The 107,682-nt window shown below is 38.6% G+C and overlaps 7 protein-coding genes across 11 annotated transcripts; 5 read left to right on the top strand and 2 right to left on the bottom strand.

Moving 5' to 3' along the window:
- The first annotated feature begins 8,537 nt into the window (after positions 1-8,537).
- On the top strand, positions 8,538-16,557 carry LOC306862872 (V-type proton ATPase 16 kDa proteolipid subunit c-like). The gene is made up of 3 exons (XM_079405918.1): positions 8,538-9,056; positions 13,607-13,790; positions 15,835-16,557. The coding sequence occupies exons 1-3, from the start codon at positions 8,984-8,986 to the stop codon at positions 16,040-16,042; spliced, it is 465 nt and encodes a 154-aa protein (XP_079262044.1). The 5' UTR covers positions 8,538-8,983; the 3' UTR covers positions 16,043-16,557.
- Positions 16,558-18,306: 1,749 nt separating this feature from the next.
- Positions 18,307-25,739, top strand: spsb3a (splA/ryanodine receptor domain and SOCS box containing 3a). Its single transcript, XM_079402246.1, has 7 exons — positions 18,307-18,492; positions 20,654-20,803; positions 21,730-21,907; positions 21,992-22,179; positions 22,601-22,703; positions 22,821-22,946; positions 24,131-25,739. Exons 2-7 carry the CDS (start codon positions 20,678-20,680, stop codon positions 24,484-24,486), a joined length of 1,077 nt encoding a protein of 358 aa, XP_079258372.1. The 5' UTR covers positions 18,307-18,492; positions 20,654-20,677; the 3' UTR covers positions 24,487-25,739.
- mrps34 (mitochondrial ribosomal protein S34) lies at positions 24,896-30,457 on the top strand. 2 transcript variants are annotated; one of them, XM_079402252.1, is made up of 4 exons: positions 24,896-25,045; positions 28,478-28,800; positions 28,935-28,977; positions 29,656-30,457. In XM_079402252.1, exons 1-4 carry the CDS (start codon positions 24,982-24,984, stop codon positions 29,955-29,957), a joined length of 732 nt encoding a protein of 243 aa, XP_079258378.1. In that variant the 5' UTR covers positions 24,896-24,981; the 3' UTR covers positions 29,958-30,457. The 2 variants fall into 2 exon arrangements, with proteins under 2 accessions (XP_079258378.1, XP_079258379.1); XM_079402253.1 differs by lacking the exon at positions 24,896-25,045 and adding an exon at positions 27,380-27,451.
- A 3,137-nt stretch (positions 30,458-33,594) lies between these two features.
- Positions 33,595-38,584, top strand: LOC306860541 (nucleoside diphosphate kinase 3-like). Of its 3 annotated transcripts, XR_013783387.1 has the most exons (6): positions 33,640-33,721; positions 37,143-37,273; positions 37,363-37,464; positions 37,578-37,690; positions 37,887-38,125; positions 38,245-38,584. XR_013783387.1 is itself a non-coding variant. In XM_079402278.1 (5 exons), the coding sequence occupies exons 1-5, from the start codon at positions 33,676-33,678 to the stop codon at positions 38,002-38,004; spliced, it is 510 nt and encodes a 169-aa protein (XP_079258404.1). In that variant the 5' UTR covers positions 33,595-33,675; the 3' UTR covers positions 38,005-38,584. The 3 variants fall into 3 exon arrangements, 2 of the variants coding, with proteins under 2 accessions (XP_079258404.1, XP_079258403.1); XM_079402278.1 differs by having other exon boundaries at positions 33,595-33,721; positions 37,887-38,584; XM_079402277.1 differs by lacking the exon at positions 33,640-33,721 and adding an exon at positions 34,257-34,359 and having other exon boundaries at positions 37,887-38,584.
- Positions 38,585-38,971: 387 nt separating this feature from the next.
- Positions 38,972-78,195, bottom strand: LOC306864824 (C-Jun-amino-terminal kinase-interacting protein 3-like; the record flags this gene model as incomplete). The annotated part of the gene is made up of 32 exons (XM_079409080.1): positions 38,972-40,012; positions 40,097-40,243; positions 40,356-40,517; positions 41,847-41,960; positions 43,336-43,507; positions 43,592-43,740; positions 43,861-43,928; positions 44,194-44,274; positions 45,266-45,385; positions 45,582-45,738; positions 45,814-46,008; positions 46,105-46,270; positions 49,614-49,766; positions 49,841-49,927; positions 51,627-51,677; positions 53,903-54,062; positions 55,271-55,441; positions 56,068-56,121; positions 56,887-57,035; positions 57,583-57,640; positions 59,236-59,388; positions 59,478-59,535; positions 60,019-60,036; positions 61,363-61,499; positions 61,696-61,798; positions 62,699-62,927; positions 64,256-64,307; positions 64,606-64,629; positions 69,874-69,962; positions 71,684-71,754; positions 71,854-71,974; positions 77,896-78,195. The coding sequence occupies 32 exons, from the start codon at positions 78,193-78,195 to the stop codon at positions 39,891-39,893; spliced, it is 3,891 nt and encodes a 1,296-aa protein (XP_079265206.1). The 3' UTR covers positions 38,972-39,890.
- Positions 78,196-80,887: 2,692 nt separating this feature from the next.
- On the bottom strand, positions 80,888-87,827 carry LOC306869021 (jupiter microtubule associated homolog 2-like). Its single transcript, XM_079415567.1, has 5 exons — positions 87,505-87,827; positions 86,598-86,749; positions 83,521-83,669; positions 82,909-82,951; positions 80,888-82,786 (listed from the first exon to the last, which is right to left on the bottom strand). Exons 1-5 carry the CDS (start codon positions 87,558-87,560, stop codon positions 82,551-82,553), a joined length of 636 nt encoding a protein of 211 aa, XP_079271693.1. The 5' UTR covers positions 87,561-87,827; the 3' UTR covers positions 80,888-82,550.
- Positions 87,653-104,405, top strand: LOC306869020 (protein cramped-like). 2 transcript variants are annotated; one of them, XM_079415565.1, is made up of 20 exons: positions 87,653-88,177; positions 88,544-88,902; positions 90,254-90,456; positions 90,853-91,006; positions 91,733-91,816; positions 91,927-91,975; positions 92,132-92,217; positions 92,543-92,666; positions 94,120-94,201; positions 94,414-95,238; positions 95,458-95,626; positions 96,094-96,254; positions 96,729-96,797; positions 96,932-97,013; positions 97,343-97,453; positions 97,557-97,726; positions 97,823-98,009; positions 98,108-98,260; positions 102,923-103,059; positions 103,284-104,405. In XM_079415565.1, the coding sequence occupies exons 1-20, from the start codon at positions 88,128-88,130 to the stop codon at positions 103,404-103,406; spliced, it is 3,378 nt and encodes a 1,125-aa protein (XP_079271691.1). In that variant the 5' UTR covers positions 87,653-88,127; the 3' UTR covers positions 103,407-104,405. The 2 variants fall into 2 exon arrangements, with proteins under 2 accessions (XP_079271691.1, XP_079271692.1); XM_079415566.1 differs by lacking the exons at positions 102,923-103,059; positions 103,284-104,405 and adding an exon at positions 101,143-101,261 and having other exon boundaries at positions 88,039-88,177.
- The last annotated feature ends 3,277 nt before the right edge of the window (positions 104,406-107,682 follow it).

The following is a 107,682-nucleotide window of genomic DNA, read 5'->3' on the forward strand; positions in this document are numbered from 1 at the left end:
GAGGGCTCTTATTATGTAATGCAACATCATATCGTCTTGAAACTGGTTGAGTGCCACCCTGGGGTAGTGGACTATTGATCTGAATTGAAACTGGTCTGTGGAAACAGGGAGTTTCCTTTTTAGAGTTATCCAAAATCACAGGCAGAACAGGTAGAATATGAGTTTTGGAGGGCTCTTATTATGTAATGCAACATCAGATCGTCTTGAAACTGGTTGAGTGCCACCCTGGGGTAGTGGACTATTGATCTGAATTGAAACTGGTCTGTGGAAACAGGGAGTTTACTTTTCAGAGTTATCCAAAATCACAGGCAGAAAAGGTAGAATAGGAGTTTTTGGAGGGCTCTTATTATGTAATGCAACATCATATCGTCTTGAAACTGGTTGAGTGCCTCCCTGGGGTACTGGACTATTGATCTGAATTGAAACGTGGTCTGTGGAAACAGGGAGTTTCCTTTTTAGAGCCATCTAAAATCAAAGACAAAATTGGTCATATTTGAGTTTTTGGGGGGCTCTTATTATGTAATGCAACATCAGATCGTCTTGAAACTGGTTGAGTGCCACCCTGGGGTAGTGGACTGTTGATCTGAATTGAAACTGGTCTGTGGAAACAGGAAATTTCCTTTTTAGAGCCATCTAAAATCAAAGACAAGATTGGTCATATATGAGTTTTTGGAGGGCTTTTATTTTGTAATGCAACATCAGATCGTTTTGAAACTGGTTGAGTGCCCCCCTGGGGTAGTGGACTATTGATCTGAATTGAAACTGGTCTGTGGAAACAGGGAATTTCCTTTTTAGAGCCATCTAAAATCAAAGACAAGATTGGTCATATATGAGTTTTTGGAGGGCTTTTATTTTGTAATGCAACATCAGATCGTCTTGAAACTGGTTGAGTGCCACCCTGGGGTAGTGGACTATTGATCTGAATTGAAACTGGTCTGTGGAAACAGGGAGTTTCCTTTTTAGAGTTATCCAAAATCACAGGCAGAACAGGTAGAATATGAGTTTTGGAGGGCCCTTATTATGTAATGCAATATCAGATCGTCTTGAAACTGGTTGAGTGCCCCCCTGGGGTAGTGGACTATTGATCTGAATTGAAACTGGTCTGTGGAAACAGGGAATTTCCTTTTTAGAGCCATCTAAAATCAAAGACAAAATTGGTCATATTTGAGTTTTTGGAGGGCTCTTATTATGTAATGCAACATCAGATCTTCTTGAAACTGGTTGAGTGCCACCCTGGGGTAGTGGACTATTGATCTGAATTGAAACTGGTCTGTGGAAACAGGGAGTTTCCTTTTTAGAGCCATCTAAAATCAAAGACAAAATTGGTCATATTTGAGTTTTTGGAGGGCTCTTATTATGTAATGCAACATCAGATCGTCTTGAAACTGGTTGAGTGCCCCCCTGGGGTAGTGGACTATTGATCTGAATTGAAACTGGTCTGTGGAAACAGGGAATTTCCTTTTTAGAGCCATCTAAAATCAAAGACAAAATTGGTCATATTTGAGTTTTTGGAGGGCTCTTATTATGTAATGCAACATCAGATCTTCTTGAAACTGGTTGAGTGCCACCCTGGGGTAGTGGACTATTGATCTGAATTGAAACTGGTCTGTGGAAACAGGGAGTTTCCTTTTTAGAGTTATCCAAAATCACAGGCAGAACAGGTAGAATATGAGTTTTGGAGGGCCCTTATTATGTAATGCAACATCAGATCGTCTTGAAACTGGTTGAGTGCCACCCCGGGGTAGTGGACTATTAATCTGAATTGAAACTGGTCTGTGGAAACAGGGAGTTTCCTTTTTAGAGCCATCTAAAATCAAAGACAAAATTGGTCATATTTGAGTTTTTGGCGGGCTCTTATTATGTAATGCAACATCAGATCGTCTTGAAACTGGTTGAGTGCCCCCCTGGGGTAGTGGACTATTGATCTGAATTGAAACTGGTCTGTGGAAACAGGGAGTTTACATTTCAGAGTTATCCAAAATCACAGGCAGAAAAGGTAGAATAGGAGTTTTTGGAGGGCTCTTATTATGTAATGCAACATCATATCGTCTTGAATCTGGTTGAGTGCCTCCCTGGGGTAGTGGACTATTGATCTGAATTGAAACTGGTCTGTGGAAACAGGGAGTTTCCTTTTTAGAGCCATCTAAAATCAAAGACAAAATTGGTCATATTTGAGTTTTTGGAGGGCTCTTATTATGTAATGCAACATCAGATCGTTTTGAAACTGGTTGAGTGCCCCCCTGGGGTAGTGGACTATTGATCTGAATTGAAACTGGTCTGTAAAACAGGGAGTTTCCTTTTTAGAGTTATCCAAAATCACAGGCAGAAAAGGTAGAATATGAATTTTTGGAGGGCTCTTATTATGTAATGCAACATCAGATCGTCTTGAAACTGGTTGAGTGCCACCCTGGGGTAGTGGCCTATTGATCTGAATTGAAACTGGTCTGTGGAAACAGGGAGTTTCCTTTTTAGAGTTATCCAAAATCACAGGCAGAACAGGTAGAATATGAGTTTTGGAGGGCCCTTATTATGTAATGCAACATCAGATCGTCTTGAAACTGGTTGAGTGCCACCCCGGGGTAGTGGACTATTAATCTGAATTGAAACTGGTCTGTGGAAACAGGGAAGTTCCTTTTCAGAGCCATCTAAAATCAAAGACAAGATTGGTCATATATGAGTTTTTGGAGGGCTTTTATTTTGTAATGCAACATCAGATCTTCTTGAAACTGGTTGAGTGCCACCCTGGGGTAGTGGACTATTGATCTGAATTGAAACTGGTCTGTGGAAACAGGGAGTTTCCTTTTTAGAGTTATCCAAAATCACAGGCAGAAAAGATAGAATATGAATTTTTGGAGGGCTCTTATTATGTAATGCAACATCAGATCTTCTTGAAACTGGTTGAGTGCCACCCTGGGGTAGTGGACTATTGATCTGAATTGAAACTGGTCTGTGGAAACAGGGAGTTTCCTTTTTAGAGTTATCCAAAATCACAGGCAGAACAGGTAGAATATGAGTTTTGGAGGGCCCTTATTATGTAATGCAACATCAGATCGTCTTGAAACTGGTTGAGTGCCACCCCGGGGTAGTGGACTATTAATCTGAATTGAAACTGGTCTGTGGAAACAGGGAGTTTCCTTTTTAGAGCCATCTAAAATCAAAGACAAAATTGGTCATATTTGAGTTTTTGGAGGGCTCTTATTATGTAATGCAACATCAGATCGTCTTGAAACTGGTTGAGTGCCCCCCTGGGGTAGTGGACTATTGATCTGAATTGAAACTGGTCTGTCAAACAGGGAGTTTCCTTTTTAGAGTTATCCAAAATCACAGGCAGAAAAGGTAGAATATGAATTTTTGGAGGGCTCTTATTATGTAATGCAACATCAGATCGTCTTGAAACTGGTTGAGTGCCACCCTGGGGTAGTGGACTATTGATCTGAATTGAAACTGGTCTGTGGAAACAGGGAGTTTCCTTTTTAGAGTTATCCAAAATCACAGGCAGAACAGGTAGAATATGAGTTTTGGAGGGCCCTTATTATGTAATGCAACATCAGATCGTCTTGAAACTGGTTGAGTGCCACCCCGGGGTAGTGGACTATTAATCTGAATTGAAACTGGTCTGTGGAAACAGGGAATTTCCCTTTTAGAGCCATCTAAAATCAAAGACAAAATTGGTCATATATGAGATTTTGGAGGGCTTTTATTTTATAATGCAAGATCAGATCGTCTTGAAACTGGTTGAGTGCCCCCCTGGGGTAGTGGACTATTGATCTGAATTGATACTGGTCTGTGGAAACAGGGAGTTTCCTTTTCAGAGTTATCCAAAATCACAGGCAGAATATGATATTTGGAGTGGTGTGTGGAAAAAGGGAGTTTTTTTGTGGAGACAGGGGTTTTTATTTTTATAACTATGTGTATTTACAGATAAAAAAAAATGGTTATATGCAGGCTGAATGAATGCCAGAGATCGCTTTTCCTTTGATATGAGTTTCTACTCGCTATTACCGCAACGCATAGTATATGCGCGCACCACAAAATAACGTGGCGGCTAGAATGACCGTGTTTTTGAAAGTGGAGGCTGGCTTGACCGCGGTGATATGCTGCTGTTGATGTTCTTCGCCATCATCGGCCTTATGTTTCTGTCCTACATTATCTACATGCTCTGATCCCGACAGCACCGCCGGAGAGCGGGTGCGTGATTCACGGGAGCGAGCTCAGCTCAGAGGTTAGCGATGGATCTCTAGCTAATTGTGTTTTTATAACATTTCATCGAGAAAAATAGCATTCTTTGTGTCGTAGAAAGGCGGATTTGGGGTTATGGTTAAATAATGCACATTAATGATGATTTATCTATTATTTCAACATGTTAGTAGGCAGGCATAGGCCTGCTGCAAAAACATAACCCAATACGTTATGATGAGAATATTATAGGCCTCTTTCTATGCGTGACCACGGATGATCATGTTATTGTGCTCATATGTTGTTACAGGAAGAAGCTCAGTTAATGGGATCATGATGTGAATTCACTGGAGGACGCAGGATACACTTACAAGAGAGACTTCACCCATCTCTGTGTCACACAAACACTGTTCCTATAGCATATTAGCAGCTGACACAAAACCTACACCACACTATTGTCTCTTCCCTTTCATATAGAAGACACTCTTCAAATATATTTTTCCCAAAACAGTAGCACTAAACCCCAAGATCTATGGATGTCTGGCTATTATCTTTCTGCTCTTCTGTGTATTTCTTCAAATAGCTGTTTGCAAACTCCCAGTGTAATGGACACTGTTATCAAATTCATGTGTTTTGTCAAAGGATGTTCATGAATTACTGATTTTCAAAATAAAGAGCCTTTGTGAGGATGAAACTGCGTTTTGTGTGTAATTATGTCATGAATGGATTAAACTGATGATCAAACAGTCTACTGAAATATATTTTTACATTATGAGAAACTATCACATGAAAAAAATGTGTGTATATATATATAGCATATACACATAAATATATGTTGCGGTCCTACTCGCCCCGCTCCGAGCGGGATTCGAACCGCGGTCTCCGGCGTGGGAGGCGGGCGCTCTAACAAGGAGCGGCTGCCGCTAGAGCGCCAATTGAGATCGGGGAGTGAAGTTTTACCTGCACAGCACTTACCCGCTGGCCTCTGCTACATATACATATACAATTACACACGCGCGCGCACACACACACATATACACATACAAATACACACACACACACACATACACATACAAATACACACACACACGTCTGGTTTGCTATCCTTGTGGGGACTCTCCATAGGCGTAATGCTTTTTCTACTGTACAGACCATATTTTCTATTGCCCTGCACCAACTTTACACCTAAACTTAGCCCTCACAGGAAACTTTCTGCATTTTTAGATTTTCAAAAAACGACATTTATTAGCTTGTTTACCCATGGGGACCTCAGATTAGGTCCCCACCGTGACACGAGTCCCCATGAGTCTGTGTGTATTCAGGTTTAAGTCCCCACCTGAATAGAAAAACAGGCGCGCACACACACACAGAGACACAGACACACACACACACACACACACACACACACAGAGACACAGACACACACTCACATACACACACACAGAGACAGACACAGACACACACACACAGAGAGAGACACACTCACACACACACACACACACACAGAGACAGACACAGACACAGTGAGAGACACACACACACACACACAGAGAGAGAGAGAGACAGACAGACTCACAGAGACAGACACACACACACACACACACACACACACACACACAGAGATAAGACACAGACACACACACACATACAGAGACAGACACACTCACTCACACACACACACACACACACACACAGAGAGAGAGACACAGACACACAGAGACAGACACACTCACTCACACACACACACACACACACAGAGACAAACAAACACACACACACACACACACACACAGGGACACAGACACACAGAGACAGACACAGAGAGAGAGAGACACACACACAGAGAGAGACACAGACACACAGAGACAGACACAGACACACAGAGAGAGAGACACACACACACACACACACACACACACACACAGACACACAGAGACAGACACAGACACACAGAGAGAGACACACACACACACACACACACACACACACACACACACAGAGAGACACAGACACACAGAGACAGACACAGACACACAGAGAGAGACACACACACACACACACACACACACACACACACACACACACACAGAGAGAGAGACACAGACACACAGAGACAGACACACAGAGAGAGAGACACACACACACACACACACACACACACACACACACATATATATATATGCCACTAAGTCATGCTTTATAACGGTTAGGGGGTATAGCTCAGTGGTAGAGCATTTGACTGCAGATCAAGAGGTCCCCGGTTCAAATCCGGGTGCCCCCTACAGTTGTTTTGAGAAAATACACATGCTTAATATAACTGCATCTCCGTAATTATTACGAGAGCAAACAAACCCTCCGAGCTCGTAACATCACCGGACGAGACTGACAAACGAAAATGAAGACACTTTTACACATCAGTCAAGTGCTTGTGCTGGTTGTGAGCGATGCTGGACACAGATAACCAATAGGGAGCGGTATGGGACAGCAGATGAGAGAGACATCCACCGGCACCACGTGCATTAACCCTCTCAAACACCCGGGTCATCTTCATTAAAACACCTTGTTAAATATATATGTGATTCAGATTTCCCTCAGTCAAATCAGCCACATACTGGAATAATATCAGCCGTTTATCTAGTTTAATTATACATGCCATTGCATTTGTGTAGCTTTAGCTTTTAATTTTTTTTCATGTCAAGTTACATTTGTTTATTGCTTGGTTGATGATACCTACATTTCACTGCTGGTTATACTCTGTATAATTGTGTATGTGACAAATAAAAACTCTTGAATCTACTAGCCTATAATACACTCAGATCAATTCCAAACAGCTAGTTTTACTTTTACATTAAGTCGTTTATCCAAAGCGACTTACAAATGAGGACAATGGAAGCAATCAAAATCAACAATAGAGCAATGATATGCAAGTGCTATAACAAGTCTCAGTTGGCCTAATGCACTACACGTAACTAGGGTATTTGTTATTATATAATAAATAAATAAAAAGAAAACAGACAGAATAGAGTATAATTAAATATAGAATTAGAGATTAGAATTAGAATAGAGAGAGTCAGAAGGTCAAATAAAGATGGAAGACGTGTTTTTAGTCGATTCTTGATTATGTTTAAGGACAGCTGCTCGGATTGAGTTGGGCAGCAGGGAACAGTTCACGTAAAAGTCTGAGTTTAGTTTTATTATTAAAGCATTTAATATTTGCAAAAACTGGTGTGTTATTGAGAGGGTCAGCTGAGGTGGCTCGGGCATCTGTTTCGGATGCCTCCTGGACGCCTTCCCGGGAAGGTGTTCCGGGCGCGTCCCACTGGGAGGAGACCCCGGGGAAGACCTAGGACACGCTGGAGAGACTATGTCTCCCGGCTGGCCTGGGAACGCCTCGGTGTCCCCCCGGAAGAGCTGGAGGAAGTGTCTAGGGAGAGAGAAGTCTGGGCATCCCTGCTTAGACTGCTGCCCCCGCGACCCGGCCCCGGATAAGCGGAAGAAGATGGATGGATGGATGGATGGTGTGTTATTTCTTTTTATAGTTGTAATACTGTATTATAGACAGAAAACTGTTCCTAGAAATATTTCCCCACTATGCATCTGGAAATATCTGCTCTAGTGTATATATGTAGTGCATACACTGAATTCGCACCCTTTTGTTAATCAGTAGAAGACCAGAATGCATTTTCCTTTCCCGGATGTGCTTCACTCTTCTTTATCTGTTTTACAGTAACTACCACTGTGTAAAATGTATGATCTCAGGTGACTGTCAGCAGCACCCAGCATGCAGAAGAAGAAATACATGGAGTGCAACTTTCAGTATTTAGCTTCACATCACAAATCACACAATTAAAAGGGAAGTTGAGACACATTACAGAACAATTAAGAAGTTTTAATATTACAGTTGTCTGCCCACGCCTGTGCCTGAGAGTGAGTAACATTAAGTTACTTCCCCTCTGGACTCTCCAGCTCCAAGCCTAGAAGTCATGAGACCAAGCACATGACAATGTACACCACATACAACCTCCACATGCAATGTTAAAATAACGTTTCTTCAACATTTTATTATTTCAACGCTTCAGTAAACCTTTTTTTCAGTTTTATTAATGGACGTCTACAGTAGCAGCTGTAGAAGATGCACTGAGATGCACTTGGATTTTGAGCTTTTTTAAATAGAATAGCCAATATGTGTTTTATCCTGCACTTTCACACCTTTATTTGCAAAGAGATTTAAACTTATCCATATAATATGTGGCCAACATCTGTCGGTTTTTAAACAATGAAACAAGTTCTACCAGATAAACAACTGGTTAACAGCAAGTCTATGTATTCTGATCTGATCTGTGAACGCATTCAAAGATCGTAGTGGAAGCCTGCAATGGAATAAACCAAAACACCAATAAAACAGGGGGGTGGCGTTCAAGCGACAAAACCAACAAATGCTCACACAAAACTAATAACGTTTATTCAATTCTACCAACACGTCGAAAATCCTCTCTGAGGACCCGTGACTGTCAGTCATTACAAAATACTAGAAAGAAACACGTTGCGTATTCATAAATCATCCATGGAGAAGCGGAAACGGACCCTGCACTCATAGTTGTTCATGTGACTCTCTTCGTTTCGCCATTTTCTTCCTCTCTGCCGGCGACTAAGCTCCTGTCGGATCCGTGACCGTCTCCTGCGCTCCGCTCCTGCTCCTGCAAGACCTGTCAGCCTCGAACAGAGCTCCTTTAGAGCCTAAACCTCCTAGACTGAAGCCTTCCTCCCTCTCTGTCTTTAGTTTTAGGTTTCTGAACGCGCGAGCAGAATGTCCGCCGAGAGCCCCCTGTACTCCTCCTTCTTCGCAGTGATGGGTGCCTCAGCAGCGATGGTGTTCAGCGGTAAGAGACGCCTCGTTTTACCCTCAAACTGAGTGCTGTCCGTCACTTTGAGTGCTTTATTAGGTGTATAGCCCGGGTAGGATGCGAAGGTCTCCATCACAGCACATGACATCCCGGTTGACGTAATGTTAAATTAATTATTTATTTCGTGTCATTATTTCCTTCATTGTTACAGCTCACTGAAACTTAAGACGCGGTCTTAACCCAAGCTCCTGTTTTAATGTTTGCGCAAGGATGTTATTTATTTAATGTCCTCCATGGCTGGAAGAACGAAGGATTTCCTTTTTTTAGTTGTTGTTCTTGTTACTATTTTCTTATAATATATATACAGTCTTGACTGTAACTGTAGCGTCGCCTGACCGATTAAATGCCATTGATTTTCTTCAGCTCGGGACGAAATGCATTACTTAATTAACATAAACAGGTTTGCTCTTATCTAATGCGACAGCCCGTTTTTAAAACACCAACTACACGCCCAGACGAAAACGTCCTTGTCAGTTTAACTGTTTATCTCTGTCTGTAACGGTACTCAAACCACAGCCATTGCTCTTGGGGGTTATTATATTTTTAAGTGCCGTCTCAGCGCGTCGTGTTCAGTCCAGATCCAAATACATTTGACGCAACTCCTCGCTCGCTTCCTACAAACGAAAGGGACTCGCTTCTGTAGTCATGTGACGGAGAACCAGAGCAGCTGGCGACTGTCTCCGTGTTTGCTGACCTTGCCTTTTAAAGTCTTTAAAGCGAGACTCCACTGGCGAATAGGTTCAGAATCAGAAAGAGTGTTATTGCAGAGCGTGTTTACACACATAAGGAATTAGTCTCGGTGTCAGGAGCTTCCAGAACAGAGAGTACAGCCTCCTGAGACCCGGGGGAAAAATTAGTTTTTTTATGTCATTACATTGTTCAGAGCATTAAAAAAAAAAAAACATTCATAAGTTATGCTAGGTCATCTGTAGAGGACATCAGGACTCAATTTTTTTTATTACCGATACCAATTATTTGCATGTTTATGTGCCCGATAACCGATATGCAGAACCGATATTTATTTACTGTTAGAAAGTAAATAAATGACTGTGTGAAGCAAGTCCGTACTTCACTTTGGTTTTTCCTCCTTAGAATTAGCAGTTTTTCATGCAGGGCTCTAGACTCATTCTTCCCACTGATCTCACTTTTGCTACTAACTTTCTCAGTTGGTCGCACGAGCACATAATTTGGTTGCAATTTGTTTTTTGTTTTTGCACATTTGAACATTTGATTAATCAATGCATGCTGATGAAACTACATATCAGGCATTTATGTAATACATCTAATTTGTGCATTAATGACTGTAATATTAAATAGTTTACTAACTACAGCAAATCAAGTACCTGCACGCCGTTGTTGTTGTTGTCTCGGCTTCCCTCAGATGCGCTGCAATTGCGATCCTGCGCGCAATTCTCAAAACACCCATAAGATGGCGGTGTTTATTCGGGGAATCCGATTATGGAAAAATCCTTAAATATCGGGAAAATATCGGTAAATCGATATATCGGTCGATCTCTATCCCCAATACATTTTTAGTTTTTCAGGATTTTTTTTTTTTTTTTTTTTTTTACGAAACTTTGTATAAAGATGATTCTCAACTATATTATAACAGAATGACTTGATACACAATTTCTTTCTGCAAAATGTGTAAAATGGCCATACATGGGTTTTCTCATTATATACAATGTATCTATAAACGAAATCTAATTTGCATATTAATGTGTTTTTTTTGGCCAACATGTAATGAAAAAATAAGTGTAATAATGGGAGTAATAATTACATAATAATATATAAAATTTTATATAATATTTCCCTATTCATTTGTTGTGTCTCCCAAAATGTGTAATAAACATGTTTTTAGTCCCGGTGTCCTCATATGAGTCTCATATAATATGTGTCACTATATTAATTTCAGACATTTTTGAAGACTAAGGAGAGGGAGTGGTCATGGTGAAACATCAAAACATATAGTATCCCTGAAAAGCCCTGAATGTGCTCTGTACAGGACATCCAGAATTAAAACTGTGGCATGTATAGTCTCAGAGAAATTCACTAAAGTATAATGTCCTCATATGAGGACGCAGGGTCTCAGGAGGATAGTGCAGACATGCATGTAATTTAAGGTAACAGAAACACTAATAATAAAGAGAACAGACAATAAATTACAAATAAGAATATCGTAATACAATATCGAGAAAAGAAATGTCAGTAGACAAAATTGTGAATGTGCATATGTGGTATTTACAGATGTGCAGTCGTGAGGTTTGTTATGTTTTGTTCAGGTGGGATATGGCCAGGGGGATAAAACTGATCTTGTGTCTGGCTGTTCTGAGCTGGCCAGAGGGCAGCAGATCAAAGAGGAAATGTGCTGAGGGTGTGAGGGGTGATTTTTACCAGCCCTTTTCCTCACTCTGGAGATGTAAAGATCTTGGAGGTTGGGCAGGGTGGCACCAATAATCCTCTGAGAAGTCCTGACTGTCTGTTGTTGTAGACTTCTGATGTCTGATTTAGTAGCTGAGCTAAACCAAACAGTTATAGATGAACACAGGACATACTCGGAGAGTAGATCTGTGTGAGCAGCTCCTCACACAAAAGGAGACAGCAAATCTTGAAGCAGATATTAGATTTTCTAAAATGTTGCATTTATTATCTAATTAATGGGACAGTTCACCAAACATGAAAGTTCCATCATTTACTCGTGTTCCAAACCCTGTTGAGCACAAAAGGAGAAATTTTGAAGAATGTTGGTAACCACACAGTTGATGGTAGCCATCGACTTTCATAGTAGGTAAAAAGTACTGTGGAAGTCAGTGGATTTGAATACATTTCCTGAACATTGGATAAAGCCAGATGCAAAATTATTAAAGGGGACCTATTATGCCCCTTTTTACAAGATGTAAAATAAATCTGTCATGTCCCCAGAGCGTGTATGTGAAGTTTTAGCTCAAAATACCCCACAGATAAATTTTTATAGCTTGTTAAAATTGCCACTTTTGGGGTATGAGCCAAAATGCGCTGAATTTGAGTATGTTGCTTTAAATGCGAGTGAGCTGTTGCTCCCGGAGAAGAGGGCGGAGCTTCAAGAGTTCCAGCTCCGCATTAGCAGTGCTAGCCTTTGCAAATAAACATTCCACTATTAATACAAGCCTGTTGCCTTTACAGAAAACATACTCCGTTTCAAAATCAGTCATCTGATTATACTGTGCATAATTCGCATTTATGAATTACACAGACGGGGAGCACTGCGGGATAAAAATAACAACATAACTGGTCTCATGCTATCACAAACTTTATAAGTTCCACTTCTGATTATGAGCTCAACAACTTCAAGCGATCGACTCACATTGCTTTCATATGCAACTTTTAACTACCACGTTCCTATTCACGATCATTCTGATAGCACTTGAAGGTAGCATCAGTGAAAACAGGCAGAGACAATGGTAGCTTTAGCAATTAGCCTTACAGCTCTTTCAGAAAGGCTGCTTTGTCTGCAGCTGACGTTCGCGCACGAAGCATTGGTATTGATTCCTAAACATATAGGGGACATTACTGTTTTTTTCCGGGATATTTCCTTCCAAAATGAAATTTAACCACAGTGTCCACGGCTCAGATGAGGGGAGTTGATGGTGACTCCTATGTTCATTAGTGCATCCCACAATACAACACTTGTAATGCCTCTTTGGCGCCAACATTGTATATATCTCCAGGAATGGCAGACCGCAGCTCTCACTCAGGGCTGTGCTTATGCTAATAGGGCAGAGATCGTCACAAATGGGTGGGACTTTTTCCCCTCGGTGACGTGAACAGAGGGAGAATCTGAAACAGCTCGTTTGGAGAGACTGTTCATGATTTATTGGTTTCATTAAAAAATGAGTTGGTGGGTTTTTAACATTATAGGCTGGTTGTTTTCACACACTTCAGCCACACAACTGTGTTCAAACACTTTATAAAAGTGATTTTTGGTTTATACAGTAGGCATTTGAATATCTCTCTTCAGAAAATTGTCAACAGTCAGGAAAAGAAAATTAGGAACAAATGTATATAACTCATGTGAATGACCTATAAACACACCCCTCTGTAAAAACTGTCAAAATATAGATAGGAATAAAACAAAATGTTGGTGTACAAGTGCTACTGAAGTGGAGATTTCTGGCTCAGTGCAGGAGAAAAAACCCAATTTGAGAAAACGGCCATTAAATATGCAGAATGTAATGCAATTTAAATGTGTATTTTTTGGATGTTTTCTTTCCACTAGATATGGATATGGAAGCAAAATCTCAAAATTATGGTTTTTCTGTTGTGTCTCGCCTTAAAAAGATTGCTAAGTATTCCTGGAACTGCTGGTTTGTATTTGAGGGGTTGGTTTTTAAGACACGTGTGCTTGAATGGTGTTCATTGTAGTTCATTAGTTTAAACCTACAACATGTGCCTTTTCCTGTATCCATTAAACTTTACCCCTTATAAGTGCTTGTTTTCGCTCTCTTTGTCTCTCTGCACATGTTAATTGCCATTTCCTTTCTTTTTAGCATTGGGTGCTGCATATGGGACGGCCAAGAGTGGCACAGGCATTGCTGCCATGTCAGTGATGCGGCCGGAGCTGATCATGAAGTCCATCATTCCCGTGGTTATGGCGGGTATCATTGCCATCTATGGCCTGGTGGTGGCTGTACTTATTGCCAACAACATGGCTCCCAACATCACGCTCTACAAGTGAGTCATGCTCTTCGCTTGAGTCTTGTCTGCTTAGGATTTTCCTGCAAGTCACTCTCAGCTTCTTCATAAAAAGAAAAAATGTTAAAAAGAAAGAGAAATGTTATTTAAATAGCTGACCATATTATCTGTTTGATAAGATGAGAATAATCTAGATATAACACTATATTAGAGTTTATAGGTAGTGAGAGTATATAAACAACCAAAGAGGCTCTTACTGTATCTATACATGGAGGTGAAAGGGTTTTATATATTAATTTGGTTAAAATAGAAAAAATCTCAATGACTCTACATTTTATGGTCTTAATAATGTTTAACAAGGAAAATATATTTTACAAAAAGATTTAACCCTATATTAAAATTGATAGAGTATATAAACAATTAAAGAGCCTTTTTACTCTATCTGTATAAATTGGGTATTATTATTGGGTATTTATTATTATGTACTCTTGGTTATAATTACAAAATCCAATTTATGTAGTTAGATATATACACACATATAGATAAAGATAGATATATAGTTGTGTGTGTGTATGTATGTATATATATATATGTATGTATATGTATATAGTGTGTATGTATGTACATGGTCCTGTTACTTTTGTTATTAGTAGTATTTTTGTTTTTTTATTTCGTTGTAATGAAAGAATTCCAATTACAGCGTACATTGTATTGTCTTCATAATGTTTTACAAATACAATATTGTTAAAAAAAAAAGATAGATCTTTATTATAACTAATATATAATATATACAGTGCCCTCCAAAAGTATTGGAACAGTAAAGGCAAAATTGCTCTGTAAAATAAGATAAAATGAAAAAAAAAATATATAAAGATAAAAATATCTTTTCTATATGCGTTCATAAGTCATATTACTTTGTAAGTGTCATACTGTATGACACTTATATTACTGTATAGCTGTATAGAAGTTATATTACTAAGGGGCAGTCGTGGCCTAGTGGATAGAGAGTTGGACTTGTAACCCAAAGGTCGTGGGTTCGAGTCTCAGGTCCGGCAGGGATTTTAGGTGGGGGAGTGAATAACCAACACTCTCTCCACCCTCAATACCACGACTGAGGTGAGACTGCGCCTGCTCCAGGTGTATGTTCACTATTGTCTGTACACTTGGATGGGTTAAATTCAGAGCACAAATTCCGAGTATGGGCCACCATACTTGGCCACACACCACTTCCCTTTCCTAATAACTGGCATATGAGAAGTTTAATACTACAGAAAATAAGTAAAATATGCCTTTTTTGAAGCTGCTGTATATATTTAAAAAATGATATCTAAAGTTTAGGCGTTCATTACTTTCTCTCAATTTAATTAGTTTTTTTAGCACCCCCTCTTAACTGTTAAGCCCCCCAGCACCCCCAACAAAAAAATCCTGGAGCCGCCACTGCGCACAATGTAACAGGAGCGCAATAATTCCGACTAAAATATACATTTTGCTTAAATATTTGTAGTTAATAAACAAATGTGACGTATGTAGAATTTTAAACCAACAAGTAAGTGTATTTGTATGATAGCACTAACTGCAAAGTGACTAATGGGGTAATCAAAACAGCCTTTCTACTCAATTAGACTGTGCTTTTATTTTCATTTTTAGTTTAGTAAATATAACTTCTGCTTTAAAAGCATTATTTTTGTTTTTAGATTGCAATGTTAGAATGTAATGTAATTTTAACCTTTTTTAAAACATAATATGGTTACGTTCACTTTATTTTATTTTTTTTGTTTAATCCAAATACAAAAGCGTATAAATACCGAGATATATACCGTATAGCGCAAATCAGCCAAAACATACCGAGATATGAATTTTTGCTCATATCGCCCAGACCTAACTTTATTTGAGAATATATAAAGACTGTTACTGTACCTGTACATGGAGGTTTAACGGTAATGTTCTTTTTGTAAATTGTTGTTACTAATATTACTTTATGTAATTATATATTTACTTCAATTGTTGTCTATTATAGTGTCTTCATAATGTAACAAATGTTGTTATAAAAAAGATGTTAACACTATGCGTGTTCTGTGTTTAGGAGCTTCCTGCACCTGGGTGCCGGGCTGAGCGTGGGTCTGAGTGGTCTCGCTGCTGGCTTCGCCATTGGTATCGTGGGAGACGCAGGAGTGAGGGGCACAGCCCAGCAACCTCGCCTGTTCGTGGGGATGATCCTTATCCTCATTTTTGCTGAGGTTCTGGGGCTCTACGGGCTAATTGTCGCTCTTATCCTGTCCACCAAGGGTTAATCGCTCTTATCTCTGACACATGAACAACCATCAACCCCACACACACACACACACACACACACAAGCACCAACACAAACATCCTCTTAATGATACACATTGAGTAACTTGACCACCCGAAATGATGAGAGAGGAATTTTTGCGTGCATGCGTGTACCGTGAGTGTTCTGTTCGCAAGTGAATGTGTGATTGAACTTCCTCTCTGTGTATAGTAGCCTGATGTGCGTTCCCCCTGTAAATGCGCTGTGTAGCTGTTGCTCTCGTCCTGTGTGTGTTTAAATAGATGCCCTCTTTCTCCTATGCTACACTTGTTTGTCATCCTTTTATTTTGTCATAATTTTGAAGAACAAATCAGCCGTTGTTTAGTTTTCTCACTTTTGGGACCATTCAAATTTCAACTCTGATGTTGAGGACCTAAGTGTAAAAAAAGATGGAATTATTACTGTTTGTTTTTTTGTTTCTGTTTCTTCTGATTATTTATGAAGATTTTGAGATGTTCATTAAACAGTTAAATGGATCAATGTCTTTATTGAAATCATGTTTATCTAAATACATGTGTGTGTGTGTGTATATGAGAAATATATATATATATATACATATCTGTATAGGTAGGTGAATTGCACTGTGGGAAATTTGTGGAGTTTCTCTGGGTATGTAATCATTGATTGCTATTGAGACCGTTGTCTTAATCAAGGTATTGATGTGCAAGTTTACTAAGTGTGTGTGACACGAATGGATGCACGTGTGCCTGTGAGCGAGTGTGTGTTTTAACTCTTAACATGACATTCTTCAGACGTGTAGCGGTTTACCTGTAGTTGATACTGTTTCTGGTTCCATTCATGGGTGAACAGCAGTGCAGCTTGTCCAGTTTCCGAATAAAACTTCCTCAACCTAATTTCAGTTTCCTTTTTATTCAAACACACACGTGATGTGATAATGGAAAAATACTGAAGATGTTCAAAATGCTTGCCAATCCTTGGACTGTAACATTGTTCTTCAATTTAATGTGCACAAATTACAGCCTATTATGAATTCCAAGTATGCAAATTCATCTATTACTGGTGAACATGAACAAATAATTTCTGAGGAGTGTCTCATTAAAATATATTCAGGAACTGCAACCATACATTTAATAATCAAGATGCTCTCACATCACGGAGAGTCGAATAGACTGCAACATGAGGGATTAATCCACAGGTTACCATCTGGTTGTCTGAATCACTGCATTGCAGCCTCAACCAAACTTCATTGCGGTCCGCGTTGCTGCAGTCAGGTGGAAGGGGGCGCTATAGAGCAGCGCTCCTTCAGTTCCCAGACCTCTTACTGCACATCACTTCCAGAAACGGAGTAATACAAAGTGACTCTGCTAGCTAATTTACAGTTAGTTTATTATATCACATCAGCAACAGGATAGATAATTTGTCTAATTCTTTGTACAAATTAAGATTTCTGAATTTGATTATAACAGCAACATGTCAGCCGGATTATGAGTGAATATAAAAATATAATCTATTATGTCTATTTTATTATTTATTTAGTTATTTTTCAGTGACATTTTAATGAAAATCAAGCACAAAAAGTCTCATAATGGACCTGGAATTTTAACTTGATTTTTATATCATTTATTTTATATAATGTCCATAATCTGTTTTCTTTAAGCAGACATAAATCATATTTTTGCATTACAGTAATTAAAATGTACTTTACTTTTGGAAAATTATGTTATACAGAAATATAATAACCAGAAAAGACTAGACGCCTAATTGTCCTAAAATAGGTTTCTTTTTTTTATAAAACAAAGCAACAACAATAAAATTATTATTATTATTATTATTTGTTTTTAATTGAAGCTAAATCCAAACAGGCATGACACATAGGCCTAACAAAATACCGATCTTAATCAAGATTTATGAACAAAATCTAACTTTTGTAGGTATGAACGAAGTTGAAAGAGTAGTTAACAGATTGTTCTAAAACAGAACATTCTGAAATAAACTGTTCGGTTGAAGAGTTCTAAAACAGAACATGAAGAACTCTTAATCAAACAGCCCACAAGTAATCGAGTTAATTAATAATGACAGTTTAACATCTGCCTCAATATACTGTCGCTACACTTGCCTGGATGGGGAAGCGTGAACGTCAGAAAAGGGGTTTAGCCTTCAGTTTTGGGACGAGTTTGACATTTAAGTGACAGCTGTTTAGACCTGTAGTAGCGCAAGATAGAAAATAAACCCCGCCTACTTGGAATTTTTGCCCAATTGAGTTTGAACCGAGGGGGCGGGACTTGTTAAAGCATTGTTTACGTCTGTCGTGAAAGTAGGTCACAGTAAAGTGTGACAGTTAGCTGGTGGACAGAATCCGATTGCTTTACAGATACATACATTACAGTGTCATACTAAAACCTTCAGGTACACGAGACTCCAGCGATCGCAGTGGTGCCCTTGAAAGACAGGTAAGTTTGCTTGTGCTAATCCGAGTGAATGCAGCAGGCAGGATGTAGCGCATGCTAAGTCCGCGAGCCTCCGTTAGCGCCAAAATCATGTATATAAGACGAAGCCTGTTGCACTGTCTTGCTATTATTATCATATGGGCTGGGATAATATTGAAATCCAAGTAGTATTCGATAGTATTAGCATGATTGCAGGCGATCTGCTCTTCTGTAAGCGAATTAGCCGCCTTCATCTACACAGACTTGCAAGGTGCCACTTTCTGCGAGGCCTAGCAAAGAGAACATGTGTATTTTCCGGAATCTATCTTTAGGAGCTACAGTATACCGACATGTCAGCTAGCTCTCAAATTACTGCCTATGCGTAACGTTAATGAAATGACTCAATGCATGTCACTGGCAATTAAACTGAGCGTGTTGCCAGCTAACAGTGTTTACATCTCGCGCGAGAACAACACTACAGTGGAAGTTTAGCTTCACGAGCAACGGGATTACAATAAAACGCACATAAGACGATCCGTTTGTCACTTTATGAATTATTTCAAGATTTAATGGGGAACACATGTGGTAGGGACACAAAAAGTTTATGGCTTCTGACAAACTAATATTTTGGTCATTTTTATGGTGATTACTGGAAGATAGTGTTGCAGTCAAGACCACCTAATCCGAGACCAAGACAAGACCTAGACTTTGAGGTGTTAAGACCAAGACCAAAGCAGGTCGAGACCGAGTCAAGACCAAGACCAGACCAGCACTGCTCAAATTCATCTAAAGGATCCACATTTACTGCCTGAGAAATGCCTTGTTTTTAATAATTAAATGCAATAATAAGACACTTACAGAGCTTCTACAAATCAAATGAAGTCTCTTAACAACAAAATTCATCTTTGCGCTCCAGTGGTGGCACAGAAGCTGCATCTGAATTGGTACAATCACAAATGTATAAATAATGTTGAGAATAATGTTTTAAAACGACAACAAAAAAAAGTTTATTGAATGTTTGTATAAAAGCAATACCGTTTTTTTTTTTTTTGCAAAACACTTCTTGTGATATTGCTTAATTATATCATATTATAATATGAAATTCCATATCTCACACTCAAGCACTCATACTCTCAATCCCTTTTTTTTTTTTTTGCAACAATATCTTGAATTTTGTGTGTGTATCTATTAATTTTGGTGTAATTTTTGACACAATCCCTCAATCATTTCTGACCCGGCATAGAGGTATAAATCAGTGGTTCTCAGCCAGGGGGCCGGGGCCCACTATGGGGCCTCAACTAATTTCCAAGGGGGCCTCAAGATGACTTAAAATTATTTAAAATAAGACAAAACAAGCATTAAAATGAACTAAAACAAGTAAAAATCTAAAATATGTCTTGGTATTTGGTTATTTTTATAATGAATATACATCTTTCTAGTCATGCAAAGCTCTGAAATATTTTGGATGAGTGGAGGGGGGTCTTCAAATATTGTTGTGGACAATAGGGGGGCACTGAATCAAACATTTTGAGATCCACTGGTATAAATCAAATTTATTTTTGTTATTTAAATAGTCATTGATTTCATTTGAAGTTTTACATTCAGTCACATTAATGATGGTTGTAAATAAATCAGACAATGTACCGGCAATTTAGTGTATCCCTGCAGTTGTAGTCTTGACTGGTCTTGAAACAAATCCTGAGTCCTCTTAGTCTGAGACCAAGACAAGACAGAGTACAAATGTGATCGAGACAGAGACAAGACCAAGACCATCAAAAAATGCTCTTAAGACAAGTTGTCCAAATTAATTTCTTTAGAAATGCCTATTACTAATCAAAAAGTAAGTTTTTATTTATTTACAGTAGGAAATTTACAAAGTATCTTCATGAAACATGATCTTTACTTGATATCCTAATGATTTTTGGCATATAAGAAAAATCGATCATTTTGACACATACAACGTATTGTTGGCTAATTGCTACAAATACTTATGACTGGTTTTGTGGTCCAGGGTCACATATGTCTGTCATATTTCTGTAAAGCTGCTTTGAAACATTGTGTATTGTGAAAACGCTGTTCCAGTGAATTTGACTTGACAGTGTATTTGTAGTGTGTTTCCAGTAGTACTGTCTGTTCTCTCTGTTTACGCTCTATAACAAGCAACTGTTCTTTCTATGATTGACAGGTGGGGGGTTGGCTCCTGGTTGGCATGTCGAGGCGGAGCAGAAACAGCAGGGCGTGGAGGTACGTATGGAGTGGAATCCGACGGGATGCAGATGCGAGAGCGCTGGTGCTTGCCTCTGAGAATGACGAGTGGGGTTATGATCGCCAGCAGGTGGGTGTGGATGATGTGAAGGCCTGTAGATGTGGCAGCAATCAAAGGAATATAATTCACCCAAATTTGAAGATTTGCTGAAACATTACTCACCCTCAGGCCATCCAAGATGTAAATGAGTTTGTTTCTTCATCAGAACAGATTCGGAGAAACTTAGCTTTGCAGCACTTGCTCATCAATGGATCCTCTGCAGTGAATGGGTGCCGTCAGAATGAGATAAAACAAACATCACAATAATCCACAAGTAATCCACACAACTCAAGTCTATCAATTAATGTCTTTATAGTAATCATTAAGGACTTTTTACTTTAAACCATCGCTTCTGGCCAAAATACGAGTCCATAATAATGCTTCCTCCAGTAAAAATACCCATCCCCTGTTGTCCTCTCACATCAAAGTCCACTGACATATTTGGAACTGTTCTGAACTGTTTTCTCTTGTAAACGGTGCTTGATCTGTGCTTTACTGATGAGTTTTTAACTGGAGAAAGCAATATTATGGATAGAGGACTCATATTTTAGCCAGAAGCAACAGTTTGAAGTTAAAAACATCTTGATGATGAATTGTGGTTCCTTACAAGCATGTAGCCTTTCACTTCACAAGACATTAAATGATGCACAGGAGTCTTGTGGATTATTGTGATGTTTATCAGCTGTTTGGACTCTCATTCTGATGCCAACCCTTCATTGCAGAGCATTCAGTGGTGAGCAAGTAATGTAATGCAAAATTTCTCCAAATCTGTTTGGATAAAGAAACAAATTTATCTAAATTTTAGATTAACTATTCCTTTAATTTTTAGTGTGAGAAGGCCTTTTGTCTGAAGTGCTGAACATAACAGGAGTCATTTCCGTTCAAAAAAGCATAACTGCCAGACAAAAAGGACCTAAACTATGTCAGATCTGAATTTGCACGCATGTGTCTTGCAGTACAGTGACTCTGATTCTGAAGCCGAGTATCCAGCCATTGTTCCGGCGGTTCCGAGCGCAGTGCCTGTAACGGGAGAGTCATACTGCAGCTGTGATTCACAGATGGAGCTGAGCTGTAACCCACGACTCCGGGGTTACACACACTTGCGAGACTGCCACTGTGGAGAAGATGACCAAGGTGGTGACACATACAACATTAATACATTAGTCTTACCTTGATCATGCTTAATGTGATTAAACTTGCTGGCTGTTTACTTGTCAGATTTTGACTGGGTGTGGGATGAGGGCAGCCGGTCGTCTGCCACGCTGCTGAGCTGTGAGAACAGGAAAGTGAGCTTCCACTCGGAGTATAGCTGTGGAACGGCAGCCATTCGCGGCTCCAAAGAACTCTCAGAGGGACAGCACTTCTGGGAGATCAAAATGACTTCCCCTGTCTATGGCACAGACATGGTGAGAAACAAAAGTGCAGACGTGTGTCTTTATGCATTTATAGTGAGGTAGTGATGCTTAGTATGATTTTTGTGAATAGGGGGAAGTCTGCTTATTTAGGGCATTTTGTATAAAAAGATAAAAAAACCTTAGCAGCATAGCTGATTCAGCAGACTGTCAGCATACAGCTAATAAGGATGAGAGTTGCTGAGTTTTCCAAGATGTGAGGCACCATTGCAATGAGTAGTTTTGCATACTTCTTGAAAATGTACACAGCAGTTCTAAAGCAGCACTGAACTGTTTTCAATATTGATAATAGGAAATGTTTCTTGGGAACAAAATCAACATATTAGAATGATTTCTGAAGGATCGTGTTCATATGACACTGAAGACTGTGGGCTTGTTTAAACTTAACGGTTGAATTCTCTGTGTGTTTATGTAGATGGTTGGTATTGGCACATCAGATGTGAGTCTGGACAAATATAGACACGCATTCTGCAGCCTGCTGGGTAAAGATGAAGACAGCTGGGGTCTGTCATATACAGGTAAAACGGGTTCGGTTTGCAGACACATACTTATGTTCACAAACACCTATACTTTACATGAAAGCATGGTGTGTAAGGAATCTTTTTTAATGTAATGTGTGTTTGTGTTTTTCTCAGGTCTGTTACATCATAACGGTGATAAAGTGAGCTTTTCATCACGTTTCGGACAGGGTTCCATTATTGGTGTTCACTTGGACACTTGGCACGGCACCATCACCTTCTACAAAAATCGCAAGTGCATCGGTAAGATGACAAACTCCTTTCAGCTGCGATCTTATCTTTGTTGTTTTTTAAATATAATACACATTTTTAAGTGTCAGTTTCTCTCTAGGAACTGAAAGATAACATGAACAGATATGTTCTTGTAAAAGGAATGTTTTTGAGTAACCAGACAAACATGCTTTTGACATGTAATACAATTTAATTATTGACAATAAGAGACAGTTTGATATAATTTTTCTTATTATTGTGTGTTTGTGTGAAGTCAAAAGTTTACATACACCTTGCAGAATCTGCAAAATGTTAATTATTTTACCAAAATAAGAGGGATCATACAAAATGCATGTTATTGTTTATTTTCCAGAAGGAAAACAATGCATTAAGAGGAACTTGTAATGCATTAATTAAACTTTTGTACAGAATGAAAAAATTATTTTGCCTAAATATCATTTTTTATATTTAGTACTTCCCTTCAGAAGCTACAGAAAATACTTGCATGTTTCCCAGAAGACACAGTACAAATTACCTTGATCTTCAAATTCAAAAAGTTAATGCATGGTTTTTCCTCCTGGAGCATCAGTCAGCATTTGAACCTTCTGTAATAGTTGCATATGAGTCCCTCAGTTGTCCTCAGTGTGAAAAGATGGATTTCAAAATCATACAGTCATTGTTGGAAAGTCACTGCCTTTAAAACTCCTGTGCCACAGCCATCACAAAAAAGTGCCATATTTTGTAAGTTTTTGTAAATACACTTCAGAAAATTTCCATTTTTGTAAAATTCAACAATAAATTTCCAGACAGTTATTTTTGGAGAACAAATCCAATCAAATTGCTTGCTATAAGCAGTATTTCTTTTAACGTGCAGAAAATATTTTTTTGTAACAACTATGAATTGTCATGCAAGTTTACAGGTATTTCACTTATTTATTTTGATATTTGTCAGTTACCTTGTTACCTAGTTAGGTTGTGCTTCGTGCCACTATATCCATAAGAGACATCCTGTCCATGTCAGGTGAACATGATTATACAAGGCTATAATTAGTAGCTGTTCAAACAACCCACCGACTAGTCCTGTGTAAAAATCTGTAATTGTGCATGCCTAGTTTTTAGAGAACAGATGCTAAAGAATGATCACTCAGCTGGAGAGCAGGTTTATTACTGTTAAAACACTCATTTAATAACATTTAACCTGTCTGTGTGTGTGGCAGGTGTAGCAGCTACAGAGATGAAGAATAAGCATGTTTTTCCAATGGCGTGCTCCACCGCGGCCAAAAGCAGCATGAAGGTGATTCGCTCGGTCTCCGCTCCCACCTCTCTACAGTACTTGTGTTGCTCACGACTCCGCAAGCTGCTCCCGTCTGGAGTCGATGCCCTCCGAGTCCTGCCCCTGCCGCCCGGCCTCAGACACCTTCTTCACTCCAAGCTGGGATGGGTGCTAAGCCTGGATCATACGCACACGCACTCGAACACACACACCCCACCAGGACCCTCCTCGGGCAGTGACTCTGAAGGCTGCTCCTCAGACCCCGAGGCCTGCCAGCGGAAACGTTGCCGCTGGACCTGAGGCTGCGTGTGCACATCCATTATGCATCCATAATGTCTCCACAAATAAACCCCCCCCCAACATATATAAACACTGGACGTGTGCTGTCAATCACAGCGGTGGTTAACAGGGCTGGCTGAGTAACTTCAATGTCAGTCAAGCCTGTTTTACTAGTTGCATCTCTGGTAAATATTCATCTTTCAAGGCTCTAAAGGTAGTTTGCTCCATCAGGTGACATTTGGATATATATTATAGTATTCATAGTCAGTTTTTATGATATCGTGAACTCCCAGTGGATGAAGACCATCAGTTCTTCAGACAAAAGCAAGATATGAACCTCATGAACCTGTTCTGATGTGGGCAACAATAACATGCCACCATCTGAAGCACAGACAAACACTCGTACTGTTTGCATTCACAACATGAACACAAACAATACACCTTGAGCGAACTGTAAATTTCTCCATTACTGCCATCATTTGGGGGCAGAAAAATGACCTGATCTCCTCTGAAGTAATGCATATTCAGATGTCTCTCCATTACAGGCCAGTCAGACATCTCAGCACTTCAGAGTGTCAAGGTCTGTTCTCTCTTTATGTTTTAACAATCATTGTATGTTTTTACTCTATTCTTATTTTATCAAACAACTTGGACTTACTAAAACAACAGTGACGTCATGATGAATATCGTCTGCATAAATGTGTTTTAAATACCATTATGTTGAAATGGTGAGGAAAATGCCTGTGTATTTTGACAGTTCTTCTCTCTAGGAATTACTTTGGGGCCCTAGTTATTACTCAAAGTGTGTTTGTGTATCTGAACAGTATTTCCATAGAAGTTCTGTTTCTCTGGAAATACCTTGATGCAGTTGTCGAACTGACTGATGCTTAAAGTGAAGTGGAGGTTGATTCAGTGTTCAATCTGTGCAACATCTCTACGTGAAGTTCATATTGAATTCATTTGGGGTTTATATTGCAGATTTTGTAATTCATTGTTTAAAAAAAGCAAGTCATGTTTTTGTTATGCATAAAGCACTTTTTTTGCGCTTATTGTATGTATGTAGAAATATATACAGGTCCCTGTATGCTGTGTTCTACGCATATTGTATGTCAAATGAGAGCTCATTCACTCTCTATCCTCTCTCTTCTTTCGCTTCTCCACCATACATTAAGCATGGCCTTTTATATGAGTCAAGGAAAAAAATAAGGAAAATTATATATGCATTAAAAAGTCTGTTGTTCTTTTTGAGATCTTAATAAAGGTTTTCAAAAATCAATCATATAGTTGCACTTAATACACAAAAGTCAAAGACATTTTCCATCATATTACATCTTTTGGATGGTGAATTTCTAATTTTGTGCAGACTATTTCTGACAGATTGTTGCATAATGAAGTTTGTAGCTGGACGGTTTAATCAAGTGGAAAACGACTGAGATATTCCTTCAAAGCGATGTTATTAATGATACGTACAGGTGCATCTCAGAAAATTAGAATATGGTGAGAAAGTTCATTTTTTCTTGTAACTTATTTCAAAAAGTGAAACTTTCATATATTTCATATAATTTTGATGATTAGAGTTTACAGCTAATGAAAGTAAAAAATGAGTATCTCAATATATTAGAATATTTATATTTGAGTTTAATTAAATGACCATCTCTACCGTATAAATTCAGGGTATCTCTTGTTCTTTGAAACCACAATAATGGGGAACACTGCTGACTTCAAAGCATATTAAATGTTAATTAAAAGTTGACTGGAAGGAAGAAATTGGATAGGAAAAGGTACCGCAAGCTTGAGAATACTGTCAAGCAAAGCTGATTAAAACACTTGGGAGAGCTTCACAAGGAGTGGACGGAAGCTGGAGTCAGTGCATCAAGAGTCACCAGCTCAGACGTCTTCAGGAAAAGGGCTACCAAGCCACTTCTGAACCAGAGACAACGTCAGAAGCGTCTTACCTGGGCTAAAGAGAAAAAGAACTGGACTGTTTCTCAGTGGTCCAAAGTCCTCTTTTCAGATAAAAGTAAATTTTGCATTTCATTTGGAAATCAAGGTCCCAGAATCTGGAGGAAGAGTGGAGAGGCACAGAATCCATGTTTCTTGAAGTCCAGTGTGAAGTTTCCACAGTCAGTGATGATTTGGGGTGCTGTGACGTCTGCTGGTGTTGGTCCATTGTGTTTATCAAGTCCAAAGTTAATGCAGCCGTCTACCAGGAGATTTTGGAGCACTTTATGCTTCCATCTGCTGACAAGCTTTATGGAGAAGCTGATTTCCTTTTCCAGCAGGACTTTAACACCTGTCCACAGTGCCAAAACCACTTCCAAGTGCTTTACTGACCATGATATTACTGTGCTTGATTGGCCAGCCAACATGCCTGACCTGAACCCCATATGGAATCTATGGGATATTTTCAAGAGAAAGATGAGAAACAGTCGATCTAACAATCCAGACGAGCTGAAGGCTCAATAGTGCCTCAGCAGAGTCACAGGCTGATCGCTTCCATGCCATTCCTCACTGATGCTGGAGATTGTGCTAAAGGAGCCCTGACCAAGTATTGAGTGCATAAATGAACCTACTGTAAAGAACTTGAACTTTTATGTTTTGCAAATCCTTTTTTTGATTGATCTTAGTAAATATTCTAATATTTTGAGATACTGGATTTTGACTTTCATTAGCTGTAAGCTCTAATCATCAAAATTAAAACAAAAAAAAACTTTGAAGTGTTTTACTTTACATGTAAAGAATCTAGAAAATATGAAAGTTTCACTTTTTGAAATAAATTACAAGAAAAAATGAAAATTTTCACCATATTTTAATTTTCTGAGATGCACCTGTAATAGATATAATAGACTACCAGATCGTTGCATTTATGAGTTTGAGCGCTCGCGCTAAGCGGAACCTGAATACGCACGCGGTTACGCGCGGACCGGTTTCACTGACGAACAGCAGAAGGCGTGATATATTTGTGGAGGTCAAATCAAACCAGCAGGTAAACCAACAGTCATTGACAGAAAAACGGTGTGAAATGCACGCTTATTTTTTTATTTATTTCATTTGCTATTCTTCTGCCGACTTGGGCTGAAGTGGATAATATCTTATGATTCAAAGGGCTGTAACACGAAGCATGTGCGCGCAAGACTGCAGCTGATTGTTTAGCTGCTCCGTTTCATGTAGTGACTGCTCAGATGTTTCTATGTGATGTATTTACGTTTATATTAGCATATGTCCAAAATATTGGTAAGATGAGCACATAACGCTGCGTGTGTTATCAGTGTGGTCAGCTGTCAATCTATTGTCTACTTGAGTTTCCTTTTAAATATGACTTGAAAACCCATTACGTAATGTGTTCATTTGAAAGTACACTTATAATTACTGATCATTTGAAAGTCATTTAAATTCAGGTGAGATTTACATACATGTCCATGTAACAGTGTATCATGCTCTTAATCGTATTTTTCCTATAATACTTAATATCATATTTGTACATAATAATAGACTTGGCAATCATTTAAGACTTCTTTTATATGCTTTGTAATCCTAAAGTCCAGTAATAATGCTTTTATTTTGTATTTGTATTTTTAAAATGTTTATTTAAAGTTGTATTATCATCAGCATAACAATTTGAGTGAAAAAATGAACTGAAAGCATTCTATGAATGTCATATTGTTTTTGATAATTTACCCAAAAATGAAAATTGTAAACATCCTCAAGTTTTCCAAACCTGTATGAGTTTATTTCTTCTGTTGAACACAAAAGAAGATATTTTGAGGAATGTGGGTAATTAAACCGTTGCTGGTAGCCATTGACTTCCATAGTAAAAAAATAACAAATGGTTTGGGACTCTACCGTCAACTGTTTACAAGGTTTGTAATGCCGTGAAGGTGAGTTTATGATAACAGAAAATTGACAGCAGCACTGAAGCTGCATAAATTCCACAAGTTTTTGTGAAACCTAATGTTTTGTTATATTTATGTCCATAATTTGCTTTTTTGTAATTTCTTTATCGGTCATCCAGGCAGCATGGTAAAGAAAAAGCGTCTGAGGCTTATTGCCGAGATGGCACGGAAGATCCGGGCCTACCGGGAGCTGAAGAATCGACCCCAGGACTCTCAGCGCTATGCGCTAGACTACGACACCATGACACGACCTTTCACTGGCAAAAAGCTGCCAGTTTTGGCTTGGAAAGATGTGCGGCAAGAAACACGCCTCTTTACGTTACTGGCTGGCATGCGCATGTTTGGTGTGGGTCGACTCTTTACACGCAAGTCATGGCTGGACGAGCATACAGAGCCATGCTACTGGAAAATAACAAAAGTCAAGGTGGATTATACAGCAGAGGTACATGTGTTTTTGTCTTCTGCATTGTCAGTCTAGCTGTGATCATTCCAACCCATGCAACAAAGTAAATAATTGTGCAAATGATTATGTTTGAGTGTGTGTGTGAATTCAAGCACTGATATTTTCTTCTTTAGAACATGGATCATGGGAAAGCATGGGGCATTCTAACATTTAAAGGTAAAAAACCTAACTAATCCACAAACATAAATAATGCCACTTATTTTTAATAAAAGTAGTTCCTTAAAAAAAATCTCTTTCCTCTTTTGTTCTGCCGTATCACTTCTACACTAGCTTTGTAGTATTTTGGTGTTGTGGCCCTGCAATATATTGATTATATTGAAGTGACAAAGATATTTATAATGTTACGAAAGAGTTGTATTTCAAATAAATGTTATTCTTTTGAACTTTTTATTCATCACAGAATCCTGAAATATTTTATCACGGATTCTGCAAAAATATTTAGCAGCACAACTATTTTTAGCAATAATAATAATAAGAAATGTTTTAACATTTTGAAGGATCATGTGACACCGAAGTCTGGTGCAATGACTGCGCAAAATTCAGCTTTGCCATCACAGGAATAAATTACAGTAAAAAATCATTTTAAATTGTAAAAATATTTAACAATAGTACTGCTTTTAATGCATTCTTGATCAAGTAAATGCAGCTTTGTTAAGAATGAGATTTCATTTTAAAAAAAGTAGCTAAAAATTTACAGACCACAAACTTGAACAGTTGAAAACTTGAACAGTAATGAATGAATGATAAGATTTTATATTTTCAGTAGAATTATACAAAGTAAAGCAAATAAATACAGCAACCTTACTGTGACACATTGTATGGATGTCTGTTTAGGTAACGAGGAGTCTGGAGAGCGCGAAGTGGATAAGGTGATGTACCATGACTGGCGACTGGTGCCCAAACATGAAGAAGAGGTCTTCAAACGCTGTGAACCTGTCCCTGAGCCTCCTGTGCGTTATGCGAGATACCCGCCTCTCCTGCGTGCAATGATCCTGGCCCAGCAAGCCAAACAGCTGGGTCTGGATGCCAGCACTATCCCAGAGCCCAGTCTCCCATTGAAACAGGATGTCCTTCTCAAAAATGAGTACTTCAGGAATCAGGGTGAGAAGAATAAACAGGAGGGTACACCTGTCTGATGCTTCGGTCCACTTTAGAGGAGTTAAGGTCCTAGCGAGGAGATCTGAGTTCTGTTGCAAGGTCTTGATAGGAACTGCTTCTTTTGTTCCTCATTTTATAAGCACTGCTGGCTGGTTAAAGACTAGTTTGTGTTTTAATGCTATATTTTGGTAAAATAAAATATAGCCTTACGTATTCATCTATCTTCCTGGGATCATGTGGCTAGTGACGGCAGGGGGAAAAAGGAGATCTGTTTGGACATATGACCAAACCCAAAAGGATAATCCTCTGTGGGAAGACTCAGTGTTTTTTGTCGTCAAGTTAATATCTGTATGATATTCTTTCCAGTATGTGAGCTGAATATGAATATGAATATATTATTTTCAGATAAAGAATAAAAATGGGTCAAGTGAATTTGGTCTAAATTTGAAAATGAGTTGTCTTACAATTATGCCTATTGTCAAGTTTTATTTCTAAAAATAATCCCAGTCATTAAAATTAAGTGAAAATCACAGTTGAGAATAATTGGGCAAATACTGTTTTTAACCTTTACCATGCATACTTAAACCAGGTATCCCATATATATATATATATATATATATATATATATATATATATTAGTATATGGGCCATTCTACAGAATTGGTGCAAACTGCTGTCCCACAACCAAAAAACACATTCAAAAAGCATTTAAGTATTTGAATCTCAGATGGTTAAGATTCTTCTATTCGCTATTGAAACCCATAATAATATTTAAAATATTAGTAAGCTTAATATATATAAAATCATCATTTATTGGGGTCTTTCAATTGGGAGTTGGCTGTCCCGAACCCTAACCCCTAAATTTGAACTTATGAAAATACCGGTATTTAATTATTATTATTATTTTTTTCCATTGTTCTTTTTAAAAGTATATTTTTCATTCTTTTAAAAAGTACATTTCCAAATAAATATTTATTTTATATTTTCTTTATAAATTATGAAACTTAATGTAAAAAAGTGTCCCTCATTTTTCATGTCTCTACCAAAACAGTGTATGTTTTAGTATTGGCTGAGACTGATTTGAACTAAACCCATAAATTTATGATCAGGAAATATTCCTGTGTCCCCCTCTCTTATAGCTACAAGGTGTGAGTAGATAGGTCTCATCATTCAAAAGTCAGAAAAATCTGTCTAACTTTAAGGAACGTCATTACCGAACACATTTTTTCTGCAATTAAGCACACTTTTTGGGAGTTATTCAGTAACATCTAGTTTTTATATGTATACCACTGTTCAGAACTGTGCTAGCTAATCATGTGTTGATTAGCATCTTTGAGCTAGGTTCAAAAATATATAAAATTGTCACTACAAAAAGAATCACGAAACATGTCATCATTGTTTTGGTAGTGACAAAAGGGAAAATATAATCCTAATATTTGGGGGAAATAAACAAAATTTTAGGAGTTATGTATTTTATTAATTTTTTTAAAGTATGTTTTTAGTAGTGTTTTAGTATGTGAGTTAAAATTCTGTAATGTGATGCAGTCGCTACCAAAAGCATTACTGTCAGTCACTACTGAAAATGTGCTGTCACTATCAAAAATAAAGTATATTGAATTATCAATTCAATTCAAGTTTATTTGTATAGCGCTTTTTACGATACAAATCGTTGCAAAGCAGCTCTACAGGAATATATTTATATATTGCAGAACCTTAATATATTTAACTTATGGCAAAATTTGGTAATTCTGTACGTTGTCTGAGCGTTGGCATCCTCCGAGGTCCTCTGAGGGGTTGGCATTATCTTTTCTCAGGTGTTCGGTCATCTCAGATCATTTAAGGGTTGGATCCAGACTGAAGGATGTAATTCCTAGTTACCTAGTAATGTTCAGAAACAGAGAAACAAATAGAGACATAATTAGCGTAGCTGCTGTTCCATCTAAGCAAAAATTATTTGTTCAACCCAAGCTAAAGAATAATAATAATGTACATTTGATCAGATATAACTGCAGTACAAGATTATAAGATGCATTATGTGAATGCTTGGATAAAGAGATGTGTCTTTAATCTAGATTTAAACAGATAGAGTGTGTCTGAACACCGAATGTTATCAGGAAGGCTATTCCAGAGTTTGAGAGCCAAATGTGAAAAAGCTCTACCTCCTTTAGTGGACTTTGCTATCCTAGGTACTGCGAAAAGTCCAGAGTTTTGCGACCTTAGGGAGCGGGTTGGATTATAGCGTGGTAGAAGATGAGTTAGGTACGCAGGAGCTAAACCATTTAGGGCCTTATAGGCAAGTGATAATAATTTGTAAATGATACGGAACTGAATAGGTAGCCAGTGCAGAGACTGTAAAATTGGGGTAATATGATCATATTTTCTTGATCTGGTAAGAACTCTAGCCGCTGCATTTTGGACTATCTGTAGCTTGTTTATTGAAGATGCAGGACAACCACCTAGCAGTGCATTACAATAGTCCAGTCTAGAGGTCATGAATGCATGAACTAGCTTTTCTGTATCAGAAACAGGTAGCATGCTTCGAAGCTTGGCAATGTTTCTAAGATGGAAGACTGCTGTTTTTGTAACAGGAAATATGATTTTCAAAGGACAAGTTGCTGTCTAAAATAACACCCAGATTTTTTACTTTAGAGGACGTAACAGTACATCCGTCTAGTTGCAAATTGTAATCCAAGAGATTCTGTGTACTGTTTTTTGGTCCAATAAGTAATATCTCTGTCTTATCTGAATTTAATAGGAGGAAATTATTGGTCATCCAATCTTTTACACAATCTATTAGCTTGGATAGTTTAGATGTTTCATCTGGTCTTGTTGAGATATATAGTTGAGTATCATCAGCATAACAATGAAAACTAATCCCGTATTTTCTAATAATATTATCAAGGGGCAACATGTATATTGAAAATAGCAGAGGACCTAGAACAGATCCTTGTGGTACTCCATACTTTACTGGTGATAATTGAGATGACTCCCCATTTAAATGAACAAAGTGGTAGCGATCGTACAGGTAGGATCTAAACCATCTTAAAGCCTGCCCTTGAATACCAGTATGGTTTTGTAATCGATCTATGAGTATGTCATGGTCTATAGTGTCGGAACGCAGCACTAAGATCAAGTAATAATAGCAATGAGATGCAGCCTTGGTCTGAAGAAAGAAGCAAGTCATTTGTAATTTTAACAAGTGCAGTTTCTGTACTATGGTGAGGCCTGAAACCTGACTGAAATTCTTCATAGAGATTATTTTTTTGTAATAAGCACAATTGAGCAGACGCAACTTTTTCTAAACTAAGATGTTTTGATAGTCTTTGCTTTAATGTATATTCAAACTAATGCATCCTTAATTTTGAAATCAGTATGATCAACTTTTTGCCTGTTGCAAAGAAAAATTCAACAAATCTCATATATGATTCACCTCATCATATATTAAATATTTTAATAAAATAGCGAAAAAAATTTACAATCTAGATGTAAGCAAAATCTTATTAGGTCAATATAACCTTTCTAATTAAATTATTAGTACTGTGTTTCGGTAGTGACAAATTTGGGGAGTGGACAAATATTCCAAAAATTTAAGAAAATGCAATATGAGAATTAACTGCACAATCCTTTTTTTTTTTTTCCCCCCCAAGACATTTCCAACTCTGACACGCACGCACATGTCACCAGCGTTACTGCTCAGCGCGCGCACGCGTCTCCTCCCTCTCTCTCCCGAAACTCTTGAGAGGCAGGACTGCGAAGATGATCATACTTTGCTTAACGATATTTGCCAACGTTTTCAAGACGGGTAAGTAGTGCCTCAGGTGAATTTTAGCCGCTCGTATGCTGATTCGGTTTCAAGTGATGGAGCGACTCAAGCAGTCCTCTTGTCTGCGTCTCATTTTACTTCATCTCCTGAGTTATTGTTTGCTAGCCTAATGTACAAGTTACGGCGTTAGGTATGTACGCCCAAACTGCCACGTTTTAGGCGACACTGTACTATGTTTCAGAGCTAAAGCATACGAAGTTACCGCAGCATGCATTACAATGCAAGCATTTCTCTTTAACACGTGCGGCCCACTCACGGCATTCAAGTAACGTTAGGTTACCACCTAGAAATGTGTCTTGAGTCCCTGTCTGCTCTGCTAACGAATAACATTTTGTGATTTTTCCCAGCCCTGAACATTAATAACCTTTAAAAAAGAAAACCGGTAATAAAACGCCTTATCTGTATGTTCTTAGCTTGATCCTATTATTAGTGCAGTCTGCGTTGCTCTGATTGGTTCTTGAGTGTTTGCCTGCGCAGTGCTCACCTGTGATTGGTCCGTTGGTGTGCCGGTCCGCGCGAGACTGCTGCACTCATAATAATGGGCTCTAAAAGGTCGTTGTCTGATACAAAAGAGCTCGCGGATTTAGCGGCGAAACACGCCAGGATCAATGAATCAGGTATGCAGAAGAGCACCTGCTATTACAAAGACGCCTCAAACCATTTCGATGCACACAATATTGCATTGACCTCGAATAAACAAGATCGCGCTGGTATTATATTGATTACTTTTTTATGGGTTTTATAAAATTGTAATCATATTTAAAATGTAAATATAAATATTATATTTGATTTAGAACATGCGTTCTGATTGCGTCAGTTATTTTGTGACCTATACAGACAGGTGGCGAGCACTATTATATATGCTGTTTTCTATGGAAGCATATGTGTAGCAAAATTCAATCTGCAATGTAATATGCAAAACGGCAATGTATTTCTGTATTTAAATTGACATTTTCCCAAACATATGTGCAACATTTAGTGCAAAATGAAAATTCAGTTTTAATATGCATATTAAAAACATATTTTAAAGCTTTATAAGTTGCAAAATGAAAATAAAAATGTATTACCCAAATTGATTAGATGTATTTAACATGTCCAAGCAAAAACTGTAGCAAAACTATCATTTAAATGCTGTTTTTCCTAAATGCATTTAGATTTAGGGGATTGCATTTTCATCGTGAGACCGCGGGATAATTGTAGAAAAATTCAATGCGAGTTTCAAAATGCATTCTGAGCCAAAAGCGTAGCAAAATGGTGATTTAAATGTCTTTTTATTTTTTCTTAAATGCATTGACACTTACATATATGACGTTTCAGTTGCATTTTCATTAAATATCCCACGATGAATATAGTTTAAGTCATTGTGGATTTGAAAATGCATTCCGAGCGGAGCACGCCCCTTAGCTGTCAATCATTACATCAAGGCGGGGCTCGGCAACAGGACGCACCATAGGTCAATATTCACCATTAACTAAACGCTTTTCACCTCCCTGCACATCTCTCACCGTTTACACTCGGATTGATGCACATAAGCAAACAGACAGTGCTATTCTACACTTATTTACTACCTTACCTTATGTTTTATTACTCTTTTCAGAAACCATAGCCTCTCAAGCCATAGCCTAATAGATTATAGTTCTTTCAGTGAGTGGGTCGACGGAAGGAAAAAAATAAACCAAACAATATCTTAAACTTTTTTTCATCAATAATCAAAGCTAGTGTGTCGATGTAATTAAAAATCCATACATTATTTTAGAATATTACATAATTCATTGTTAGTCGTGTACAATACACCAACCAGTCATGATCTGGCTCAAATTCAAATTTCATTGGACAATAATGTGAAGTGGAGCGGTCATTTTTATTCATAAATCGGTAAAAAAAAAACGTGGGACAGACGAGCTTATTTGTGGAGCGATCTGGATCTGCGGTTTGTCTCATTTTATAAATCAAATTACATCGCTGAGAAAATAGATGCTGAAGGACTACAAAAGCACTGCACAAAAAAAAAAGATAATCAGTAGGCTATTGAATTCACTTATATTTATGTATGATATCCTACACCGTTTCATGAAACTCTCATAGTTAATGAAGTCCAAGTGCAATGTTGATCTTTACTATCACTGTTTCTATTCATTTTAAAAATCCTTGCTGAATAAAAACTAATTTCTTTAAAAAAAAAATATATATATATATATATATATATGTATACTGATTGCAAGTTTTGAACGGTAGTGTATATTGTTACGAAAGTTATATTTTAAAAAAATGCTGTTCTTAATTAACATTTTATTCATCAAATAATCCTGAAATAAGCATTGCATAAAATGTATTTTAAAGTATATTAAAATTTTGATCAAATAAATGTAGGCTTGATGACCATAAGTGACTTATTGCAAAAATATTAATGTATCCAAACTTTTGACCTATATTTTTATTTGTTTACATTTATTTACATTTAGTGTACATTTATTTTGGCTTTTTTTTTTTTTTTTTTTCATTGTTTTTTTATATACCATATTATAATATATTTTAGAGGTTTTATGGGGGATTATGCCAGTCAAAATAAACTTTGTAACACTGAACGGGTTTTAAGCAAAAAGTTTCACTAAAGTATCTCGCTTATTACTCGAATACTTCTATGTGACCCTGGAGCACAAAACCAGTCATAAGTAACACTGGTATATTTGTAGCAATAGCCAAAAATACACTGCATGGGTCAAAATTATACATTTTTCTTTTATGACAAAAATCATTAGGATATTAAGTAAAGATCATGTTCCATGAAAATATTTGGTAAATTTCCTACCGTATATCAAAACTTAATTTTTGATTAGTAATATGCATGGCTAAGAACTTGATTTTGACAACTTTAAAGGCAATTTTCTAAGTATTTAGGTTTTTTTGCACCCTCCGATTCCAGATTTTCAAATAGGAAAATACTGTCAACATTTGAAGTGGATCAAAACCTTTCATCAAACTTTGAACTTTTTTGATCCACTTCAAATGTTGATCTCTCTCTCTCTCTCTCTCTCTCTCTCTCTCTCTCTCTATATATATGGAAATAAAATATTTGTCTAAATTTAAATTGCTCTTTTATATAGAGATGGACCGCAAGAACAGTTATGTAAGAAACGGTCATTAATAATAAATATAAATGTTGTGACTGACCAATCAGAATGAACCGTGTAATAAATTTGAATACCAAGCATAGCCTACTAAATTCTACAAATCAAATGTGTTTTTATGTGATGTGTAATAAATTTGAATACCACACATAAGAACTTGTACCAATCAGATCTGTTTTTTTATTTATGTGTAATAAAGTTCTTCTGTACACAAACAAGCAATGGCTTTGAGAGTCAAGAGGACAGAGTTTAATCTCAGACACTGATTGCAGGATGGACCGGCATAAACGAGCGTACGTTCATCGCAGTGAAGCCAGACGGAGTTCAGCGCAGGCTGGTCGGTGAAATCATCCGCCGCTTCGAGCGCAAGGGCTTTAAACTGGTCGGCATGAAGCTCCTGCAGGTGAGAGCACCACTGCAGCATCTTTCACATAATATTTACCTGAAGAATATATCATCTGCACTAAAGTATGTATTTATTTGCACCTGTAGGCATCAGAGGAGCAGCTCAGACACCACTACTGGGACCTGAGGGAGAAGCCTTTCTACAGCGGCTTGGTCAAATATATGAGTTCTGGACCCATTGTTGCAATGGTAAGGAGCACAGAGTCTCCAAAATAGGAGTTCTGCATTTATGCTGCTATGATTTTTGCATCTAGTAATAGTGTGTCACACTTATGTGTGTCTATCTGTATGTTTTTATCAAGGTATGGCAAGGGCTGGATGTGGTAAAGACTGCCAGAAAGATGCTTGGAGAGACAAACCCAGCAGACTCTCTCCCAGGCACTATCAGAGGAGACTATTGTGTTGAAGTGGGCAGGTTAGTTTGTGTTTTAAACGATAGAGAGACAGATAGATAGACTGTAAAAAGAAAATACTGTTTCAGACTTTCTACTTTTAAAATTTCGTGTTAAATTCAATGTTTCTTGTAATTATTTGAATCATTTGTTGCATGAATTTAGAACTATTTACACAAATGCTTGTTAAATAGTTTTTTTTCTTTTCGTGTTGTGCAGGAATGTGATTCATGGCAGTGATTCAGTTGAAAGTTCTCAGAGAGAGATTTCACTGTGGTTCAAGCATCACGAGTTGTTCTGCTGGGAAGAGTGCAATGAGCACTGGATCTATGCTTGAAACCCATCATATAACACTCACGCAGTCTTCATTAAATACAGCTTCTGCAGCTTCATCTGCTCCTTACAGAGAAAACTCTGCTCAAGCCATAAAGTGACCAACAAAAGAAAAAGCTAGCTAGGTATGTTGACAAAGTAACCTGCATTTGTTTGGATTCCCTGAAATCCGGTTATTGGTCAAGCTATCTTGAATGAAATGGGTTTCTTAACTGCTTTCTTTGCAAATGTTTAATCTTCACAGATATTCACTTCATTACTAATCTTTGGTAGGTTGGTAAGTCATGCGCTATTTTTAAGATATTTAATTTGAGATGTATTTAATTTACATCCACTTGAAAGATGTTGTTTACATTTTTACCTCCAACTTTTGATATGGAAATGCTTCTTGTCATCTTGATGCACTCTGTAAAATACATGTATTAATCACGACTCAAAAGGAAAGCAATAATGAATGCTAAAGGGCCAGCATGCTTTGAAAAAAACTAACTTGAATATCCCAGCAATGCTTTGTCTTACTCTAGTGGTTGGAACTCAGTTGACCAAAGGGCGCCTTACTTTACAAATAAATTATTCCTTTGTTCATTTGTCTTTGTATGTATTATTTTGGGTAAACTATACAAAAGTTTGGGTTTGCTTATTGCTCATAATCCTTCAGAAATAATTCCAATATGTTGATTTAATGTGAAATCCTTAATTTTTTTCCAGGATCCTTTGATAGATAAATAGTTCAAAAGAAGGATTTATTTCAAATATAAATCTTTTGTAACAGTGTATTTTAGTTTAGCTCAATAATGATCAATGCGTCTTTGGATAAAGTTATTTTCCTTCAAAGAAAAAAATAATGGTAGTGTATTTTCCACTAAAATATTTTTAAAATGTGTATGAAGTATTGCACTACCTACTAATTCAAAGAAAATTCTATGAAGACTTGACAGCATTTCAATAAATTATGGCACAGAAGGCAGAAGTATTCAGCACATAAACATGTTTATTTCTTAATACTTAACCACACAGAGAACACAGAGTGATGATTTACATACAAGGCGACTGGGACGTTCCTCTCTTTCAAACCTCGTCCAATCGAAGGCTTCGGTTTAGCGGTTAACCTCATTCTTAATCCCGAAGGGAAGTTAGCAGAGCTAGTCAGCACACATCTCACTGAGGCTGGAAAATGAATAGCTGCAAATGGTTGAAGGGATTGAGCGTTTTAAATCAGTTTTATTGAATATTCTTTAACATATGTACTTAATGAGTTGAAATAGCATTGGGACATGTTTGGGTTGTGCTAGATTGCCGACAAATCCTGACAAATCATCAAATATTGACTCTTATTTCTCTCTCTGCAGTCCATGCTGCTTTTCAATATTTACATATTGGGGTCTCTTTTGCATTTTCCCTCTTGTATTCCATCACACATCTAGAAAAATGATTCCTCTCATCTCTGAAGTCACTTGAGTTCATGACGAGTTCCTGTCAGTCAGTGAGCTGTGTGCTGTCGGACTGTAAATATACAGGTCAGGGTATTTGGCAAAAACTGGGTAGTTCTTTCAGGAACATAGTTTGGTACTTGTTTAAGCTGTTTATATTTCATCTGAAATTGCCATTCAGTCATAAGATGCAGGAAGTTCTTGAACTTTGTGTGTTTTTTGTTGGGAAGGGAATGTTACAAGGAGGATTGAAGGATCGTACAGGTAGTTATAATTGAGGGTAGGAAAATACAGGCTAACGGGGTCCATATAAGACTTTAAAGGGGTAGTTACAAGGCCGTGGTAGTTACATAGCTTAGGTACAGTATTCGGGGCATAGTTACAGAAAGGATTCATACTTCATCTTTGGGGGCGGACTTATAGGGCGGAAAGGGGGGCAGGCAGGTGGTGTCTGTTCATGTCACTCCGGCCCAAAAGACACCTGCCACACGATGATATGACTCCTCTCTGCTTTAGACAACGCTGGCTTCATCTGAGGAGCTTCACCATCTGCTTCCTCGGTCTCATCATCTTCACCGTCACCTGAGAAAGATAATGAGGAGATGCTATTAATGGTTATGCATGATCAAACAAACATGCTCATTTAGTGTGTTAATTGTGTCTCACCGATACGGAAGTCGATATAACCCTCTCCTCCACTCAGCACCAGCACGTTCTGAACACTCTGTGCTTCTGTGTCTGTCGGGGCTGAGGACCCCTGAGACTCTGACGGACTGTCTAACACGCTACCATTCAGGGTGGCCAACACATTGCCTGAAAACAACAGATGAGATGCATGCATGTTACTGTAAGAAAAATATATTTTAAGTGTGTGTGTGTATTATATATATATATATATATATATATATATAAAACGGACACAAACCTGGCACTGACACGAAGAATTTGACGGCATCTCTGTGTCCATGAAAACAAAGTTGAGCCTGTGCCATAGAGCAGTATGGTATGAAGCTACTCTTCTCAGAGTTACTGTCATCTGCATATACATGGATCACGCCCCCCGACGACGTGGGCGACACCTTATTGGCTGCAAAGGAACACAAGCCACCAATCAGAAAGAGTAACGACCAATCACAGAAATTCACAGGGACTGCCTGCCAGTGCTTAAATAAACAAATCTGCAGCAGCGAAAAACTGTAATAAAGAGATTAAAGCATGCAAAAATATCCGATATCAGATATTCATAAAGACACAAAAAACATTCAAATTTGAATTCATAAAAATTTGAATTAATATGATAGTAAAACAGATGATTAATTCATAATTAAAACATGCTAAAACCACTGACGGAAATATTCTATTGAACAATGGAGTGAATGAAAGAAGACTGAAGTGTTTACTTTTTAGTTTGTTGAAAAAATAATTGAAAAATACATTTCAATAATTACAAATAATTTTCTGATATGTATATGTGTATATGTGGATTTTTAAGTCTTCTGTTCCACATGTATACCACATTGTTTTTTATTTTCTACTTGTTTCCTTAGTTTTACTTATTTAAATTATTTCTGTTACCATGTCATATGCATGTACCAAGAGCTTCTGAAAAACCACAACAAATTCCTTGTGTTTGCGCGAATAAAAGCTCATTCTATTCTATATTTATATGACTGTTCATTCCACTCTATAAAATAACACTGAAAAGATATAAAACAAAATAATGAGGATAGAAGGACAGAGATAATTAATTCATGACCAAAACATGCAAAAACCACTTAAAAAACTAGTTTATTAATCAATGAAACATAAATGAAAGAAGACCATGGAGAACCCAAAATAAGTGTGATGGGGCATGATAATAATGACAGCTGTAACGCTCCACACTTACCCCTCAGTCCGAGGAGCTGCCCTCGATGAAGCACTACGGCTACAGGAGGGAGGAAGTGGGAAGGGGAACAAGGCAGGACAAGAGAGCAACACTCATGAGACAAAGCAAAAGAGGGTAGTGGAATAATAGAGAAAAAGGAACAGGAGAAAAGCTAGGAAGGAGATGACAAGAGGAGGCACAGGGTTTGTTGGGTAATTAATGGATTGAGGAAGTTGACCTAGCGGTTAATGATCTGGGATGATGACATTAAAGTTTGCAGGTTTATCCCAGGGTGGTGGCAACGAACTCAAGGGATGGTGAGATTCAAGCCTCTTAACTTGCTAAACTGGCAAGACTTCCTTGGTCAGCCAGCTTCAGAATGAGCAAGAGCAAGTTGGCTGACTACCAAAAATATCACTAACAACAAGCATAAACCAAGGACAGAGAAATGTTTAGTCTGATCACTGAAGGGAAAGGGAAATGGTTCAGGTGATAAAGGACCTTGTTAACATTAAAGCATGTGTACATACAAACACCCCTTAGACTTACTTTCAGTCAGAGGGATTGAGATGATGACGCCATTTCCAGTCCCCACCCACAATCGGTTTCCTCCAATCAGCAGCGCAGTTATCCTGACAAAAGAGAAGCCCAACTTTCCTGTACCTGTCAATCACAGACAACACAGAATGTAAATCATTTATATTGCGACTTCTGATCTTTATTCCATCAATAAATAGGACAATGAATAATTAACAATAAGTTTTAACAATAAATTTTTAAAGGGGTCATATGATGTTGCTAAAAAGAACAGAAGTTTGTGTATTTGGTGTAATGCAATGTGTTTATGCGGTTTAAGGTTCAAAAAACATTATTTTCCACATACTGTACATTATTGTTGCTCCTCTATGCTCCGCCTTTCTGAAACGCGTAGATTTTTAGAAAGCTCATCGTTCTGAGAAGCGAGGCCTGCTCTGATTGGCCAAGCGTGAGACGGAAATGTTACGCCCCTCACCGCATTGTGATGAGACTAAAACAGCAAAACCCATTACAAACGAGGCATTTGTTGCATCCAATGAGGACATAATTAATGATTATAATGACTCATGCGGTCTTTTTACGCGTCGCGTTGCATCGCGCTGCGTAAACATTACCATGTCTGCATTTGTGATCGGAGAAACGACAAACAACAGGCACTGCTCAAAACTCGCGTTTGAATCGTCAGTAGCAGAAATGTACTTACAGGCTGTGAGTCAGAAGCACCAGACTGTTCTTGCAAAGTTGGATTGCCCCACTTTATAGAAACAGCCTTTGAGCAAGCCAGCATTGTAGGCTAACGTTACTCTTCCAGGTTCAGGAAATAGTCCTCTGTAAATTGCGCTGCACACACTCGGATATTTGCGTTGTACTGTTCTGAAACAGTGTTGTAAATACAACTTAACCACTGATTTCTAGTTGTGTCCTCTTTTGGAAGCCCAAACAAAGTACTTTCACTCACAATGAAACACAGCATCTCTACGACATGGCACCGGCGGCAGCAACAATACTTCAGCCAGATTAAAAATCACGTACTCTTTCTTTGCTTATACATTTGGCCGTGTTTTGCTAATCTTCTCACACCGTGACGTAGACATGTGGGGGCGTGTTTGAATGAGCCGTTTTAGGGGGGCGTGGCAGAGTCTTAACTTTTATAAAGAATATCTCTTTGGGTTTGAGACTTTAGTCTTTGCAACTTCAGAGATCTTATCTATGCACAAACTCCTTGTAACACTCCAAAGAGAAAGGAAAACTTGTAATCGCATCATATGACCCCTTTAAAATCTTATTTTATTATACTTAATTGTTTTTAGTGTACATTTTCTGTTAAATTGCTTTTAAAAATCTGGTAAAATAAAACAAAATACAAGATGAAATAAAAGTCAAATTTTGCAAGAGGAGGCACTTAAGTACACATATAATCTTGCTTCTAAACTAATCTCTACACAGAGGTCTATAAATCAGAAGTGTTAAAGTAACAACAACAAAGTGAGAAGTGTTATACCCAGCATCTTGCTGACGTAAGGCTCGATATCCACATCTTGCAGATGCTGATGTGTGAGAGCGTGGTACAAGCGGAGCGTAGAATCCAACCGGATTGAAACCCAGACACCATCACCAATCCATGCCAGCTGTCTCACCTGGCTCTCCTTGCGTGGGTGAGCGTCAAATGATTTCTATATGAAGGAGAGAGAAACATAACATGAAGTCCCAAGACAAAGATTATAATGAGGACATCACATTCACTATCTGAGACTCGCCTCAATCTGCATGCTCTTGGGCTGGATCACGTGGATCTTGTTCTTGTTCCCACACCAGACTTTGTCATGAACCACAGCCATGCATCGGATGGAGTGGTGGGGTCTTCCCAGATCCATTAGGTGATAGTTAGATAGATCCCATTGCCCATCTGCGTTTACATTTCACATTTGTTATTATAAAATGCATGAATGAAAAATATTTATACCAAAACAGTTGACAAATAACTCTCTTTTTCTCATAAGTTTAACATTAGGAAGATGAAGCAAACCTTCAGCTCTGTGGAAGATTGCAAGAGTTCCATCAGCTAATGCAACCAAAACTCTCCCCTTCACATGTCTGAAGCACAAAGAAAAAAAGTAGGAAATTATTGGTATTTTGCATATAACTGGCATAACTTTTTATAAGTCCTTTTATATATACACTACCATAAAGTTTGCAGTCAGTACAATTTTTTTTTCCTGAATGAAATGTTTATACTTTGAGCAAGGATGCATTAAACTGATCACATGTGGCAAAGACTTTTACAAATAAGAGACTTCTTTAAAAACCGACCCTAAACCTTTGAACGGTAGTGTACATACTTCATTAGTATTCTACTTACACCAAACTCAGCACAGAATCTTTGAGTTTGATTGAATGAAGGCATTTCTTCCAGTTGGACACTGCAGAGTGGACATAAAGCCTGTGGACAGTTTACAGAGACCTTAGAGAGTATTTTACATGGTGCATATAATATTTGAGATTAGGGGTGGGCGATATGACCAAAATCTTATGTCGCAATGAGTAATTTTATTTCACAGTAACTGTATATATCCCGATATAGTTATTTTTGCTTTAAATAGGACCTTTATGATATCAAAATTTTTAATACCATAAAAAGTTCCGAATTCTTGTCACGTGTCAATATCACAAAAAACAAACTAATATTAGTCTAAGTAAACAAAAAACTCAAGCTCACTGAAGACAAGTAAACAGTCAGAATAAACTAACTACAAGCAATACGACACAAAAAGTACAGGAGAACAAATAAATAAGGAGTGCTGCGTATATTGAATAAAGCAATCAAATGTATAAAAACACTGCATATTCTTTCCTGTGTAAATTAAATATATATCTTCTAATTGAAGTTACAAAAGTGACTTAGTCAAGAGCAGTGAGATGTTTTCTCTCTTTTGTTTGTTTGATTAAAATGACAGACAGACAGCAGGAATATGAGACTGCTGTGACTTTAAGAGCTGCCCGGATCCAATATACTACTACACACGTGTTTTCTTTCTCAGCTGTTTGCTTTCACTTAAGACCTGAATTACTGTTTACGAGGATACTTGCAAAGACGTGCATTTTGACATACAAGTGTGTGTATTTAACCATTCACGTGCGCACCTCTCTGACAGCGCTCAGAAACAGTCTCTCAGACAGCACACATACAGCTAAATGAGTTCTCTTTAGCTGCTGATTGCATTTCAACGGCTTAAAGTCACTTGCAAATGATAAGTTTTCATGACCATGTAGAACAGCAATGTCACGTGTGCTTGTAACCATAATAGAGACAATAGTCCAAAATCTCTTCCGGTTGACAAATTTCTACCGGTTAATCGTATATCGCCCACCCCATTTGAGATAAAAATTTATAATATAGAATGTGAAAGTGCAACTGAAAATATGATAGTGACCAGCCGTTTTGGGCTCCCAGCCACATGGTCGGAGCAGCACTTGTTCCTGCCCGGTCGTCTGCTGCCTCTTCTGAGTCTGTGGGGGCTGATGCCACTTGCTCCTTCGGCACACCTGCCTCACTGATTGTACAAGGCACAGAACAGACCATTTAAATTCAACACACTCACCTAAATCATTTCCTAAAGTATTCAGCAAATAGCATGCAGTGAGAAAGAGAGGATTGGTTTAGAAAACTCCAAAAAGATTTCATAAACCTTTATGAAAGCAACTGGTGGGCATGTTTTTTTGTGGTTCACTAGGCTATATGTGGGATACCTGTGTGTGTTGTCAGTAAAGACATGCTCTGTGAAAGGTCCGAGTGTGCTCTCCTCATTCTCATTAGGCCCTGCCTCCTCGGACACCTCGGTGGCTTCTGTGGCTTCCTCCGCAGACTGTGACACTGCTAGGCTTCTGCACACTGGAGCTGTGGGAGCTAAACACAAAACATATGATGCCCACTATGCAGTCTCACAGATGCCTAACAAACGTTTTCAGTCAGTTTGCTGACCTTGGCTTCGGTCCTGCACGGGTGTGTCGGTGCGAGAGGAGCAGTTGCTGCGCACTACGCTGCAGTTCGTGGCACAGCCCACGATGGTGATCCCCGCCAGCATGCCCTCCACTCCACCCTTATCCTCTGAAGCCCCATCTCCAGCCTGCTGCTCCAGAAATATCTCACCTGCTGGGTAATCACTCTCACTGGCCGCTACACGCACGAAGAACACAAGTGACAGTTAACACATCTTTTACAGTGTCAGTTACAGCTGAGAGCGTGGTTGTTTGTATATGGCACTACGCAGACCTGGTACACTGGAGATGCACAGTACATGGGCATTGCACACATTAAACTGGTCGACAAGTGAGCAGGGCTGGTTTGCGTCGATAATGACCACTTTACTGGCTGAATGAGTGCTGGTCAGAATCCACACGCGGCTGCTCATGGAGTCGGTCTCGTGCAGCTCTTTAGGCTAAAAGAGGAAGAAAAACCAATGTTTAGATGCAGGTTTATTCAAATTATAATTATGTTCACTTCTAGCAGTTATTTACTTGAAGAAAGAAAGGGAAGCAGTAAAATGTAAAAGATGTACAGTGAGGTTCTACGACACCTTCTGATTTGGTGACTAATGAATTTAAAAAACAATTATATTAAACGATTTTAAAGAAGTAATAAAAAGTGTAGAATTGTAAATAATTTTACTCATTTTACATCATGGAATTTCTTTATATTCTTTACTATAAATTTAGCTGCAAAATAACTTTCTGCTTTTTCCAGGCTTAAATTTGATTGGAATTAAATGTTTGACATGGTCTCAGACATTCTGAATTTCCCAGACTTTTCCCACTGTGTGTGTCTATGTATTTACACTACTGTTCAAAGGTTTGGAGTCTGTAAAATGTATTATCTTTCTGAAAGAAGTCTCTTATGCTCTCCTAAACTGCATTTATTTTATGAAAAAAAGTTTTAAAATTGTGAACTATTACAACAATTAAAAAAAAAATTATATTGTAATATTTTAAAATGAGTATATTTCCTTTATTTTAAAAATTATTTAGTATATATATATATATATATATATATATATATATAAAGGATCTGGAGTGATTCTGGATGAAGGAATGGTTTCTGATCTCTTGTCAGGTGTTCTTTAACCTCATCAGGCATTATAGGAGAAAGTTTAGAGCTGTTAAACTGGCAAATGGAGGTTTCAAATAGTATTGAATAAAAGGGTGCCGCTAATTGTGGCCAATTTGTATTAGAGAAAAAACATATATTTCATAATGATATTTTCCCCCATTTTAAATTCTTATTATCCAATGAAAGGTTAGATTTTTGTGAATTTTTTAAATGCAAGATCAAAAGGATTAACAATGCAGATTAATATCTTTGATCATATTTACCAAGGGTGCCGATATTTTTGGCCATGACTATTATATTTATATATACACACACATTCACTAATCAGCCAATCACATGGCAGCAACTCAATGCATTTAGGCATCTAGATGTGGTGAAGACGACTTGCTGAAGTTCAAACCGAGCATCAGAATGGGGAAAAAAGGGGATTTAAGTGACTTTGAACGTGGAATGGTTGTTGGTACCAGACGGGCTGGTCTGAGTATTTCAAAAACTGCTGATCTACTGGGATTTTCACACACAACCATCTCTAGGGTTTACAGAGAATGGTCATAAAAAGAGAAAATATCCAGTGAGCGGATATTGGAATACCATCTCTGAACGCACAACACGTCAAACCCTGAAGCAGATGGGCTACAGCAGCAGAAGACCACACCGGGTGCCGCTCCTGTCAGCTAAGAACAGGAAACGGAGGCTACAATTCACACAGGCTCTCCAAATAGGACAATAGAAGATTGGAAAAACGTTGCCTGGTCTGATGAGTCTCGATTTCTGCTGCGACGTTCAGATGGTAGGGTCAGAATTTGGCATAAAGAACATGAAAGCATGGATCCATCCTGCCTTGTCTCAACAGTTCAGGCTGGTGGTGGTGGTTTAATGGTGTGGGGGATATTTTCTTGGCACACTTTGGGCCCCTTAGTACCAATTGAGCATCGTTTAAACGCCACAGCCTACCTGAGTATTGTTGCTGACCATGTCCATCCCTTTATGACTACAGTGTACCCATCTTCTGATGGCTACTTCCAGCAGGATAATGCACCATGTCACAAAGCTCAAATCATCTCAGGCTGGTTTCTTGAACATGACAATGAGTTCACTTTACTCAAATAGTCACAGTCACCAGATCTCAATCCAATAGAGCACCTTTGGGATGTGGTGGAACGGGAGATTTGCATCATGGATGTGCAGACGACAAATCTGCAGCAACTGCGTGATGCTATCATGTCAATATGGACCAAAATCTCTGAGGAATGTTTCCAACACCTTGTTGAATCTATGCACGAAGAATTAAGGCAGTTCTGAAGGTAAAAGGGGGTCCAACCCGGTACTAGCAAGGTGTACCTAATAAAGTGGCCAGTGAGTGTGTGTGTGTGTGTGTGTATATATATATATATATATATAATACAAACTCAGAAGAGCCAGAGCCCCGACCCCCATCATGTGCACCTTCTACAGAGGCACCATCGAGAGCATCCTAACCAGCTGCATCACTGTGTGGTATGGCGCTTGCAACGCATCCTGCCGCAAGTCACTTCAGCGAATAGTGAGAGCAGCTGAGAAGATCATTGGTGTCTCTCTCCCCTCCCTCCAGGACATTTACAGCACCCGTCTCACCCGCAAAGCCCTCCGCATTGCAGGTGATCCCACCCACCCGACACACAGCTTCTTCAGTCTGCTGCCATCAGGGAGGAGACTGCGGAGTCTCCAGGCGAGGACCAGCAGACTGAAGGACAGCTTCATACATCAGGCTGTCAGGAAGCTGAACTCCCTCCCGTCCCTGACCCTCCTCCCCTCTTTTTACCCCATACAACACTGAACTCTGACACTATGAGAGACCCCCATTTATTTAACTGGTTTGCACTCCATCTATTCTGCCATGTGCCTTATGTCACTTTACCTATCTTTTTTATTTTTCTACAATGTTCTCAGACTGACAAGCTCTTTTTGCACTACAAATATATCTGCACAGTTTTGTTTTTATTTAACTGGTTTGCACTATCTGCCATGCGCCTTATGCCACTTTATCTATTTCTTTATTTTTTTTCTACAATGTCCTTACTTGTATAGCTATATAGTTGTATGTACATATGTTTAAACTGTATTATCTGTATTTGAACGTGTTTAATGTTAACTGTTTACACCAAGGGTCTGAGGGTAACGCAATTTCAATTCTCTGTATGTATGTGCTGTACATGTGGAAGAATTGACAATAAAGCAGACTTGACTTGATATATATAATATTTTAAAAATTATTTTTGAAATCAATTATTGAATGAAAGGCTGAATTACTCCAGTCTTCTGTCACATGATCCTTCAGAAATCATTCTAATATGCTGATTTGATACACAATAAACATTTCTTCTTATTGTCAATGTTTTATTATTTTTTGTTGAGGATGTTACTTTCTTGAGGATTCTTTGATGAACAGAAAGTTCAAAATAACTGCAAGTGTAATTTTTAAATACAATTTTTGTAACATTACAAAACATTAAGAAAACAAACTGTCATTTTTGATCAATTTAATGCATTACTACTTTGAATAAAAGTAGAAATATCTTTAAAAAATATATATATATATTGATCCCAATTTTTTCTGTTTGAACATCTGTCGTAATTTTTTTTTTTTTTCATGTAATTTCATGTGTTTTATTCTTGTTTTTTTAAAAGCCGTTTACCTTCTTTTTCTCTGGTGAGCTCTGCTCACTCTTGCCGTCTCCGCCTTCATCTTCACCAGTCAAAGGATCTGAGCCATTGGACGGCTTCACAGCTGCAGTCTCCTGATTGGGTGTCTTCCAGCCAGTGAGATCCACACCAGCAGCACACCATAGCTGGAGAACAAGAGTCTGAGTTCATAACTTCAAACCCTCAAAACAAACAGCCTGTAAGCCTGTGTGTCCTTTACCTTCCTATTGGGGTCTTTCTCCACCAGAGGGCGGCAGTACACTGGCACAGGGACATTTTTCATGCGATTATCCTCCTTCTCATTGGCCTGCGAGGACACAGGAAGAGAGTGATGCTCACAAGGCCTTTGTCAATAAGATCACTGCCACACACTACAAGCCATACTCAGAGCTCCCATCATGCCCTGGTTAAGATTGCCTTGATCCAGGGCAGACAGAGAAAGGGGAAACCAAAAAGCAAACCAGAGCAGCAGATCAAAGTCTGTTAGAGGGTTACAAAGCAGAAGCATGCGCAATGACAAGAGTCAATCTACTGTATAGTCAGCAAATGCCACTGAGAGACAGAGAGAGCAGCAAATCATGACTCAAGTGTTTCTAAGATGGAGGAAGGTTTGATACGGACCAAAATATGTTACACAACACTGACAGAATAGTAATTTTTACCATCTGAATTAATTTAATTTGATCTAAGACTATGTTGCCTGTATACAATTAAATATTAAATTGAGATTATATGAGATTAAAATGAGCTTTCTTTACATTTTAGACACCTGAAATTTGTTTGAAACTGTTAGATGAGACTTCAACTAAACTCTGCTTACATACTAGATTAGAATAACCATTTATCTTTATTATCTTTAAAAAGGCAACCCTTGTGAAAAAGAAGTATACTTTAACACTTTTGATTCATACTTTTTATCGTTTTTTGAAATACAGTTGAAGTATACTGCCAAACGTACAGGTATGATAAACTATATGGTGAACATGCTTAAATATTAATTCTATTGAAACCTGTCATTTAAATATATTTGCAATTCCACATTTATAATATTGTTAAATTGCAATTCTTTAAAGTAAAACTTTTTTAATATTGTTTTATAAAAGTACTTAAGTATGTTCAGAAACAGTCATGAAAGTATATTTTCTTTTAGTTCACCTAAGTGGCCTTTTATTTCAAGAATATTATATATTATATAGTTGTTTTTTTTTGTTTTTTTATATAAAAGGGACCAAACTGTGTTTTAAAATTAAATTGTAATAGTAATCAACTATGGCCATTGCATTACTTGCCTAATAAATATGAAAAATGTTGAACAGAAAGAAATCTATGTATTAAACCTGTTCCTGTTACATGAAATCAGAACATATGACATATACATTTTAGGGTTTAACATAATTTAATGTAACTTTTTAAGCTGAAATTTAGCAGAATGGGTGCCTTTTCACACAACATACTAATATTATAAAAAAGTGTTGAAATCATTGAAAGGTTCTCTTACAAAACAGTATTCAGGCGATACCATGGTACAGTAGTGGTATCAGATGGTAATACTATGGTACTTACTTCTCCAATATACTATTGCATATCAAGTGCTGATTGATTACCATATTCATGTACCACTGTATTTGAATATATGGTACTACATTTACATTTCAGGCTGTCTTGCAACAACGCTGACATATAAATTATGATTACTGGCATATGACTTCTATCAGTGTAGTTTGTAAGCAACTGTAAAATCGGCCAAATGTCTAAAATGCAGTAAATAATGTATTAACTTGATAGTGTTAGCGAAGCGACAGGAAAGCATGGCGACAGCTATAAAACACCAGGGGTTTCATTCCTAAAGATATATTCAATTTAGCAGAGACATTATTTTCTGCTATGTCAGTATTCTGTTGTGTCTACGCTATGACTTGCTGACAGAGGCTGAGTCAGGTTAGGGCCGGGAGTTAAAGGGACAGGGTGGGAGAGGTGCATGCTGGTCCTCTGCCACTCAGACTTGCCTGCGTCCTCTTCGCTGTGGTATCTTGAGCACTGTCCGCCTGCGAGCCGTTCTGTAGGAGATCACAGTTAGAGCCACCGCGACACTGTCACCACGGCATCCCTGACATTAACACTGTTGCCACTCCAGAAACCAGCACAATGGGGACTAGTCAACTAGTCCCAGAAAACAGCAAACAATTCCAGACTAACCAGTGTTACCACTGGTTACCACTTAGTAAGAATTCACATGGACGATGTGGCACCGAACATGTTAAACCAATTATAATAGTTAAACGTTGTTAGTGGGACAAAATGCTAAATCATTGTATTTTACGGTCTTCAGCTTTACAGAAAAATAAGCAAAGACATAATACATAATATAATACTAATATATATTATAATACTAATTAATATATATATATGTTTAACTTTTGTTGTTTTTGTCTTTTTTTTAGAAAAATATACAATTTTATATTTAAAAGTACCTATAATTTCTTAATTTATCTAGTTTTATTTTTTCATTGTAGTCAGTTCAGTGCTTCAGCTTCATTATTTAAACTTATTTCATTTTAGTTAGTTGTCGAGGCAACATTTCTGATTTCCGTCTTTTATAAAAAATTATAAAACATTTATACGAATGTATACAGTGCCCTCCGAAAGTATTGGAACAGTGAGGCCAATTCCTTTATTTTTGCTGTAGCCTGGAAAAGCATCACAAAAGAAGAATGCAAAAGTTTGGTGATGTCAATGGGTCACAGGCTTGATGCAGTTAGTTAAACTAAATATCAAGTCTTTTTCACTTTAATCTGTTAATTCTATCTGGTAACATGAAAATGGGTGGGTTCAAACAAAAGGTGCTATCTTCTAAATTGTGTATCAGATTCAGATGAAAATTCCTGTAAATAAAAGCTGAAATGTTAATCTCTCATCTCATATTCATCTTTTGATGTCAAACCCAAATGTTTTCAGTCTACAGCAAAAATAAAGGAATTGGCCTTACTGTTCCAATACTTTCTGAGGGTACTGTACATAAATATATATATATATAAATTAGAAGCACACAATTCCCTAGAATATCATTATATGCTTAAACATTAAGATTTGTACTCATAGAAATGACTAAAGTAGTCAAACATGTTCATTAGAAGGGGGTGACCCAATACTTTTGGCAATATAGTGTGTGTGTGTATATATATATATACACACACACACACACACACACACACACACACACACACACGCATATAGTTGAAAACTTTCCATACACCTTTCAGAATCTGCAAAATGTTAATTATTTTACCAAAATAAGAGGGATCATACAAAATGCATGTTATTGTTTATTTAGTATTGACCTGAATAAGATATTTCACATAAAAGATGTTTACATATAATCCCCAAGAGAAAATAAGTTGAATTTATAAAAATGACCCCGTTCAAAAGTTTACATACACTTGATTCTTAATACTGTGTTGTAACCTGAACGATCCAAAGCTGTGTTTTTTTCTTTAGTGATAGTTGTTCATGAGTCCCTTGTTTGTCCTGAACAGTTAAACTGCCTGCTGTTCTTCAGAAAAATCCTTCAGGTTCCACAAATTCTTAATGCATGGCTTTTCCTTCTGGAGCATCAGTGAGTGTTTGAACCTTCTGTAATAGTTGCATATGAGTCCTTCAGTTGTCCTCAGTGTGAAAAGATGGATCTCAGAATCATACAGTCATTGTTGGAAAGGGTTCAAATCCACAAAAATGCTGGAAAACCAAAGAATTTGTGGGACCTGAAGGATTTTTCTGAAGAACAGCAGGCAGTTTAACTGTTCAGGACAAACAAGGGACTCATGAACAACTATCACTAAAGAAAAAAACACAGCTTTGGATCGTTCAGGTTACAACACAGTATTAAGAATCAAGTGTATATATAATTGTTTTATTTAAATTAACAACAAATATTTTAATAGTTTTAGTTTTAATTAATAACACTATCATTGTTCACTGTTACATACTTTGCCACATTTTGCCAGTATCTTGTAGTGTAGCTAATTAATTTTTAAATTTTTTCCACTAAACTGCTCTTACACATGTTCAACAAGCAATTCATCACCTCACATAAACTCAGATGCCTTTGCTTATCTTGGGAGGAGCTAAACTAGGACACGCCCCTTGTGGTGCATTTGGGTCCATCTTTATTTAATTTTTTTCACTTGTATTTGACTTTCTGACAAAACCGAGTCACTTCAGTCTCTATGTGGAGATAATCTACTTAGAGAGATCAGGGGTCAAGGGTCAACATAGGAGCAGATACCTGTTTCAATCGGGACGGGACACTCCAGCCACAGGTCTGCATGGGGCCGTCCTTCCGGCGCATGTGCTCGCGCACCTGCCGGTACTGCTCTCGACGCTGCTCTCTGCGAGTACAGAGCGCAGAATCGCTGAGGAGAGACGCAACACCGTTACTGGGCAGTCTACAGGGCGAAGAGAAAGAGAGAGGGAGCAGTCAGCGAAAGAGCGAGAGAACCAACCAGCCAGCCAGCCGAGCCCAAAAAGAAATGCCAGACACACTGCGTGAAGTGAAAATGTTATATTTCATTTACATTTATGCATTTGGCAGATGTTCTTTAATGGTAATGGAGGGCGAGGCAAACAGATTAAAAAAAAAAAAATTGATATGTATATGTTGATATGAGCTGATGTTTTAAAATGTTCTGACAAATAAAACAATGAATGCATAAAACATTTACATTTATTCATTTGGCAGCAGTGTTGCTATTTTTTACTAAAACTATTACAAATAGTTTTCATCAATCTGTTATATCACCGAAGCAGCAGAGAAAGCCTCAAGATAGCTATGGCTCAAGAGAGGAGGTCCATGGGGGCAAAGTAGCTAGATTTGCCAACTGGACACAAGCTGGGGTCTGATCAGCCTCAGCTGGGTCGCCTGGATGAGGGTGTATGATGTTGAAAGACCCGAAACACCCAATGATTCCAGGAACATCACTGAAGATGTGTCCAGTAGCATCAGTAGATGTATTTTATAAATAAAATTTAATATTTTATTAGATGAAAAACTTAAAAACCTAACGCAAAACTAAATGAAAAATAGAAATGTTGCCTCTGCAAATAACTGAAATAATATAAATTAATGTACTAAAAATGCAGAAACTAAAATAAAAATAAACCTAAAAAGAAATATAATAAATAAAAAGCACAAACTAAAACATAAACTAAAAATATAAAAATAAAAGCTAATTAAAAATACAGTTATTAATATCATTATGCATTTTCCCAGAGAACTAAACCCCACAACCTAAATTAAGTAATTATTAAATAAAATGCCAAAAACCCAAAAAATTCAAGTTTTGATTTAGAGATAATGTTAGAATTAATCAGTAGAAATTGTTTTTATTTTTAGTTTTATTTAAAGCAATAGAAGTCTATGATATTTCCTTGGATAACTCCTCCTGTAAGTAAACTGAGTGCGTGTGCAACAGCTAAAAGTCAAATGCAGCATTAGCACACAGCATTTAGCAGGAGTCAGCTTGCCTAAGCAGAGGAAAGAGAGAGTAGACATGGGGAACAGAGGAAGAGGGAGGACAAACAGCTACAATGTGTGGATGAGGCTGTGAGGACATATGAGACAGAGACACAGTCAGGTATGCATGTTTCCTCTCACTCTTCAGGCATGAACTCCAGTATGCAGTTGGAGGTGGAGATCTGGCACATGGTTTGGGAGCGTCTCTGGTTGTAGCCAGCAGGAGAGGGAGACTTGTAGTGAATGTTGACACTGGTGTATGGCCGTTTCACTGGAGGAGGGCTTGCAGATGAGCTAAAAAGACGTGCAAAGCTGGAGATAGACACAGAGCAAAGTGAGTAGGTAAAGGAACAGGAAAACAGATAATATGATAAAATTAGTGCTAAAACTATTTTAACATCATTAAGATATTTCAGCTGTTTGAAATCAAGCCCCTGATTTTCCTTATATACTCATTTAAGAGTTTAACACAAAGACAAAATGTGACCCTGGACCACAAAAAAAAATTGTCATAAGTGTCAATTTTTCGAAATTGAGATTTATACATCATCTGAAAGAATAAATAAGCTTTCCATGGATGTATAGGTTGTTATGATATTGACAATATTCGGCCGAGATACAACTGTTTGAAAATCTGGAATCTGAGGGTGCACAAAAATCTAAATATTGAGAAAATCGCCTTTAAAGTTGTCCAAATGAAGTTCTTAGCAGTGCATATTACTGATCAAAAATGAAGTTTTGATATATTTATGGTAGGAAATTTATCTTCATGGAACATGATCTTTACTTAAAATCCTAATGATTTTTGGCATAAAAGTAAAATCAATCATTTTGACCCATACAATGTATTTTTGGCTATTGATACAAATATTCCCCAGCGACATAAGACTGTTTTGTGGTCCAGGGTCACAAATGTCTAAAACCGCTGTAATACTCACAACTGCCAGATTATGGACTTCTTCTTCTCTGGTAGAGGACTTTCTCGAGATGCCCTGTGGAAGTAAAATGGATAAACATAAAATGAAGTCTGCATTGTATAATATATATACTGCACACACACACACACAATTTTACTGTAAATGTTTTTTTATTTATGGCTTGCTTACTTACAATTAATTTAGAACTCAACAGGAAAATACATGTGCTTTTAAAGTAAATTATTGTTAAAAAGATTTATTTAAATTAAAAAAACTATGTAAAAGGACAGTAAAAGGATATTCCTGCATGATGCATCACGGTTTTTTTTTATTCACACATGTGAATAGGTTTTGTTTTGCACTACAAATCAAATCAAAGTTTGGGGTTGGTAAGATTATTTAATATTTTTAAAATAAGTATCTTATTCTCACCAAAGCTGCATTTATTTGATCATTAAAATGTAAAAGTAATATTGTGAAATATTATTACAATAACTGTAAATGTTACTCCAGTCTTCAGTGTCCTTCAGAAATCATTCTAATATGCTGATTTGGCATTCGGGAAACATTTCTTATAATTAATCAATGTTAAAAATAGTTGCTATGTCATCAGTTATGTACATTAGGGTGTTTTGTAACATTTTATGTTACATTACAATGCATTAATGCATTTTTACTCCCTATCGACCAGGTTTTTATGAGTATTGTATTGACAAAGTCATTTAGATGTGCAAATGTCTGAGATTTTGTTTACATGCTTTGATGCAAAATAAAAGTAAGTGTCTGAATGAGAGTTGATTTGGATGTGAGATTTTATGTCTGTGTCTGCTTCTCCCTCACCTGATCATCTCGGTCCAGCGCACAGCTTCCTGAAGCTCCATCAGTCTCTCCTTATACTGGTTGCGCTCCATCAGCACGCGGGCCATCTCTACACGTGTGAACCGTCGTCTTTGCATCATGGCCACATCGTCCTGCAGTGGAGATGAGTACTGCACCACAGAGCCACACAGAACAGAGCAGCACCACAAAACATGGCAGCAGTGAAGCGGAGGTTAGTGCATCAGGCCTTCAGCATTTCACAGCATCAAATATGAGGTTACTAAAGCATTGCAAGAAGGTTAAACGTTTACTGCTCATAGCATTTTCATTAAAAACCGTTAGAGCATAAAGCAAAGCCTATAGAAGTGACTGGTAGTAAAATTTCTCATATCCAACCACTGACTCTTTACAACTTGATTTAATGTAATACATTTAAATTCTCACTTTAAAGGTCATAAATGCTTTTAATATTATTAATAATATAAGAAAAAAAATATTTTTATATTTGAGACTTTAGAGCTCTGTTCAAAAATCTAGTGAGCATGATTGTTTCACTGAGCTCATCACAGTGCATTCTGGGATATACTATGCTGTCACTAAACTGAGCTAAAACAAGGTGTTTTTGGAGAAAACATAATTAAAGTTACTAGCTATTCATGTCAGTGAGGCAGCTCACTAGTTTTGGAGCAGAAAAAGAGACGGAAGTGTTTGACTTACATCCTCTCCACCCTCATCTTTAGAGTCCTGAGATGCTCCTAAAGCTTCAGCTCTCAACCTTTAATCAAAGGGAGACATTCAGACTTTAATTCGATTGGAGTCACAGAGACTTTTAGACTCACAGAGACTCTTAAAAAGACCATAAACCACTTTTGGAGACACAGGACGCGTTTTTGCATTCCACTGTGCTGTGCAATAGACAAGTGCTTTGTCTATTGTCTGTGTGCATGTGCTAAATGGACACATTTGACCATTGTGTTCAAATGTCACATATTTTCCGGTGACTCACACGTGACACGGCGTTATAGAAACTGAAATATATACCTTTTAAAAAACGTGAAACCTTGAAATATGCACACATTCACAACATAGGTTCTGTAAATGTTTCTTGCCTCGTCTCATTCAGTAACAAAATACATAAATCGCATAAATGATAAACGAGATGTTAGAGTACTGAGGCAGACCAGCCTAAAACCTTATTCACAATTTTGTTATCCTAACAACACAGAAAGTGACATGTAATGGATTACAGCAGAGCTGCATCAATAATATCAAATATTAGAGAGGAGTGGTGGCAGGCTTCTCCTGATATTTTAATAACAATTACAAAAGAATAAAATAAAGCATATTTTGTTACCTTTTTTTAACTTGGAAGGGTTCAATTTGAGCAGATGATTATTATACCCTCACTGTTATCGTCAGAGTGCATTTCAGCATCTGGCTCATATTCGTGATCTCAACCATATTCTCAAAACTATCGTTTTCAACATCTTCAAAAACAAAATTTTGAACGCTATTCACCACATCCACCGTCAAATGACAGTGACACTTATATTTCATTGCGTACAGTTATTGCCCTGCAGTAAAGCCATTCAAATCAGTTAAATTTTTGCAGATGATATTTATTTTATGCCTGCGGTAATTATGAGTGGAATTGCACTTATTGAGTCATCAGATATTTAATTATTGTTGGGCAGGGAAAACATACTTTCACTTTTACGTACCTTGGATTGCTAGCGACCCTATATATGTTTTACAAAAAAAAAAGAATTAGAAAACAGATATTCTTTTATCATTTTATAAAAAAAAAATCTTGTTATATTGTTTAGAATTAATAGACTGAGGAATACTAAGAAAGTTGATGTCTAACTTGATGTCTAAAATGAAGGAGGGAGAGGGTATTGAATGACGTCCTGGGTCGCTAAAGACCTGAGCTATGCATTTAAAGGGATAGTTCACTCAAAAATGAAAATTCTGTCATAATTTACTAACCCTCAAACCTCAAACCTGTATAAATGTCTTTGTTCTGCTGAACACAAAGGAAGATATTCTGAAGAATGTGGGAAACAGAGCAGTTCTGGGGCACCATTGACTTGTATAGTATTATTTTTCCTACTATGGAAGTCAATGGTGCCCAAAACAGCCTGGTTACAAACTTTCTTCAAAATATCTTCCTTTGTGTTCAGCAGAAGAAAGAAATTCATACAGGTTTGGAACTACTTGAGGGTGCGTAAATGACAGAATTTTCATTTTTGGGTGAACTATCCCTTTACGGGTTGAAATTGTTTTTAAGGACCGATCTTAAAGTCTATCAACAAACAATGTTGTGACAGAAAAACTCAGTGGAAACAAACACAGGCAAAAGATCCAGACCTCTTTAGCTCCTCCTCCAGTTCTTTCACTCTCTGGTCCACTTTGCTCTTGGACTGTTTCACGGTTTCCAGCTCTTCCCGGAGAACTTCCTGTTCACTCGACAGATCATCCACTTTAGCAATCAGGTCATTCTTCACAATATTCAGGGCATTCCTACAGACATCAAGTGACTTCATTAGAGCATGAAGACGCATATATACACGGGCAAATAAACACACATTCTGTCTGTCTTTCTCTCTTACTTGGTCTCCAGTAGTTGTTTGTTCTCTGTTAGTAGATTTTCCACCTCTTTCCCCATACCTGTGAGACATACAGTGTTAGAAGGAGCAAAGACCACCATGAACTCTTTCCTCAGATAAACAGACTAAGGGACAGCTGATTCAAAACTACATCACGATTGTTTGAAATTACACCACAATCACAAAAAATGACAGTACATTTTATTATTTCAGAAGCTATTTAATACTAAGTCAGTGAAATCTCCTCTTTATTGTGACACTGAACAATGACCTTTAAGGGTTTTATTTACAAGACATCTAAAGGGGTATAATCACAGTCTAACTTGATAAGTGAACTGTAGAACATCCAAACTGACTTTGTAATATGATTCATATGAGCCGAAAAGCCATGCATTCGAAAGCACAGCACTGAGCAGCCAAAGTTAATAGGATTAGAAGAGCAGAAGCACAGGAGAAAATCTCAAAGCATAACTACAAATAAGAAACGTATAACAATGTCCTACTGAAAATAACATGAGGGGGACTAGGAGGCTATGAGCCTTACCAAAGAAATCATCCCGGACTGAAACAGAGAGCCGAGGAGGAAACAGAAGGAAAGTGGCGAGGAAGGACGAGGCAGCCAAATGACAGGAGGAGTAAAGGTATGAATGTGAAGACAGAAGAGAAGATTAAAAGAAGATGATGGAAATGAAGAGAGGTTAAATTAAAAGAAAAGATTAAGAGAAGAGAGAAAAACAAATGGACAGGTACATGTTAGATATTTATCATCACACACATACATATACGCACACACACACACACCTGATAATTCCTTTATAAAGCAAAATCAATAAAACGAATGATCAGCTATCACTATTACTTTACAAAGTTTTTTTTAAATTTATGAGATCTTTCAAATATTATATTTTTGAGGGACTACCTTTAACAAAACAGCTATTTATTAAAGACATGCACATACACATTCAAAGGTTTGTGGTCAGGAAGATTTTAAAATAACTCTTATGCTCACCACGACTGCTTTTGTTTGATCAAAAACGCAGTAATACATTAATATTGTGAATTTTTACAAAACTGTTAGAATGTCTGTTAGAATGTATTTTAAAATAGTCTTCACTGTAACTTTCAATCAATTAAAAGTTCTTGATGAACAAAAGTATTAATTTCTTTCAAAATCTTTAAACAGACGCGTATTTTTAAACGTTTTATATAGCCTTTTGTCGCTTAATGTTGTGTTCCTGAGGTACAGTTTAATGTGTTTAAAGTAATATGACTAATTGTGTTTCATGTTGGTGTTAAATCCATGCAAAGGTCATGAAGGGCAAAAAAGAATGAGAACTAAAAATACCAACCAATCAGTGATCAGATACACACCTGAGAATTCCCCTAGGGGCGTGGCCGAGAGAAGCACACACAGGAAGGAAGCACAGAGAGGGGTCAAGGGTCAGTGAGTGAGACGGCCAATCAAAAGAAAGATCCACCTTCACACTGAGATAAACAAATCAACAGCTCTACCTTGATAATGAAACAAAACAAATCAGAAAACTGCCAACATAAATAACGGCAATTACGCAAATGAAACAACTCAGGATAACATCATCAGACCAAAATTTGCTTAGGGGCAGGAGATACAGCCGTGAAGCAAGCATGATATCCCAAGAGACCTTGCTTTGGGGATATATCCAGCAGTGGGGCTTCCTGACAAAAGGCATGCAGTTCAAAGTGTAGGAAAGAAAGGCCCTTAGCCACCATACGCTTAGCAATGGTACTTCAAATATCAACAGAAAATGAAAAATCTTTGATCTTAAATGCAGGTTGCATAAGGTTACCTGCATTTATGAGAAACTGTCAATCAACTGCAGAGGTCAAATGTTCAATAAAGGGTCTTCACTGGAACTATGAAGCTTACCGAGAAGTTCCGCTCCTGCGTCCACATCACCGATGATGTCCGACTTGGCGTCTTTGATCTCATGGTACAGAGAGTCTGTGTTGATGCCGAATGCCTCATTCACTATGCCCTGAGAAGGACTTCAAAGGAACAAGAGCTTTCGTCATTATTCCGGTGCCTTATTTCACTTCAAAGCTTGAATGTTTTTTGCTGAATTCTATTACAGTGTTTTTTTTAACGATTTAGAACTTTAACTTTGATGGTCTTTTTGTATTGATTGGGTGTTTTGTACTTTTATTCAGTATTTAATTGTGTGAACGATATGTATCTGTCTACCTGTTTCCTCCTCCGTAGATTCGAGGGTCCAAGCACATATCTAGCTCTGGTGTCGAGTCTATAATTTCCGGAAACTCTGACCATTCATCACTACTGCCCATACCTTCAGATACACACAAATATGAAAATGAAATGAATACCGTCATTTTTCTGTAATTAAAAATTTGACTTCTGCAATATGTAGAATGCAAACACATGCCTCATGCCTTCATTTGACATTTTCAAATCATGTTTGGATTTAATCAATGCATTATGTGTGATGTACATGAAATGTCATGTCAGTACAAATAGTTTCTTTACTTATAATGCAAGTGACTGGAGGGGTTTCCAGTAGCGGCCGATTAATTTATCAGCAAGGCTGATATCTGACATTTTTAACTATTAGCATCAGCTATACTTTAATAGGATTGCAGAACAAAATCATGGAGAATATTTATTACTTGTCAAGTTCAAATTATTGTTAACATTATAGGATTACTTTATAATCAAATTATTATATGATTAATTTAAAATGAATTAAATATTTGGTAAATAGTATCTAAAAATATTCAAATAAATTTTGTGGATGTGCTATTTACAATCTTTACATTTCCTATAAAATATAAAAGTTTAGAAATGTTTTTTTTTTTTTAACGTTTGGAGTCAGTAAGATTTAAAATACTTCTATTCAGTAAGGATACATTAAACTAACAGTGTAAAAGTGACTGTAAACACTTTACATTGTTACAAAAAAATATATTTCAAATATAGGATATTATATTTACTGTATTTTTGTTCAAATAAATACAGACTTGGTAACCATAAGAGACTTCTTTTAAAAACAGTAAAAAATCTTGCTGATCCCAAACGCTTCAACGGGAACATGTTAACATATATTGATATATTGATGAACATCAGCAATGGCATCTGCCTTTAAAAAAAAAAAAAAAAACAATCGTCGATCACTAGTTTTCTTTGTTCTTTCATTCAGTGTTTATTCTTTGTCTCAGTTTTCCTTTCTCACCAATGCTGACGTTCCTTGTTTCCTGAGACACCTGCACCTCCATGTTTCTACTACGACGTTTTGCATTCTTGTGGCGCTGACCCCGGGACACGTCGAACCCTCCCACCGATACCAGCCCATCATTCAGAGGGGTAACTGTTGCCGAGGGAACAGACGAGGTGGGAGTGTTTGATTTGCTCCCTGTGCTGCTGGGTGTTTCTGCGACGGAGTCTGAATCTGAGCCATCCTCCTGAACACAGAGAGAACAACATATCACATACATATTTTAATAATTAACATACTCTGCTAAACTTCTAAACTTAAGCTTCTAAACTAGTTAATTTGATATTGCTTTGACTAGTTTCATTGCTAAACATTTATACTTACTAGCAAGGTACAAAAATATATTGTAATACAAATACACATGTAAATAACATTTACAAATAAATTAAATATTTGTGAAGTACCACTACATCCTTCCAGTTTCAAGATATTTATCTATAAAAAAAAATTATATGGCAACATATAAGGTCCACAGATAAAAAAAAAAAAAAAGCTGTCAAATGTAACTCAAACTACTTTGTACTCGTATGACTTGAGTCATTTGGAAAACAGGATGTGAAGAATCACGTTTTTCTCTTCCTTCAAAGAACAGGGGTATAGTTGTGTGCGCAGCTGACAGATGCTTCATGTAGGTGAGATTCAGTTCATTAAATCAGCTTTTTTAAAACACGTCTGTTCATTTCAGATAGCTAAAATATAGTCTCGCGTAGCCAGACCTTCAGACTGACGGCTGAAGGTCTGGAATCTATGCTAGCTTTCATCAGCTAAGGCCCGCCCATGACATGTCCTTGACTGACATGTCAAACAACCAATCACCATTCGTTTCGTTCAGCGTCACGTTTCGGGGTGTGTAAATGTCGCCACAATAACAGACCGGTGTGTAAAACTTTCGGACGTATTTTAAAGATTCTATGCCGCAAACTTTAAATATTTCACATACTTTTGAAAATCCAGTGTTTATTTGATCCTGATAAGTGCTCGTCGTCACAGTTGTAAACACGACGGCTTTCTTCTTTTGTGAGGGGGTATGGCGCCATCTTTGTTTCTAGGTAGAACATTGAAGAGCGCTACACACAAGTCTCCCGGAAATCCTGTATAATTCAACCAATCCGACAACGACTTCGACACTCCTGAAGTGTTTCCACTTTTGTGTGCCATATACATCAGACGTTTAGCCAACGTTCCGTGGGCGTGACGTCTGAGGCTGAGACTAGCTAAAATAAGACAAAGACGTCACAGGACAAGGCAGAGGATGGACAGCCAAACCAAAATCATGGACCTTGGAGGCCTGCTGGTGTCCATCAAAAAACCACCCATGAACCTGATCTTGACACAAGCAGGCATAAGGGGGCGTGGCTGAGAGAATGATGATTATCATGACTCCTCCCCTGACGCTATAGGGCGGAGTCATATCTGTCACACCTGGTAGCCAGGGGCGTAGACAGGTCTGCTGAGATCGCTGGAATGCCAGACGTCTGACGAAACCATTCTAGCCCCCCCAGGACCCCCACGTACCATGCCATCTCCGCCAGGAAACAAACTCAGTGATGGGGGGCGCTCTGTTTTACTGCAGAAAAAAAAAGAGAGACAGGAAAGGTTAAATATTTCAAACACTAAACCAACACTGGCACATAAACATGAGCAAAAAATGCAACGGACAAGGTGAAAACACATATAGACACAAAACCACCACATAGGAGAAAGAGGTATAGGTTTCTCAGTCTCTGACTTCAAGAGTGTTAAACTGGGTGTTTGGGTGGACGGCAGGTTAATTTTTTATTTTAAAGGAGTAAAATGGGAGATATAAGGACTGCAGGAAGACACAGGGGTTTGGGGAGTTGTCAGAGATTGTGGGGCATTTTTACCTTTTCCTCCAATTGTGTCGTTGACTGCAGAGACACACACAGCGGCACACGCACAGAAAGAAAGAAACAAACAAAAAGAAGGTGAACACGCACACTCACAAACACAGTCAAACTATACTGACACAGGACATAACGGCACATTACGTACAGGATACAGCATGTAAAAAATACATGGAACTGACTTATGGGCAGTCGTGGCCTAATGGATAGAGAGTTGGGCTTATAACCTGAAGGTCGAGACTCAGGTTCGAGTCTCAGGTCCGGCAGGGATTGTAGGTGGGGGGAGTGAATAACCAACACTCTCTCCACCCTCAATACCACGACTGAGGTGAGACCCTTGAGCAAGGCACCGAACCCCCAACTGCTCCCCGGGCGCCGCAGCATTGGCTGCCCACTGCTCCGGGTGTATGTTCACACTACTGTCTGTACACTTGGATGGGTTAAATGCAGAGCACAAATTCAGAGTATGGGTCACCATACTTGGCCACACACCACTTCCCTTTCCCTTTCCCTTATGCTGAAATTGAAAACATGATAAAACTTCAAGCAACACCTTGATTGTCAAAATTAAGGATTGTGCAACTGGATAACTTATTTCATATGTTATTTTGCATTTCACTATAATAATGTACAAAATAGGGGTGGGCTATATTACCAAAATATCACGATATGAGTCATTTTATTTCATGGTGACACTATATATCACAATATGAGTAATTTTATTTTACGGTAACAACATATTTACATTTAGTCATTTGGCAGACGCTTTTATCCAAAGCGACTTACAATTGGGGAATACAAAAAGCGATTCATCTTGAAGAGGCAGTCAGACAGAGGAAGTGCTCGTAACACCAAGTCTCAGTCATTGTTCAAATAAGTACAAACTAGTAGGTGGAGAGAAAGATAGAAGGAAAGTTTTTTTTTTTTTTTTTTTTTTTTTTAGTTTAGGATGAAGTCAAGTACTGCCGAAAGAGATGAGTTTTCAGTTGTTGCTTGAAGGTTGCCAGAGATCCGGCGTTCCGGATAGGGGTGGGAAGATTATTCCACCAGCCAGGAATGGTGAACGAGAATGTTCTGGAGAGTGATTTTGAGCCTCTCTGTGATGGTACCACAAGGCGTCTCTCACTAGCAGATCTCAAACTTCTGGAGGGGATGTAGGTTCGTAATAGTGAGTGGAAGTAGGAGGGTGCAGAGCCTGTGGTAGATCTGTACGCAAGCATCAGTGACTTGAACTGGATGCGAGCTGCCACTGGTAGCCAGTGCAAGGAGATGAAGAGTGGTGTAACATGCGCTCTTTTGGGCTCGTTGAAGATCAGTCGTGCCGCTGCATTCTGAATCATTTGTAGAGGTTTAATTGCGTTTGATGGCAGACCAGCCAGAAGAGCATTGCAGTAGTCCAGTCTAGAAACAACCAGGGCCTGGACAAGAAGTTGTGCAGCATGCTCTGTCAGAAAGGGCCTGATCTTTCTGATGTTGTGTAGTGCAAACCTGCAGGAACGAGCAGTCTTTGCAATGTGCTCTTTGAAGGTCAGCTGGTCATCAAAGATTACACCAAGATTTCTGACCGAAGTTGATGGGGTAATCATTGATGAGCCGAACTGAATCGTGAAGTCATGCCGTAGAGTCGGAGTGGCAGGGAAGACCAGAAGTTCCGTCTTTGCCAGGTTGAGCTGTAGGTGATGTTCTTTCATCCATGCCGAGATGTCCGCCAGGCAGCCTGAGATCCGTGCAGCTACCGTTGGGTCATCTGGTTGAAAAGAGAGATAGAGCTGCGTGTCATCGGCATAGCAGTGATAGGAGAAGCCATGTGCATGTATGATGGGACCCAGCGATGTAGTGTACGTGGAGAAGAGGAGGGGTCCAAGAACCGATCCCTGAGGAACTCCAGTGATCAGTTGATGTGGTTTGGATACCTCCCCTCCCCAGGCCACCCTGAAGGATCTACCGGTGAGATAGGATTCAAACCAGCGAAGTGGAATTCCAGTGATGCCCAGTGAAGAGAGTGTAGACAGGAGAATCTGATGATTGACAGTGTCAAAAGCAGCAGAGAGATCCAGCAGAATGAGGACTGACGATTTGGAATCAGCCTTTGCAGTTCGTAGGGCTTCAGTGACTGAGAGTAGCGCAGTCTCTGTTGAATGGCCACTCCTGAAACCTGACTGTTTAGCATCCAGCTTGTTGTACTGTGAAAGAAACCGCGAGAGCTGGTTGAAGACAGCTCGTTCGAGTGTTTTCCCTATGAATGGAAGGAGAGAGACAGGTCTGTAGTTATCTAAAAGAGAAGCATTTAATGTAGGTTTTTTGATCAGTGGGGTTACCCGAGCCTGCTTGAATGCTGTGGGGAAGATGCCTGTGAGGAGAGATGTGTTGATAATGTGTGTGAGTGCCGGTAAGAGTGTGGGAGAGATTGTTTGGAGAAGATGTGAGGGGATCGTGATATGTGAGGGGATTGTGATATATGTGATATACATCACATATATCACAATATAGTTATTATTGCTTTAAATAAGGGGGGGGGAAGTCGTGGCCTAATGGTTAGAGAGTCGGACTCGTAATCGAAAGGTTGCGAGTTCGAGCCCCCGGCCGGCAGGAATTGTAGGTGGGGGGAGGGAACGTCCAGCGCTCTCTCCACCCTCAATACCACGACTGAGGTGCCCTTGAGCAAGGCACCGAACCCCCAATTGCTCCCCGGGCGCCGCAGCATGGCTGCCCACTGCTCCGGGTGTGTGTTCACGGTGTGTGTGTGTGTGTGTGTGGATTTGTTCACTACTCACTGCTGTGTGTGTGCACTTGGATGGGTTAAAGGCAGAGCACCAATTTCGAGTATGGGTCACCATACTTGACAATACGTCACGACTAAAAAAAAAAAAAAAAAAAAAAAAATAAGGTCTTTACAATATCAAAAGTTTTGATGCCATAGACATTTCATAATTCTTGTCACCAGTGTCAATTTCACAAAAAACTAACACTATATTTTTATAAAATATAAAACCCTCAAGCTCACTGAAGACAAGTAAACAGTCAGGAAACTAATAAGATTCTAATTATAAGCAATAGGACAAAAAAACTACAGTAGAACAAATGAATAAGAAATACTACATACACTGTAAAAAGTAATTAAATGTATATAAACACTGCATATTCTTCACTAAGTAAATTAAATATATATTTATTCTTATTAAAGTTACAAAAGTGATTTAGTCAAGAGCAGTGAGATATTTTCTGTTTACCGTTTTCTGTTTTTTCATTTAAATATTAAGTTTTGAAATTTTGTTGTATGCATGTCATTTTTATTTAATTTCTTTATTTTTAACATGTATATAGGTAGTATTTATAAAGTTTTAGCTTTTAGTTTTGGATCTGTTTTTAGTTGTTTTAATACTACAATTGATTGCTTCTTATGTCCTCATTTGTAAGTCGCTTTGGATAAAAGCGTCGGCTAAATGACTAAATAATAAATAATAATAATAATTGTCTCTCTTTTGTTGTTTGATTAACATGAATGGCAGACAGCAGGAATATTAGACTTCTGTCACTGTAAGAGCTTCCCGGATCCATTATACTGTTACACACGTCAGCTGTTTGCTTTCACTTAAAGGTGCACTAAGCAATATTTGAAAAATGCTTTTAACCACAGTGTCAGACCGAGTCCCAAAACACACTTGCAGCCAATCAGCAGTAAGGTGCGTGTCTAGTAATGATATAGTGCTCAATTTCAGTGTACAGGACGGATATTAGCAGATCAACTATAGATAGAGATGGCAGATAAAAAAAAAATAAAAAAAAGAGGAATATATGATCAGGCAAGAGGTAGGACCCGCGTAAATATTGGAGCAGCTTTCCAGTGGTGGCGAGAACTCAACAAGCGGGAAGGCCTGGAATCGGACGCCGAGGCTGCGTTGTATCTTCTTGATAGTTGAGTAACGTTGATTTTGCATTGTCTCACACAACTTATCTGTTTTAGCTTTTGTTTGAATATTCTTGTGTGTCATCTTCACTTGTTTCTGTAATCGTCGTTATGCCAGGGTTGTGTATGTACGTGTGGGGTGGATATTTCAAAATGGGGGCAAGGTCCTGTCAGGGTATGGGAGTGTTTGTTTTGGTGCATTCAAATATCAACATTGTTTGGCAAAATTAGCTTAAGGCACCTTTATAACCTAAATTACTGTGTTTAAGAGGATCCCTGCAAAGACAGGCATTTTTACACATACAAGTGTGTGTATTTAACCATTCAAGGCCTATAAAGAGTCAAAAATAACAGTTCAGTACCCCCGCGCTCCATGAGCACTGTCTGCACTTGCGCGCCTCTCTGACAGAGCTCAGAAACAGTCTCTCAGACAGCACGCACATATAGCGAAATGAGTTCTCTTTCGCTGCTGATTGCATTTCAATGGCTTAAAATCACTTGCAATACTTAAAGTGTGCAAACTATAAGTTTTAATGACCACGTAGCACAGCAACATCACATGAGCGTGTAACCACAATAGATACGATAGTCCAAAATCTTTACCGGTTGACAAATTTCTACCGGTTAATCGTGTCTACCAGTATATCGCCCACCCCTAATACAAAAACAAAAATATTTCTTATATTCTGAGGGTAAAGGAGTTATCAGTGCAGTTGACTCTCATTCTGCTAGGTTATGTCAAGGTTAAAAACCTAGTCCCATCTAAAATATCTATATCTAATGATTTAGTAAATTAGTAACATTAAATTAAGCTTTGTTTTTCTTAGGCAAAAGACATCACTTCTGACTCTTAACAAAATTCTAAAGTTTTTCTATGGCAATGCTTAATCAGTTGAAATCAACTGACTGTGTTTAAATGAAAAAAGAAATGTGTGGAGATGTGTTTATAATTGAGTATGACTACAAGCTAGCCACAACTCTAGCTCTGACTAAGCAAGACATGACAAACTGTCACTGAGCATCATCACCCAGCGCCTAGCAACACTGTCTCCAAGACTGTCTCCACTGTCACTGTCTTAATAATGAGCCATTTTGTTTCATCAAAATCTAAATCATCCAATACATACACCCAAACTGCAATATACAGTCACAGCTGATGCTCCAAAATGAGTTTACAGTTCAAAATTCTAAATATTAATTATTACTTCTAAATATTAAATTCTGTGATTCTGAATTCTTCCAACTGGTTACCAACAAAACATGTTTATTTAATAGCACAAAAGAAACATGCAAAACACAAAGGAATTCCAAATGCTCATTACGAACTCTTCATGTATGGCTGCATTATACAAGTTACTCACGTCCGTCCACAGCCTGTAGACTCGGGCTGATTGCTGCCTGACTGTTGCATCTTTGAGCGCTCAATGTGTTCCACATATGTCTGTATCATCTAAAGACAAAAAAAAACAATGTCAGTGTACAGTTGTGTTCAAAATAATAGCAGTGTGTTTAAAAAAGCGAATAAAGCTTAATATCCTTATAATAACTTTTACTTCAATACACACAAATGCATTGGGAACATTGCACATTCTATTCTAAATCCAAACATGAAGAAAAATGTAGCAAATTTGTTATTATTTTACCGAAAGTGGAGAAAAAGGAATATTAGGATGTTCAAAAATAATAGCAGTGTCTGCGTTCTTCTTTACAAAGTCAAACATTTACTGTATAAACAGAAAAATGCTTGAAGATTTAGCTTTCATTTGAATGACTGAACTAACATTTAGTTGTATAGCCTCGGTTTCTGAGAACTGCTTCACATCTGTGTATTTCAGTCTAGGACGATTGCACTACATACCACAATTCCTCTGCATTTCTTGGTTTTGCCTCAGAAACAGCATTTTTGAGGTCACCCCACAAGTTTTCTATTGGATTAAGGTCTGGAGATTGGGCTGGCCACTCCATAACATTAATCTTGTTGGTCTGGAACCAAGATGTTGCTCGCTTACTGGTGTGTTTGGGGTTGTGTCTTATTGAAAGGGCATTTCCTCTTTGGCATAAGCCAAGGCAACATAACCTCTAAGTATTTTAATGTACTCAAACTGATCCATGATCCCTGGAATGCGATAAATAGGCCCAACATGTAGTATGAGAAACATCCCCATATCATGATGCTTGTGCCACCATGCTTCACTGTCTTCACAGTGCACTATGGCTTGAATTCAGTGTTTGGGGGTCATCTGACAAACTGTGTGCGGCCCCTAGACACAAAAAGAACAATCTTGCTTCATCAATCCACAAAATATCGCGCCATTTCTCTTTAGGCCAGTCAATGTGTTCTTTGGCAAATTGTAACCTCTTAATTTTTTCAACAATGGGACTTTAGGGGGGCTTCTTGCTGACAGCTTAGATTCACATAGGCGTCTTCTAATTGTTACAGTACTCACAGGTAACTTTAGACTTTCTTTGATCATCCTGGAGCTGATCATTGGCTTAGTCTTTGAAATTTTGGCTATTCTTCGATCCATTCGAATGGTAGTTTTCCGTCATTCTGGTTTTGGTTGCCATTTTAAAGCATTTGATATAATTTTAGCTGAGCAACCTATCATTTTCTGCACTTCTTTATATGTTTTCCCCTCTCTAATCAACTTTTTAATCAAAGTACGCTATTCTTTTGAACAATGTCTGGAACGACCCATTTTACTCAGATTTTCGGAGAGAAATGCACAGTACAACATTTGCCTTTGTCCTTAAATGATGATTTCCCTCTCTAATTAAACTCCACACTGCTATTATTTTGAACACAACTGTACATGCTGACATTTTCAAGAAGAGGAGCTTTGTTATTGCTAATAGTGTCCCCAAAACTTTAGACTAATGAATTTCCATTATGTTTCCACTTATTTTCCATGCCAAAAAAATAAATATATCAAGATCACAATCACAAAAAGCTATTTTTAGCAGGTAAAACATGTTTTAAAAATAAAATAACTGGAAAAAAAGTATATCCAATATGGAAATTTCCATTATTTCATAATATTTTATTTATTTATTCCATAACTTTTCCTACATTTGCTACACACTTTTTCATCCTTATTCCCAGGTTTTGTATTATCATGGGAACCCTGTGTTAATTTGAGTTATCGTTCTGTTCTGGGGAGTTTTACTGACCTCCGTATGGCGCTGGTGAAGGGCGTTATACTCTTTCTTCATGTCTGATTCTCGTTCTTCCAGACGAGAGACTACAAGAGAGGAACATCACAAATGCATAGTGCAAGAAACTCAAATCTCTGTTTGTGTCAAGTGTGCACAAACAAATTTAGTTGAGAGCACAGACTCACTCTGGTCAGCATAGTTCTTGGTCTTCAGCTCAAGTTGTTTTGTTTGTAGCTCCAAAGTCCCCACCATGGTCTGCAACTCCTTCTTGTCTGCCTCCAAGGCATCTTCAAATTCAATGAACTTCTGTTAACACACAAACGCACACATCCACACAAGGTCAGATCCTAGATCTTACAGCCTGAATTGGAGGGATGGAGGGATGGATGGATGGATAGACGATGGATGGATGGAAGGATGGATAGACAGATAAAACAGACAGACAGACAGACAGCTGTATGTGATCTTTGAGATATAACACTGCAGAGCGTGTGTGTATGTAAACTGATTTCAGTGCAAAATTATCCATAACCACATTATGAAGTGGAACAGCACAAGGTCAAAAAGCATTTTTGAGAAAGGACTGCTCTTCGAATACAATACAGTCACATTTACACACACACAATTACCCGAGTACATTACACACACACACACACACTCCAAGTGCAGTGTGTGGTGACTTTGAGCTGCAAGGATTTAAGTGGAACACAATAGGCTCTTTCTGCAGTGCGCCCCGCCACAAACAGCCTCCTGGAATTCAGTAATCCTAGCACTGCAAAGAGAGGGAAAAACCAAACGCACTCTATCTAACAAATTAAATCTGTCTTCAGTGAATACATCACACTAGACTGATCATGTCATTCTAATGAGTGTTTTGACTAGAAGTCATTTCTAGAGTACTATATACTTCTCATATCAGAAGCATGTCTACATTTGGGATTATAGAGGCATTAAATGTTATGTATTGCTTTTCATAATGTAATTCCAGAGTGCTAATTTCAGTTCTTGCTATACCTTGACATAATATATCTCACTCAATACTGCAGTTTAATTATGAGCGGCCATTAAAGGTGAAGTAAGTATTTTCTGCATCACTAGTTACACTGAATGGAATACACAAAATAACGAGATCTCTCTGTCTGCAACTAGTTCGCCTAAAATTTACGGCATTGGATGAGATTATATTGCTGTGTCAGGCTGGATGGGATGCCACCAAAATAATGAATAATACGCAGAGTCACAGTGTTTACACTTTTTGTAGGAAGTAATTTACAACCTTGCATGTGTTTTGGCTTGCATATTAAGCAGGGATATGAGGTTTTAATGAAAAACAATTACATATGACAAGCTGGAGTAGAGCCAAGTGCACCTGTTATGCCACCATACATGAGAAAGATATGAAGCAAAAACATTCTTATGCCTTGTGTATGTCGTAAATAATCTGTATTCATTACAATCTTATACTGTTAGACATCACTTTTTCTAAAGCCAACAGCTAAAATTCTAAAATGCAAGTTCATTGTAAAGATGATCAGAGTTATTAGACACTGATTTCTCCCTTGAGGATCTATAATTGTATTATATCAATCTATTTGCCATTCAGAATATGTGTTTATGCATGGATGATTCCGTATGAGAGGCAGACAGCGAGAAATAGTGAGGTGGATGTTCTTACTGTGGCCATTATAGTCTACTGCCATAATCCCAGAGGATGTGAAACTGGAGAATTCTGTTTACTCCCTCTCTCCCATCCCTCACTATTTCACTCGCTCTGTGCTTTCTGCCTGTCTCCTAACATGAGAATCGTTACAGCGTCAGCCAGCCTCCGTCTATGAGAAAATTGATTGCCCATAATCACCCTCTCTGCCCATCATCCTCCCACTTTTGTCCTCTGCACCCCAAGCAAATAAGTCTTTCCATTGCTGCAATAAAACATAAAACTAACACTTAACTATTTTATTTAATTAATTGTATTATTTTAGCCTATTTCTTTCTGCAGTTGAAACAACCCTGCTACATGCAAAATTCCCTACTGGCGTCAATTATTTTAGGACAAGAGGCTGCAGCTGGGAAAATGCACAATAGACTTGAGTGAACTGTTCATTATATAGTTTATAGTATTAATATATTTTATGAGAGCATGTATAAATATTGTGTATAAATTAATAAAAAAAGTTTTTACTTTTTTCTGTCTTCCGATACAATAATCTCTGCTCTTAAAGTACATTGCTCAGTTATGACAGATCTATCATAACTTATTCTCCATTATATATTCACACACTAAATCTTTACAATTACAACATTGACTTGTGCTTAAAGAGGAAACACACTCACATTTTGATTACATGCTACAGTCTAAACTCTGCTATAAAGCTTAACACAACAAGAATCCCAATAATGTTCCGGGAGTGCAGTCGATAATATAGTTACGTTTGGAAAATGTGTTAGCATGTAGTGACGATGCATGTGAAGAGTCATAAAGGGCATCTGTTCCCTGTAGCTGTCTAGTCATAGTAGCAGAGCCTGTGCTGACACCCAAAAAAGATGAGTGTTTGTCTGCTTATTACTTATGTATAAACGTGTATGAGATAATCTTTTGTAGGAGATTTTAGAGATTTGTTTCCAGCAAGTATAGGCTACGCAACATACAATTTTCATTGCGAGACAAAGCAGAGGAGTTGATGGAAGAACTGTAGTGCATTGTTGGCTTAAATTTCTCAAGTGGACATCCCAGGGTCAATGAATTTGACCAGGTCAAACCGCAATAGCTATTTACAACGTAGAAGTAATATTTCAAGATGGACAGACTGGAGCAACTTCGGTTTACCTGATTGTCCTAATATGATTTTTTTTTTTTTTTTAAGAAAGATTGTTCAAATGTAAGTATCAATTATGATACAACAGGCTTTTGAGGAACATCTCTCAATCATCGAGTTGCTTTGCATTATGTTATGGACGTCACCAAACAATTACAACTACAGAGCTTTGAGCATAAAACCATGCATTTAAATATCATATATTTTGGGGAGATTTAGGCTCCGTTTCACAGACAGGGCTTAGACTAAGCCAGGATTAGGCCATAGTTCAATTAGGACATTTAAGTAATTTTTTTAACATGCCTTAGAAAAAACATTACTGGTGTCCATCTTGAGACAAAACAAAGGCACTGATATATTTTAAGATTTCTTTCAGTTGAAACAGCTTAGAATTACATTTTAGCCTGGGACTAGGCTTATGCCTTGTCTGTGAAACCAGGGGAGAGAGTTACAACTTATATTTATAGACATTTTATGTCTGTTTAACTGTCATAAAACCCTAATTGATTTACAAGCTATCAGAATTTCATCTTACATTTTGGCCATATAAATAACAATAACAGCACTGTTTTTTCTCAGCTTTGAATAAAATTGATCTGTTCCTAAGATTTTTGATCTGTTACTGATTGAGGACCATATCTTCACTACTAAACTGGCTATAAAAGCCTGAAGTATTAAATGTGACGCAAAACATAACATGTAAACACACACACACACACACATATATAAATATATATATATACACATACACACACATACATATATACACACACACACACACACACACACACACACATATAATATATATACACATATACATATACACACACACACATATATATAATATATACACATATACATATGCACACACACACACACACACATATACATACACACACACACACACACACACATATATATATACACATACACACACATATAATATATATACACATATACACACACACACACACGTATATATATACACACACACACACATATAATATATATACACATATACATATACACACGCACACATATATATAATATATACACATATACATATACACACACACACACACATATACATACACACACACACATATATATATACACGTACACACACATATAATATATATACACATACATACACACACACACACACACACGTATATACACATGGGGGTGGTGATGGCGCAGTGGATAAGACACATGCCTTTGGTGTGAGAGACCCGGGTTCGAATCCACTGTGAGACACCAATGTGTCCCTGAGCAAGACACTTAACCCCCTAGTTGCTCCAGAGGCGTGCGACCTCTGACATATATAGCAATTGTAAGTCGCTTTGGAATAAATGTAAATGCAAATGAATAAATGTAAATGTAAATGTACACACATATACACACATATACACATAAATATATATATATATATGTGCGTGTGTGTGTGTGTATATATACAGTGGGTACGGAAAGTATTCAGACCCCCTTAAATTTTTCACTCTTTGTTATATTGCAGCCATTTGCTGAAATCATTTAAGTTCATTTCTTTCCTCATTAATGTACACACAGCACCCCATATTGACAGAAAAACACAGAATTGTTGACATTTTTGAAGATTTATTAAAAAAGAAAAACTGAAATATCACATGGTCCTAAGTATTCAGACCCTTTGCTGTGACACTCGTATATTTAACTCAGCTGCTGTCCATTTCTTCGGATCATCCTTGAAATGGTTCTACACCTTCTTTTGAGTCCAGCTGTGTTTGATTTATACTGACTGGACTTGATTAGGAAAGCTACACACCTGTCTATATAAGACCTTACAGCTCACAGTGCATGTCAGAGCAAATGAGAATCATGAGGTCAAAGGAACTGCCTGAAGAGCTCAGAGACAGAATTGTGGCAAGGCACAGATCTGGCCAAGGTTACAAAAAAATTTCTGCTGCACTTAAGGTTTCTAAGAGCACAGTGGCATCCATAATCCTTAAATGGATGACGTTTGGGACGACCAGAACCCTTCCTAGAGCTGGCCGTCCGGCCAAACTGAGCTATTGGGGGAGAAGAGCCTTGGGGAGAGAGGTAAAGAAGAACCCAAAGATCACTGTGGCTGACCTCCAGAGATCCATCGGGAGATGGGAGAAAGTTGTAGAAAGTCAACCATCACTGCAGCCCTCCACCAGTCGGGGCTTTATGGCAGAGTGGCCCGACGGAAGCCTCTCCTCAGTGCAAGACACAGAAAAACACCTGAAGGACCACAAGATGGTGAGAAATCAGATTCTCTGGTCTGATGAGACCAAGATAGAACTTTTTGGCCTTAATTCTAAGCGGTATGTGTGGAGAAAACCAGGCACTGCTCATCACCTGTCCAATACAGTCCCAACAGTGAAGCATGGTGGTGGCAGCATCATGCTGTGGGGGTGTTTTTCAGCTGCAGGGACAGGACGACTGGTTGCAATCGAGGGAAAGATAAATGCGGCCAAGTACAGGGATATCCTGGACGAAAACCTTCTGCAGAGTGCTCAGGACCTCAGACTGGGCTGAAGGTTTATCTTCCAACAAGACAATGACCCTAAGCACACAGCTAAAATAATGAAGGAGTGGCTTCACAACAACTCCGTGACTGTTCTTGAATGGCCCAGCCAGAGCCCTGACTTAAAGCCAATTGAGCATCTCTGGAGAGACCTAAAAATGGCTGTCCACCAACGTTTACCATCCAACCTGACAGAACTGGAGAGGATCTGCAAGGAGGAATGGCAGAGGATCCCCAAATCCAGGTGTGAAAAACTTCATGGCTGTATTAGATCAAAAGGGTGCTTCTACTAAATACTGAGCAAAGGGTCTGAATACTTAGGACCATGTGATATTTCAGTTTGCCTTTTTTAATAAATCTGCAAAAATGTCAACAATCGTGTTTTTCTGTCAATATGGGGTGCTGTGTGTACATTAATGAGGAAAAAAAATGAACAAATGATTTTAGCAAATGGCTGCAATATAACAAAGAGTGAAAAATTGAAGGAGGTCTGAATACTTTCCGTACCCACTGTATATATATATATAGATGTGTGTGTATATATATATATGTGTGTGTGTGTGTGTGTGTGTGTGTGTGTGTGTATATATATATATATATATATATATATATATGTGTGTGTATATATTATATGTGTATGTGTATATATATATATGTGTGTGTGTGTGTGTGCGTGTATATGTGTGTGTTTCTCACTATTATTTAATTTGCCAGGCATTACAGGGTTAAGAAGCCATGCAGTGTCAGTGTTTACAGAGCTCTTGTAAATGTTTACAGACCCCGTTATGATCAAATAATATAACCTCTTGTGTGATCAGGATAGTGCACGAACAGAATGAAAGGGTGTGTGATGAAATGATAATACTGTTATTATGGTTTACCTCCTCCGCCTGTTTGCGCAGCGCTTTCTCCCGTTCATACTGCGTGATCAGCTGCTCGTTGTCCTCCTTGAGGAGCTCCAGCTCCACCTCGTGCTCCTGGTTCTCCGTTAACACCGAGTCGAGGTTCTCCAGGACATTGACCACCAGCGGCATCAGCTCCTTCACCACCTCCTCGTCGTAGCTCTGGATGAGGCGCTCAAACTCGCGGTAAATGCTGCTGGCCAGGCCCGACACCCGCTCTGACATGACGGACACGGCCCCGTAGTCATCCTGGTACACCACCTCGTCCAGCTCCATCATTCTGGCGGCGTTTGGTCGGAGCTCGGTACTAGAGAAAGAGTAAATAACACACCGGCGACGAGAATCGAAATGGCGAAACGGCTATTACGAGTTCATGACAATGTCATCAGGTGCACATGATGCCGCTTCGCTCCACGGCCCGGTTGCACCAGCGACAGCCGGATTTCGGGACGCACGACCGTTTAATATTCAGTGTTTGTCGATCAGACGGAGCGCTCGGGAGAGGACAAGCCCTCTTCGCCGCCGGTGCTCCTGCGCCAGTGTCGGCGGCTGGATCACACGCGCCTCGCCGCTGCTGCTCGACGGTCCTCCGGCTGCGTCCGTCTCATCGCTGCGCTGGAGCCAAACCCTTATCGCATCGCATCACGCCCAGCGAGATGCCTCTCATCAGCCGTAGTTCGCGAAAAATCAATGAAGGAAAAAAATACCTGAGTATAAATAAATAAATAGCTACCGTGCGATGTGCCTATGGGTTGCGTTGTCATTGACAATCGGAGCGTTATGTGAGACTGCTCGTTTTAGGCATTACCGATGAATCCGGTGGCTCGTGATGCTGTTTCCGTCGGTGGCTCCCGCAGACTGACGGTGGAGGGGCCAGCTGACGTCACAGCGCCCTGTCCCATCACTGCTGTGCTCCCACAACCATTAACCACACGAATTATGCTATTTAATGCATCCTATGCCGTGAACAAGTATTACACGCAAATATTAGTGCATTGACTAATACATAATCCTTCTTTGACTTGAGTTATTTTAATCGAGCACACATATGAGGCCACTTTCCCCGGTTGAAGATAATCGGTTTAAAGCATCACAGAAACAATTTTTTTTAGAGCCGACCGCAAAAGCCAAACCTATCACAGATTGCATCATGTTGCTCTCTAGCGTCTTCTGATGGGATTGCGATTAACGCAATTGGCAGTGTGTGGCACAGTCTGCAGCACAATGTATTCAAAAAGAAACTGCATTTTAATTAAATTCCTGTGTGAAGTTTAGTTTTTGCCAAAAGTTTGTTATTTGCATTTCTTTGCTGATTCTACAAAACCATCACAATCATATATTAGTTTTTTAAAGAAACATTATTACTCTCAACAAAATTTAAACGTAAAGGGCATTTATTTGGCCCTCTTGTGGTCTTTGATGGTCATTTTATACTAACTTTATTTTATTTTATAAGAATGGAACAAAATTTAGTGAATTTTGTGGCACTTGTATGAACATACAAAACAATTAGAAAATGTTAATTGGTTCTAAAAATGGCCCATATAAGAAATAAATAGGAAATGTCCAAATTATCTAAATGCTAAATATAATACAATTGTGCCTGAAAAAGTCTATTAAGCATATACAGTTGCATGTAAGTTTGGGAACCCCTTGCAGAATCTGTGAATAATTTTAACAAAATAAGAGAGATCATACAGAATGCATGCTATTTTTTATTTAGTGCTGTCCTGAATAAGATATTTTACATAAAAGATGTTTCCATTTAGCCCCCCCAAGACAAAAAAAAAAAATAGCTGAAATTATTAAAATAATCCCCTTCACAAATTAGTGAACCCTTGGTTCTTAATACTGTGTGGTTACCTGGATGATCTACGACTGTTGTTTTGTTTTGTGATAGTTGTTCATGAGTCCCTTGTTTGTTCTGAACAGTTAAACTGAGCACTGTTCTTCAGAAAAATCCTCCGTGTCTTGCAGATTCTTCCGTTTTCCAGCATCTTTTGCATATTTGAACCCTTTCCAGCAGTGACTGTAAGATTTTGAGATCCATCTTTTCACGCTGAGGACAACTGAGGGACTCAAACACAACTATTAAAAAAGATTCAAACATTCACTGATGCTCCAGATGGAAACGCGATGCATTAAGAGCTAGGGGGTGAAAATGTTGCATGATTTGCAGGTGCCTAGTACCATGTGTAAGAGGTGGGTTGTTTTTTGTGGTACGCTCAACGGATGAACATTTAGAGACTGAAAGTTTAGGGGGGGGGATACATTCAAGGTTGCAGACTGATGCAAATCACATTCAAGGTTGCAACTGATGCAATACAACACCATTATCTCCTTGAGAAAGAACAACGAGTCTAGGACACTGACCTACATCTTGACGTTGATAAGCACTAGGTGCAGAATTCTGGCACAATACACTTATTGTAAAACCTCAGATGTTGCTGAGTAAGGATTTCATCTTTTGGTAACTGAAACAAGTGCACCCAACTGGGAGGGGGATCGAGTCTGATCAACTTGCTTTCTCTCTCACTTGGAGGGTTGTTCTTAACCCGCACCTAATTTTGAAGTATAAATAAAGGGTTTTCTTTCAGAAACAGTGGAAGCTCAGCCGTGGGAAAAAGTGCACGTCGCCCGCATTCTCGGACAGGTGTTGGTCTTCTACTGTCACTGAAACGGCCTCCCCAGTCTCTTGAAGGGTGAAGATAATGGCACAGCTCTGAGGTTGTATATTAGTTATAATATTTTGCTTGGGGTTTTAGTTGTAGTGTATGCTCAAGCGTATTATTCATTCACGAAGATTATCCTTTATCTATTCACTCATGATCATTCATGTATTATGCACTGGTTTATGATTATCTTTCTTGAATGGGTTTATGATTTGATTATCATCATTTTATGCATTTAATTATAATCAATATTATTGATATCAGCTGTGTGTACCAACAATAAACAGTTGTAATTGCTTGATTAGTATGGTGTACGGACCTTTTTATTGACACCTCTCGCCGAATTAGCACCTCACTGGTCTCACATCAGTTTTGAAAACCAAAACAGAAACCATACTAAAACACCATGAAATATACAAACCATTAGAGAACAAAAAATACTCATAATATACAGTACTTTCATTCATTTTTCTCTTCTGACTGCAGAAATTAGGAATACCAGAGGGTTAAAAAAACAACATATACCGTTCTTAATGTTACACATACTTTAAAATCAGGGAATATCAAATTCAGCTTCCACCCTGAAGGTCCTATTTCCATATTTCACCTGATATGAAATGAGTAGGTTTAAATAGATCCTTCTATATTTATTTTACATGGCAAGTATAAATTAATTTTGTATCTGACAGTGATGACACTCTGAAAAATTAGACCAAGACACTGCACAAAGAACATGAACCCAAATTAATTTAGAGCTACATAAACCAGTTAAATTGTAATTATTTAGTCCGTTTTGTACTCAATCACGGATACCTCCTACCTTGAACAATACTGACTTGACTCAGCAACCTAAAAAAAAACATCAGCAAGCACATGCACACAAGTAACTTTTCAAATGAAGATTTCTGTTAGTTTATTTCAAGCAACATGGTAAAACATAATTTTAATGTCATGGAAAAAATAAGCAATACAAAACGGCATACAAATGAACAATACAGGTGTATTGTATGAAACCGGCTTCTGTGACATCATCACAGCCAGTCACACTGCTAAGTAACCACTGAAGTATTTTGGGCAGGGATGGCACCAGTAATGCGGGATATGCCCACACACACACACACACAAACTCACAGACGTGTCATATTTGACCTTCCAACTGCCATGTAAAGAATAAAGCAGATGGCTAATGGGGGGGGAAAGTTCAACAGAAAGCAAATTCAACAGAAGAATTAAAGATTCAATGGTGCAGCAACTCTTTTCAAGTACAGAATCAGACGATTCTCTGAGTTTAAGGATCTCTTGTTACATTCAAATGCATTTATGGACATTTTAATAGATTGATGTGTTAAAGATGCCTGATTGTACATATTCTATTCATTGTCATACATGTGTGCTTTGGTGATCATCAGTCACAAAAACTGTTTGCATCAAAACTACTACTTTTTCATTTGGCTTTATGTCTTACTCAAAAAAAAAAAAATGCAAGAGCAGAGTAAAAAAAATAAAAATAAAGAGAGAAATTAAGTCACCTTATTGTACAAAAGAAATTGCCATCAGTACACATTCACTGGTTTTCAAAGGAAGATATGAATACGTCGATATTGAAGAGTTTGCTTTAGCGACCAACAGTTGAACACTGCATAGACTGCGGAGTTTCATGAGGCAAACTTGTATTTAATACATTAGCAAATTAAGAAAACAATCATAAAGAGAAGCAACCGTCAATGCAAACCATTTGAAAGGAAACATAACCATTCATTTTGGAGCGACAGCAAGAGTGATTCTAATTAGATGGAAAGGAAAAAGAAAAGTGAGGAATGAATCAAAAAAAAGTGCAGAAGCAAAAAAGGAATGAAGAGCGATAGACTTAAGGGAAAAACAAAAACAAAAAAATTACAGAGGATAAGTTTTAGTACATGTAAAAAGCAGATGGAAGAAAGGAAGTGACAATGATGGCTGTGGCTAATAGAAAACCACACTGGACTTTCCACCTGGTGGGTTGAGCACTTTGTTGTGAGAGCGAGGGCGGGGCCCGAGGTGTGGCTCGTGGTCCTTTTCTGGTGGTTGCCGTGTGGCTGGCTCAGATTTCTGATTGGCTGCGGGTGCAGGGGCTGCTAGCTCTTTTTCAGGCATTGGTTGAGGGGGCACTGGCTTCGCCTTCACTTCCTCAACTACAGTCGGCTTCTTAGGCACTGGAGCTGCAAGAGAGAGAAATACGGTGGGAAAGGGAACTGCCAGCCAACAATAAACACTGAGGTGAAACAATCTGGGGCATGAACAACAGATGACTAATGTTTAGTAAATCACAGGTTTTCTTTACCTGGTGGATCTGGAGTAGCAGGTACACCCACACTTAAATTGTCCTACAGAGAATAAAAGGGCATTAGAGTTGACATGGGTGGACATTTTCAGATTTTTTGAGTTTTGTGGGAAGCATAATAAAAAATAATTACACTCCCGTTAAAAGGTTTAGGGCTGGTACATTTTTTTTTTTTGTTATTGAAAGAGCGCTCACCAAGGTAGCATTTAATTGATTAGAAATGGTTATAAAAAAAAAGAAATAGTGAAATGTTACAATTTAAAATATTTTAAAATGTAATTTATCCCTCTGATGGCAAAGCTGTTTTTACAGCATCATTACTCCAGTCTTCAGTGTCACATGATCCTTCAGAAATCATTCTAATATGCTGATTTGCCGCTCCAGAAAAAAAAAAAAATAATAAAAATACAAGGTGTAGGACAGGGTTTCCCAAATCTTTTCCTGGAGGGCTTTAGCTCCAACCCTGCTCAAACTCACCTACCTGTGATTTTCTAATGATCTTGAAGACTCTGATTAACATGCTCAGGAGTGTTTGATTAGGGTTAGAGCTAAACTTTGCAGGAGTGGGCCAGATTTGAACATGCCTGGTGTAAGATAATGGATTCGGTCTACCTTTGGTTTGTTGGGATGTTGACTTTTCACAAAAGGTGGGGTCGACTCTGCACCCCCAAACATGTTACTGACTGCTCCACCAGGAGGAACTGGCTTGCTCTGAGTCGATGGAGCCTTTGGCTCCCCAAATATTCCACTGCTCTTTCCACCTGAGACAATAAGAGATACAATATTATTTATTATTTAGTCATTTAGCAGACGCTTTTATCCAAAGCGACATAAATAAGAGTTTGTTGAGATACACCAATGCTGGTACACATGATGCACATTCCTAATAATTAACACATACACTCACCTAAAGGATTATTAGTAACACCATACTAATACTGTGTTTGACCCCCTTTCGCCTTCAGAACTGCCTTAATTTTACGTGACATTGATTCAACAAGGTGCTGAAAGCATTCTTTAGAAATGTTGGCCCATATTGATAGGATAGCATCTTGCAGTTGATGGAGATTTGTGGGATGCACATCCAGGGCACGAAGCTCCCGTTCCACCACATCCCAAAGATGCTCTATTGGGTTGAGATCTGGTGACTGTGGGGGCCATTTTAGTACAGTGAACTCATTGTCATGTTCAAGAAACCAATTTGAAATGATTCGAGCTTTGTGACATGGTGCATTATCCTGCTGGAAGTAGCCATCAGAGGATGGGTACATGGTGGTCATAAAGGGATGGACATAGTCAGAAACAATGCTCAGGTAGGCCGTGGCATTTAAACGATGCCCAATTGGCACTTAGGGGCCTAAAGTGTGCCAAGAAAACATCCCCCACACCATTACACCACCACCACCAGCCTGCACAGTGGTAACAAGGCATGATGGATCCATGTTCTCATTCTGTTTACGCCAAATTCTGACTCTACCATCTGAATGTCTCAACAGAAATCGAGACTCATCAGACCAGGCAACATTTTTCCAGTCTTCAACCGTCCAATTTTGGTGAGCTCGTGCAAATTGTAGCCTCTTTTTCCTATTTGTAGTGGAGATGAGTGGTACCCGGTGGGGTCTTCTGCTGTTGTAGCCCATCCGCCTCAAGGTTGTGCGTGTTGTGGCTTCACAAATGCTTTGCTGCATACCTCGGTTGTAACGAGTGGTTATTTCAGTCAAAGTTGCTCTTCTATCAGATTGAATCAGTCGGCCCATTCTCCTCTGACCTCTAGCATCAACAAGGCATTTTCGCCCACAGGACTGCCGCATACTGGATGTTTTTCCCTTTTCACACCATTCTTTGTAAACCCTAGAAATGGTTGTGCGTGAAAATCCCAGTAACTGAGAAGATTGTGAAATACTCAGACCGGCCCATCTGGCACCAACAACCATGCCACGCTCAAAATTGCTTAAATCACCTTTCTTTCCCATTCTGACATTCAGTTTGGAGTTCAGGAGATTGTCTTGACCAGGACCACACCCCTAAATGCATTGAAGCAACTGCCATGTGATTGGTTGATTAGATATTTGCATTAATGAGAAATTGAACAGGTGTTCCTAATAATCCTTTAGGTGAGTGTACATACATTCTTAGACCTTTATAAACAGTTGTGTAAATTTAGCAAGTGACAAAATGCAGACCAAAAGTTCCTTTTGTAGCAGCTTAAATTTTAGAGCAAGATGGAATTTACTAATTTAAAGGAGAGAAGTTTTTATTACAACCAATCATGTCCGATTATATTCTCAACTAGATAACAATATATGCAAGATAAATTTATCAGCTTTGCAGCAATGGTTCTTTAATGCCATTAAGATATTGTTAATTTTACTGTGTTATGTTTTTCATATAAAGCTCTGGAAAAGATTTCTTTAAAAAAAAAAAAAGAGCATTTTTCTTAAATCAGCATCTCGACATGTATGGCAGCCATTCCATTCCGGCGTCTGTTGAATTCCAAAATCCTTAAAATTTCCAAGACAGCAGTTCATAAGAACAAGGTCAAGCTGCAGACACTGGGGACAACAAAGCTACAGAAAGCAAAAACAACTCCCCACTGAGCGGGATGACCGCCTGGGGAGGCCTACAAAGCTTCCTATTGTGAAATTTATTGGAGGATCGGTGATTATCTGCTGCAGCAAAGCTGGAATTGGGCACATTCGTCTTTGTGAAGGGCACATGAATCAAGCCACGTACAAGGTTGTCCTGGAAGAAAACTTGCTTCTTTCTGCTCTGACGATGTTCCTCAACTCTGAGGATTGGTGTTTCTAGCAGGACAACGCTCCATGCCACACGGCCAGGTCAAAAAAGCTGTGGCTGGAGGACCACCAGATCAAGACCCTGTCACAGCCAATCCAATCTCCAGACCTGAACCCCATTAAACACCCATTAAGTCACCCATTATGGTTTTAGTAGTAGTAGTAGTAGTTGTTGTAGCACCAAAAGTTACCAAAAATACAAGAGTTTCATAAGTACAACAGAATAAACACCAAACAATGAAAAATCCATCAGTCAAGATTAAGATACAAGATATTTCACATTTACATGAGATTTTAAAATCGTATTGAACAATTCCTTGAGTAAGCTTGGTTTTAGTTTTAATTAACGATAATAACCCTGCTTTGCCGGGCCAATTGGTCATTTCTAAAACCGTTGTAATGATACCACAGTAACATAATCAGTTTCTTCCTGGCCAATTATAAAACACCACGTATGTCAATGAAGGAAAAAACAGAGACATTCTCATCACCTGCTCCCTCCAGGCAAAGCATGCAAACACCATGAAGAAATATTACTATTCAAACAGAAGAGGAGCACTTAACCCAGAACTTAAAGTCTCAAAATTAGAGCACTTTAAACTTCAGATCAATACTTGGCCTGTGACAGAGCTGCTAGTGTTTTATCACTATGACCTTTAACCTTCTCTAGATGTCTACTTTCAACAGTTCAGTTGGTGTATGATCTTACAAAGTTAACTGACTGGTTAGATAGACTGAGGTAGAGGGCTTTGATGTTGCTTTTGGTGACATGATAACAAATGCAAAGTGCCCCTGTTTGCATAATGGAAGAGATAGTAACAGTGTGGTGATGATTTTCACTCATAGGGTGCAAGAGGCCCCAGACAGAAAACACTGTGTCTGCTGAAAGCTCACCTGGGGGATTGGAGCGTCTGGTACTCCCCTGGGTCTCTTCTGGAGGTGCGAAAATAGAGGATGACGTTTTGTTTGGCCGTCTGGAGGCAGAAGTGTCTTCTTCATAACCACCGAAGAGATTGCTTGACCCTCCACCTGGAGGTCTTAGTACCCTACAGAAAACATACAGATATGTACATGAACTCACACTACTATTATACATTATCCCTCTTAACTGAAATGTATAGATTAATAAATTGAACTAAAACTACAGCGCCACCATATTTGTGAGGCGGAACATCGCAACTGCTGTTATAAGTTTAGGCGGTCAGGCTTTTATGGGCCACCAATTTGTACCTAACGTAAGAAGATGAATATTAATAATGATTCGTGGATTTCTTTAAGAAAGTTAAAGCCCTGCACGATAAACAAAACTAAAACCTGCGGCACACTTTCGTTTCCGATCAACAACACTTTAAGGAAATACGCATACTTCAAAGTCTGCATCGTGCATAAATTCATATTTATTCATAAACTCGCATTTATTTTTAAGGTAGCCATTATTTCAACGTACAACTACATGTCTGATTAAAAGTAAAACGTCTATGTAGCTCACAAACCTTATCTTTGAGCCTCGGCACACATATGCCGCTAACAGCTAACAAATCATATTGACCACATTAAAATCACGGTTTGTAATATCATATTTTAACATCCTACACTCCACGGCACTTTATTAATACAGTTAAATCCAGTACTTTGACCTCACAGTGTAAATGTAATACAAGTTTAGCCGCTTCACTAATAAGAGTTAGCATGTAGCGCTTAGCCATGCTAAAGTTCCTCTTGCATGATTTCCGATTCAGATAAACACATGTTAAGCGTCAACTACAAACACCGGTCTGCTCCAGATAAACTGTCAGCATACCTTGAACTCGGTTTGCCACTACTCTCAAGTCCCTGAAACATATTTGTTGAAGTCATGGTTGCTTGTCTCGATCTGCTGCGACGTGACCCAGTAACTTCAGCAACAGCCCTCCCCTCAGAAAGTGTCCTGCCACTCCGCTAAACTGCACGACAAGTAAATGCCCCCCCAAAATCGTGAGATGATGAAATCAACGCACGCTTATCTTGGGAATAAATTGCGACCGTGCATGTCACCGAGAGGAATTTAAATAACGTTAATAATAATAATAACAGCTTCTGCTCTGATAGTTACTGTGACGCAGATAAACTAAGCAAAGTCCAGAGAGAGAATAGCGGCTGCGTTGAGCGAAATGCCTCAAAAGCAGATCTGGATCCAAACTTAGCGTCAACGTGCGTTGTTTTATCGCAAACATACGCTAAATGACAGGTGTGCTCGCTGTTGTGATTAAAACTAGAGAGTTTGTGAGTCAGAGTTGCTGTGGCTACGAGAAGCTCCCAGTTGCGCTGCGCCGAGTTGAACCCCAGTAGGAGCAGCAGCCAGGAGAGGACGACTTTGCCTGACCTCGTTTGCGCTTTGAATATGTTCAAATTCCTCAAGTTTTGCTCTCGAGAATCTCCGAACTCATGGTGAAGAGAAAGAAGACGCCGTCTGCATCTGAAGAGCTCGAGAATGGGTAAGAGTGCGTGAGAAACAAGCACTTTAGATAGAGGTCGAATGCGCGAAAGATTTCGGCTCGTCGTCTGTCGTTTCTGCAGGGCGCTAAAGTGAAGGCGCTTGAATTTCAAGGTAAATAAAGAGCTCGCTCGCAACCAGAGCCTCGCGAAACTACACAAAAAAGGAGGCTGGGAGGAAAGCGCGGTGTGTGTTTTGTGTGTGTCGAAGGGCTGTGTTTCGACGCGTTTTGTCGGGACTGTGAGAGGGGATTTGAAACAAACAGCGGCGGCCATGTTGAGTTGAGCAGAATGTCGTCTTTCCAAGTTGATCGCTGTTTTGTGTCGCGGAAAATGTTTGCGATTATGCTTTGTTTGTGTTTGCGCAGGATGACAGTGGGCCAAGGGGGCGATTCGGGAGTCGAGGGCCCGATCAAAACGGACGGAGGCGAGGATGGAGAGAGCGCAGATCAGGCGAGCGAGGATACGAGTACAAAGAGAGTCGGAGAGGAAACACTTAATCCATCAAGCGCCGCCAGCCCTGGTTCGGCTCCGACTCTTTCCAGCCAGACACTAAGCCCAGCCGGAGCCCAGGTGAACCCGACAGCGCTTTCCCCGGTCCTGGCCGCCCCGAGCAACCAGGACCAGCATCATTTTCTCCGCTCCAGCGTGCGACCTCCGAGCAAACGGATACGGAAAGATGCCTCGTCCGCGGCGCTGAACGGTCACGGCGGTGCGAAAGCGAAAGGTGAGTGGCCGTCTCGACGTGGGTCCGCTGACCACCTGTCAGTGCATCCCTTTTCTGCACTTTTATCTCACTTTTGAACGTGTTTTGATGCTTTTGGTTTGACAACGCGGAGAAGCTCTCATGCTTTCTGGATTGAAAGCGACTTGACAAACTGCTCACACTGAAACCTCTCAAACCTCAGCACTGGGATGCTTGGATTGCTTGTAACCACATTAAATGACTTAATAAGATGCAGTGCACTATTTTAAATCAGCAGGCTCAGTGATTATTTATTTATTACCCTTTTATATCACTAGTTTAGATGTCACCCAGCAGCAGGTGATAAATCACTGTCAGGAGTTTCATTCTGATGCATCTGATCAGGAGATGGTCACTTTGCATTGAATCAGGATCACAAATCAGGAATCTTGTGTACACGGGGGATATAAAAGGGAATCAGTGTTTATTTTAAATTTAGACAATAGGCTTGCATGCTGTAATGTATTCTGGTGTGCTCTCATTGCATGCTCTCTTGTGTAAGTAAGTGTGGAGCATTATTGGCTTCTCCGGTTCCCCACGTGTTGTTTTTGGATCAGTGCACTGAGCAGCAGGTCTGGATGCCCTCCGAGGGACTCCACACACTTCCTGACACTCTTGTTGACATACACACACATTAACATAGTGCTTAAATTTTTTTAAATAGGCTAACAATCTGTAGGGCGCTCTAATTGATAACAGAAATGTTATATTTTCTATTAGGTCTCAGCCTGACGTTATGCAATTATTTTCAATATTACATTTTATTTGTTTGATGTGAATGTTTGCTTTTTAAAAGTGTGGTGTTTTCATGGCTTCGTAAATCCCTAATGTTCAACTAAAAATACATTTAGCAGCCCAAAATATTATAAATAAATTGCACAGCCATTCAAATTAAGCTTGCCCGTTCCAGCACTCTTTACTGATATCTTTTGCGTATGAGTGACAGTTGTTGTGTGTGTGTGTGTGTGTGTGTGTGTGTCTGTGTGTTTCCTTTAATGTCTAATTTTGTTTTTGTTTGGTGTAGATATGCCGTGGTGAAAGTAATATATCATAGTGTCAATTAAATTAATGGCCAGCAGTGCTCCGTAATCTGAAAAACTGTGTATTTTTGCATTAGGAATATGTGTGTATATAGACGTGTAAAAGGTATCCCTAAGTATATTTAAGCACAATATTGCATAGTTGATGCTTTTATAGATGCACAATATGATATTATTGTTTCTATATATGTTTGTGTGTGTATGTATATATAAAACACTTGTTGCAATGCTTTTCTCAGCATGTGTTCATAACTGACATACTAACCCTCTTTCCTTTCCTCTCTGTTTTTCAGGTGCAGAAGCAGGTCCGTCGATGTGTGTGACAGCCACTGCAGGTTCAGCTGGAAGCTCTGGGGCAGGTGGGACATCCAGATCGGCCCCAAAGGGCCAGGGTCCTGCAGAGAAGGAGGAAGGGGGGAGTCAGAAACGAGTGCGTAGACAGTGGGAGTCTTGGAGCACTGAGGACAAAAACAGTTTCTTTGAAGGACTTTATGAGGTGATTTGTCGGCTTTAATGATAATAAGACTCACTGAAAGTTCTTGGCGGCTGTTGGGACTTTTAGTGAAGTGCAGGTTTTTATAGTGGTGTTTTGAGAATTAGTACATCATATGGGACAAAATCATCTCCAGAATTACTTTTATGGAACTTTGAATTCCATTATCAAATATTTTCATCCCTCCCTGATGTGCCAAAGTTGCCAGGGATGATAGTTAAAAGTCCTAATAGGTTTAATTTATTTACATGTCATCTCTAAATATATAATTGAGGTCTGTGATGTCTTTTATTGATTTATTTCTTAGTAAGTTCCAATTTGACATGCACCTGAAGGGTCTTTTGGATAACAGCTATAAGTAACCTTTCCTCTGTCATTCTCTTTCCTGTCCTCTCATAGCATGGGAAGGATTTTGAAGCTATTCAGAACAACATTGCTCTTAAATATAAGAAGAAGGGTAAACCGGCAAGTATGGTGAAGAACAAGGAGCAAGTGCGGCATTTCTACTACAGGACCTGGCACAAGATCTCTAAACACATTGATTTTAATAACGGTGAGACTTACAGACACACAGTTTATACTTTGTATGACATTTACAGGCTACAGTGGAGTCCTTTGTTTGATAGAAGGGTCTTGTCTTGTGATAAGTCATCCTCTGTCTTGCTGCTCGTCAGACTGTTAGTTGTCAAGATTAGTTCCCAAATATATACACTACTGTTCAAAAGTTAGCGGTCAATAAGATTTTTCTTTTTTTTTTTAAAGTAGAAGTGACAGTAAAGTCATTTATGATGTTACAAAAGATTTCTGTTTCAAATGAATGGTGTTCTTTTAGGTAATGTACAAATAGCAGGTGTAAACAAGTGCAAATTTAAATTGTATTTTTTTTAAACTTTTTTCTTTCATATTATTTATTGACTAACTTTCCAGTTGAGCCTTTTTCTTTGCATGAATTCTAGGATGGTGTACCTGCAAATACCTCTTCAATTTAGCTTTTTTCCCACCAATTTTCATTATGCATGGCTCACATTGGGTTTTGTTTCCCATCGGGTTACACAATTTGTTTGTCCATCACTCAACTTACCACAGCAAAGATATACGTGTCATCCAATTTGAATTCAGTCTGTCCCCTTCATCTTTGCAGTTAAATTTTCTCAGCTGCTGCGCTGCCTGGTTTTTGTCAGTCAGGCATTATCAAATCATGAGTGTTTCAAATGAATGCTCAATGCCTTCATGATCTTATTCCTTCTTTTTCTGTTGCTTCCTTTTGTCCATCTTTCAGTGTATTCACATGTGCTGAAAAAGTCGTCTCAGGAGCTCTATGGCCTCATCTGTTATGCTGAACTCAGGAAGAAGGTTGGAGGCTGTAAGTATATCAGGCAGTGGGTTTTGTTGATCAAGGGGGGACATTTGAAGTGTTTAGACATGGGGACATTTTGAATGGAACATTCTTTGGTGTCTTCCTGTTTCTTCTAGTGATGGATGACAAAAATGTGGCCAAACTAAATGAGCTTATCCAACAGGGGTAAGTGTGTGTGTTTGTTTGCGAGAGAAAGAGAAATGTTAATAATGCACAGAACTGATTATTTAGGTCATGTCTAATGGGATCATCTACTGTATATTTCCGTAGGTTAAGATCACATTGAGGTACATCTATAATTTTGTTTGTACATTGTTTCAGGGCCACAACAGTGCGTTCCAAAGGCAGAAATCTGAGGATCAAAGCTCCCATGTGCCGCGCGCTGAAGAAACTCTGTGACCCAGATGGTGTGTGTGAGAGAGAAACGGAGAGATTGCTTTATAGACTCTTAAAAGATTGATTTTGTTAGCAAGTTAAACAGACTGAATAGGGGTAAGAAGAGAACTCTGACAAAATGGAGCTCTCTGGGTATTTAGGTGGACCAGGGCGGTGGATGAGTGTGCCGTGGCTGCTCTCCAGGGTGTAGGGGGAGTGGTTTTTCATGGTTTCCATGGTTTCAGGCTGTGGGACTGATTGGGAAATGGGCGGTGATGCAGATTTAGGCCACCATCAGAATCATGGTGATGATGGTGTAGGCTTCATGGTATTTTTTTCTCTTGTTTTCTGTTTCAGGTGTGAGTGATGAGGAGGATCAGAAGCCTGTGCGTTTACCCTTCAAGGTGGCTGTCGAACTTCAACCCCGGAGCAACCACTCTTGGGTTCGGGTTCAGAGTCTAGCCCATAATCCTCGGCTCAGGTGAGCTTTACTAATGCGCACATATGACCTCTCTCGAATACCTCACTGATCCACCTCTTTCACATCATGCATTCACATGGCTTATTTGTTATTTCATTGCTTATTGCAAAATTAAATTTTGCAATCCTTCTGTAATCTGCAGATTGGTTGGATTTTGGAAGTTGGAATATTTTAAACAGGAATTAGTATAAATGAATGTGTATATATGTATAGTATTTTTTATGTTTTTGATAGTATTTTGATTTTAGTTTTCATGCTGTCTATATTATTTTTTGGTTAGCATTATTATTTTCAGTGTTTTTTTTTTTTTTTAGATTTCAGTTTTATTTAGTCTATATCCATTGGTATGCTATTAAATATTAAATAGTGAATTTATTTTATTTTAGTTTTGGACTCATGAAAATGTATTTTGATGCATTCTCATTTCATATTGACTTTATAATGACAGTCAGCATGAGATGAAAATTTAAACTAAATTTGAAAATTATGTATGTTATTGATCTTATTGTGAATGATTCATCCATACATGTTTTATTTTTTACCCTTTTTTACCTCACAATTTTTAATCAAAATATAACTTGATCTGCCGGTGAAATGCCAGATTTTTCACTGTTGACATATGCCAAATTTTCTAATAATTTTATCTGCTTTAACCCACCCCTGCAATCAATACATAGAGCCAAGTCCCTTCAATTTTTTTTCTTTTTGATAATATTTTACACTCTGGACGTACACTGTAAAATCTAATTAGTTAATCTTTTTTTTTTTTTTAAAGCATGCAAACCGATTGCATAAAAAAAACTGAGCAAAAACACTTTAGTTTCAGTAACTAATTCATTTTAAGTTAAATATACCAACTGTCCAGATAACGATAGCACGCATGCATGTGCTAACATAACCAAAAGAGAGACTATCACTGCATCAACAACTGCAGTTAAGGCTTTTTAAACAAAGCGGTCTATAGTATTAATGTTTATAGTCCCAACCTCGACCTAACCACAGGCTCTAATGCTTAGCACAATGGTAAACTCTCCAAAAATGCAGACATAACAGAAACCCTTTTAAAACCAAACGTTACAGAATATTAAACGCCTACAGATCTACCCCTATATTAATCTTGTGCAAAAACACACAAAAATAACAATTAATTTTAAACAGTTACTCCTGGAGTCTGCAGCAAAGCATGCTGGGAACTATAAACTAGTTTGACATATTGGTGCTCATAACAATCAATTCATGTAACTAGGGTTTTCTAAATAACAAATGCATAGTATGCAAATAGTACAGATTACTAGATTTTTACAATTAAAATCAAGCATTTTTTGTATATCAAGTAAACTAAAAGTGTTTGTTAGTTTTTACAGTGTATTACAGAAGAAAAGATCTGTCATGTCATTGCAACATTAAAGGTACAACAGATTTGCCAATGCTCATCACTGTTCTGTTATTGTAGGATGGTTGTCGAGTTGCACCGGAAGGTCTCCACTCTCATTGAATTCCTGAAGCAAAAGTGGGCTGTCCAGGATCAACGAATCGTATCCTTGCATTCAGATCTCAGCCAGAGATCTCAGCATGCAGTCAGGAGTTTAATTTCCTTCCTGTTTCCTCCTTCATCTGTTTTATGAGATACATTTGTGATAGATTTGGTTGTTTTGTTTGGGAGACATGTCAAAGATCCCTATGCTTAAAGCAGTACCCAAACCTATGTGTTTTATAACAGTAATTACCCTTAACTTGTTACTTGTAGCGTAAGAGCCTGGCAGAGCGAGAAGCTCTGGCCCAGACTAGTGAGTCGGAGGACCTGTTCCTGTTTCCGGCAGAGAACAGCACAGTTACTACTTTGCCAGGTGTGGCTCGTGTTGTGCACTCAAAAGCTTCCTGCACGGTACACTGGCAGGAGAGTGGGCGTGGCCGGACAGGTATTAGGGACTTACCCGCAGCTCACATTTTGGGAATTCAGCCTGCAAGAGGAAAATCAGGCAAGTCTGGTCCGATGGGAGGAGATCCGAAAAAAAGTGACGGACATCCTGTTGACGGTCCTGATAGCAGCACTTCAGCTCCAGGGTTGGAGACCAGTGTAAACCCAAACATGAACACTACCTCTCCAGTCAGTCCAACCCTCACGCCATCACTCCCCATTGGACCGGAGGGAAATGCTGTGGGGACTCTGGAGCAAGAGGCGGTGAGTCAGACTCAGATTGATGCTAGTGGGCGGGACAAAGAGACTGTGACTCAGGGAGACCCCGCCCCAATCGAGGGCCGGACTGAGGAGCCTGGAACGGCAGGAGGGGTTGCATCAGAAAAGGCACTGCCACAATCAGAACCTCAAGGGTGTGGCGAGGAAGTGAGCGGGACTGGAAGATCTCCTCAACAAATCCAAAACGAAGGTTGGCGCTCACAGGGCTCTGAGAATGTGACACTGGCAGAAGTCTACCTCATGCTGGGCAAGCCTGGGAAACTACAGCTGGAGTATGAATGGCAGGCTAAACCCCAACCCTCAGCTCTGCCCACCACTCAAAGTGTGCTTCGGTGTCTCCTGAGACTTGTGTCATCAGAGGTCAACCCCAAACCAGTGAGTCTGTTTTTTTGTTTTTTTTCCCTCTCTCTGACCTCTACAATACCTCAAGGCAACTATAAAAAGGCAAAAAGCCTTTTGCCAGAAATTTGTTCATCTGTGGTCCTGTTTGTTTGTTTATTTATTATTTAAATTAAATTAAATTTTAAATAAAAAATGTAATTTCGTGTTTTTCATTTATTATTACTTAATTATTATTATTTTTTTAATTCCTAGACCCCAGAGGTGTGTTCAGTGGGCACTTCACCTTTGAAATCAGGTCAAGAGGAATCGTCTGTGACTCCACCAGGCAGAGCTCCAGCTGGGGCGACCCGCAGTCCTAGCTGGGGTCGACAGCAACACGCAGCACGCTCAAAAATACTTCTCAATAATGCAGTCATCGCAGGTACACTTAGACAGAATTGTCTTATTTTAAGTTGAAGTGTGTCATTTCTGCGCCACTGGTTGGAATTGCAGAAATAATGACCATTTACCCTCTTGATGGCAGATAGTTCTGCCCCAAATTCACGACATTGGTCAATCAATTGTTACTATCTCAGGCTGTTCGCATTGCTCACAGACCAAAGTTTTAGGGAAATCAGTTTACAAATGGTCTATTTATAGTTGTACATTAAACTGGGATAAAAGAAAGTATTTAAATATTGAAACACTTCACCTTTAAAGCCAGTTTAATAAACATCCTCCCAGAACTGAGTGAAGTTTATTGCAACAGATAACAGCTGGAAAAGCCTGAAGTTTCACCCCTTCTTAAACCAAAAACTTCATATTGACTCAATATTGTGACAAAATTGCAGTGTTGCTACTCTGTATCAATTTGACCAGCTGGAACTTAAATAGATGTGTTCTCCACAGGAGGGAGAAACCTGCCGCGTTCTCTGCTGGCCTCCGGAGGAGACAGCGAAGGGTTTGCTGTCCCGACGACCCTGCCTCCTAACAGCTCCCGCCAGTTGCGGATGTTCTCTCCTAATAAAGAGGCGGAGCTAGCCTTTCGCCAGCAGCTGGACTCCATCAATGTGAGTTGTGTCAGTGTTTCTAAAAGGGAATAGAACTTGAGAGACATGCTTTTTCACCTTAAAATATAATCGTGAAATTTATTTAAGTTGTCAGTTGGCCAAATCATATACACTAGCATTCAAAAGTTAGGGGTTGATGAGATTTCTTCTTTTTTTTTTTTTTAAGATATTATTTATAGAGATATTGTTTCATTATAATTTGTTACAATTTAATGTAATTATTATTTATTACAATTTAATCTGTTTTCTATAAAAACATTTTTTAAACCTAATTTCAGCAGCCATTACTCCAGTCTTTGGAAATCATTCTAATATGCTGATTTAATGATCAAGAAATATTTCTTATAAATATCAATTTTTGCTGAATAAAACTGTTAATTTCTTTAAAAACATGTAGTGACCCCAGACAAATATACGCATTTCTTCATCAGAAAATTTTTCCTCTAATCATGCTTTTTTTTTTTTTTTTTTTAGCCAGATATATTTTCAAAGCAGCGGAAAATAGGGAGGGGGCGTCCACTAAGGAAACCTCTCGTGGTTCAGGTGAGTGTGGACGGAAGTGGGACTTCTTACATTTACCTAGTTGCTTCTCTTCACATTAAATCTGTTCTTTTGTTGCTTTTGTTCTTAGAGCTGTCAAAGGATAAAAATGAATGGGTTTTATATTGATTTTTCAGAGAACGCTGCTGCCACGAACAACTGGAGACACTTCGCCTCATGTTTGCTCCTTCTCTATTCTCTCCAATTCATCTGCTACAGGTAATGAACTCACAAATGCGTAACACTTTACACATACAGTGGCCGAAGTATTTGGACACTTATGCCACACTTGTGAATGTCATCATATAACACAAAATCACACCAAAAGAAATGTTAGTATAGAGAAAGTTAAAAACACTCTTTTAAAGCAAAACATTTCACGTAAAGTAATTTTTTATATATACAAAAACAAGATTCACGTGTCAATATTTTGATAGCTTTGGCACCAATTTCTGTAAAAGTGTTTTACAGAAATCTCATATGAGCGACTTTGTCAAGCAGTAAAATTGTTTAATTCTTTTAAAATAATTTGTGTATCTCTTTGTCAGGAACCGGTTCGTTTCGTCCAATACAAACTCGTCTCGCCCCATCAAACCGACAACTTTCCTCAAAAGCTTCGTCCACTACAGCCAGTTCTGCCCCCGCTACTCAGCTGTCCAGTAAGAATCAAATCAAAGCTAAATGATAAAAGATGTATTTATCCGCTGGACATTTGAAACCAACTGCTACAAGGACTTCAATGTCTCTTGAATTTGTTTTCAGGTGCTATTGACCTGGCTGCAAAATCTGCAGGTATTATCCCTGGCAGCCCTTGTCGGGAAGTGGAGGCCCCTAGTACAGATAAGGCCATTGTGGAGTCTGAGGAGGCCATGGATTCTGCACCTGCTGCACCTGAGCTAGAGCCAGATCTTCTTGATCAGGAGCCTTCTGAGGTAAGAACTAATACCCTTCCTAGATCCGCTTGTACTTTTTTTGTGTACAATTAATCATATCTTGGTCTGTTCTCACTTTACTCTCTTTATCTGCAGGAATCCCTGCAGAACGGTGTCTCTCCACCATCTCCAGGGGGCGGAGACTCCCTCTTGGCTCCTCCCAGTGTTGCTTCCTTATTGGATATCTCTCTACCGGGCCCCCCAGAGGAGTCTCTACCTTCTGGAGAGCCGCAAACGCAAATCAGCGACTCTATTATTGAGCTCGCCATCAACTCGCACTATGGTATGACCTGTGGGATTGAACCGGAGTATTAGAGGATCTCAGTGGGATCATTTTGTTTTAGTTGTATCTACTCGCTCACTTTTCGCTCTCTTTCTCAGGTGATGGATCATTGCTCTCGCCTCCTAAACTCAATGGGAGTGATAGATCCAAACTCCTGCCCTCTTCATGTGCAAGCTGGATGCCGTCCCCCACACACGACCCTCAGTGGTACCCCAGTGACTCTACTGATTCAAGTCTTGGCTGCCTGCTCTGTAAGTATCAAACATATCCCAATTCCCTGTTAGCAACGGATGTTTATTCTAGATATTATGGATATCAGTAACACAGCAGGAAACAAAATGATAGTGTTAAAATGATGAGTTTGAAACTAATTGATTGAGCTTTTTTTATTATTTATATATATACACTAACATTCCATAATTCTGTCAGTGAGTTGTTTTGAAAAGTAACTAATACTTTTATTCAGCAAGGATACAATAAATTGATCAGAAGTGACAGTTAAGACATTTATAATGATACAAAAGATTTCTATTTCAAATAAATGCTGTGCTTTTGAACTTTCTATTAAAAAATATGCTGAAAAAAATGTATTAGGTTTTGTACAAAAGTATTCTTGAGTGCCAAATGAGTATATTAGAATGTTGTTGGGATGGATCATGTGACACTGAAGACTGGTGATATGGTTAATGAAAATCCAGCTTTGCATCACAGGATTAAATTGCATTTTAAAATATATTAGCTTTGAAGACATGTATTTTAATTTACATTTAGTCATTTAGCTAACGCTTTTATACAATGCTACTTACAAATGAGGACAATAGAAGCAATCGGTACCAACAAAAGTGCAATATTATGTAAAAAAGTCTACACATTCCTGTTAAAATGCCAGGTTTCTGTAATGGAAAAAAATGAGACCAAGATAAATAATTTCTGAACTTTTTCCACCTTTATTGTAAACTATAACCTGTACAACTCAATTAAAAACAAACAGAAATCTTTTAGGGAAGGGGGAGGGGGGTAAAAAATACAAAACTGAAATAATGTGGTTGCATAAGTGTGCACACCCTTAAACTAATACTTTATTGAAGCACCTTTTATTTTATTACGCCACTCAGTTGTTTTGGGTCTGAGTCTATCAGCATGACACATCTTGACTTCGCAATATTTGAAGTGAAGTGAAGTGAAGTGACATTCAGCCAAGTATGGTGACCCATACTCGGAATTCGTGCTCTGCATTTAACCCATCAAACGTGCACACACACAGCAGTGAACACACACACACCGTGAACACACACCCGGAGCAGTGGGCAGCCATTTATGCTGCGGCGCCCGGGAAGCAGTTGGGGGTTCGGTGCCTTGCTCAAGGGCACCTCAGTCGTGGTATTGAGGGTGGAGAGAGCGCTGGACATTCACTCCCCCCACCTACAATCCCTGGCGGCCCGAGACTCGAACCCGCAACCTTTGGATTACGAGTCCGACTCTCTAACCATTGCCCACTCTTCTTTGCAAAAACGCTCCAAATCTGTCAGATTGCGAGGGCATCTCCTATGTACAGCCCTCTTCAGATCACCCCACAGATTTTCAATCGGATTCAGGTCTGGGCTCTGGCTGGGCCATTCCAAATCTTCAGTCTTCTTCTGGTGAAGCCATTCTTTTGTTTATTTGGATGTATGCTTTGGGTTGTTATCGTGCTGAAAGATGAAGTTCCTCTTCTTCTTCAGAGCCGATATTGACTGGTATATGGAACTGTTCATGATTCCCTCCACCTTGACTAAGGCCCCAGTTCCATCTGAAGAAAAACAGCTGTGGGTATGGTGTTCCTTCGGTGATGTGCTGTGTTGTTTTTTTACCAAACATACCTTTTAGAATTATGACCCAAAAAGTTCAACCTTGGTTTCATCAGACCATAACACATTTTCCCACATGCTTTTTGGGAAACTTAAAATGTGTTTTTGCTAAATTTAGCCGGGCTTAGAAGTTTTTCTTGCCACCCTACCCCATAGCCCAGATATATGAGGAGTATGGGAGATTGTTGTCACATATACTACACAGCCAGTACTTGGCAGAAATTCCTGCAGCTCCTTTAATGTTGCTGTAGGCCTCTTGGCAAGCCTCCCTGATCAGTTTTCTTCTCATCTTTTCATCAATTTTGAAGGGACATCCAGTGCTTGGTAATGTCACTGTTGCGCTATATTTTCTCCACTTGATGATGACTGTCTTCACTGTGTTCCATGGTATATCTAATGCCTCATATTCTTTTGTACCCTTCTTCTGACTGATTCCTTTCAACAATGAGATCTATCTGATGCTTTGGAAGCTCTCTGCGGACCATGGCTTTTGCTACTAACAAAATGTCAGGAAAAGCCTACTAGAACAGCTAAACTTTATTTGGGTTTAATCAGAGGCACTGTAAATGATGGCAGGTGTGTACTGACTCCTATTTAACATTAATTTGAATGTTTAATTCTGAACACAGCCACATCCTTAGTTATAAGAGGGTGTGGACACTTATACAACCACTTTTTTTATTTTTACTCCCCCTTTCCTAAACGATTTCAGTTTGTTTTTTAATTGAGTTGTACAGGTTATAGTTTACATTTAAAGATGGAAAAAGTTCTGAAATTATTTATCTTGGTCTCATTTTTTTACATCACAGAAACCTGGCATTTTAACAGGGGTGTGTACACATTGTACATCCACTGTACATAATATTGTTCTTTTGTTGGTATTGATTGCTTCTATTGTCCTCATTTGTAAGTAGCATTAGATAAGTGTCTGCTAAATTACTAAATGTAAATTAAAATACACTGAACAAAATTATAAACGCAACACTTTTGTTTTTCCCCATTTTTCAAAGATCTAAGACGTTTTCTATGTACACAAAAGGTCTATTTCTCTCAAATATTGTTCACAAATCTGTCTAAATCTGTGTTAGAGAGCACTTCTCCTTTGCTGTGATAATCCATCCACCTCACAGGTGTGGCATATCAAGATGCTGATTAGACAGCGTGATTATTGCACAAGTGTGCCTTAGGCTGGCCACAATAAAAGGCCACTGTGCAGTTTTACTGTATTGGGGGGGGGGTCCAAAAACCAGTCAGTATCTGGTGTGACCACCATTTTCCTCACACAGTGCAACACATCTCCTTCACATAGAGTTCATCAGGTTGTCCACTCCTCTTCAGTGGCTGTGTGAAGTTGCTGGATATTGGCAGGAACTGGAACACGCTGTCGTATACGCCGATCCAGAGCATCCCAAACATGCTCAATGGGTGACATGTCTGGTGAGTATGCTGGCCATGCAAGAACTGGGATGTTGTCAGCTTCCAGGAATTGTGTACAGATCCTTGCAACATGGGGCCGTGCTTTATCATGCTGCAACATGAGGTGATGGTCGTGGATGAATGGCACAACAATGGGCCTTAGGATCTCGTCACGGTATCTCTGTGCATTCAAAATGACATCAATAAAATTCACCTGTGTTCAAGGCCACTGTGTTCAAGGATAACATACGCCTGCCCATACCATAACCCCACCACCACCATGGGCAACTCGATCCACAACGTTGACATCAGCAAACCGCTCACACATCACGACGCCATACACGCTGTCTGCCATCTGCCCTGTACAGTGAAAACCAGGATTTATCTGTGAAGAGAACACCTCTCCAAAGTGCCAGACGCCATCGAATGTGAGCATTTGCCCACTCAAGTCGGTTAAGACGACAAACTGCAGTCAGGTCGAGACCCCGATGAGGACGACGAGCATGCAGATGAGCTTCCCTGACACTGTTTCTGACAGTTTGTGCAGAAATTCTTTGGTTATGCAAACCGATTGTTGCAGCAGCTGTCCGGGTGGCTGGTCTCAGATGATCTTGGAGGTGAAGATGCTGGATGTGGAGGTCCTGGGCTGGTGTGGTTACATGTTGTCTGCGGTTGCGAGGCCGGTTGGATGTACTGCCAAATTCTCTGAAACACCTTTGGAGACGGCTTATGGTAGAGAAATGAACATTCAATTCACGGGCAACAGCTCTGGTGGACATTCCTGCAGTCAGCATGCCAATTGCACGCTCCTTCAAAACTTGCGACATCTGTGGCATTGTGCTGTGTGATTAAAACTGCACATTTTAGAATCATGCTGTCTAATCAGCATCTTGATATGCCACACCTGTGAGGTGGATGGATTAGTGTTCAGTGTTGCATGGGGTAAAAGAGGGGAGGGGGGGCAAGGACGGGAGGGAGTTCAGCTAAAGCAGTAAACGTAGAAAGGTTTTTAATAATAAATAAATTTAAAAAGTAGATGGAATAGAAAATGAATGGAGAATGCTAGTGGTAGAGGGTCCATTTTTTTTTTAAGAAAAAGAAAAAAGTAATAGAATAGAGAGTGCAAGTGTTAGAGGGGCAAGTTTTTTTTAATGAATAAAAAGAAAACAAGTTGATAAAATACAACTAAAATAGAGAGTACTAGAGTTAGGGGGTCAAGAGTAGATGGAATAGATGTGTTTTTACCCATTTGTTGAAGATGGCTAAGGACTCAGCTGCTTGGAATATTACTGTTGTTACGTTATTTTTGATTAATCAAATATAGCCTTGGTGAGCAAAACAAACTTCTTTCAAAAACAAAAAATTAATTAATTCCATCCACTGTCTTCCACTAGAATACTTCCTTCAGAAGGAACTTAATTGATGTGTTAATTAAAAAAAAATAGATTAATCGTTTATTTGTTCATATTGAATTGTTTACCTATGACAACCCTAGTTTAATTTCATCATTTTATATGTATATGTATCTATTCATTATTGATACTGAGGTACAAGTCAAAATGTCCACAGTTACCTGTCTGTGTTCGAACTGCAAAGCTCCATCAGTCTCAGCACTACTGACAAACGTATCCTTGTTTTCCTGATTTGCAGCAAGTCTGGCATCTCCCGATAAGACAAGAAGGACAGCCCTGCCCCCTTCGAGTAACACAGCCTTACTTGGACCCAGTTTACTAGACAGCAACTCCCACGATTGTTTTCAGTCCCGTGGCCTGCCGGATGTAGCCGAGGTGAGAGGAAACACAGAAAGTCCCCAGCTGCTGTCTGGTAGAATAATGTCATTTGATATGGCACATTATCACATTATCATTTTCTCATTCTGGCTCGCAATGAAGATAAACAGGAAGTGAGCGTGTATCAAATGGTGTATGCAGATTAAATAAGGCATCTATCCTCCGCTTTGAAAGTGTTACACGGTTATTGCTGTTGTCATTTGGCTGTTTTCTCGCTACAGGTGGATACCCAGCTGGCCTGTATGATGAGCGAGAGCAGTGTCGACTACATTGCCCGCTTCAATGACCTCGCACAGGAGCTCTCTGTCACAGAACCGACCCTCCCACCTCCTCCAGAGGACTGATGCAGGGGCGGAGCCTGTCACTGTTCGCATTGGACAGAAGAATGTTAAGCGGAGTGCAGTTCAGCTGTAGGAAGTGCAATAGACTGGCAGGGTCCACAACAGCCTTTGGGCTCTAATGTGTGCGTGTGAGAGCGTGTGTGTGTGTGTGTGTTTGTTGATCATTCTGTGGCTGTTGTCTTATGAGCCGCACCCAGGACACTTAAACACAAAAAAACTCCAGTTTACAGCGCAACCTCGTGTACAGAACAAACAAGACCTGCCATATCTGAACAAATACCGTCTTCTCATCTGTATATCTGTCTCTGTTGTCTTTTTCTCACTTTTGTGTGCGTGCATGTGCATGCATCTGTAAGTGGAGCTGCGGATTGTCTTTGTGATTTCTTTCTATTGTACACAACGCATTTGTGCGAAACCCTCTAAAGCCATAGGAGTGCGTCTGCGCACACTCTCCGTTTTTGAGACCTCAGATTCTGATTGGTTTATTTTCATCTGAATGTTGTAAGTTGGTGAAAGCCACACTACTGAAAGGGACAAGGGCTTCTTTTTGTGAGATTATTACGAGGACTGAATATCTAACACACACTAAACAAAATGACTGATAACACAAATGCAGTGTAGTTGCATCAAAAGTGAGATTGAACATATTACGCTATTTGTTTCCCCACAACACTAGGATTTTTGTTTCCTGACGAATGAATATTAAGACAATAATTTGTAGATTCTAAAAGTGTTTTCTTATGTGAGACTGTGTGTGTGGGTGTGTACATATATGTGAGTTTTTGCACATTTGTAAATAGACAATAACAGACCCCAGTATTTACTGCTTTTGTAACATTGTAAATGATTGTCATTTGGATTTATTTATTGATAACTCAGAGACAGTGTTTTTTGTTTAACATGCCAGATCCAGGCGTTTAGGAGCTCCTCTCCGCTGTTTTAAAGAGTTCTGTGTTGTTAAAGGGGGTTTTAATCCCAATGTGTATAAATAGAGCTACAACAAATCCTTTTGTGTCTGTCAGTGTTATTTTAGTATCATTGAGATATAGTTTTTATTAAAATTTCCATGTAGTTTTTATTTTTTTAATGTTTATTTTTAGTTATTTCCGTACATAAACTTAAACTAAATGAAAGTCAGAAATGTTGCCTTTGCAAATATTTTGAGCAAGTTTAAGTTGTTTTATATTTAGTTTATTTGTGTTTATTTTAAAATGTTTATTTTATTTCAGGTTACGAGATATACTTTTCTTATTTCAAATAGTTGCAAAGGCAACATTCTTCAGTTTCATTTAGTTTATGTATTGAAACTATATACAGTTGAAGTCAAAAGTTTCCATACACCTTTCAGAATCTGCAAAATGTTAATTATTTTACCAAAATAAGAGGGATCATACAAAATGCATGTTATTGTTTATTTAGTACTGACCTGAATAAGATCTTTCACATAAAAGATGTTTACATATAGTCCACAAGAGAAAATACGTTGAATTTATAAAAATGACCCCGTTCTAAAGTTTACATACACTTGATTCTTAATACTGTGTTGTAACCTGAACGATCCAAAGCTGTGTTTTTTTCTTTAGTGATAGTTGTTCATGAGTCCCTTGTTTGTCCTGAACAGTTAAACTACCTGCTGTTCTTCAGAAAAATCCTTCAGGTTCCACAAATTCTTTGGTTTTCCAGCATTTTTGTGTATTTAAACCCTTTCCAACAATGACTGTATGATTCTGAGATCCATCTTTTCACACTGAGGACAACTGAGGGACTCATATGCAACTATTACAGAAGGTTCAAACACTCACTGATGCTCCAGAAGGAAAAGCCATGCATTAAGAGCTTTTGAACAGAATGAAGATGAGTACATTTTTCTTGTTTTGCCTAAATATCAAATTTTTTCATTTAGTACTACCCTTCAGAAGCTACAGAAGATACTTACATGTTTTCCAGAAGACAAATTAAGTTAAATTTACCTTGATCTTCACATTCAAAACGTTTTCACGCCCCTGCTCTTATTATTTTCTCTTGTGGATTATATTTAAACATTTTTTATGTGAAATATCTTATTCAGGTCAGTACTAAATAAACAACAACATGCATTTTGTAAGATCCCTCTAATTTTCTTAATTTTCCTGTTGCTGTCTTTCTGTTGCACTGTGGAGCTTCTGTCACTACAACAAATTCCTTGTATGTGTAAACCTACTTGGCCAATAAAGCTCATTCTCATTCTCATTCTCATTTTGGTAAAATAATTAACATTTTGCAGATTCTGCAAGGTGTATGTAAACTTTTGACTTCAACTGTATATATACACATATAAGACTGTGTGTGTGTGTGTATATATATATATATAAATGACTAATACACACATAGTTTTTTTGTTTTAATTTGGCTTGCTTAGTTGGGGACACTTCATTTCCAGCGATATCGTCGACCTGATTTCAAAGACACTATTTAAACTGAACTGAGCTGGATGATGACATCACTGAATTCAATAATGAAATGCCTTTAACTGAAAATCTTTTTTTTTTTTTATCTTTTCATTTTACATTATTGACACACTATTTTGATATTGTGCAGTTTACCTTTTTGATATTGTGCAGTTGCTTTGACAGAATTTACATTGTAAAAAGCGCTATATAAATAAAGGTGACTTGACTTAATTTTGATGATTAGAGCTTACAGTTCATGAAAGTCAAAAATCAGTATCTCAAAATATTAGAATATTTATATTTGAGTTTCTATTAATGACCATCCCTACAATATAAATTCCTTGTATTTCTTGTTCTTTGAAACCGCAATAATGGGGAACACTGCTGACTTGGCAATGGTCCAGAAGACAATCATTGACACCCTTCACAAAGAGGGTAAGTCACAGAGGGTCATTACTGAAAGGTGTGGCTGTTTACAGAGTGCTGTATCAAAGCATATTAAATGCAAAGTTGACTGGAAGGAAGAATTTTGGTAGGAAAAGGTGCACAAGCAACAGGAATGACCGCAAGCTTGAGAATACCGTCAAGCAAAGCTGATTCAAACACTTGTGAGAGATTCACAAGGAGTGGACTGAAGCTGGAGTCAGTGCATCAAGAGTCACCAGCTCAGACGTCTTCAGGAAAAGGGCTACCAAGCCACTTCTGAACCAGAGACAACGTCAGAAGCGTCTTACCTGGGCTAAAGAGAAAAAGAACTGGACTGTTGCTCAGTGGTCCAAAGTCCTCTTTTCAGATGAAAGTAAATTTAGCATTTAATTTGGAAATCAAGGTCCCAGAGTCTGGAGGAAGAGTGGAGAGGCACAGAATCCATGTTGCTTGAAGTCCAGTGTGAAGTTTCCACAGTCAGTGATGATTTGGGCTGCCATGTCATCTGCTGGTGTTGGTCCACTGTGTTTTCTGAAGTCCACAGTCAATGCAGCCATCTACCAGGAAATTTTAGAGCACTTCATGCTTCCTTCAGCTGACAAGCTTTATGGAGATGCGGATTTAATTTTCCAGCAGGACTTGGCTCCTGCCCACACTGCCAAAGCTACCAAAAGCTGGTTCAATGACCATGGTGTTACTGTGCTTGATTGGCCAGCAAACTCACCTGACCTGAACCCCAACCCCATAGAGAATCTGGGGTATTGTCAAGAGGAAGATGAGAGACACCAGACCCAACAATGCAGATGACCTGAAGGCCACTATCAAAGCAACCTGGGCTTCCATACCACCTCAGCAGTGCTACAAACTGATCACCTCCATGCCACGCCGCATTGATGTAGTAATTAAAGGGGTGGTTGATTGCGATTTCACTTTTTTAACGTTAGTTTGTGTGTAATGTTGCTGTTAAAGCATAAACAATATCTGCAGAGTTACAATGCTGAAAGTTCAGTGGAAACGGAGATATCGTCTTTTAAAATTCTGGCAGTTTAATGCCTACAAAAACGACTGGTAAGGGACTACAACGAGTTACTTCCCGGGTCCGATACGTCACGGACCCAGATAAACCTCGCCCCCGGGAACACGTAAGGAAGGGCGAGGCCATGCTGCGCTGCTTTAGAGAAGAGGAAGAGAAAACTAGGGGTGGGCGTAAAAATCTATTTATATATGAATCGCGATTTTGTCTTCTAACGATTTTAATGGATTTACAATTTTCTAAATCATATGTTTAAAGCAGTGCTTCATAATACTGTCACTCGTGTCGCCCTGCTCTGCATCTCTCTCTCATTCAGATCGTCAGATCAGCTCCAACAAACTGTTCCAATTATACACTTTTTCTCGTTTTCACACATCAATGAGAAACGTTA

This window comes from Barbus barbus, assembly GCF_936440315.1.
Source record: "Barbus barbus genome assembly, chromosome: 4".
Taxonomy (NCBI): domain Eukaryota; kingdom Metazoa; phylum Chordata; class Actinopteri; order Cypriniformes; family Cyprinidae; genus Barbus; species Barbus barbus.

Excerpts from the sequence above, each read along its gene's own strand:
- LOC306862872 (XM_079405918.1), top strand. The coding sequence starts at position 8,984 with ATGTCCGCCGAGAGCCCCCTGTACTCCTCCTTCTTCGCAGTGATGGGT. Across the intron at positions 9,057-13,606 it reads AGCAGCGATGGTGTTCAGCG|CATTGGGTGCTGCATATGGG; the intron begins GTAAGAGACGCC and ends CTTTCTTTTTAG. Across the intron at positions 13,791-15,834 it reads CCCAACATCACGCTCTACAA|GAGCTTCCTGCACCTGGGTG; the intron begins GTGAGTCATGCT and ends TTCTGTGTTTAG.
- spsb3a (XM_079402246.1), top strand. The coding sequence starts at position 20,678 with ATGTCGAGGCGGAGCAGAAACAGCAGGGCGTGGAGGTACGTATGGAGT. Across the intron at positions 20,804-21,729 it reads GGGGTTATGATCGCCAGCAG|TACAGTGACTCTGATTCTGA; the intron begins GTGGGTGTGGAT and ends TGTGTCTTGCAG. Across the intron at positions 22,704-22,820 it reads CTGGGGTCTGTCATATACAG|GTCTGTTACATCATAACGGT; the intron begins GTAAAACGGGTT and ends TGTTTTTCTCAG.
- mrps34 (XM_079402252.1), top strand. The coding sequence starts at position 24,982 with ATGCATATTCAGATGTCTCTCCATTACAGGCCAGTCAGACATCTCAGC. Across the intron at positions 25,046-28,477 it reads CAGCACTTCAGAGTGTCAAG|GCAGCATGGTAAAGAAAAAG; the intron begins GTCTGTTCTCTC and ends TCGGTCATCCAG. Across the intron at positions 28,978-29,655 it reads GGGCATTCTAACATTTAAAG|GTAACGAGGAGTCTGGAGAG; the intron begins GTAAAAAACCTA and ends ATGTCTGTTTAG.
- LOC306860541 (XM_079402277.1), top strand. The coding sequence starts at position 34,281 with ATGGGCTCTAAAAGGTCGTTGTCTGATACAAAAGAGCTCGCGGATTTA. Across the intron at positions 34,360-37,142 it reads CGCCAGGATCAATGAATCAG|GATGGACCGGCATAAACGAG; the intron begins GTATGCAGAAGA and ends CACTGATTGCAG. Across the intron at positions 37,274-37,362 it reads TCGGCATGAAGCTCCTGCAG|GCATCAGAGGAGCAGCTCAG; the intron begins GTGAGAGCACCA and ends TTGCACCTGTAG.
- LOC306869021 (XM_079415567.1), bottom strand. The coding sequence starts at position 87,560 with ATGACTTCAACAAATATGTTTCAGGGACTTGAGAGTAGTGGCAAACCG. Across the intron at positions 83,670-86,597 it reads CAGACGCTCCAATCCCCCAG|GTGGAAAGAGCAGTGGAATA; the intron begins GTGAGCTTTCAG and ends TTATTGTCTCAG. Across the intron at positions 82,787-82,908 it reads TGCTACTCCAGATCCACCAG|CTCCAGTGCCTAAGAAGCCG; the intron begins GTAAAGAAAACC and ends TCTCTCTTGCAG.
- LOC306869020 (XM_079415565.1), top strand. The coding sequence starts at position 88,128 with ATGGTGAAGAGAAAGAAGACGCCGTCTGCATCTGAAGAGCTCGAGAAT. Across the intron at positions 88,178-88,543 it reads TCTGAAGAGCTCGAGAATGG|GATGACAGTGGGCCAAGGGG; the intron begins GTAAGAGTGCGT and ends GTGTTTGCGCAG. Across the intron at positions 98,261-102,922 it reads AAGTCTTGGCTGCCTGCTCT|CAAGTCTGGCATCTCCCGAT; the intron begins GTAAGTATCAAA and ends CCTGATTTGCAG.